The 135,994-nt window shown below is 46.0% G+C and overlaps 1 protein-coding gene across 9 annotated transcripts; it reads left to right on the top strand.

Annotated features, from left to right (window-relative positions):
* The first annotated feature begins 40,427 nt into the window (after positions 1 to 40,427).
* LOC132390435 (NACHT, LRR and PYD domains-containing protein 3-like) lies at positions 40,428 to 129,470 on the top strand. 9 transcript variants are annotated; one of them, XM_059963040.1, is made up of 16 exons: positions 40,428 to 40,511; positions 63,994 to 64,144; positions 77,480 to 77,647; positions 79,653 to 79,754; positions 82,086 to 82,805; positions 83,390 to 83,550; positions 85,099 to 85,270; positions 85,371 to 85,436; positions 88,278 to 90,012; positions 126,958 to 127,044; positions 127,200 to 127,370; positions 127,526 to 127,696; positions 127,996 to 128,166; positions 128,322 to 128,492; positions 128,648 to 128,815; positions 128,980 to 129,470. In XM_059963040.1, the coding sequence occupies exons 4-16, from the start codon at positions 79,745 to 79,747 to the stop codon at positions 129,065 to 129,067; spliced, it is 3,891 nt and encodes a 1,296-aa protein (XP_059819023.1). In that variant the 5' UTR covers positions 40,428 to 40,511; positions 63,994 to 64,144; positions 77,480 to 77,647; positions 79,653 to 79,744; the 3' UTR covers positions 129,068 to 129,470. The 9 variants fall into 9 exon arrangements, with proteins under 9 accessions (XP_059819023.1, XP_059819027.1, XP_059819025.1 ...); XM_059963042.1 differs by having other exon boundaries at positions 40,491 to 40,511; positions 63,998 to 64,144; XM_059963041.1 differs by lacking the exon at positions 40,428 to 40,511 and adding an exon at positions 55,867 to 55,908.
* The last annotated feature ends 6,524 nt before the right edge of the window (positions 129,471 to 135,994 follow it).

Below are 135,994 nucleotides of genomic sequence, written 5' to 3'. Positions count from 1 at the left end.
GGGATAAAAGACACGGTGTGGGGAGACACCCCTCAGACACACCAGTGGACACTGACCGACACCCGACAGGAATTTGGGGGCTTCAAGGACCGAATCAGGATATCGGTCAATAAAGCTCACAGTGTGAAGGCAGGGCCGGTGGGGGCATGTGTGTGTCCACTCATGCCAGAGTGACGAGGTCCACCACAGAAGAACGGTCTGGTCGAGGTCATAACGGAATGAGCACAACGGTACGAAGCAATAAGAAGACAACGGAAGGTTTGCCTGCTACAGCTGTTACATCTCGTTCGCTCTCTCTCTCGATAACAAATTGCAATATAACAACCGCAACCACCTCAGCACACATGAACTGAACTGATCTCAATATTCTCTTATGACAATTCATTTTACCCCTAGACATTTTTATCAATATGATGAACCCCAAAACATTCAGTTCTCATCAGATTTATCTCAAAACCATACTTCTGCGAATATCATGTCATACTCTATTTTTTCCACCTGTGTGACATTAATTCACTCACGTTATAAATACAGCTTATTTTAAATACATTTAACTTTGCACCATTCCTTTGACTCTATTTGAGCTGCACAAGTTACTTGACTTTGTTAGCTTATTTCAAGTAAAGCCTGCTCCAACAAAAATACATCCCTAGCCCTCTTAACGTAATCCATTTTTTTAATTATGCAACCACAACCCAAAGAAGTCTTTTATTTGTAAACTGACATCACAATTCAGCAATCCCATGACACCCCTCTGACATCAATGCCAACAGATGAGCTAGACAGCACAAATAGGAAGTTTTATGCTTCAGTATGGCTGGTTAACAATCTTCACACCCAATGTTGCAAAATCTATAATTTTTCTTCTAGTGTATGTTGTTTACTACCTACTTGAGCAATTGATTTGAATAAATTAGAACAGATAGCTCTCCATACATAGCAGAACTGTTTGGTTTCTAAAGTTAACCAATGTAGTTTAATCTCCTTCCCTGAAAGAAACATGTGACTATTTTTTGGGGGGTGGGGTGTAGGATGAGGGAATAAACTTTGAAGGCGAGGACACTGTGTCAACACTTTTATATACCATAGACCAGCCATGGGCAAACTACGGCTCGCGGGCCATATGCGGCCCGTTAAGCTTTTTAATCCGGCCCGCAGAACTTGATGAAATTATATTAATAAACCTTGTTAACATTTTCCCCCGCAATTCTGGCGTTTTTTCCAATAGATGACGCACTCTATATTCATTGACCTTTGTTGAGTGTGCAGCGTATTACTCCACATTTGCGCTTTACTCTTGTTCGGCTCGACCAATTTGTGTGAACAGGCGCTCAGAGTCATGAACATCAACAAAGCCAGCCACAGATCCAAGTCAACTGACCAACACCTCAGATCCATCCTGAGAATCGCCACAACAAAACTAAATCCAGACTTTGAAGCGCTGGCTAAAAAGGGAGACCAACAACACTGTTCCCACTGAAATTAAAAATAAGTTTCTTCGTTGTGTTATGTAAAAAAATGCATTCGAAAATATTTTTTTCAATAAGCCTTACATGTTACATGTCATTTCTGTTAAGTGATGGACATGAGTAGTGCGCAGGTGCACGTACGTTCTCAAAATAAAAAATGCGCTCCAGATCAAATAACGCGATCCGCATACCTGGTGCGCTGTCACTGTTCTGGCTTTGTGCTGGTCGTTGTTGAGTTTCGGCACAGGGGACAATTGAATAAGAAGGAGCAGAACAAGTAGACCTGCATATCCTACCGTTTTTGAAATAACGACAGTCAGGAGGAGAGTGATGATGATAGTATCTTGAAGGATAACAGAATTTTCAGTGCTTTAAAGTAATAACTGTTACTATTAAAAAAGCTGTATTTTATTCATTTAATTTTCAGTGTTTTAAAAGTCACTTCAATAAATAGCTAAATACCATGGGACTTTAAAGACAGATATTTTGTTGTAATGCATTTGTCATTTTCAATTGAAATTAAAGCACATGTTTTCTACATATTCCATGATATTTTATTTTCTCTTATGAGGTGTATTACCAAAATACTCCGTCCATCTGCTCCTGGTCCGGCCCCCCTGTCAAATTTTAGAACCCTTTGTGGCCCACAAGTCAAAAAGTTTGCCCACCCCTGCTATAGACAGTTCAATTCAGTGTCAATGTGTTAATTACAAAATTTATACAGTCGGCCCTCGTTGTCCGTGGGGGACTGGTTTCGGTACCTCCCGCGGATACCAAAAAATGCGGACGCTCAAGTCCCCCACACAAAGTGGCATCAGTGTGGGTAAATTAAAGGAAAGTATTCTTAGATATAGTATTAATAATTATCTGGATAGACAGGATCTGATTAGGAGTAGCCAGCATGGATTTGTGCGTGGAAGGTCATGTTTAACAAACCTTATTGAATTTTTTTGAAGAAGTTACGAGGAATGTTGATGAGGGGTAAGGCAGTGGATGTAGTCTATATGGACTTCAGCAAAGCCTTTGACAAAGTTCCACATGGAAGGTTAGTTAAGAAGGTTCAGTCGTTAGGTATTAATGCTGCAGTAATAAAATGGATTCAACAGTGGCTAATGGGAGATGCCAGAGAGTAGTGGTGGATAATTGTTTATCGGGATGGAGGCCGGTGACTAGCGGGGTGCCTCAGGGATCTGTTTTGGGCACTATGTTGTTTGTAATATACATAAATGATCTGGATGATGGGTGGTAAATTGGATTAGTAAGTATGCCGATGATACTAAGGTAGGAGGTGTTGTGGATATGAGGTGGGCTTTCAAAGCTTGCAGGGAGATTTATGCCGGTTAGAGGGATGGGCTGAACGTTGGCAGATGGAGTTTAATGCTGAGAAGTGAGAGGTTCTACATTTTGGCAGGAATAATCCAAATAGAACATACAGGGTAAATGGTAGGGCATTGAGGAATGCAGTGGAACAGAGAGATCTAGGAATAACAGTGCATAGTTCCCTGAAGGTGGAGTCTCATGCAGATAAGGTGGTGAAGAAGGCTTTTGGAACACTGGCCTTTATAAATCAAAGCTTTGAGTACAGAAGTTGGAATGCAATGATAAAATTATACAAGGCATTGGTAAGTCCAAATTTAGAATATTGTGTGCAGTTCTGGTCACCGAATTATAGGAAAGATATCAATAAATTAGAGAGAGTGCAGAGACGATTTACTAGGATGTTACCCCGTTTTCAGCACTTAAGTTACAGAGAAAGGTTGAACAAGTTAGGTCTCTATTCATTACAGCGTAGAAGGTTGAGGGGGGATTTGATCGAGTTATTTAAAATTTTGAGAGGGATAGATAGAGTTGACGTGAATAGGCTGTTTCCATTGAGAGTAGGGGAGATTCAAACGAGAGGACATGATTTGAGCGTTAGGGTGCAGGGATTTAAGGGAAACACGAAGGTGTATTTCTTTACTCAGAGAGTGATAGCTGTGTGGAATGAGCTTCCTGTAGAAGTAGTAGAGGGCAGTTCAGTTGTGTCATTTAAGGTAAAATTGGATAGGTATATGGACAGGAAAGGAGTGGAGGATTATGGGCTGAGTGCGGGTAGGTGGGACTAGGTGAGATTAAGATTTCGGCACGGACTATGAGGGCCGAAATGGCCTGTTTCCGTGCTGTGATTATTATATGGTTAAATGGTTATTGCTAACCTGTTTTATATGTATATTTGCATTTTTTATACTGTATTGTGTAGTTCACTAATAATCACCTTTAAATTTCGGTACCACCAGTCTCCAACGGAATCTTATATTACTGCTGGTCTGTAAACCCAGTTACGGGGTACGTAACAAAGGGGAGCAATATCCTTGCCGGTAGGTTTGCTGGCATTGTTCTGGATGTTTAAACTGATTTGCAAGGGGGTGGGACCCGGAGGGATCGAGCAGTGACAGAAGTGCATGGAGTAAAGGCAGATCAAACATATAAGGAGGCTTTGAGGAAAGAGATGCAGAATAAAGGTTGTAAAGGTAGTAAGGTAGAAGGGATAAAGTGTGTATGCTTCAATGCAAGAAGCATCAGGAACAAAGGTGATGAACTGAGAGCTTGGATACATACATGGAATTATGATGTAGTGTCCAATAAAGCGATTTGGCTGGCACAAGGGCAGAAATGTATTCTCAATATTCCTTGTTTTCAGTACTTTAAAATTGATGGAGAGGAGGGAGAAAGGGGAGGAGGGGTGGCATTACTGGTTAGGGATACTATGACAGGTATAGAAAGGGTGGGTAATGTAGCAGGATCCTCTTTTTAGTCAGTATGGGTGGAAGTCAGGAAAAGGAAGAGAGCAGTTACTCTATTGGGGGTATTCAATAGGCCCCCTGGTAGCAGCAGAGATACAGAAGAGCAAATTGGGAGACAGATTTTGGAAAGGTGCAAAAGTAACAGGGTTGTTATCATGGGTAACTTTAACTTCCCTAATATGGATTGGCACCTGATTAGTTCCAAGGGTTTAGATTGGACAGAGTTTTTTACGTTTGTCCAGGACGGATGCCTGACACAGTATGTTGACAGTCCGACTAGCAGAATGCCATAATAGATCTTGTGTTAGGTAACGAACCTGGTCAGGTCACAGATCTGTCAGTGGGTGAGCATCTGGGGGACAGTGATCCCCAGGCCTTTAACATTATCATAGAAAAGGATCAGAGAGGATCAGAGAATCAGAGAGGACAGGAACATTTTTAAATGGGGAAAGGCAATATATGAGACTATAAGGCTAGAACTTGCGGGTGTGAATTGGGATGATGTTTTTGCAGTGAAATTTACAATAGACATGTGGTCGATGTTTAAGGATCTCTTGCAGGATGTTAGGGATAAATTTGTCTCGGAGAGGAAGATAAAGAATTGGAAGGTGAAGGAGCCATTGGTGAATAGTGAGATGGAAAATCTAGTCAGGTGGAAGAAGGCAGCATACATGAAGTTTAGGAAGCAAGGATCAGATGGGTCTATTGTGGAATATAGGGTAGCAAGAAAGGAGTTTAAGAAGGGGTTGAGAATAGGAAGAAGGGAGCATTTCAAGGCCTTGGCGAGTAGGGTAAGGAAAGACACCAAGGCATTCTTCAATTATGTGAAGAACAAAAGGATGACAGGAGTGAAGGTAGGACCGATTAGAGATAAAAGTGGGAAGATGTGCCTGGAGGTTGTGGAAGTGAGCGAGGTCCTCAATGAATACCTCGCTTCGATATTCACCAGTGAGGGAGAACTTGATAACGGTGATGAAAATATGAGTGAGGTTAATGTTCTGGAGCATGTTGATATTATGGGAGAGCAGGTGTTGGAGTTAAAAGGCATTAGGACGGATGAGTCCCCGGGGACTGACGGGGTACTCCCCAGGCTGCTCAACGATGCGAGGGAACGTATTGCTGAGCTTCCGGCTGTGATCATTATGTCCTCGTTGTCCACGGGAATGGTACCGGAGGATTGGAGGAATGCGACAGTTGTCCACTTGTTCAAAAAAGTTAGTAGGGATAGTCCGGGTTATTATAGACAAGTGAGCCTTACGTCTGTGGTGGGAAAGATGTTGGAAAAGATTCTTAGAGATAGGTTCTATAGGCATTTAGGGAATCATGGTCTGATCAGGGACAGTCAGCATGGCTTTGTGAAGGGCAGATCGTGTCTAACAAGTGGATGTGATCTACAACGATTTTAGTAAGGCATTTTACAAGGTTCCACACGGTAGGCTTATTCAGATAGTCAGAAGGCAAGTAATCCAGCGAAGGTTGGCCAAGTGGATTCAGAATTGGATTGCCTGCAAAAGGCAGAGGGTCGTGGTGGAGTGAGTACATTCAGATTTGAATTGTGACTAGTGGTGTCCCACAAGGATCTGTTCTGGGACCTCTACTTGTCGTGATTTTTATTAACGACTTGGATGTCGTGTTAGAATGGCGGATTGGCAAGTTTTCAGACGACACAGAGGTTGTTGTAGACAGTGTAGAGGATTGTTGAAGATTGCAGAGATACATTGATAAGATGCAGCAATGGGCTGAGAATTGGAATATGGAGTTCAAACTGGAGAAGTGTGAGGTGGTAAGCTTTGGAAAGACAAACTCCAAGGCAGAGTACAAAGTAAATGGCAAGATACTTGGTAGTGTGGAGGAGGAGAGAGATCTGGGGGTACATGTACACAGATCCCTGAATGTTGCCTCATAGGTAGATAGGGTAGGTAAGAAAGCTTATGTGGTGTTAGATTTCAAAAGTCGAGGGATAGAGTTTAAGAGTCACGATGTAATGATGCAGCTTTATAAAACTTAAATTAGGCCACACCTGGAGTACTTTGTCCAGTTCTGGAGGGGAGAGAGGGCAGAAAGTGGGAGGGAGAGAGGGGATAGTGGGGAGAGAGGCGGAGAGAGAAGGGGTAGACATAGGGGAGAGAGAGGGTGGGGTAGAGAGAGGAAGGGGGAAGGGGGAAAGAGAGTGAGGGAGACTGTCTTCAACTGCTTTCAGTTCCTCTCAGACCAGGAAGTATTTTATCGACGTCTCTATCAAAACGCCGCAGGATAATTTATTTCTCATCAAATGTCCCACTGATTTTATCAAACTACTACGGATACAATCAAGTACATTGTTTAAATGAAAACTGCAATGTAAACATTGTAGGTCATGTCGAATTCTTTTCAATCACTAAAAAAAGCCAAGATCACAGACGTTTCCTCACAGGACAAATCAGACGGTGCAGTCCTCTCTCTGCTAAACCTTCTTTTGATCTCCCACCTACCTACACACTTCTGACAGAAGGGGATCAACACTGCTTGTAGTGATCCACAACAGGTCTCACTAACCGACTCTATAATGGAACCATCACATCTTTACACCCCTGCCCGCCGTCCTCTACCCCGCTATAAACTGCAGTGTGAGTAGTTATCATAATTTCGCCTTCTCACAGTAGCTACCTATCGAAATTTCGTAAAGGGTAGACAGATAATGTTGATCCCGCCTGCGATGGAATAAACAAAGCGAATCCTCAGTTCCCCGGTCAGGGATCGGTAAAACCCCGAGTGTGAACAGACCGGCCTCCTGCCGTTGCAAGCAGTAGCCCGGGGACAGTTCCGAGACGCGGGAAACTCGCACCTCCCGAGCCTCTGCTGATGAATCGGAGCTGGGTTGAAAGTGCGGCGTTTCCGATAATACATCCAACTACACCGGTTTCCCGCGGGACATGCACAGGAAGTCGATTCATGAAATTGGCTGAAGAGAATTATTAATTCATTTAAAAGTGATTCGCTACAGTTCTAATATCGATCAACACAATACGTTATCAATCTCATTCAATTGCTCATAAAAGTGGCTAACAGCCTTCGTGATGTTTAAATTTCGGTAAAAAGAGCTTCTTACCTTGCACCGCGGCTCAAGATTCAGTTACCACCCTGTCCCAGTGAGGCTGTGTTACGGGTTCTATAATAAACGAACACACCCTGGTTAATGTTCAGTCAGCTCCGGGTGATAATCATTAACTAAACCCACAGCTTTATCAGCGAGTCTCTGCGTGTCCTGTCCCTTGCTACAGGGTATGTTCTGTCTCCAAACAAACATCACCATGGAGATGAAATGTGATCTCGGTGATTTTGAGAGTGGAAGGTTTGTCGGTGCCTTAGGGTGCAGTTTGACTATCGCAGGAACTGCTGAACTCCTGGGATTGCCCCGTTCAACAGTCTCAGTTTTGCGGAGAATGACGCGGAAGAGGATCAGTGAACGGCCGTTCTGAGAGCAGAAACGCCCTGTTAGTGAGAGAGATCGAATGAGAAAAGCGACATTGGTTCAATCTGTCGGGAACGCGACAGTAACTGAAATAACCACGCTGCAAATGCATTGTGCAGAGAGGAGTCATTGGACGTGTAACATGTCCAATATTGAAACGGACGGGCTACAGATGTAGAAAACCACGTACATACTATCAGTGGCCGCAGTATTAGTTACGGGACGTGCACAGTACAGTGCCCATTGATATGTTTTTTTTTTCAGCCAGAAGTTGCTGATGGGAGATATAATTACATTGGCATCCAGCATTCTCTGTGACCATCGCAGATCTGACTGTGATGTCGGCTCATCAATCCTGCCTCTCACCTGTAACATCTCACTCATTTGTTTATCAAGGGTCACTACCCTGCAGGATTACAATATTAACTGAAAGACTCTCCTTCTCCTGAATATTGAGGGCGGTCATTCCCATGACACACTAGACCCAGAGAGAGAGAGAGAGAAAAAAAAAACATCTCAACTGTCATCAGCTTGCGGTGCCTGGTTTCAGATCCTCACACAACAGGAACTACTTTGTCCACGTCCCTGTCAAACTCCGCGGGACAATTTATGTCTCATTGAAGTTCCCACCCATTTTACCAAATTTCCGCGGATGCAATCAAGTACGTTGCTAATTAAAAAAAAACTGTAATACATACAAGCAGGTCTCCCCTGTTTTACGTAACACCGCAGGTCAAGTTCACAAGAGATTCCTCACAGAAAAACTCACCGGGGCAGATATGTGTCTGCTAAACCTTCTATCGGTTTCACACCTACCCTCTCACATCGGACAGAAGGGAAATAGCACTGTAGACGGTGATCCACAACAGGTCTCACCAACCGACTATATAATGGAACCATCAACTCCTTATACCGCCTTCCCCCACGACACCCACCCCGCCCCGGCTGTAATCTCCAATGTGGGTGGTTCCATGCTTTTGACCACCAAACGAAATGCCGTCCATGATGGACAGATAGTGTCGATCAAGCTAATGAAGGAATAAACAATGCGAATCCTCAGTTTCCTCGGTCAGGGATTGGTAAAGCCCCGAGTCTGGGCGGATAGGCTTCCTGTTACTGCAAGCAGTATCCCGGGGATAGTTTCGGGATGCGGGAAGCTCGCACCTCCTGAGCCTTTGCTGATGATTCGGAGCTGGGTTGAAAGTGCGGCGTTTCTAATACCACCGCCAACTGCACCGGTTCCCCGCGGGACATGCAAAGGAAGCCGATATATTTAGTTAGATGAAGGGAATTATTAATTCATTTAAAAGCGATTCGGTACAGTTCCAACATCGATCAACACAATACGTTAACAATCTCATTCAATTGTTCATAAAAGTGGCTGAATGCCTTTGTGATGTTTATAATTCAGTATATAGAGCTTCTTAACTAGTTCAGCTGATCCGGGTTCGGTTACAGCTTGCCCGAGTAATGCTGTGTTACGCCTTCTGTAAATACTGAACACAGCCTGATTAATGCTCAGTCAGCTCTTGGTGATAATCATTACCTAAACCCACAGATTTATCAGTGGTTCTCTCACTATACTGTTCATTAGTATAGGGTACGTTCTGTCTCCAAGAAACATCACCATGCAGAAGAAATGTGATCTCAGTGATTTTGAGAATGGAATGTTTGTTGGTGCCAGAGGGTGCAGTTTTATGGACAATGGACAATAGCTGCAGGAGTAGACCGTTTATAGAACCCATCATACTTAAACTGTGGGCTTTGGTGCTGGACTCCCACAACATTGGGAACATATCTCCTGCCTCTAGCGTGTCCAATCCCTTAATAATCTTATATGTCTCAATCAGATACACTCTCATCCATCTAAATTCCAGTTTCAAAGCCAGCCGGCTCCAATCTCTCAGCAAATGACAGTCCCGCCATGCCCGGGAATCAACCCCGTGAACCTATGCTGCACTCCTTCAGTAACAAGAATATCCTTTCTCAAACTTGGATATCAGAACTGAACACAACACTGCAGGTGTGGTCTCACCAGGGCCCTGTGCAAATACGGAAGGACATTTTTGCTCCTATACTCAACTCCCCTTGTTATGAAGGCCAACATGCCATTAGCTTTCTTCACTGCCTGCTGTTCCTGCATGCGTACTTTCAGTGACTGATGAGCAAGGACACCTAGATCTCGCTGTACTTCCCCTTTTCCTAAATTGACACCATTCAGATAGTAATCCTCTTTCCTGTTCTTGCCACCAAAGTGGATAACCTCGCATTTATCTACATTAAACTGCATCTGTCATGCATCTGCCCACTCACCCAAACTGTCCAAGTCACCCTGCATTCTCATAACATCCTCTTCATATTTCACACTTCCACCCAGCTTTCTGTCATCTGCAAATTTGCTGATGTTACTTTTAGTCCCTTCACCTAAATCATTAATACATATATTGTAAATAGCTGCAGTCCCAGCACCGAGCCATACTGTACCCCACTAATCGTTGCATGCCATTCTGTAAAGGAGCCGTTAATCCTACTCTTTATTTCCTGTCTGCCGAACAATTTTCTATCCATGTTAGTACACTACCCCGAATACTATGTGCACTAATTTTGCTGACTAATCTCCTATATGGGATCTTATCAAAGGTTTTCTAAATGTCCAGGTACACTAAATCCACTGGCATTCCCTTGTCCATTTTCGTAGTAACATCATTAAAAAATCCAGAAGATCAGTCAAGCATGCTTTCCCCTTCGTAAATCCATGCAGCCTCGGACCGATCCTGCTACTGCTATCCAAATGTGCCGCTATTTCATATTTTATATTTGACTCCAGCATCTTCCCCACCACTGATATCAGGCTAACTGGTCTATAATTCACTGTTTTCCCTCTCCCTCCTTTTATAGAAAGTGGGATAGCATTAGCTACCCTCCAATCCTCAGGAAATGATCCTTCAGTTCCTCCGTTACCCTAGGTCCTCTGGCCACTATAACATCCGGGAGATTGTCTATGTCCTCCCTGGTGAAGACAGATGGAAAGTACAGGTTCAACTCGTCTGCCATTTTCTTTTTCACAATAATAAATTCACCCGTTTCTGCCTTCAGGGGCCAAACTTTGGTCCTAACTATATATATATATATATATATATATATTTCCTGTTCGCTTACCGAAAGTAGATTCTACTATCCTCTTTTATATCCTTGTTCAGCTTACCTTCGTACCTCATCTTTTCTCCCCGTATCAACTTCTTCGAGGGCCCAACTTTTGTCTTAACTATATATATTTTTCCTCTTCACATACCTAAAGAAGATTATTCTACACTCCTTTATATTCTTGTCTAGCTTACCTTCGTACCTCATCTTCCCCCCCCCCCCCCCGTGTTGTCATTTTTGTTAATCTTCTGTTGCTCTTTAAAAGTTTCCCAATCCTCTGGCTTCCCGCTCATCTTTGCTATGTTATACTTCTCTTTTATTTTTATACTGTCCTTGACTTCCCTTGTCAGACACGGTCGCCCCCTACTCAACTTAGAAACAATCTTCCTCTTTGGAATGATCTGATCCTGCACTTACTGAATTATTCCCAGAAACACTTGCCATTGTTGATCCACTGTCATCCCTGCGAGGGTATCCTTCCACTCAACTTTGGCTAACTCCTTCCTCCTGGCTCCATAGACCCCTTTGTTCAACTGTAGTACTGATACCTCCGATTTTTCCTTCTCCCTCTCAAATTTTGGATTAAAACATCATATTATAGTTACTACCTCCTAATAGCTCGTTTACCATGATTTCTCTTATCAAATCCTGTTCATTACACAATATTAGATCGAGAATTGCCTCTCCCTGGTAGGCTCCAGTACAAGCTGCTCTAAGAATCCATCTCGGAGGCACTCCAAACACTTCCTTTCTCGGGGTCCAGTAACAACCTGATTTTCCCAGTCTACCTGCACGTTGAAATCCCCCATTACAACCTTTGCGACATGCTAATTGTAACTCTTGTTTCAACTGGCACCCTATAACCAGGCTATTATTTGGGGGCCTGTAGATAACTAGGGTCTTTTTGTCCTTACAATATCTCAGTTCTGTCCATACTGACTCCACATCTCCAGATTCTATGTCACCCCTCGCAAGGTACAGAATTTCATTGCTCACCGGCAGAGCCACCCCACCCCTTCTGCCCACCTGTCTGGCCTTTCGATAGGATGTATATCCTTAAGTATTCACTTCCCAGCCCTGGACCTCTTGCAGCCATGTCTCTGTTATTCCTACAACATCAAACTTACCAGCTTCCAACTGAGCTTCAAACTTCTCTACTTTATTTCTTAGACCGTGCATTCATGTATAATACTTTTAATCCATTACTCATCTCGCTTCTCAAATCTGTCCCTATTGCACTTGGCCATACTCTCCAATCCCTTCCTGAGCTTTCGGTCCCATCAAATCTGTTGTCCTTCTTAACATTTCTTATTCTGTTTCCCTTTTACTCCATTATGATATTTCCAGTTCGTCTCCTCCTCCCCCCCCCCGCCCACTTATTAGTTTAAACTCACCCGTGTTGCAGTGGCAAACCTGCCTGCCAGAATGCTGGTCCCCCGCCTGTTAAGGTGCAACCCGTCCCTTTTGTACAATTCATCCTTACCCCATCCTTATCCCAGTGGTCTAAGAATCTGAAACACTGTTTGCCGCACCAGCTCCTCAGCCACACATTGAGATCCCATATCTCCCTGTTCCTGCCCTCACCATCACGAGGAACTGGAAGCAGTTTTATTTCCTTGTCATACTCGTGCAAGATCAGACTCCAGTTAAGTCCCCTTCTATTATTATACTTCATTTGACTCAGAAACAATAGACAATAGACAAAAGACAGTAGGTGAGGGAGTAGGCCATTCGGCCTTTCTAGCCAGCACCGCCATTCACTGTTATTATAGCTGATCGTACACAATCAGTACCCCGTTTCTGCCCTCTCCCCATATCCCTTGACCCCCAATAAACAATGGATAATGGTCCGTGTAAATCACAAGTGGTTCCTGGGCAGGGCATATGGAGACATCGAAATGTTGTAAAATTAAAACGAGTACCAGCAACACTTTTTCAACAGTGGAGTAATTTTTCTGATGCACATTAAATTACTTTGAGAGATAAGCAACCGGATGTTCAATTTCCTCATTGTCCTTTCGCAACAATACTGCCCCACCAGCTTAATCACTGGCGCCTATCGCGACTGAAAATGGTTTATTGAAATCAGGTGCTTTGAGCACAGGTTGATAACACAGGAAGGTTTTCAGCCGGTCAAATGCCTCTTGGGAAAGGTCAGTCCACAGAAATACGTCGCTCTTCCCTCGGAGATTCCTTAGGGGGAGAGCAATGTCTGCGAAGTTCTTACAATACATACGGTACTATCCAACCATTCCTTAAATCTGTCTTAACGCTTTCTTGCCTGTCGTAGCGGGAACCTCAACAATAGCCTAAACCTTGGCCTGCCCAGGTGCCAGATGGCCCCGGCCTACCACATAGCCAAGATACGTGACAGTGGCGTGTCCAAATTCACTTTCAGCAAGGTTTACAGTGATATTTGCCTTGGACAGTTTCAGACTGTGTCTCTGTAACGTTCTCCTTCGCGTGTACTAATAGCCGAATTCAACGTCGAGATAAACCACAGTCAATGAAACCAGATCGCAGTAAGATTAACCATTTACTGTTCACTCTTCACATTAACATATGGTGAAAACTGTTGATAAAACAATACAAGATTGATACAGTATTTGTTCCTTCCTTAATATCACATTTCAATTGTAAATACTTGCAAAGGTGACTATAACTACATTACACTAAGGTGCAGCATACAGGGAGAGTTTACCTGCTCCATTGACTACTTTAAATACACTTCCATGCAAACTATCCGCAACTCTTTAACTAACGAAAGCATAAACATTATCGACCGTCGTTACTTTTAACAGGATCGGCATTAACACCTTAGTTCAATATATCGATTATCTATTAACTTACAGCGTTGCTCTCACTGTGATTTCTAATGCTTGCAAAACAACTTCTGCTCAGGTGTGCCTCGTGGTGAGCCCCCACCCTCGCGTTAATTTCAAACCGGTACTTTCCCACAAGACGCGGCGAAACCGGATGTGATGTCATCGCATGCCGATATATTTTACATGCAATGAATATACTTTAAACACTTCTAATTCTAACTAGAAAATACTATCAAATGAATTACTAAGCGAAAATATTATAAACTAAATAACTGTCGTAAAGACAGCACAGTCTCTACTGCAGAGTAATGCTCCTCCCAGGTGTCATTCCATACAATCAAGTCATCAAGATAAGAGCCTGTATTTTCTAAACCTTGAATCAAGATAAGAGCCTGTATTTTCTAAACCTTGAATTCAGCATCCTTTGGATCGTCCCTGAAGCATTTTTTTAATCCCAAACGGTAAAACATTGTACTCAAACAATCCAGATGGTGTCACAAATGCAGGTATTTCTTCAGCCATTTCTGTTAAAGGAACACACCAGTAACCTTTCAGCAGATCAATCTTTCTAAGGTATTTACTCTTCCCTACTCTGTCAATACAGTCATCCACTTTGGGGATGGGATAAGCATCTGTCTTTGTTACTGAGTCAACTTTCCTGTGGTCAGTACAGAATCTCATACTCCCATCTCACGCACAGTAACGCACAGTCTGAAGTGGATGGCGTAATTATGCCGGCAGGTAGCATGTACTAAATTTACTTTTTCAATAATTTTATTTGTGTTGGTTCATTCTGTAAGGTTGTTGCTTAATGGGATCAGCTTAATCTACAATTACGTCATGCTCCACAGCCTTAGAATGTTAGGGAGTAGATCTTTATACTTGTTAATTAAACTCTTCAGTTGTTTTTGTTGTTTTGACTGCAAATGTTCAATCTTGCAACCAGGATTTTACCAGAAAAAATATCACCGAGTCTTGTGGAAACTACAGGGAATTCATAAAAGTGATCTGGTATTCCAGTAATAAACTGGACTGGTCAAAGAACACTGATGCTGTCTACAAGAAGGGTCAGAGCCGTCTCTACTTCCTGAGGAGACTGAAATCCTTTAACCACTGCCGGACGATGCTGAGGATGTTCTACGAGTTAGTGGTGGCCAGTGCTATCATGTCTGCTGTTGTGTGCTGCGACAGCAGGCTGAGTGTAGCAGACACCAACAGAATCACCAAACTGATTCGTAAGGCCAGAGATGTTGTAGGGGTGGGACCGGACTCTCTGATGGTGGTGTCTGAAAAGAGGATGCTGTACAAGTTGCATGCCATCTTGGACAATGTCTCTCATCCACTTTATAACGCAATGGTTAGACACAGGAGTACATTCAGCCAGAGACTCATTCCACCGAGATCCAACACTGAACATCATAGGAAGTCATTCCTGCCTGTGGCCATCAAACTTTACAACTCCTCCCTCGGAGTGTCAGACACCCTGAGCCAATGGGCTGGCCCTGGACTTATTTCCATTTGGCATAATTTACTTATTGTTATTTAATTATTTATGGTTTTATATTGCTATATTTCTACACAATTCTTGGTTGGCGCGACTGTAACGAAACCCAATTTCCTTCGGAATCAATAAAGTATGTCTGTCTGTCTGTCTGGCTGGCCGTCCGTAAAGGGCTGGAGGTGGAGTGGAACTGGGCGCGCTCCAGAACATTCGGGAGTCTGAAGTGGTGATGGACAGGATATATAGAGAGGGAATTACACCCAGGGCGCAGGCACGGGAGTCTGTGTGATAGTCATGAATGAGAAAAGGCTGAAGGGGCCAAGGCAGAGTTTCCATGTGGCCATTTTCTTCAACATTTTGGTTCGCATCGCTGAGTTTCGGGGCGGGATCATCACCTCTGTGACTCAGAAGGGAAGTGGGCGTTGTGTGGTGTCCTTGAGTGTCTGGTGGTGGTGTGGGCGGCACCATGAAAGTCATGCTGCTCTGATCGGATATTCGTTAGTGGTGCGGACAGGTGGTCATGTCGGCGATAACGTTAGGGATATCTCAGATGGAGTCCTCACCATTCTGAACTGGGTGATTGAGCAGCTGGAAATGTTTGGCCATTGAGTTACCAATGACATGGGTACTTTGAATGAACAAGTACTGCACTGCCAGTTCCGGGAGTTCAGAGCGAGTCAAAAGGCAGGACATTCCGGTATTTGCTATCGGTGCACCGGGCTGATGAGGCCAGAAGCAGGAAGACTGTTGAGATTAATGGTTTACTAAAGAGATGCTTTTATATCCCATTTCTCCGGAAATGGATGCTAACATTGCATTTGGCTTCCCCTCCGTTCTGCAAATATTCCTGAAGGGAATCTTCCCAAAAGGATCTGTACCTCTGCTTGGTTCAGTGATTCTCTACTTTGTTAATATAGACTGGGCCTAAACAGAGATTATACAGTTTGTTCCATGGCGAAGGAGTAGTTTTTATAAACAGGTTCTCGGAAAATGGATTGGAACATGCATTTGGCTCCCTCACCACTGAATCAATCTGCAGATTTTCCTGTCTCTCTGCAGCTCTGATTTTTCAATTCAAATGTTATTCCCATTTACGAAATAGTCCACGCCTTTATTCCCTCTGCCAAAGAGTAAGACTGGGCACTTTCCGACATTATATTCCTTCATAATTCCTTGCCTTTTCTCCTGTCTGTCTAGTTCCTTCTGCAAGCACCCTGTTTCCTCAATTCTGCCAGCCCTTCCATCTACCTTTGCATGGGTCTCAAATCCTGCTATAAAGTAACCAAATCCTTCCTTCAATCATTGACGTACAACCCGATAAGAAGCAGTCCCGGCACCGATTGCTTCGGAAGTCCACTGTTCACCGCCATCCAATCAGTAAAGAACAACTCCAGAAGGCTACAATATTAAACTCCACCAGGATAGTCTGAAAGTTCTGAGCGAATGAGAAATGAGCGTAATTGGCTGTGTCTGTTCATGCGGTTTTATAAGCTACACAGAAACAGAAAAAGGCACAACAACTGACTGTCAATACAATTGTCAAGTTGAAACAAATTATATAACTACCGGGCAGTAATTACCGATGGGACAATCCATACTAGCCATCTGGATGCAGTAACAGAGGACTTATTCAACTTATTCTATAGATAAAGGACAACAACAACATATTCAATAGATAAAGCCATTATTAGCACACAAAACATACCGAAATCAATGCTTTAAAGCACTAAAATTTGCTGAATTAACCATTACATATTGTTCATATTCTATTCCTTCACAGTAAGGTCTGGGTCAAGTTTGATCCGGGCAGGAATTCCCTCAAAACAAATGTCTGTACCAAATGTGAACCACTGTTATTTTAGAATGTATAAATAGCCAATTTGGCATGAATAAATGTACGATAAATCATTAATTAATGTTGCAGAGTGCAGGCAAAGTGTATTTTAAGAGAAAAAATCGTTTATGGAGAACAAGCATCTACTATCACACAATATCATGTCCTATTTTACCAAAGACATGAAAACATGACGGACATAACGATTTAATTATAATTGTTGAAACTGAAAAAGGAAAGAACATTCTGCAACTGTGGGGGTTATTATATAACCATTTATAACCCTTACAACCATCAAACACTATCCTCACTGCTGTATTATAAAATATCCTCATAATATTATGTCATTATAGCTACTAACTATCTAATCAACATTAACTAATATTTAACCAACATAGAAAAATAAATGTTATTTAAAAACTAGTCCTGGCATGCAAAGCAGTTGAGATACTTTGGGATACTTTGCGTGTGTGACCCTTGCATATTTGTTTCCTACATTTGCAGCAAGTTGTTCCTGTATTACAGTCATTTTCTGCAGAACAGAAGTTCCATCTCCATCTCTACTGCCCCCTTGTTTTGTCTTCCTGTGCGACTTGTTGTTGATCAAGGTCAGTTTCAGATCGCGGCACTGCCCTTCCCAGTGCTGCTGAGGCTGCTGTGCCGGGAAGGTGGTGTCGCCTTTGCATAAAATGAGACCAAAGGGCCTTTCCAAGCTCCTCCAAAAAAACCTCCTACTGTTCTTCTTGCTTACCCTCCAGTTAGTGTTCAGCTCATTCCATAAGACAAAGGCGTTGTAGGTCGAAATGTCAATTATGTTATGGATAATGGCGAGAAGCAAGCGGACTGTTCTCCTCTTGCAGCTGGATGAAACTGTTACTTTGTCAAAGTTGTCCACTCCTCCTTTGTTGGCATTATAGTCAAGGATGATGGCTGGTTTTCTGTCCTCCTCAGCGCTGACCTCTGCAACCTCATGTAATGTGCTCATAAGGACGACATTCTTGTTCTTCACTTGCATATGCGAGACAACTGTGGTGTCATGGGTGAAAGCAAATCAGGAAGACAAGACGTCTCCAACCCCCTCCCCCCGTTGCAATCAGAGCAGGTGGCAGCTCGAGGCCACGTACAGTGATTCGCTGCTTTCATCGATATCAAGTGAAAAGCCCCCTGATGATGGAAGCAGGCCGGAGGGCAAAACTGGATTTTCGGGGTAACAACATTCGCATCGTTGAAGATTATGCTCTTCAAGTGTGGAAGATGCGCGCCGAGTATAAAGATGTTACGAAAGAGTTTAATAATCGTGGATAAAGACCCTCGCTCTGCACCCCTGCCCATCTAGAAATAACTCATTAGACTGGGGACCACAAATACTTTAAGTAGGTTATGGAGGCTCAAAAGATATTGAAGGTCTCCCAGCCATTTTACTATATCAGACTCGGTTTGATTTATTTTCGAAAATGGCCGTTAAGTACTTTCCGTTATTTTTTCAGTCTGTTTTTTTTTTAAGTTCTGTATTTTTTTCATCGTTACTCGCCGGTAAACTATTCTGTAGTATTATTTTCTATTAAGCTTAATATTTTTGATGGTATTGTTTTTCATTACGTATAATTTTGATTTCTGGTGTACACTGTTCTCAAGTTGATGGATGACAAAGTTATGAATCCGGAAGTCGGATTTTGGAGTGTCTTTCTTTTCGAAGAGCTTGCTGCGTTTCTTGGTAAGTGTCTTGCTTTGCAATTGAAGGGAGGGGTGGGTTCTCTAGTGCCAACACTATTCATTGTTTGTTATTTTTTTATTATTATTCTCTGTTGTTCAGGACATGTTTCTGTCCTGACTCCTTGACTCATACCTTTGCTCCAGAACAGTTATTTGAATGTTTGATCTTCTTTATGCCTACCATTGTTGACGTTCTATTAAATGACAATTAGTTCGTTGAAGTTAATGAACTGAAATGTATTGGGATTGAACCATCCTATTAAAAGAAAGAAGGTGTTTTCACAACTTAAGCAACGCAAAGCTGATATTGTTATTTTCTGCAGGAAGCTCAAATTCGAAGTTTTGATAATTCTCGTCTTCAGACTGGATTTATTAAAAATCGCTATTCATCCTTTAACGTTAGAAAATTAATTAATATTATTTATACTTCTTCATCTAAAATACCAGAATGTGTTATATCTTTAGATGCTGAAAAAGCATTTGACAGAGTTGAATGGCCATATTTATTTACTGCAATGCAACAATTTAATTTTAGTTCAAAAATTATATCATGGATTAAATTAATATACCATAAACCTTTAGCTTCGGTTTTTACCAATAATCAATGATCCCTTTTTTCAGTTATTTCGTGGTACGAGGCAAGGTTGCCCTTTAAGTCCTTTACTATTTGTTATTATATAGATCTGACCCGGAAAAATCTATCCCTGCTATTTCGTCTTTGCTTGCTCAATTTAGTAATTTTTCTGGTTATAAATTGAATTTTAACAAGAGTGAACTATTTCCATTAAATATGCAAGTTCCAATTTATAAACATTTACCATATAAAATTGTTACAGAATATTTTACTTACCTAGGCATTAAAATTACTAAAAAACATAAAGATCTATTTAAGGTTAACTTTTTACCTTTAATTGATCAAATTAAGTAACTTGCTATTAGGTGGTCTCCACTATTTTTGTCATTGTTTGGTAGAGTTAATGCTATTAAGATGATGATACTACCTAAATTCTTAATTTTATTTCAAGCATTACCCATTGTTATTCCTAAAGCTTTTTTGATACTATTGACTCAAAAATATCTTCTTATTTGTGGCAGAACAAAAACCCTAGATTGGGTAAAAAATATTTACAGAAGCCTAAGAAGGAGGGCGGTTTGGCTTTACCAAACTTAAGATTTTACTATTGGGCAGTCAATATACGGTATTCAATATTCTGGACACAAGAATTGACTATAGCTACTTGCCCACAATGGGTAAATTTGGAATGTAAATCTGTGCAAGATTTTTCATTGAATTCAATCTTAGGATCTTCACTTCATTTTTCATTATTCAAATTGAATAAACAGATAACTTATCCTATAGTCAGATATACATTACGAATTTGGTTTCAATTTGGTAAATTTTTTGGTTTGAATAAATTTATTTTATCATGTCCTATAATATCTAATTATTTTTTTCGGCCTTCATCTATGGATCAAGCTTTTCGTTTATGGAAAACAAAACGTATAACATGTTTTCGTGATCTGTTTCTGGATGATAACATTATGTCCTTTGAACATCTATCTAATAAATATAATTTACCTGAAACCCATTTTTTAGATATTTGCAAGTTAGAATTTTTTTGTATAATGAGTTACAGTCTTTTTCGAAAGCATGTCCATTGGACATTACAGATAGAATTTTAGCTCTTAATCCTTATCAAAAGGCTTTAGTAGCCATCATTTATAAGATGATCATGAATTTACAGTTAGATGTATCAGAAAAAAATTAAGAAGGAATGGCAAGAAGAGTTGCATTGTCTTATATCTTCTGAGCAATGGGAATAAAAGTTATTATTGGTAAATTCGTCCTCTATCTGTGCTAAACATGCCTTAATACAATTTAAGGTTGTACATAGAGCTCATATGTCTCAGCATAAACTGGCTCGATTTTACTCTCATCTTAACTCAACCTGTGATAGATGTCATTCTGATGTTGCTTCATTGACTCATATGTTCTGGTCTTGTCCTTGTTTACAAAATTATTAGAAAGATATCTTCAGTATTATTTCAAAAGTCTTAAAAAATAATTTTCAACCACATCCTCACTGCAATTTTCGGTTTACCAATGTCGGATAATGATTGCATTTGTTACATTAATGGCTAGAAGATCTATATTACTGAATTGGAAAGAAATTAATCCTCCAACTGTATTTCAGTGGTTTTCTCAAACTATTTCTTGTTTGAGTTTAGAAAAGATTAGAAGTGTGGTTTTTGAACCTTCACTTAAATTTGAAGAAACTTGGAGACCTTTTATTCAACATTTTCACATGAGTTGAATTGTCTTTTCCTAAACCTTACTTATATTATCCTTAATCGAATGGATGGAGGTTCGGAGTTATTGGCACTACTGTATATGTAAATATTATTCAATGGCCCATGTTGGTTAGTGCTTTTTTTTTGTTTTATTTTCACTTTTTTGGGGATTTTTTTTCTTTTTTTTTTCTTTTTACTCCTTTGTTCATTTTTGTTCTGGGTTTGAGAGGTTATATATGTTTATTATTACATATCTGAATGTCTATTTAAACTATTAATTATGTACTCTCAAACATTTTGTATTCATGTTTCATTTATGTTTGTTTAAAACTAATAACAATATTTAAAAAGATAATTCTCGTCTTTTGTCAAGATGGGTGGGTCAGATTTTCCATTCTTCCTTCCCGGCCAAAGCCAGTTTCTATCCTCATTAATCTAAATGTTCCTTTCGAACTCCATGGTAAGGTGTCTGACACAAATGGTCGTGTTATTATTATCTCTGGGAAATTGTTTAAAACTAGGGCAGTATTTGGTAACCTGTCTGCTCCTAATTTGGATGATGTGAAAATTTTGAACGTTTTGTTTTTCCTTTATTGCCTCATCATAAGTTATATTTTCCTATATTGGGCGGTGACTTCTATTGTTGATCAGATCCAGTTTTAAATCGATCGTCCTCTGTTCCTAGATTACCCAGTAAATCTGATTTATCTATTCATTCTTTCCTTTCTAACTATGGTGTCTCTGATGTGTAGCGTTCTTTTTCCATTCTACTGAAAGAGATTACTTTTTTTTCTCATGTCCACCATACTTTTACTGGAATTGATTAGTTTTAATGGATAACCAGCTGATTCCATCAGTTCACTCTTGTGATTATCAGAGTATATTGATTTAGGATCATGCCCCAGTTAACTTGTCCATAAATTTTCCTGGTCTTCCTCAAATAAATAAACAGCGACGTTCTAATCCGACTTTGTTATCGGGTGATGATATTGTAAAATCTATGAAGGACTAGATAATTTTTTTCTTAACACTAATACGTCATCTGACATTTCATCCCAGATTGTCTGCGAAGCTATGAAAGCATATTTTAGGGGTCAAATATTTTCATATACAGCCAATCATAACAGAATGACTCGTTTAGACCGATTAGGTTTTATCAGTCAGATTAAAGTAATAGATCCACTATATTCCCAGACTGAACTGTACAAGAAGCGAGTTTCACCTAATCTCCACTCAACTTCTTGAAAGCAAAAACTGATTTCATATTCATGTTGATAAATCCGGCAATTTTTTTAGTTAAGCAATTAAGACACTCCAAATCTAAACAACATAGTACAAAGATTCGAATGGAAAATGGGATCATTACTTCGAATTATTCGGAAATACGCGATTTATTTAATTATTGCTATTGACTTTCTAATTCTGAACCTTCAAATGATAATATTTCTGTTAAATAGTCTGAATATTCCTTCGCTCTCCTCTGACGATAAAACAAAACTCAAGAGCGAATATCACTAGAAGAAGTATCCTCTGCCATTTCTGCACTGCCATCGGGCAAATCTCCTGGACCTGATGGGTTCTCTGCAGAATTTTATAAATCATTTACCTCACTTTTTTCATCTCAGTTATTTTAGTTCTATCTGATTTGTTTAAACATGGAAAACTGCCACCATCATTTCATGAGTTATGTATTATTCTTTCAACTAAAAAAGCTACAGATCCAACAGAGTGTTCTTCGTACAGGCAGAATTCCTCGTTAAATGTTGATGTTAAAATTTTGGCTAAAGATTTGCCTCATAGATTGGTGACCTTACACCTTTATTATTTCTGAAGACCAAGCCAGTTTTATTAAAAATCGTCTTGCCTTTCTTAATATACGGTGTTTATTTAATATTTTATATTCACCATCAAATGGGACTCTAGAACGTGTTAGTTCCCTTGAAGCGGCGAAAACGTTTGATCGTGTAGAGTGAAATTTCCTTTTTTCCGCTTTAGAAAAATTCGATAGCGGAAAAAAGTTTAAATTCATGGATTAAATTGTTATACTAAAGTCCTGCCGATTCTGTTTTTACTAACTATCAGCAATCCTTGTCTTTTAGTCTTCAACATGGAACCAGTCAAGGATATCATTAAATCCCTTACTTTTTGATTTGGCTCGAGAGCCCCTGGCGATTGCGTTTTGAATTTGTCCTGAACTAACGGGGATTTAGAGGGGGCGTGGTGAGCATAAAGTTTCGCTTAATGCTGACGATCATTTACATTTCCCATCAAATCCGTCCACTACCTTGCGCTCAATTATTTTACTTCTTGATCAATTTAGCCAGTATTCTGGCTACAAACTTAAGTTACATAAGCCTGAACTCTTCCCAATTAACAGAGAAGCAGAAGCTTTAGCATTTCATGACCTTCCTTTTAAATTGACCTGCCTTGATATTACAGTCACAAGGAACTTCAAGGATATTTTTCGTGAAAATTTTGCTAGTCTTTTAAATTCTGCAAAACGGAGTTTGACGCAATTGTCACCATTATCTATGTCTCTAGTGGGTCGAATTCATGTTATTAAAATGTATATCCTTCCTAAATGTTTATACTAACTTCAGTCTATTTCAATATTTTATTTCTGAAGCTTTTAGTACTCCTGAAATTCTATTATTTTGTCCTATTTATGGAAGGGTAAACGTTCTAGACTTAACTAAGTTTACCACCAAAAATCTGAAAAAGAAGATGGTATGGCTTTACCTAACTTCTGTTTATATTATTGGGTAGCTAACGTGCTCAGTATAAAAAAACACAAAATGCTGGCAAAACTCAGCAGGCCAGACAGCATCCATGTGAGGAGGGAACAACAACGTTTCGGGCCGAAACACTTCATCAGGAGTGAAGTAACATGGGATGGTCGAGGGTGGATAAGAAGTGGTGGGAGGAATATAGTGGAGAGCTTGGAAGTGATAGGCTGGAGGGAAATGGAATAGCGGGAAGGTGCAGAATTATGGGAAATAAAAGAGAAAGAAAGGTAGGGCTGGGGGAGAGATTATAGTGAGGGGGGAAAAGAGAGAGAAAGAGAACCGGACTAAAGTAATATATAAGGATGGGGGTAAGGGTGGGTGAATTGGATGTTCATGCCGGCAGGAAGGAGGTTGCCTAGGCTGGAGATAAGGCATAGCTCCATCACCAGCGTGTGGCCTCTTATTGACGGTAGAAGAGGCCATGGACAGAGATGTCGGAGAGGTAGTGGTCTGTGGAATTGAAGTGTGTGGCCACAGGAAGATCCCGTCACTGCTGGAGGACTGAGCCGGTGTTTGGCGAAACGGTCTCCCAGTCTGCGGCGGTTCTCCCCGATGTATAAATGGCCGCATCTGGAGCACCGGATATTGTATATCACCCCAGTTGACTCGCAGGTGAAGTGGTGCCTCACCTGAAAGGACTCTCTGGGGCCTGGGAGGGTGGTGAATGAAGATGTGTGGGGGCAGGTGTAGCACTTCTTCCGTTTGCAAAGATGAGTGCCCGGAGGGAGGTCCGTGGGGAGGGATGGGTGGGATGAATGGACCAGGGAGTCGCGTAGGGAGCGATCCGTGCGGAAAGCCGAGAGTGGGGGGAGAGGGGTAGGTGTGGTTGGTCATGGGATCACGTAGGAGGTGGCGGAAGTTACGGAGGATTATGCGTTGGATCTGTAGGGTGATAGGTGAGGACCAGGGGGACTCTATCCCTGGTAGGCTGGCCGTGGGATGGGGTGAGGGCAGAGGTGCGTGAAATACGTGAGACGTGATGGAGGGCAGAGTTGATAGTGGACGAAAAGCGGATGCGGCGGGGGCGGAGGAATTGAGAGAAAGGGATAGCATTTTTACCGGAGACAGGGTGGGAGGAGGAATAGTCTAGGTAGTTGTGGGAGTTAGTTGGTTTGTAGTAGACGTCGGTGGATAGGCTGTCTCCAGAGATAGAAACAGAAAGATCTAGAAAGGGGAGGGAGGTGTCGGAAATAGACCAGCTGAAATTGAGGGTGGGGTGAAAGTCGGAGGCGAAGTTAATGAAGTCGACGAGCTCAGCATGCGTGCAGGAAGCAGCGCCGATGCAGTCGTCGATATAACGTAAGAAAAGAGGAGGATGGATACCGGTGTAGGATTGGAACATAGATTGCTCCACATGGCCGACAAAAAAGCAGGCATAGCTAGGACCCATGCAGGTGCCCATGGCTACACCCTTAGTTTGTAGGAAGTGGGAGGAGCCAATGGAGATATTGTAAAGGGTGAGGACTAATTCCGCGAGGCAGAGAAGAGTGGTGGTAGAAGGAGACTTGCTGAGTCTGAAATCCAGGAAGAAACGGAGACCTTGGAGAACTTCCTGGTGGGGGATAGAGGTATATAGGGACTGGACGTCCATGGTGAAAATGAGGCTGTGCGGGACTGGGAATTCAAAATCTTTGCAGAGATGTAAAGCATGGGAAGTATCACGGACAAAGGTGGGAAGGGATTGAACAAGGGAAGAAAAAATAGAGTCGTGATAGGCAAAAATTAGTTTAGTGTGGCAGGAGCAAGCAGAGACAAAGGGTCTGCTTGGGCAGGCAGGTTTGTGAACAATCTGTGTTCCAAGTTAACACCGGTATTTGTCCTCCTCTTTTCTTGCGTTATATCGACGACTGAATCGCTGCTGCTTCCTGCACGCATGCTGAGTTCGTCGACATCATTAACTTCGCCTCCAACTTTCACCCCGCCCTCAAATTCACCTGTTCTATTTTCGTCACCTCCCTCCCCTTTCTAGATATTTCTGTTTCTATCTCTGGAGACAGCCTATCCACCGACGGCTACTACAAACTTACTAAGTCCCACAGCTACCTAGACTATTCCTCCTCCCACACTGTCTTCTGCAAAAATGCTATCCCTTTCTCTCAATTCCTCCGCCTCCGCCGCATCTGCTCTCAGGATGAGGCCTTTCATCCTAGGCCAAAGGAGATGTCTTCCTTTTTTAAAGAACGGGGCTTCCCTTCGACTACTATCAACTCCACCCTCCATCGCGTTTCCCATATTTAACGCACCACTGCCCTCACCCCATCCCCCCGTCAGCCCACCAGGGATAGAGTCCCCCTGATCCTCAGCTATCACCCGACCAGCCGACAGATCCAACGAATCATCCTCCGTAACTTCCGCCACCTCCCACGTGATCCCCCCCTTTCCTTTCGTCTTTCCGCAAGAATCGCTCCCTACGCGACTCCCTTGTCCATTCATTCTCCCCATCCCTCCACACCGACCTCCCTCCGGGCACTCATCCCTGCAAACGGAAGAAGTGCTACACCTGCCCCCACTCTTCTTCCATCAACACCATCCCAGGCCCCAGACAGTTCTTTCAGGTGAGGCACCACGTCACCTGTGAGTCACCTGGGGTGTTATACTGTGTTCGGTGTTCCCGATGTGGCCATTTATACATTGGGGAGACTCGCCGCAGACTGGGAGACCGTTTCGCCAAACACCGGCGCTCAGTCCTCCAGCAGTGGCGGGATCTCCCTGTGGCCACACACTTTAATTCCACAGATTCCACAGACCACTCACACTCCGACATGTCTGTCCATGGCCTCCTCTGCCGTCAAGATGAGGCCAAACACCGGTGATGGAGTAATACCTTATTTCCCGCCTAGGCAGCCATTTTCCTGCCGGCATGAACATCCAACTCACTGACCTCCGTTGATACCCCTGCCCCCCACCCTTACCCCCATCCCTATATATTACTTTAGTCCGGTTCTCTTTCGCTATCTTTTTCCCACTGACTATAATCTCTCCCCTAGCCCTACGTTTTTTTCGCTTTTATTTCCCATAATTCTCCAGCTTCCCCCGAGCCCATTTCCCTCCAGCCTATTACTTCCCAGCTCTCTACCTTATCCCTTCCCCAACCCTTCTTAAACCTCCTCGACAATTACATGTTACTTCACTCCTGATGAAGGGATTCGGCCCGAAGCGTTGTTATTACCTCCTCCCATAGATGCTGTCTGGCCGGCTGAGCATCCTGTCTGCCAGCATCTTGTGTTTTTTACAGAGAACATTAGCTGTCCAATAATATAAACAGAAGTTACAAATAGCCATACCATTTCTTTTTCAGATTTTTGTTGGTAAACTTTATTAAGTCTTGAACGTTTACCTCTTCATAAATAGGAAAAAAACTAATAGAATTTGAGGAGTCAAAAAAACCCATCATAAATAATTATTGGAATAGACTGAAATTAGTATAAACATTTAGGAAGTATATACATTTTAATAACATTAATTCGACCTACTAGACTAGAGACATAGATAATGGTGACAATTGTGTCAAATTCTGTTTTGTAGAATTTAAAAGACCAGCAAAATTTTCACGAAAGAGATCCTTGAAGTTACTTGTTATTGTAATATCAAGGTAGGTAAATTGAAAAGGAAGGTCATGAAATGCTAAAGCTTATGCTTCTCTGTTAATTGGGAAGAGTTCAGGCTTATGTAACTTAAGTTTGTAGCCAGAAAGTTGGCTAAATTGATCAAGAAGTAAAATAATTGAGCGCAAGGTCGTGGACGGATTTGATGGGAAATGTAAATGATCGTCAGCATTAAGCGAAACTTTATGCTCACCACGCACCCTCTAAATCACCGTTAGTTCAGGACAAATTCAAAACGCAATCGCCAGCGTCTCTCTCGCCAAATCACAAAGTAAGGGATTTAATGACATCCTTGACGGGCTCCATGTTTAAGGCTAGAAGACAAGGATTGCTGATAGTTAGTCAAAACAGAAGCGGTAGGACTTTAGTATAACAATTTAATCCATGAATTAAAACGTTTTTCCGAGATCGAATTTTTCTAAAAAGGCAAAAAGGTAATTCCAGTCTACACGATCAAACGTTTTCTCCACTTAAAGGAAAATAACCCGTTCCAGACTCCCATTTGAGGGCGAATATAAAATATTTAAAAAACGCCGTATATTAAGAAAGGGAAGACCATTCTTAATAAAACCGACTTGGTCTTCAGAAATAATAAAGGTAAAAGGTCTCCAATCTATGAGGCAAATCTTCAGCCAAAATTTTAACATCAACATTTAACAAGGAATTCGGCCTGTACGAAGAACACTCTGTTGGATCTTTAGCTTTTTTAGTTGAAAGAATAATACATAACTTATAAAATGATGGTGGCAATTTTCCATGTTTAAACAAATCAGATAGATCTAAAAATAACTAGGATGAAAAAAGTGAGGAAAATGATTTATAAAATTCTGCAGAGAACCCATCAGGTCCAGGAGATTTGCCCGATGGCAGTGCAGAAATGGCAGAGGATACTTCTTCTAGTGATATTCGCTCTTGAGTTTTGTTTTAACGTCAGAGGAGAGCGAAAAATATTCAGACTATTTAACAAAGTATTATCATTTACATATTCGGAAGTACAAAGTTGAGAATAATAGTTCTTAAATAAATCGTTAATTTCAGAATAATCAGAAGTAATAATCCCATTTTCCATTCGAATCTTTGTATAATATTGTTTAGTATTCGAAAGACTTAATTGGTTAACTATAAAATTGCCGGATTTATCATCATGAATATAAAATCGGCTCTTGCTTTCAAGAAGTTGACGTTCAATTGGTTGAGTGGAGATCAGGTGAAACTCGCTTATTGTCCAGTTCAGTCTGGGCATACAGTGGATCTATTACTTTAATCTGACTGATCAAATCTAATCGGTCTAAATGAGTCTTTCTTTTACGATTGGCTCTATATGAAGTTATTTCACCCCTAAAATATGCTTTCATAGCTTCGCAGACAATCTGGGATGAGATTTCAGTTGACGTATTCGTGTTAAGAAAAAAGTAATCTAGTCCTTCATAAATTTTACAATATCATCACCCGATAAAAAAGTCGGATTAAAACGCCGCTGTTTATTCATTTGAGGAAGACAAGGAAATTTTATGGACAAGTTAACAGAGGCATGATCCTAAATCAATATACTCTGATAATCACAAGAGTGAACTGATGGAATCAGCTGGTTATCCATTAAAACTAATCAATTCTAGTAAAAGTATGGTGGACATGAGAAAAAAAAAGGAGTAACCTCTCTCAGTAGGATGGAGAAAGAACGCTACACATCAAAGATACCACAGTTAGAAAGGAAAGAATGAATAGATAAATCAGATTTACTGGGCAATCTAGGAACAGACGACGATCGATTTAAAACTGGATCTAATCAACAATAGAAGTCGCCGCCCAATATAAGAGAATATAAATTAAGATCAGGCAATAAAAAAATCGTTCAAAATTTTCATATCATCCAAATTAGTAGCATACATTTTACCCAATACTGCCCTAGTATTAAGCAATTTCACAGAGACAATAATATATCGACCATTTGTGTCAGACACCTTCCCATGGAGTTCGAAAGGAAAATTTAGATTAGTGAGGATAGAAACCCCCTGGCTTTGGCCGGGAAGGAAGAATGGAAGAGCTGACCCACCCATCTAGACAAAAGACTTGAATTATCAAAACTTCGAATTTGAGTTTCTTGCAAAAAAGCAATATCAGCATTGCGTTGCTTAAGATATGAAAATACCTTCCTTCTTTTAACAGGATTGTTCAATCCCAGTACATTCCAGCTCATTAACTTCAACGAACTAATTGTCATTTAATAGAACGTCAACAATGGTAGGCATAAATCAGATCAAACATTCAAATAACTGTTCTGGAGCAAAAGTATAAGTCAAGGAGTCAGGACAGAAACGTGTCCTGAACAACAGAGAACAATAATAAAAAATAACAAAAATGAATAGTGTTGGCACTAGAGAACCCACCCCTCCCTCCAATCGCAAAACAAGACAGCCACCAAGAAAAGCAGCAAGCTCTTCGAAAAAAAAGACACCCCGAAATCCGACTTCCGGATTCAGAACGTTGTCATACAGCAACTTGAGAACATTCTACACCAGAAATCAAAATTATAAATAAAGAGAAACTATAAAATCAAAAATATCAAGCTTAGTAGAAAATAATAATACAGAATAGTCTACCCGCGAGAAGTTATGAAAACAAAAATGCAGAAATTTTAAAAAAAGACAGAAAAAGTAACAGAAAATACTTAACGGCCATTTTTGAAAATAAATCAAACCGAGTCTGATATAGTAAACTGGCTGTGAGACATTCAATAATTTTTGAGGCTGCTTAACCTACTTGAACTATTTGTGGTCCACAGTTTTATGAGTTATTTGGAGATGGGCAGGGTTACACAGCGAGGGTCTTTATCCGCGATTATGAAACTCTTCCGTAACATCTTTATACTCGGCGCGCATCTTCAACACTTGAGCAGCATAATCTTCAACGATCCGAATGTTGTGACCCCGAAAATCCAGTTTTCCCCACCGGCCTGCTTCCATAATCAGAAGTTTTTTTCACTTGATATCGATGAAAGCAGAGAATCACTGTACGTGGCCTCAAGCTGCCACCAGCTGTGATTGCAACGGGGGGGGGGAAGGGGGGAGACATCTTGACTTCCAGATTTCCTGTCGCCCATGACACCACAGTTGTCTCGTATATGCAAATGAAGAACAAGAATGTCATCCATATGAACACATTACATGAGGTTGCAGAGGTCAGCGCTGAGGAGGACAGAAAACCAGCCATCATCCTTGACTACAATGCCAACAAAGGAGGAGTGGACAACTTTGACAAAGTAACAGGCACTTCCAGCTGAACAGCACGCTTACATTGCTTACATACAGGAGTACGCCCGCTTGCCTCTCGCCATATTCCAAAGCATCATTGACATTTGGACCTACAAACCTTTTGTCATATGGAGTAAGCTGAACCCAACCTGGAGGGTAAGCAATAGGAAAACTAGGAGGTTATTTTTGGAGGAGCTTTGAAAGGCCCTTGTGCCACATTCCCGGCACAGCAGCCTCAGCTACACTGGTCAGGACAGTGCCGCGATCTGAACCCGGCCTTGATCAACAACAAGTCCCACAAGAAGCCAACACAAGGGGGCAGTAGTGAAGCAGATGGAATTATGCTCTGCATAAATGACTGTAAAACAGGGACATCTTGCTGCAAATGTGGGAAACAAATAAGCAAGGGTCACTTACGCAAGGTATCCCACAATTGCTTTGCATGCCAAGACTAGTTCTTAAATAACATTTCTTTTAGTATGTTGGTTAAATACTAGTTAATGTTGATTAGATAGTTAATAGCAATAATGACATAACATTATGAGGATATTTTATGATATAGCAGTGAGGATAGTGTTTGATGTTGTAAGAGTTATAAATGGTTACATAATAAACCCCAAGTTTGAAGAATGTTCTTGCCATTTTCAGCTTCAACAAATATAATTAAATCATTATTATCGTGATGTTTTCATGTATTTGGCAAAATAGGACATGTTATTGTGTGATAGTAGATGTTTTTTTCTCCATAAACGATTTTTTTTCTCTTAAAATACAATTTGCCTGCTCTCTGCAACATTAATTAATGATTTATCGTAAATTTATTAATACCAAATTGGTTATTTATACATTCTAAAATAACAGTGGTTCACATTTGGTACAGACATTTGTTTTGAGGGAATTCCTGCCCGGATCAAACTTGACCCAGACCCTACTGTGAAGGAATAGAATATGTACACTATGTAACGGTTAATTCAGCATACTTAAGTGCTTTAAAGCATTGATTTCGGTATGATTTGTGTGCTAATAATGGCTTTATCTATTGAATATTTTGTTGTTGTCCTTTAACTATAGAATAAGTTGAATAAGTCCTCTGTTACTGTATCCAGATGGTTATTATGGATTGTCCCATCTGTAATTACTGCCCGGTAGTCATATAATTTGTTGCAACTTGACAATTGTATTGACAGTAAGTTGTTGTGCCTTTTTCTGTTTCTGAGTAGCTTGTAAAACCGCAAGACCTGACACAGCCAATTACGCACATTTCTCATTCGCTCAGAACATTCAGACTATCCTGGTGGTGTTTAATATTGTAGCCTTCTGGAGTTGTCCTTTACTGACTGGATGGAGGTGACCAGTGGACTTCCGAAGCAATCGGTGCTGGAACTGCTTCTTATCGCGTTGTATGTCAATGATTGAAGGAAGGATTTGATTACTTTACAGCAGGAATTGAGACCCATACAAAGGTAGCTGGCTGAGTTGAGGAAGCAGGGTGCTTGCAGAAGGAACTGGACAGACAGGAGAAGAGGCAAGGAATTATGCAGGAATATAATGTAGGAAAATGCCCAGTCTTACTCTTTGGCAGAGGGAATAAAGGCGTGGACTATTTCGTAAATGGGAATAACATTTGAATTGAAAAATCAGAGCTGCGGAGACACAGGAAAATCTGCAGATTGATTCAGTGGTGAGGGAGCCAAATGCATGTTCCAATCCATTTTCCGAGAACCTGTATATAAAACCTACTCCTTCGCCATGGAACAAACTGTATAATCTCTATATAGGTCTAGCCTATTTCAACAAAGCAGAGAACACTGAACTGAGCAGAGGTGCAGAGCCTTTTGGGAAGATTTCCTTCAGGAATATTTGCAGAACGGTGGGGAAGCCAAACGTAATGTTAGCATCCATTTCCAGAGAAATGGGATAGACAAACATCTCTTTAGCAAACCATTAATCTCAACAGTCTTCCTGCTTCTGGTCTCATCAGCCCGGTGCACCGATAGCAAATCCAGGAAGGTCCTGCCTTTTGACTCGCTCTGAACTCCCGGAACTGGCGGTGCAGTACTTGGTCACTCAAAGTACCCATGGCCAACCATTTCCAGCTGTTCACACACCCAGTTCAGAATGGTGAGGACTCGATCTGAGATGTCCCTAACTTTGTCGCCGACATAACCACCTGTCCGCACCACTGACGAATATCCTATCAGAGCAGTGTGACTTTCATGCTGCCGCCCCCACCACCAAACACTCAAGGATACCACCCAACGCCCACTTCCCTTCTGAGTCACAGAGGCATACTATGTGCATGAGAGTCGAACACTGTGACTGGACACTTTCAGGTGATTAACCCGCCCCGAAACTCAGCGACGCTATCCAAAATGTTGAAGAAGATGGCCACATGGGAACTCTACCCTGGCCCCTTCAGCCTTTTCTCATTCATGACTATCACACAGACTCCCGTGCCCGCGCCCTGGGTGTAATTCCCTCTCCATATATCCTGTCCATCACCACTTCAGACTCCCGAATGTTCTGGAGCTCGCCCAGTTCCACTCCACCTCCAGATCTTTACGGACGGCCAGCCAGACAGACAGACAGACATACTTTATTGATTCCGAAGGAAATTGGGTTTCGTTACAATCGCGCCAACCAAGAATTGTGTAGAAATATAGCAATATAAATCCATAAATAATTAAATAACAATAAGAAAATTATGACAAGTGGAAATAAGTCCAGGGCCAGCCCCTTGGCTCAGGGTGTCTGACACTCCGAGGGAGGAGTTGTAAAGTTTGATGACCACAGGCAGGAATGACTTCCTATGATGTTCAGTGTTGGATCTGGGTGGAATGAGTCTCTGGCTGAATGTACTCCTGTGTCTAACCATTGCGTTATAAAGTGGATGAGAGACATTGTCCAAGATGGCATGCAACTTGTACAGCATCCTATTTTTAGACACCACCATCAGAGAGTCCGGTCCCACCCCTACAACATCACTGGCCTTACGAATCAGTTTGTTGATTTTGTTGGTGTCTGCTACCCTCAGCCTGCTGTCCCAGCACACAACAGCAAACATGATAGCACTGGCCAACACAGAATCGTAGAACATCCTCAGCATCGTCCGGCAGTGGTTAAAGGACCTCAGTCTCCTCAGGAAGTAGAGACGGCTCCGCCCCTTCTTGTCGACAGGATCAGTGTTCTTTGACCAGTCAAGTTTATTACTGGAATACCAGATCACTTTTATGAATTCCCTGTAGTTTCCACAAGACTCAGAGGTTATTGTTTTTTGGAAAAATGTTGGTTGCAAGATTGAACATTTCCAGTCAAAACAGCAAACATGACTGAAGAGTTTAATTAACAAGTATAAAGATTTACTCCCTGACATTCTAAGGCTGTGCTGCATGACGTAATTGTCGATTAAGCTGATCCCATTAAGCAACATTCTTGCAAAATGAACCAAGACAAATAAAATTATTGAGAAAATTAATTTAATACATGCTAACAGCCGGCATAATTACGGCATCCACTTCACACTGGGCGCCGCCGGGCGTGATTGTCCCTACGTTAGATGGGAGTATGAAATTCTGCACTGATTACAGGAACGTTGACTCAGTAACTGAGACAGATGCTTATCCCATCTCCAATGTGGATGACTGTATTGACAGAGTGGGGAAGGCTAAATACCTTAGAAAGTTTGACCTGCTGAAAGGTTACTGGTGCGTTCCTTTAACAGAAATGGCTGAAGAAATATCTGCATTTGTGACACCATCTGGATTGTATGAGTCCAATGTTTTACCGTTTGGGATTAAAAAAATGCTTCAGGGACGATCCAAAGGATGATGAATTCAGTGATTCAAGGTTTAGAAAATACAGGCTCTTATATTGATTGTATGGGATGACACCTGTGAGGAGCATATCTCTGCAGTAGAGGCACAGTTTGAAACTGTCCAAGGCAAATAACACTGTAAACCTTGCTGAACGTGAATTTGGCCATGCCACTGTCACGTATCTTGGCTATGTAGTAGGCCAGGGCTAACTGGCAACTATACAGGCCAAGGTTCAGGCTATTGCTGAGGTTCCCGCTACGACAGGCAAGAAAGTGTTAAGACAGTTTTAAGGAATGGATGGATAGTACCGTATGTATTGTAAGAACTTCGCAGACATTGCTCTCCCCCTAAGGAATCTCCGAGGGAAGAGCGACATATTTCTGTGGACTGACCTTTCCCAAGAGGCATTTGACCGGCTGAAAACCTTCCTGTGTTATCAACCTGTGCTCAAAGCACCTGATTTCAATAAACCATTTTCAGTCGCGATGGACGCCAGAGATGAAGCTGCTTGGGCAATATTGTTGCGAAAGGACGATGATGAAATTGAACATCCGGTAGCTTATCTCTCAAAGTCATTTAATGTGCATCACAAAAATTACTCCACTGTTGAAAAAGTGTTGCTGGTACTCGTTTTAATTTTACAACATTTCGATGTCTACATATGCCTGCCCAGGAACCACTTGTGATTTACACGGACCATTATCCATTGTTTATTGGGGGTCAAGGGATATGGGGAGAGGGCGGAAACGGGGTACTGATTGTGTACGATCAGCTATAATAACAGTGAATGGCGGTGCTGGCTAGAAGGGCCGAATGGCCTACTCCCTCACCTACTGTCTTTTGTCGATTGTCTATTGTTTCTGAGTCAAATGAAGGATAATAATAGAAGGGGACTTAACTGGAGTCTGATCTTGCACGAGTATGACAAGGAAATAAAACTGCTTCCAGTTCCTCGTGATGGTGAGGGCAGGAACAGGGAGATATGGGATCTCAATGTGTGGCTGAGGAGCTGGTGCGGCAAACAGTGTTTCAGATTCTTAGACCACTGGGATAAGGATGGGGTAAGGATGAATTGTACAAAAGGGACGGGTTGCACCCTAACAGGCGGGGGACCAGCATTCTGGCAGGCAAGTTTGCCACTGCAACACGGGTGAGTTTAAACTAATAAGTGGGCGGGGGGGGGGGGGGAGGAGGAGACGAACTGGAAATATAATAATGGAGTAAAAGGGAAACAGAATAAGAAATGTTAAGAAGGACAACAGATTTGATGGGACCGAAAGCTCAGGAAGGGATTGGAGAGAATGGCCAAGTGCAATAGGGACCGATTTGAGAAGCGAGAGGAGTAATGGATTAAAAGTATTATACATGAATGCACGGTCTAAGAAATAAAGTAGAGAAGTTTGAAGCTCAGTTGGAAGCTGGTAAGTTTGATGTTGCAGGAATAACAGAGACATGGCTGTAAGAGATCCAGGGCTGGGAAGTGAATACTTAAGGATATACGTCCTATCGAAAGGCCAGACAGGTGGGCAGAAGGGGTGGGGTGGCTCTGCCGGTGAGCAATGAAATTCTGTACCTTGCGAGGGGTGACATAGAATCCGGAGATGTGGAGTCAGTATGGACAGAACTGAGATATTGTAAGGACAAAAAGACCCTAATGGGAGTTATCTACAGGCCCCCAAATAATAGCCTGGTTATAGGGTGCAAGTTGAAACAAGAGTTACAATTAGCATGTCGCAAAGGTTGTAATGGGGGATTTCAACGTGCAGGTAGACTGGGAAAATCAGGTTGTTACTGGAACCCGAGAAAGGAAGTGTTTGGAGTGCCTCCGAGATGGATTCTTCGAGCAGCTTGTACTGGAGACTACCAGGGAGAGACAATTCTCGATCTAATATTGTGTAATGAACAGGATTTGATCAGAGAAATCATGGTAAACGAGCTATTAGGAGGTAGTAACTATAATATGATGTTTTAATCCACAATTTGAGAGGTAGAAGGGAAAATCGGAGGTATCAGTACTACAGTTGAACAAAGGGGTCTATGGAGCCAGGAGGAAGGAGTTAGCCAAAGTTGACTGGAAGGATACCCTCGCAGGGATGACAGTGGAACAACAATGGCAAGTGTTTCTGGGAATAATTCAGTAAGTGCAGGATCAGATCATTCCAAAGAGGAAGAATGTTTCTAAGGGGAGTACGGGGCGACCGTGTCTGACAAGGAATGTTAAGGACAGTATAAAAATAAAAGAGAAGTATAAATAGCAAGATGAGCGGGAAGCCAGAGGATTAGGAAACTTTTAAAGAGCAACAGAAGATTAACAAAAATGACAACACGGGGGGAAAAAGATGAGGTACGAAGGTAAGCTAGACAAGAATATAAAGGAGTGTAGAATAATCTTCTTTAGGTATGTGAAGAGGAAAAATATATACAGTTAAGACAAAAGTTGGGCCCTCGAAGAAGTCGATACGGGGAGAAAAGATGAGGTACGAAGGTAAGCTGAACAAGGATATAAAAGAGGATAGTAGAATCTCCTTTCGGTAAGCGAACAGGAAATATATATATATATAGTTAGGACCAAAGTTTGGCCCCTGAAGGCAGAAACGGGTGAATTTATTATTGTGAAAAAGAAAATGGCAGACGAGTTGAACAGGTACTTTCCATCTGTCTTCACCAGGGAGGACATAGACAATCTCCCGGATGTTATAGTGGCCAGAGGACCTAGGGTAACGGAGGAACTGAAGGATCATTTCCTGAGGATTGGAGGGTAGCTAATGCTATCCCACTTTCTATAAAAGGAGGGAGAGGGAAAACAGTGAATTATAGACCAGTTAGCCTGATATCAGTGCTGGGGAAGATGCTGGAGTGGAGTCAAATATAAAATATGAAATAGCGGCACATTTGGATAGCAGTAGCAGGATAGGTCCGAGGCTGCATGGATTTACGAAGGGGAAATCATGCTTGACTGATCTTCTGGATTTTTTAATGATGTAACTACGAAAATGGACAAGGGAATGCCAGTGGATTTAGTGTACCTGGACATTCAGAAAACCTTTGATAAGATCCCATATAGGAGATTAGCCAGCAAAATTAGTGCACATAGTATTCGGGGTAGTGTACTAACATGGATAGAAAATTGTTCGGCAGACAGGAAATAAAGAGTAGGATTAACGGCTCCTTTACAGAATGGCATGCAACGATTAGTGGGGTACAGTATGGCTCGGTGCTGGGACTGCAGCTATTTACAATATATGTATTAATGATTTAGGTGAAGGGACTAAAAGTAACATCAGCAAATTTGCAGATGACAGAAAGCTGGGTGGCAGTGTGAAATATGAAGAGGATGTTATGAGAATGCAGGGTGACTTGGACAGTTTGGGTGAGTGGGCAGATGCATGACAGATGCAGTTTAATGTAGATAAATGCGAGGTTATCCACTTTGGTGGCAAGAACAGGAAAGAGGATTACTATCTGAATGGTGTCAATTTAGGAAAAGGGGAAGTACAGCGAGATCTAGGTGTCCTTGCTCCTCAGTCACTGAAAGTACGCATGCAGGAACAGCAGGCAGTGAAGAAAGCTAATGGCATGTTGGCCTTCATAACAAGGGGAGTTGAGTATAGGATCAAAAAAATCCTTCCGTATTTGCACAGGGCCCTGGTGAGACCACACCTGCAGTGTTGTGTTCAGTTCTGATATCCAAGTTTGAGAAAGGATATTCTTGCTATTGAAGGAGTGCAGCATAGGTTCACGGGGTTGATTCCCGGGCATGGCGGGACTGTCATTTGCTGAGAGATTGGAGCCGGCTGGCTTTGAAACTGGAATTTAGATGGATGAGAGTGTATCTGATTGAGACATATAAGATTATTAAGGGATTGGACACGCTAGAGGCAGGAGATATGTTCCCAATGTTGTGGGAGTCCAGCACCAAAGCCCACAGTTTAAGTATGATGGGTTCTATAAACGGCCTACTCCTGCAGCTATTGTCCATTGTCCATAAAACTGCACCCTCTGGCACCAACAAACATTCCATTCTCAAAATGACTGAGATCACATTTCTTCTGCATGGTGATGTTTCTTGGAGACAGAACGTACCCTATACTAATGAACAGTATAGTGAGAGAACCACTGATAAATCTGTGGGTTTAGGTAATGATTATCACCAAGAGCTGACTGAGCATTAATCAGGCTGTGTTCAGTATTTACAGAAGGCGTAACACAGCATTACTCGGACAAGCTGTAACCGAACCCGGATCAGCTGAACTAGTTAAGAAGCTCTATATACTGAATTATAAACATCACAAAGGCATTCAGCCACTTTTATGAACAATTGAATGAGATTGTTAACGTATTGTGTTGATCGATGTTGGAACTGCACCGAATCGCTTTTAAATGAATTAATAATTCCCTTCATCTAACTAAATATATCGGCTTCCTTTGCATGTCCCGCGGGGAACCGGCGCAGCTGGCGGTGGTATTAGAAACGCCGCACTTTCAACCCAGCTCCGAATCATCAGCAAAGGCTCAGGAGGTGCGAGCTTCCCGCATCCCGAAACTATCCCCGGGATACTGCTTGCAGTAACAGGAAGCCTATCCGCCCACACTCGGGGCTTTACCAATCCCTGACCGAGGAAACTGAGGTTTCGCATTGTTTATTCCTTCATTAGCTTGATCGACACTATCTGTCCATCATGGACGGCATTTCGTTTGGTGGTCAAAAGCATGGAACCACCCACATTGGAGATTACAGCTGGAGCGGGGTGGGTGTCGTGGGGGAAGGCGGTATAAGGAGTTGATGATTCCATTATATAGTCGGTTGGTGAGAGCTGTTGTGGATCACCGTCTACAGTGCTGTTTCCCTTCTGTCCGATGTGAGAGGGTAGGTGTGAAACCGATAGAGGTTTAGCAGACACATATCTGCCCCGGTGAGTTTTTCTGTGAGGAATCTCTTGTGAACTTGACCTGCGGTGTTACGTAAAACAGGGGAGACCTGCTTGTATGTATTACAGTTTTTTTTAATTAGCAACGTACTTGATTGCATCCGCGGAAATTTGGTAAAATGGGTGGGAACTTCAATGAGACATAAATTGTCCCGCGGAGTTTGACAGGGACGTGGACAAAGTAGTTCATGTTGTGTGAGGATCTGAAACCAGGCACCGCAAGCTGAAGACAGTTGAGATGTTTTTTTTTTCTCTCTCTCTCTCTGGGTCTAGTGTGTCATGGGAATGACCGCCCTCAATATTCAGGAGAAGGAGAGTCTTTCAGTTAATATTGTAATCCTGCAGGGTAGTGACCCTTGATAAACAAATGAGTGAGATGTTACAGGTGAGAGGCAGGATTGATGAGCCGACATCACAGTCAGATCTGCGATGGTCACAGAGAATGCGGGATGCCAATGTAATTAAATCTCCCATCAGCAACTTCTGGCTGACAAAAAAAACATATCAGTGGGCACTGTACTGTGCACGTCCCGTAACTAATACTGCGGCCACTGATAGTATGTACGTGGTTTTCTACATCTGTAGCCCGTCCGTTTCAATGTTCGACATGTTACACGTCCAATGACGCCTCTCTGCACAATGCATTTGCAGCGTGGTTATTTCAGTTACTGTCGCGTTCCCGACAGATTGAACCAATGTCGCTTTTCTCATTCGATCTCTCTCACTAACAGGGCGTTTCTGCTCTCAGAACGGCCGCTCACTGATCCTCTTCCGCGTCATTCTCCGCAAAACTGAGACTGTTGAACGGGGCAATCCCAGGAGTTCAGCAGTTCCTGCGATAGTCAAACTGCACCCTAAGGCACCGACAAACCTTCCACTCTCAAAATCACCGAGATCACATTTCATCTCCATGGTGATGTTTGTTTGGAGACAGAACATACCCTGTAGCAAGGAACAGGACACGTAGAGACTCGCTGATAAAGCTGTGGGTTTAGTTAATGATTATCACCCGGAGCTGACTGAACATTAACCAGGGTGTGTTCGTTTATTACAGAACCCGTAACACAGCCTCACTGGGACAGGGTGGTAACTGAATCTTGAGCCGCGGTGCAAGGTAAGAAGCTCTTTTTACCGAAATTTAAACATCACGAAGGCTGTTAGCCACTTTTATGAGCAGTTGAATGAGATTGATAACGTATTGTGTTGATCGATATTAGAACTGTAGCGAATCACTTTTAAATGAATTAATAATTCTCTTCAGCCAATTTCATGAATCGACTTCCTGTGCATGTCCCGCGGGAAACCGGTGTAGTTGGAAGTATTATCGGAAACGCCGCACTTTCAACCCAGCTCCGATTCATCAGCAGAGGCTCGGGAGGTGCGAGTTTCCCGCGTCTCGGAACTGTCCCCGGGCTACTGCTTGCAACGGCAGGAGGCCGGTCTGTTCACACTCGGGGTTTTACCGATCCCTGACCGGGGAACTGAGGATTCGCTTTGTTTATTCCATCGCAGGCGGGATCAACATTATCTGTCTACCCTTTACGAAATTTCGATAGGTAGCTACTGTGAGAAGGCGAAATTATGATAACTACTCACACTGCAGTTTATAGCGGGGTAGGGGACGGCGGGTAGGGGTGTAAAGATGTGATGGTTCCATTATAGAGTCGGTTAGTGAGACCTGTTGTGGATCACTGCAAGCAGTGTTGATCCCCTTCTGTCAGAAGTGTGTAGGTCGGTGGGAGATCAAAAGAAGGTTTAGCAGAGAGAGGACTGCACCGTCTGAGTTGTCCTGTGAGGAAACGTCTGTGATCTGGGCTTTTTTTAGTGATTGAAAAGAATTCGACATGACCTACAATGTTTACATTGCAGTTTTCATTTAAACAATGTACTTGATTGTATCCGTAGTAGTTTGATAACATCAGTGGGACATTTGATGAGAAATAAATTATCCTGCGGCGTTTTGATAGAGACGTCGATAAAATACTTCCTGGTCTGAGAGGAACTGAAAGCAGTTGAAGACAGTCTCCCTCACTCTCTTTCCCCCTTCCCCTTCCTCTCTCTACCCCACCCTCTCTCTCCCCTATGTCTACCCCTTCTCTCTCCGCCTCTCTCCCCACTATCCCCTCTCTCCCTCCCACTTTCTGCCCTCTCCCCTCTCCAGAACTGGACAAAGTACTCCAGGTGTGGCCTAACGTAAGTTTTATAAAGCTGCATCATTACATCGTGACTCTTAAACTCTATCCCTCGACTTTTGAAATCTAACACCACATAAGCTTTCTTAACTACCCTATCTACCTGTGAGGCAACATTCAGGGATCTGTGTACATGTACCCCCAGATCTCTCTCCTCCTCCACACTACCAAGTATCTTGCCATTTACTTTGTACTCTGCCTTGGAGTTTGTCTTTCCAAAGCTTACCACCTCACACTTCTCCAGTTTGAACTCCATATGCCAATTCTCAGCCCATTGCTGCATCTTATCAATGTATCTCTGCAATCTTCAACAATCCTTTACACTGTCTACAACAACCTCTGTGTCGTCTGAAAACTTGCCAATCCGCCATTCTAACACGACATCCAAGTCGTTAATAAAAAACACGAAAAGTAGAGGTCCCAGAACAGATCCTTGTGGGACACCACTAGTCACAACTAAAATCTGAATGTACTCACTCCACCACGACCCTCTGCTTTTTGCAGGCAATCCAATTCTGAATGCACTTGGCCAACCTTCGCTGGATACCTTGCCTTCTGACTATCTGAATAAGCCTACCGTGTGGAACCTTGTAAAATGCCTTACTAAAATCGTTGTAGATCACATCCACTTGTTAGACACGATCTGCCCTTCACAAAGCCATGCTGACTGTCCCTGATCAGACCATGATTCCCTAAATGCCTATAGATCCTATCTCTAAGAATCTTTTCCAACATCTTTCCCACCACAGACGTAAGGCTCACTTGTCTATAATAACCCGGACTATCCCTACTAACTTTTTTGAACAAGTGGACAACTTTCGCATTCTCCAATCCTCCGGTACCATTCTCGTGGACAACGAGGACATAATGATCCCAGCCGGAAGCTCAGCAATACGTTCCCTCGCATCGTGGAGCAGCCTGGGGAGTACCCCGTCAGTCCCCGGGGACTCATCCGTCCTAATGCCTTTTAACTCCAACACCTGCTCTCCCATAATATCAACATGCTCCTGAACATTAACCTCACTCATATTTTCATCACCGTTATCAAGTTCTCCCTCATTGGTGAATATCGAAGCGAGGTATTCATTGACGACCTCGCTCAACCTCCAGGCACATCTTTCCACTTTTATCTCTAATCGGTCCTACCTTCACTCCTGTCATCCTTTTGTTCTTCACATAATTGAAGAATGCCTTGGTGTCTTTCCTTACCTTACTCGCCAAGGCCTTGAAATGCTCCCTTCTTCCTATTCTCAACCCCTTCTTAAACTCCTTTCTAGCTGCCCTATATTCCACAATAGACCCATCTGATCCTTGCTTCCTAAACTTCATGTATGCTGCCTTCTTCCACCTGACGAGATTTTCCATCTCACTATTCACCAATGGTTCCTTCACCTTCCAATTCTTTATCTTCCTCTCCGAGACAAATTTATCCCTAACATCCTGCAAGAGATCCTTAAACATCGACCACATGTCTATTGTAAATTTCACCGCAAAAACATCATCCCAATTCACACCCGCAAGTTCTAGCCTTATCGTCTCATATATTGCCTTTCCGCAATTAAAAATGTTCCTGTCCTCTCTGATTCTCTGATCCTCTCTGATCCTTTTCCATGATAATGTTAAAGGCCAGGAAGCGGGGATCACTGTCCCCCAGATGCTCACCCACTGACAGATCTGTGACCTGACCAGGTTCGTTACCAAACACAAGATCTATTATGGCATTCTGCTAGTCGGACTGTCAACATACTGTGCCAGGAATCCGTCCTGGACAAACTTAAAAAACTCTGTCCAATCTAAACCCTTGGAACTAATCAGGTGCCAATCCATATTAGGGAAGTTAAAGTTACCCATGATAACAACCCTGTTACTTTTGCACCTTTCCAAAATCTGTCTCACAATTTGCTCTTCTGTATCTCTGCTGCTACCAGGAGGCCTATAGAATACCCCCAATAGAGTAACTGCTCTCTTCCTTTTCCTGACTTCCACCCATACTGACTAAAAAGAGGATCCTGCTACATTACCCACCCTTTCTATACCTGTAATAGTATCCCTAACCAGTAATGCCACCCCTCCTCCCCTTTCCCCCTCCTCTCGCTCAATTTTAAAGTACTGAAAACAAGGAATATTGAGAAAACATTTCTGCCCTTGTGCCAGCCAAATCTCTTTATTGGACACTACATCATAATTCCATGTATGTATCCAAGCTCTCAGTTCATCACCTTTGTTCCTGATGCTTCTTGCATTGAAGCACACACACTTTATCCCTTCTACCTTACTACCTTTACATCCTTTATTCTGCATCTCTTTCCTCAAAGCCTCCTTATATGTTTGATCTGCCTTTACTCCATGCATTTCTGTCACTGCTCGATCCCTCCGGGTCCCACCCCCTTGCAAATTCGTTTAAACATCCAGAACAATGCCAGCAAACCTACCTGCAAGGATATTGCTCCCCTTTGTTACGTACCCCTTAACTGGGTTTACAGACCAGCAGTAATATAAGAATCCGTTGGAGACTGGTGGTACCGAAATTTAAAGGTGATTATTAGTAAACTGCACAATACAGTATAAAAAATGCAAATATACATATAAAACAGGTTAGCAATAACCATTTAACCATATAATAATCACAGCACGGAAACAGGTCATTTCGGCCCTCATAGTCCGTGCCGAACTCTTAATCTCGCCTAGTCCCACCTACCCGCACTCAGCCCATAATCCTCCACACCTTTCCTGTCAATATACCTATCCAATTTTACCTTAAATGACACAACTGAACTGCCCTCTACTACTTCCACAGGAAGCTCATTCCACACAGCTATCACTCTCTGAGTAAAGAAATACACCTTCGTGTTTCCCTTAAATCCCTGCCCTCTAACGCTCAAATCATGTCCTCTCGTTTGAATCTCCCCTACTCTCAATGGAAACAGCCTATTCACGTCAACTCTATCTATCCCTCTCAAAATTTTAAATACCTCGATCAAATCCCCCCTCAACCTTCTACGCTCCAATGAATAGAGACCTAACTTGTTCAACCTTTCTCTGTAACTAAAGTGCTGAAACCCAGGTAACATCCTAGTAAATCGTCTCTGCACTCTCTCTAATTTATTGATATCTTTCCTATAATTCGGTGACCAGAACTGCACACAATATTCTAAATTTGGACTTACCAATGTCTTGTACAATTTTAACATTGCATTCCAACTTCTGTACTCAAAGCTTTGATTTATAAAGGCCAGCGTTCCAAAAGCCTTCTTCACCACCCTATCTGCATGAGACTCCACCTTCAGGGAACTATGCACTGTTATTCCTAGATCTCTCTGTCCCACTGCGTTCCTCAATGACCTACCATTTACCCTGTATGTTCTATTTGGATTATTCCTGCCAAAATGTAGAACCTCACACTTCTCAGCATTAAACTCCATCTGCCAACTTTCAGCCCATCCCTCTAACCGGCATAAATCTCCCTGCAAGCTTTGAAAACCCACCTCATTATCCACAACACCTTCTACCTTAGTATCATCGGCATACTTACTAATCCAATTTACCACCCCATCATCCAGATCATTTATGTATATTACAAACAACATAGGGCCCAAAACACATCCCTGAGGCACCCCGCTAGTCACCGGCCTCCATCCCGATAAACAATTATCCACCACTACTCTCTGGCATCTCCCATCTAGCCACTGTTGAATCCATTTTATTACTGCAGCATTAATACCTAACGACTGAACCTTCTTAACTAACCTTCCATGTGGAACTTTGTCAAAGGCTTTGCTGAAGTCCATATAGACTACATCCACTGCCTTACCCTCGTCAACATTCCTCGTAACTTCTTCAAAAAATTCAATAAGGTTTGTCAAACATGAACTTCCACGCACAAATCAATGCTGACTACTCCTAATCAGATCCTGTCTATCCAGATAATTGTTAATACTATATCTAAGAATACTTTCCATTAATTTACCCACACTGATGCCACTTTGTGTGGGGGACTTGAGCGTCCGCATTTTTTGGTATCCGCGGGGTGGTACCGAAACCAGTCCCCCACGGATAAGGAGGGCCGACTGTATAAATTTTGTAATTAAACATTGACACTGAATTGAACTGTCTATAGCAGGGCTGGGCAAACTTTTTGACTTGTGGGCCACAAAGGGTTCTAAAATTTGACAGGGGGGCCGAACCAGGAGCAGGTGGACGGAGTATTTTGGTAATACACCTCATAAGAGAAAATAAAATATCATGGGATATGTAGAAAACATGTGCTTTAATTTCAATTGAATATGAACAATTGCATTACAACAAAATATCTGTCTTTGAAGTCCCATAGTATTTAGCTATTTATTGAAATGACTTTTAAAACACTGAAAATTAAATGAATAAAATACAGCTTTTTTAATTGTAACAGTTATTATTTTAAAGCACTGAAAATTCTGTTATCCTTCAAGATATTATCATCATCACTCTCCTCCTGACTGTCGTTATTTCAAAAACGGTAGGAGATGCAGGTCTACTTGTCCTGCTCCTTCTTATTCAATTGTCCCCTGTGCCAAAACTCAACAACGACCAGCACAAAGACAGAACAGTGACAGCGCACCAGTATGCGGAGCGCGTTATTTGATCTGGAGCGCATTTTTTTATTTTGAGAATGTACGTGCACCTGCGCACTACTCATGTCCATCACTTAACAGAAATGACATGTAACATGTAAGGCTTATTGAAAAAAATATTTTCGAATGAATTTTTTACATAATACAACGAAGAAAATTATTTTTAATTTCAGTGGGAACAGTGTTGTTGGTCTCCCTTTTGCGCCAGCGCATCAATGTCTGGATTTAGTTTGGTTGTGGCGATTCTCAGGATGGATCTGAGGTGTTGGTCAGTTAACTTGGATCTGTGGCTGGCTTTGTTGATGTTCATGACGCTGAACGCCTGTTCACACAAATAGGTCGAGCCGAACAAAGAGTAAAGCGGAAATGTGGAGTAATACGCTGCACCTCAACAAAGGTCAATGTATATAGAGTGCGTCATCTATTGGGAAAACGCCAGAATTGCGGGAAAAAAACGTTAACAAGGTCTATTAATATAGTTTCATCAAGTTCTGCGGGCCGGATTAAAAAGCTTAACGGGCCGCATATGGCCCGTGGTCCGTAGTTTGCCATGGCTGGTCTATAGTATATAAAAGTGTTGACACAGTGTCCTCGGCTTCAAAGTTTATTCCCTCATCCTACACCACACCCCTCAAAAATAGTCACATGTTTCTTTCAGGGAAGGAGATTAAACTACATTGGTTAACTTTTAGGAAACAAACTGTTCTGCTATGTATGAGAGCTATCTGTTCTAATTTATTCAAATCAATTGCTCAAGTAGGTAGTAAACAACATACACTAGAAGAAAAATTATAGATTTTGTAACATTGGGTGTGAAGATTGTTAACCAGCCATACTGAAGCATAGAACTTCCTATTTGTGCTGTCTAGCTCATCTGTTGGCATTGATGTCAGAGGAGTGTCATGGGATTGCTGAATTGTGATGTCAGTTTACAAATAAAAGACTTCTTTGGGTTGTGGTTGCATAATTTTTTAAAAAATGGATTACGTTAAGAGGGCCAGGAATGTATTTCTGTTGGAGCAGGCTTTACTTGAAATAAGCTACGAAATCAAGTAACTTGTGCAGCTCAAATAGGGTCAAAGGAATGGTGCAAAGTTAAATGTATTTAAAATAAGCTGTATTTATAACGTGAGTGAATTAATGTCACACAGGTGGAAAAATAGAGTATGACATGATATTCGCAGAAGTATGGTTTTGAGATAATCTGATGGGAACTGAATGTTTTGGGGTTCATCATATTTAGGAAGGTCAGTCCGAAAGCAAAGGATGGGGTTGATTAAAACAATGCATTTAGTGCCATAGTTCAATGGATGAGGATGTTGAATCACTTGGGGTAAATTGAAAGTTACATGGAAATAAATCACTGGAAATGTTAGCTAATAGTCTGCCCAATGGTGGCTACACAAGATAGTGCAAGTCAACAAATAATAGAACTTGTCGGAGAAGTACACGAACAACAGGCAGCAAATTTAATGTTGTAGCTTGAACAACTCAAATTAACAAAAGTGAATTTGAGGATGAGATGAATAAAAGGCCTTTTAGTATGATATTGTAGAACCAATTTTGGAATTAGTTGGATGTGGTCATTTGTATTAAGTGATGAGATCCTCCAAAGAAGATCATTACTTTAAATTTCATAGTTGGAGTGAATGAGAAAATGTTAGAAATTTGCTTTTAAAGGCTGTTAAAGATGAGCGGGAGTTGATCTTGGAAATTAAAGCAAAACTAAGATGAGCAATAATGAACATAGAAGTGTATAAATAATAATCAACAATGATAAAAAATGTCTAGGGGTAAATGAATTGTCATAAGAGAATATTGAGTTCAGTTCAGTTCATGTGTGCTGAGGTAGTTGCGGTTGTTATATTGCAATTTGTTGTCGAGAGAGAGAGCGAACGAGATGTAACAGCTGTAGCAGGCAAACCTTCCGTTGTCTTCTTATTCCTTCGTACCGTTGTGCTCATTCCGTTATGACCTCGACCAGACCGTTCTTCTGTGGTGGACACGTCACTCTGGCATGAGTGGACACACACATGCCCCCATCGGCCCTACCTTCACACTGTGAGCTTTATTGACCGATATCCTGATTCGGTCCTTGAAGCCCCCAACTTCCTGTGGGTGTCGGTCAGTGTCCACTGGTGTGTCTGAGGGGTGTCTCCCCACACCTGTCTTTTATCCCCAGTGACGGGGTATCAGCCATCCATCAACTCAAAATGACCATGTCCATCAAATCAGGCAACTCCTGCTTTCTCCTTAGGAATGTTAACGAGCAAAGTAAAGGCCTTGTAGTGAAAGGTAAACAATCCAGGAAGAAGCCATAATACATAAATCAAATGTGCGTCTCTCTCTCTCTTAACCGTAGCAGATGTCCCTGACTCTCTCTCTCTCTCTCTCTCTCTCTCTCTCTCTCTCTCTCTCTCTCTCTCTCTCTCTCTCTCTCTCTCTCTCTCTCTCTCTCTCTCTCTCTCTCTCTCTCTCTCTCTCTCTCTCTCTCTCTCTCTCTCTCTCTCTCTCTCTCTCCTGTAGCAGATGTGCCTGCCTCTGTCCTTCATCTCTCTCTCAATCTCATTACAGCATAGCAATAGGATTAGTTCATAATTCTCAAGGGGGGGCGGGAAAATGGTTAACTCTGCACCCCATTTCCATCAGGTCCGTTCAGCCCTCATAACACCTTCGAGTTCAGGTGCAACCTCTCCAATCTGTACAGGTCCCAATTTCCCCAGAAGAGATCGCAATGATCCAAAAATCTAAAACCCTGCCCCCTGCACAAACTCCTAAGCCACGCATTCAACTGCCATCTCCTCCGATTCTTACCATTGCTATCACGTAGCACTGCCACCAATCCTGAGAACGCCACCCTTGAGGTCCTGTTCTTCAGCCTTCTGCCTAGTTCCCGAAACTTACACTTCAGGTCCTCTTCCCGCTTCCTGCCTATGTCGTTGGTACCGACATGTATCACGACTACTTGTTGCTTTCCCTCTCGTACCGGAATGTAGTGCACCCGGTCAGAGTCATCCTGGACCCCGGCACCCGGGAGCCAACAAGCCCTGCTGGTTTCCTTCTCACGTCCACAAAATCTCCTGTCTGCTCCCCTGACTATAGAGTCTCCAATGATGACAACTCTCCTTTTCTGGGTCTCACCTTTCTACACCACAGGGGCAGACTCAGTGCCAGAGGCCCTGCCGCGGTGGCTCACAGCTGGCAGGTCGTCCTCAACAACAGTATCCAGGACCCTGAAGTTATTATTCAGGGGAATGGCTGCAGTTGTGCTCTGCACTACCTGTCTACTCACCTTCGCTTTTCCCCCTCGGACTGCCACCCAACGAACTGCGTCCTGCAGCCTTTGTGTGACTAGCTTCCTGTAGCTCTCATCTATGTCTGCCTCATTCTCCCTTATAACCATATAATCATATAAACATATCACAATTACAGCACGGAAAAAGGCCATCTCGGCCATTCTAGTCCGTGCCGAAAGCTTACTCTGACCTAGTCACACTGACCCGAACTCAGCCCATAACCCTCCTTCCTTTTTCTGTCCATATACCTATCAAATTTTACTTTAAATGACAATACCGAACCTGCCTTTACCACTTCTACTGGAAGCTCGTTCCTCACAGCTACCACTCTCTCAGTAAAGAAATTCCCCTTGCGTTACCCCTATACATTTGCCAACTAACTCTCATCTCATGTCCTCTTGTTTCGAAGTTATGAGTCGAAGGTCATTGAGCTGCTGCTCCAGATTCCCCACATGGTATTCCATATCGCCTAGCCGCATGCACCTCTGGCAGATGTGACTCTGCGGGATAGGAGAGCTCCCCCAAGACTGCCACATCTCATAGGAGAGGCACATCACCGCCTCAGGAGGCATTTAAAAGACTAACTGGGAATAAGCTCGCCCACCGCCTCTTCACGTCGAAGCCTCTCGAGTCAAAGCCTCAAAGCTCCACTCCCTCACTGGCCCACTCACTTACCGGCCGCTTTCTCTGTTGCAACCTGTGCTTGTTAGTCTGCCTATCGCCTTCCCGGCAGCTTGAATCAGTCTGGCCATTCTCCTTCAGTCTCTCTCATGCACACGACATTTTCCCGTCCAGGACTGGCACTGGATGTTTGTCTGTTTGAATTTCGCACCATTCTCTGTAAATCGAGACAGTTGTGCGTAACAATCCCAGAGATAATCACACTAATCCGTCTGGAACTAACAACTGTCAAAGTCACTGAGATCACATCCTTCCCCAATCTGATGTTTGTTCTGAACAACACTTGGACCTCCTGACCATTTCTGCATGTTTTTATTAAAGTGACTGGGCTGGTGCCACGTGGTTTGTTGATCAGCATTAACCAGCTGGTGTACAGCTGCACTTCGTAAAATTACCACGGAGTTTATTTCCGAATTGGACAACCCACTCACCCCCATCTCGGTGCTATCTTGAATGTGATCTGGATCTATTTATTCATTCCCCTGTTTCCCACAACCGGATGACGTAGACAAGATTGTGAACTAAACATTGTCGTGGTGACAAGGGTGGGTTAATCTTAAGGGAACATAAAATCCGTGGAATCTATGCATACTAATCGCGAAGAACACAAGCATTTGAACATCGCACAGTATCGCACTTCCCTGCAACAGACGGGATGTTGTGGCTGAAAACAGCAGCTAAAACGTTTTTTTTTTAATTCTGTGTAATTTTGTGAGCAAAGGCGGTGTATATCTGGCAGTGATATTTAAAATAAAAATAAAAATCCTGTAGAAAATCTCACTGGCAGTTGTTAAAAAATTATGGAAGACTACACTCAGTGGGAAATTTTTATCTGCATCCTGTCCCTAATGATATGGTCACTGAGTGTATGTTCGGAGTTTACCGCGGCTGTACCCCGTCCAAATCCAATGCTCGGCGTTCACTGACGCTCTTCCGCACCCCGGCTTTGGGAGCGCAAGGCTATTTAAGTTACTGTCGCCTTCCTGTCGGATTTAATCAGTTTATCCAATCTCCTTGATGTCTCCCATTAACAAGGCGTTTTCACCCTCAGAACTGCTACTCATTGGATTTTCTTTCGTTTTGTCTTCGCACCATTCACTGTAAACCGAGCGAATTGTGCGTGAATTTCCAAGGAGATGATCAGTTTCCGTAATGCTCATGCTACCCTGTCTGGCGCCAGCGGTCATTCCACGGTTCAGGTCAACCACATTTATTCCAGATTCGGATGTTTGGCCTGAACAACACTGAACCTCTTGACCATATCTTCATGTTTTATCCTTTGAGTTGCTGCCACGCGATTAACAGATTCCCATTAATGAGCGGCTGTGTCTGATAACACGGCCATTCAGTGCATTTAGCATCTAGAATATGGGTGAGATTTGGTGCTGATTTTTGCGATTTTCATGTCTCTAACAACAGGTTGTCGCTGACAAGGCAGTTTGGGGTAACCTGGAGAGAGAGGCTGACACTGTTCCGTCTGAGCTGTGCCAGTGTGCGGCTGCGCTGTAATTAAAATGCTCGCGTCCCGGAGCCTTTGTTGCAGCGCAGATGGATTAACATTCAGCTGGAAAACAGTTCATGAAATCTGAGAGATTTTTCTTCGTTGCTCTATAATTTATCACATCCTTCCATTAATAGATAAAGACAAATGAATGTGTTTTTTGTCAGTCCATTCTAAATATTTATAGATGCGCATTACAAAAGGGATCAGATCAGAGATGCAGCGCTTTCTTCAGGCCGTGTGAAAATTCCGGCTCAGATGAATGGCTGATCCACACAGCGGCAAGAATAGTAATTAGTGGGAAAACGGAGACCGGACCATGTTAGATTCCATGCATATTAATCACATTTGAATATGATGCATCACTGTGCTTCTTTATGATACTTTATTTTGCTATCTTACATTATATTATTAGCTAGCTTGCCTTCGTATTTCACCTTTTCAGCTTATTCCTTTTTAAATAGTCTTGTTTTGATTATTAAAAGCTCCCCGGTTTTCGAGCTTCAACTATTTTTGCTATCTAGGATGACATCTTAAATCAGTATGTAGATAGTCTAATAAAAGCAGGAGCTGTACTGAAACTGGTGTTGGGTAATTATGCTAGCGAGATACCCGACCATTTGGTGGGTGAATGGTTAGGTCAGAACTCCTTAAGTTTAAGAGAGCTATAGTGAAGGAAAGTGTAGACTTTGTGGGACAGTAAAGAATTGGATCAGGGTAAATTACGAATTCAATAAGCAAGAACTATGGAGAGTTAATGGGAGACAACTGTTTCTGGCAAGTCCACATCTGACATGTGGAGGGTGTTTAGAGTCCATTGGCACGGAGTATAGGGCAGCGACATTCCTGTGTGAAGAAATGACGAGATTGGCAACGTAAGAGAACCTTAAATGTGGAGAGAAGTGATGAGCTTAGTCAAGCAGGAAAAGGAAAAGTATGTAAAGCTTAGGAATGTCGAATCTAACAGAGCCCTCCGGGATGTGTGTGATGCCCTTAATGAGTAACTTACATCGGTAGTTATGGAGGATATGGAGATCAGTGCCGAGAGTACTAGTATGCTCGGGTATTTTGAAGTAAAGGAGGAGACAGAGTTGGGTCTCTTAAAGTGCATTAAGGCGTATGTGTCTCCAGGCCCTGATGATTTACCGAGAGAGGCAAGGCCCCTATATTGGGGCCTTGACCAATATGCTTGTGTCCTGCCTAGCCACAAGCAAACTCCGGGAGAACTGGCGAGTACCTCATGTTGATCCGTAATTCAAGATATGATCTAGGGAATAATCCGGGTGAGCATTGAAACTGCCGAGATACAGTCTGCTATGAACCAAGTACTGATAAACGGGACCAGTGCAGACAGTGGGTGGATGGTCAGTACAGGTATGGCCGGCCAAAGGCCTGTTTCAGTGCTGTCTGATCCACTACTCCACTAATTTAAAGATCGTGGCACCACAAGGCATTGATTTCAAAACCCCACACTCCTCTCCAATTTAAAAGTAACCAGACGAAACCCCTTTGTCACCACTGTGAATATCTGTTTCTGTTAAGGTAACATACAAAACATATTGAATATTTTGAAGAAGTTACGAGGAATGTTGACGAGGGTAAGGCAGTGGATGTAGTCTATATGGAATTCAGCAAAGCCTTTGACAAAGTTCCACATGGAAGGTTAGTTAAGAAGGTTCAGTCGTTAGGTATTAATGCTGGAGTAATAAAATGGATTCAACAGTGGCTAGATGGGAGATGCCAGAGAGTAGTGGTGGATAACTGTTTATCGGGATGGAGGCCGGTGACTAGCGGGGTGCCTCAGGGATCTGTTTTGGGCCCTATGTTGTTTGTCATATACATAAATGATCTGGATGATGGGGTGGTAAATTGGATTAGTAAGTATGCCGATGATACTAATGTAGGAGGTGTTGTTGATCATGAGGTGGGTTTTCAAAGCTTGCAGGGAGATGTATGCCTCTTAGAAGAATGGGCTGAACGTTGGCTGATGGAGTTTAATGCTGAGAAGTGTGAGGTTCTACATTTTGGCAGGAATAATCCAAATAGAACATACAGGATAATTGGTAGGGCATTGAGGAACACAGTTGAACAGAGAGATCTAGGAATAACAGTACATAGTTCCCTGAAGGTGGAGTCTCATGTAGATAGGGTGGTGAAGAAGGTTTTTGGAACGCTGGCCTTTATAAATCAGAGCATTGAGTACAGAAGTTGGGATGTAATGTTAAAATTGTACAAGGCACTGGTAAGTCCAAATTTAGAATACTGCGTGCAGTTCTGGTCACCGAATTATAGGAAAGATATCAATAAATTAGAGAGAGTGCAGAGACGATTTACTAGGATGTTACCTGGGTTTCAGCAATTAAGTTACAGGGAAAGGTTGAACAAGTTAGGTCTCTATTCACTGGAGCGTAGAGGGTTGAGGGGGGATTTGATCGAGGTATTTAAAATTTTGAGAGGGATAGATAGAGTTGACGTGAATAGGCTGTTTCCATTGAGAGTAGGGGAGATTCAAAAGAGACGACATGATTTGAGAGTTAGGGGGCAGAAGTTTAAGGGAAACACGAGGGGGTATTTCTTTACTCAGAGAGTGATAGCTGTGTGGAATGAGCTTCCTGTAGAAGTAGTAGAGGCCAGTTCATTTAAGGTAAAATTGGTTCGGTATACGGACAGGAAAGGAGTGGAGGGTTATGGGCTGTGCGGGCAGGTGGGACGAGGTGAGTTCGGCACGGACTAGGAGGGCCGAGATGGCCTGTTTCCGAGCTGTGATTGTTATATGGTTATATGGTTATACAGACTGGACACTTCAGATAAGCGACTGGCAATTGATAAAGTTTCTTTGTCTTCTTCCATTAATGTTGCTTCCTTACAGTAAAACTATGCCTCTCACTGTGTCAGAATCAGTGATTAAATCCGGCCCTAAACACTGTGCTTTCATCGCTGCACATTGTAACTTGAATCATCTCACTGGGGGTCTGATGGAGACTCAATCCCTGCCCTCAACAGATGCGATCACATCTTCCCTGCTACTGACATTTAAAGTACCCTCACAATGGTTTTCCGATTCAGTCTGGTTATGGTAAAACCAACTCGTTTTCAGATCTGACAAACCATGTCTTCCCACTGCCTCTTCCACCTCTTTCCTCCACCTCCAGGGAAGCTGCATTTCCATAAGTCCATCAGACCTACAGCCAATCAGGCACTGATTTTTCAATGCTGGAATCTTTCCTGCAATACCATGGGCTCGTAGCTTGTTGAGCAGCCTCATGTGTAGCACCTTATCACAGGAATTTCGAAAATCCAAGTACACAAACTCAACCGCTTGACTCTCTCTGTCCTGCTTGTTACTTATTCAAATGGAAATAGAGAATATCTGCTACTATTTAAATATGTCAGACTGCGCCAAATGGGAGACCCAGAGAATTTAATGTTTCGAGTTATTCCATAACTCACTGATGATAAACGATTGACGTATGTGTAAAGTAAATGTGATTTCAGGCCAATTCACCAGTGGGGAATGGACTAAATTATTATTTTAGATACATGAACTGACCCCTTGCTCGGGACATTGAACATCATGCGGAGCTTGACAGGAATGTGGAGAACACGTTTGCTGCTGTCGGGGTAGGTGAAACAGAGGAAGATAGATGAGGTGATTTTTCTGAGGTGGAACTAGTGTACCTTTGAAATTCGCTTCTTCAAAGGACAAGAGAAACAGAGCTTTCTTTCAATTGGCGCTATCATCCTGCAATTTGTTTCCAGTAAGTGAGCAATAAATTGAAGGAGTAGGGCGTTCTTATCTTGCTGTCGATTTTGACTGGGGGATGGTAACCCTGGCACAGCCGCTCCCGGGTTGCCCATTACCCAAATGTTACAACTGCGGACGACTGTTAAAGAGGGCTCTTTAATAGGCCAACTTAAATTCAGTTCAAATCCAGGCTACGGGGGCACAGTTAAATCTGCAGAAAGGGGATGTCCACTGTTCCAAAGAGAGCGCCTTTCCTTCTCCTGTCTCTGTGAAATAAACCCGCAGCGATCTTTGCCCTCAGCTGTTGCTGGAGTTTATAATGTGACAATAAACTGCTCCCAAGGTGAACAATACCTCAAAGCGACGTCACCAACGGAACGGAACCAGGATGCGGTTCATGATTCTTCTCTGCAGGTGGTAAAATTTCGCGCAGTGAAGTATCAATTCTGGTTCGGACCGCAAGTTATAAACACGCATTGAACCAAGGTGAGTTTTGTGTGGTTTAACACAAGCGTTGTGCAAAAAGGTATGGTGTAACATGCTGAATAGGGTGACGTTCAGGTTTATGAGCGTGTTATCAACTGAAAGTTGCTCAGGGTGTGTTTACATACTGTTAGGGACAATAAAATTCAGATACTCGGATTCCCTGAAACCAGCCCCAGGAGTTTTGCATCAGGTAGGAACATGGACTGTACAAGGCAGAGTTATGGTGTTCTAATCAGCCCTCTTGTAACGGCAGTATTTTTAATATTTCTACCATATCAATATCATCATTGAAAGGCTCATTCAAGCAAAATGAGTCTTTGCGTTTTTCACTACAATTGTTGTGGAACAGGGTGTGGCGTTACGCGCTGAATAGGGTGAAGTTCAGCTTTATGAGCGTGTTATCAACTGAACGTTGCTTCGGGTGTGTTCACTTACTGTTAGGGCCAATAAAATTCAGATACTTGGATTTGCTGAAAACAGACTCAGGAGTCCAGCACCAGGTAGGAGCAAGAACTGTACTGGGCTGTGTTATGGTATTTTAATAAGCCCCCTTGTCACGGCATGTATTTCTTGCATTGCTACCATATCAATACTACCATTTGCTGCTTTAGAGGAAGCTGAAACTGGTGAGAACAGATGAAGTTAATTTTATAATGTTGAACTCTTTTGTAAGGAAAATAGAAGCAGAGTTTTATTTTTATTCCAATCTGTTTAATTCCGCAAAACACTGAGCCTTCAGATTCAAGGGAGTAAATTATTGTAGGCGGTGTCACTGAGATGGAACATAGTGAGGGGAAATGGTGGAACAGAACTGAGGGAGCGAAAGCCCTGTTAACTATTCAACATTGCTGCAGCGCACACGGACAAATAAGGGACCCAGTGAATTTAAAGTTTGGTGTTTTTTTTTCCCCCATCGTTTTCTGACGAGCAACGTTACATCTATTGGTAAAGTAAAGGCGATGTCGGGCAAATTCGCCAGCGGGAAATGATCACAATTTCATATGATTACTCCGGTGATGTTGTAACCAGTTTCCAGTAAGAGAAAATTAAACTGAAGGAGATGGGCGTCCTTATCTTGCTGTCGACTTTGACCGGTTGTAATCTCTATGCAGCTATGCTTATCTCGTCACAGTTGCTGCCCAATCGGCCCATTACCGTACTGGTCCAAACGCGGGCAACACTTAAAATTGGTTCTTTATAAGCAGGCTAAGCTTGAAATCAGTGCGGCTAAAGTTAATAGGGACATGGTTAAATCTGGACAAAGTAAATGACCAGACTTCAGAAAAAAGTACTTCACAGGCATAATATTTCATCGGAGGTCACTGCTCCCTTCCGTCTGCTGTCAATGTCAAATAAACTCAAAGCGATCCCGGCACTGAACTGTCGTTTGAGTTGTTTAATAGGCATCCGTTAGTCTCGTGAGACTAGGATTTGTGCCTTGGAAGGTTTCCAGGGCGCAGGTCTGGGCAAGGTTGTATGGAAGACTGGCAGCTGCCCATGCTGCCAATCTCCCCTGTCCACGCCACCGATGTTGTCCAAGGGAAGGGCACTGGAACCAAGCAGCTTGGCACCGGTGTCGTGGCAGAGCAATGTGTGGTTAAGTGCCTTGCTCAAGGACACAGCACGCCGCCTTAGCTGAGGCTCGAACCAGTGATCTTCAGATCACTGGATGAATGCCTTAACCACCTGAGTTTGTAATCTCGCAATAAACTGGTCCAAAAGCGACGACGCCGATAGAACCTGAACTCTTTGCAGGTTGTGCCATCTCTCAGGAGCAAGTGAAACTTTCTAGAGAAACGTAATCATTGCCAACAGCACTGCTGAATTGATTCTGTCTCGAGCCACATGTTAGAAAGACTCATTCACGCAAAAGAAAACAAAACTTACTCGAAACTACTCTCGCCTCTGCCTGTTCACGCCGATGCCTGTTGAGCCAAAACCGTCTCACTCTGACTCAGTTCAGTCTGCCGATGGCCGCTGTATGTGGCGGTCTTCATTTTAAACCTTAGGCGTGCTACGTCACGAGCCTGCACTGTCTAGCCTCTTTTCCCCAATCAATTAGGAAAAATAGTTTCTGTCCGAGATATATTTACTTCTTCACTCTCCGACACTTGCTTTGATTTAAAAACACGGATTTAAAAGAGAGGTAAAAAGTCAATAGAGTGGACAAAACTGTTTTAGCGGGAGCATCTCTGTATCCAGGAAATAGAAATGAATAATGCAAAAGAATAAAAATAAAATAAAAGATTCGCCCTGTCCAAGGGAGTGCACTGTGCGGCAATGAAGTTCAAGTGCTGAACAATACAGAACTAATTTTGAGCAGCGAATATCTAGAAGGTCCAACTACTATAAATTTAAGAGCCTTTCATTACCCTTTCTCGAACGATCACGATTTATGCACCGATAATCACTTTTACTATCTTTTCAGAACACTGGATGTCGTACCTTCCCATGAGAGAGCAGAGCAGAAGTCATAGGGGATTCGATAGTTCGGGGGACAGATAGGAGTATCTGTGGATGAGATCGATAATCCTGGATGGTCTGTTGTCTCCCTGGTGCCAGGGTCCACGATATCTCAGATCGAGTCCTTAGTATTCGCAATAGGGCGGGGGAGCAGCCGGATGTCGTGGTCCATGTAGGGACCAATGACGTGGGTAGGAAGAGTGAGGATGTCCTGAAAGGTGAGTTTAAGTTTTTAGGCGACGTTAAATGACAGGACCTCCAGAACTGCAAACACAGGTTTGCTACCAGTGCCACGTGCAGGCGGGATTAAAAATAATAAGATAGCGCAGATGAACACGTGGCTGAATATATGGTGGAGGAGGGAGGGCTTCAGATTTGTAGATCATTAGGCAGTTTTCCAGGGAAGGTGGGACCTGTTCCGGTGGGACAATTTACATCTGAAGTGGAGGCGGACATATATTTTTGCAGGTCGGTTTGCTAGACAGGCTCCAGTGTATTTAAACTAGATACAAGGGGCGAGGGGTACCAGAACGTAGGAACAGATTGTATAGGAGATGGAAGAAAAAAGAAGACAGTAAAGTTGTTTGCACCGTTAGTGATAAAAAGAGAGTAAGAGGTGGAGAGTATCATAAATGCAACTACTTTAATGGTAGGAGAATTGTAAGAGAGATGGAAGAGCTTCGAGCATGGATTGAAACCTGGAAATATGATGTTGTAGCTATTAGTGAAACAAGGCTGCCGGAGGCGTGTTATTTGAAACTAAATATTCCTGGGTTTCGTTGCTTCAGGTGTGATAGAATCGGAGGGACAAGAGGGGGAGGTGTTGCATTGCTTGTCCGATAAAATATTACAGAGTCGGTCTGGCAGGATAGATTAGATGGCTCGTCTAGGGAGTTTATTTGGGTGGAATTGAAGAATAGGAAAGGTTTTGTAACACTTATAGGGGTGTACCATAGATCACCTAATGGGGAGAGAGAATTGGAGGAGCATATCAATATGGAGACAGCAGATATTTGTAGGAAACTCGGGTTTGTGATTGTGGGTGATTTTAATTTTCCACAGAGAGACTGGGAATCCCATTCTGTAAACGGGCTGGATGGTTTGGAGTTTGTAAAATGTATGCAGGATATATTTTTTTCAGTCATTACAATTCCATTCGTTTCAATATAATTATGGAGAGGCGTTGGACTGGAACAAGGGTTGAGATTTTTGATTGGAGAAAGGCTAACTTTGGGGAGAAGGGAAAGGATTCAGAAGGAATCGATTGGGACAACTTGTTTTATGGGATGGTTGTAATAGAGAAATGGAGGTCATTTAATGGTAAAACGTTGAGGGTACCGAATTTTTATGTTCCTGTTAGGTTGAAAGGAAGGGTTAAAAGTTTGATAGAGCCATGATTTTCAAGGGATGTTGGAAACTTGGTTCGGAAAAAGAGGGAGATCTACAATAAATATAGGCTGCATGGAGTAAGTGAGTTGCCCGAGGAATATAATGAATGTAAAAAGAATCTTAAGAAAGAAATTAGGGAAGCTAAAAGAAGATATGAGGTTGCGTTGGCAAGTAAGGTGAAAATAAATCCAAAGGGTTTCTGCAATTATATTAATAGCAAAAGGATAGTGAGGGATTAAATTGGTCCCTTAGAGAATCAGAGGGGGCTGCTATGTGTGGTGCCGAATGAGATGGGGGTGATTTTCAAATATTTCTTTTCTTCGGTATTCACTAAATAGAAGGATATTGAATTGTGTAACGTAAGGGAGTCAGGTAGGGAAGTTATGGAAACTATGATGATTAAAGAAGATGAAGTACTGGCAGTTTTAAGGAGTATAAAAGAGGGTAAGTCCCCGGGACATGACAGGGTGTTCACTAGAACCTTGAGGGGAGTTACAGTAGAAATAGCATGGGCTCTGACAGAAATATTTCAAATGTCATTAGTAACGAGGATTGGCGTACTGCTCATGGTGTTGCATTATTTAAATAGGGTTATAAGAGTAAACGTAGCAACTCTACCCCTGTATGTTTGCCGTCAGTGGTGGGTAAATTGATGGAAAGTATTCTTAGAGATCGTAAATATAATAAGCTGCATAGACAGGGTCTAATTAGGACCGGTCAACATGGAGTAGTGCGTGGAAGGTCATGTTGAAATGTCATTGAATTTTTTGAAGCGCTTACTAGGAAAGTTGGCGAGGGTAAAGCTGTAGATGTTGTCTATATGGACTTCAGTAAGGTCGTTGACAAGGTTCCACATGGAAGGTTAGTTCGAAAGGTTCAATGGCTGGATGAGATATGTCAGCGAGGAATGGTGGGTAACTGTTTGCCAGGTTGGAGGCCGGTGACTAGTGGTGTGCCTCAGAAATCTGTATTTTGTACAATGTTGTTTGTCATATACATTAATGATCTGTATGATGAGGTGGTAAATTGGATTAGTAAGTATGCAGATGATAACAAGATAGGGGGCGTTGTTGACAATGAAGCAGGTTTTCGAAACTTGCAGAGAGATTTAGCTCAGCTGGAAGAGTGTGCTGGAAGATGGCGGATGGGGTTTACTGCTGATAACTGTGAGTTGCTACATGTTGGTAGGATTCATCAAAATAGGACGTACGTGGTAAATGTTAGGGCATTGAAGAATGCAGTAGAACAATGATCTAGGAATAATAGTGCATAGTTCCCTGAAGGTGGAATCTCACGTGGATAGGTTGGTGAAGAAAACTTGGTATGCTGGCCCTGATAAATTAGATTACTAATTATAGGAGTTGGGATGTAATATTGAAATTGTACAAGACACTTGTAAGGACAAATTTGGAGTATTGTGTACAGTTCTGGTCACCGAATTATAGGAAAGATGTCAACAAAATAGAGAGAGTACAGAGAAGATTTACTAGAATGTTACTTAGGTTTCAGCACCTAAGTTACAGGGAAATGTTGAACAAGATAGGTCTTTATCCTTCGCAACGTAGAAGGTTGAGTGGGGGACCTGATAGAGGTATTTAAAGTTATGAGAGGTATAGATATAGTTGACTTCGATTGGCTTTTTTCCATTGAGATTAGGGGAGATTCAAACAAGGGGACATGAGTTGATAGTTAGGGGGCAAAGGTTTAGGGATAACACGAGGGGGAACTTCTTTACTCAGGTTGGTAGCTGTGTAGAACCAGCTTCCAGTAGAACTGGTAGAGCCGGGTTCGATATTGTCATTTAAAGTAAAATTGGATATGTGTAACAGCAGGAAAGGAATGGAGAGTTATTGGCTGAGTGCAGGTCAGTGGGACTGTTGAGAGTAAGCGTTCGGCACGGACTCGAAGGGCCAAGATGACCTGTTTCCGTGCTGTAATTGTTATATTTTATATTATACGTGTGAGAAAGGATAAGATTTGGGCGAAATTGCGCAATTAATCGTTCAATAGATGGACAGCATCTTGGACAGTCACTGTTCTGATGCTGGCTCTTCCATAGTTTCTCTCTCCACACATCCAATCAGATGTACCGATTTTCCAGCCTTTTAATTTAAATTTTATATTGAATACATCGTTTCTTTATTCAGTAACGGGATGTGGCCGTTGACATCTCTGTCAGCCAACCCCAGTTACCCTTGAGAATTTGGTTAATAGCTGCCATCTTGAACCGCTGCAAACTCTGGTGTGTAGGGATACTTAAAGTGCTGTTAAGGAGGGAATTTCATGATTCCGACCCAGCGAAAATGCAGGAACGGTGTTATGTTACCAAGCCAGAATGGTGAGTGACTTGGAGTTGATTTCCAACTATTTGTGTTAATCCTTTTATCCGGCTGGATATGTGGCGGACGATTGTGCCGGGCAATATCTCATTTAAGAAAAAGATAATGATAATATCTGTTGAATTTAGCTGCTGGAGACTATGTGAAACGCATCCTCCCCACAGTAACTATGCAGCTTGTCACCGGCAGCACAGAGTCCGGGAAGAGCTTGTGCTTGGACCATAATCCTGCGAAGGGGATTTCGGAAATACGAAGCAGTCAGAGATTGAGATTTGGCTCATGCATGAACTGCTACAGATGGGGCTGGATGTTCCTCCTGGACATTGGTTGGGGCAAATTACTGACTACACCACTCGGTGTGAGATATTGTGCAAGTAACCTGTGGTGGGTATTTGACGGATTCAGATGTTTCCCTGTGAGGTTGGTCCAGGGCTATGACTGTTTTCGACCCAATTAAAGTGGACCCTGTGTTCATCCACCCGGGTTTACGATGTTCTGAGGAAATGCTGCATGTGCTCCGGGCTCATATGTTTTTTTTTCCGAGATTTCTTTGGAAGCACTGATTGGTAATCTGAGGAGGGAATGCATTCCCATTCCTTCCTTCATCGAGAGAGACGGCCATTGAATGCACTGTTCCATTTTTACAACAGGAGAATTGGATCCTGTGGTTCAGTGTGCAAACCCTGCGTGGAAATTCCCCCTCAATGTCACTTGTCCGTCAGGCAGTGGAAGTCAAACTGAAACTCAAGATGCTGGAGATCTGCGCTAAAAAAATTAAAAACGTTTGAATTTTTTAACGAAATATTCTGAAACTGAACTTTGTTTCTCTACTGACGGCTGCTCCTTACGTGCTGAGCGTTTCTAATATTCCCTGTTTCTATTTATTAGATTCACCTTGGAAGGGTTTAAGTTTTCTGGAAATGGACCTGCGCAAAGGCTCTCGCTTTGTTGATAGTTTGTAGAGCTGTATAGCGATCACAGCTTATCACATTAAAATATCCCGATCACACAACACAAAATGCTGGAGGTACTCAGCTGGCTGGGCAGTGTCTATGGGAAAGGGTACAGTCAACGTTTCTGGCCGAGACCCCTCATCAGGACTGGCCCGAAACGCCAGATATACTCTTTTGCATAGATGCTGCCTGACCTGCTGAGTTCGTCAAGAATTTTGTGTGTGTTGCTTGGATTTCCATTATCAGCAGATATTCCCATGTTTGAAATTATCCTGGTATCAATTTGCCGTTTTATTTTCTGGAAATGTGTTCAGTAAAGTGTTTCGCAACAAGACCCAAGAATGGGAATTACAGGATTTGTGAATGAGCAGCACTTGCTGGCTCTGGACCTGTGCTCAGTGGAGTTCAGAGTGACGGTGGTGGAGGGATGTATGGTTAAGTAAACCAACCGAATGCTGAAGATCCTGGTGACAGTAGACATGGAGAGGATTCGATACGGAGAGTCCAGAATCTGACAGCACAGTCTCAGAATAAAGATGCTTTCCTTTAAAACGGAGATAAGATAAATAAAACTCTGTCAAAGTTTGGCTAATCTGTGGAATTTGATACTATGCAGCTTCAGATGTAATGAGAGGAAGTCAGGAATGTGGCATTGGGGAGAAAAAGAATCAGCCGTGATTGATGTTGAAGCAGACTCGATGGACCGAATCACTTCATTGTGCTCCCATATCTTATGTCTTACCATGACAGAATGATGAGTCCTTCATATCCCGTATCAGGATGTGTGACGTGTGAGGGACTATTACAGATTTGTTCACTGAGATCCTTTTATTTGACCTCAGCATTTAAATTTCAGTTAGATATGCATTTTGGAAGATTGAACAGAAATATTTTGTTTTCCTTCGTATTGTTAATGTGCTCCATTATCTCTCTGGTTAAAGTTAGACCTGCGGTGAGAGATTTATTGGAAGAAAAGTCCGCAACTGTAAGCCAACCACGACTGATAACGAGGGATCAGCGAACAGTGAGAGCATCAACTGGAGAGAGACCTCTGACTCAGAGTTTCCATTGGTTCAGTCCGGAGAAAGTTCGGTGAGTCTCATTTACTCGAAACTCTGGCCCCTTACACATTACATATCTGGAAAAAGGAAGGTAAGAAATAGGCGGAATGGACTGAATGTGCCCGGAAATACCAGTTATGCCTCTGTGTGACCCAGTTGTATTCACTGCAGGTCTGGCAATGTGCTTTCAGAAGCCCAGCTCTTTACCGTCACTCACATACCCTCAGTGTTTGCTCATTTGAAGGTCTTGCACCATCTGAAGTAGCTTTTGGTCAGGTGTGACGTTTCACGTTTCGTCATAGTCATCTCAAAATACGTTGACAATTTCCTCTCTGTATGGGTCATGCTGTTGTGATTGTATAAATGTAGAATTGCCATGAACTGCAGCAACATGCCATTGATTCCTCTGACTCTTGCAATCTGCAATGACATACTTACCCTCGAATATATTGTCGTGTGGACCTCTGCTGAGAACGGACCTTTTTTAAAGCAAGCTATTACAATCCTGCATTTTATTCAGTCCTCACTGGCAAATGGCAACCCGTAATTTACATTTACATACCTTGGCCTCGTCAAGTACTTTTCTACTAATTACGATGTCGGAACCTATGAACGTAACATTAAACATAGGTGGAAATTCAAAGTTATTTTCACGTATACGAGGCACACTGGATTTCAGCAAAGCCTTTGACAAGGTGTCACGTGACAGCTTGGTCTCGATTATCAGGTCTCATGCTGTCCGCAGAGAGCAAGCTGGATGTATTCAAATTAGCTGCAAGGTGACAAGCTCGTCCTCCGCCTCTACTCGTCGAAGCCTCTCGAGTCAAAGCCTCAAAGCTCCACTCCCTCACTGGCCGCTTTCCCTGTTGCTACCTGTGCTTATTAGACTGCCTATCGCCTTCCCGGCAGCTTGAATCAGTCTGGCCATTCTCATCCGGTTCTTTCATACACACCACATTCTCCCATCCAGGACTGACACTGGATGTTTGTCTGTTGGAATTTCGCACCATTCTCTGCCAATCGAGACAGTTGTGCGTGACAACCCCAGAGATAATCACAATAATCCGTCTGGAACCAACAATCATTCCACTGTCAAAGTCACTGAGATGACATTCTTCCCCAATCTGATGTTTGTTCTGAAGAGCAGCTGGAACTCCTGACCATTTCTGCATGTTTTTATTAAGGTGAATGGGCTGCTGCCACGTGATTTGTTGATCAGCATTAAAGAGCTGGTGTCCAGGTGCACTTCGTAAAATACCACCGAGTTTATTTCCGAATTAGACAAACCAATCACCCCCATCTCGTGTGTTATCTTGAATGTGATCTGGATCTATCTATGGATGACGTAGACAAGATGGTGAACTAAACATTGTTGTGATGATAAGGGTGGATAAATCTTAAGGGAACATAAGGTCCTTGGAATCTATGTACACTAATCGCGAAGAACACATACATTTGAACATGGCACAGTATCGCACTTCCCTGTAACAGACGGGATGTTAAGGCTGAAAAGAGCAGATAATTTTATTTTTATTCTGTGTAATTTTGTGAGCAAAGACGGTGTATATCTATCTTGCAGTGATATTCAAATTAAAAAAAAATCCTGCAGTAAATCTCACTGGCAGTTCTTATAATTATGGACGTCCACACTCAGTGGTCAATTGTTATCTACATCCTGTACTTAATGATATGGCCACTGAGTTTACCGCGGCTGTACCCCGTCCAAATCCAATGCTCAGCGTTCAGGGTGTGTTCACTTACATGAAATTCAGATGCTCGGATTCACTGAAACCAGACTCAGGAGTCCAGCACCCAGGTTGGAGCAAGAACTGTACTGGACTGTTATGGTATTTCAATAAGCCCACTGGTCTCGGCAGTATTTCCAGTTTTACTACCATTTCAATACCATCATTTGCTGTTCCAGGGAATCCCAAAAAAGTGGAGATAGAGGAAACTAATCTGATGAGTTGAACTCGTTTCAAAGGAAAATAGAGGCATTTTTTTCACTGTGTTTAATTCCACTGGACACAGATTCTGGACCGGAAAGCGAGTGAATGTTGCAGGCCGTCGCAGGGATGCGCCAGTGAGATCACAGTCCAGCTGTGATCATGGAGAATGGCCGAAAAGCTCTGATAACATGTCCTGTTGTTAATTCACTATTCCAGCAGCACACAGAAACCAAATAGATCTCATGTGTTTGTTTTTCATCACTCTATGAACGGTACATGTATTTGTAAAGTAAGGGCGAACCCTGTTGGTGTGTGTGTAAAGAGAATAGGACGCCAGTTAAATTCGACAGAGGGAAATGGCCATAATTTCAGATGACGGCTGCTGAGACATGGTAACTCGTTTCCAGTAAGTGAGCGAGAAGCTGAAGGAGACGGGCGTCCTTATCTTGACCGGTTGTTATCCATGGGAGATAGTTATCTCGGTACAATTGCTCCCCATTACTGCAATGGCCAAAATGGGGACAGCTGTTGAACAATGCCTCTTCACAAAGAGACTGACCTTGAAGCCCGTTCCTGACAGCTGGGGCACAGTTAAATCTAGAGAAAGAGAATGTCCAGAGTTCAAAAGAAAATAATATACTCCAAATGCATAATATTTCATCGGAGCTCACGGCCCCCTTCCGTCTGCTGTCAATTAGCACACAGCGATCCTGGCCGTGAGCTGTCGTTTGAGATGTTTAATAGGCATCCGTTAGTCTGGTGAGGCCATGATTTGTGCCTTGAAAGGTTTCCAGGGCGCAGGCCTGGGCAGGGTGTATGGAAGACTGGCAGCTGCCCATGTTGCAATTCTCCACTGTCCACGCCACCGATGTTGTCCAAGGGAAGAGCACTAGGGCCGATACAGCTTGGCACCGGTGTCCTCGCAGAGTGGTTAAGTCCCTTGCTCAAGAACACAACACAACTATCGACCTTCAGATCACCAGACCAAAGGCTTAACCACTTGAGTTTGTAATCTCACAATAAACTGGTCCAAACGCGACGACGCCGACAGAACTAGAAAACGATGGAGTTTGTGCTTTCACTCTGGAGCAAGTGAAAATTTCTAGAGAAACGTAATCAATGCCAACAGCACCGATGTATTGATTCTGCCTCGGGCCACATGCTAGAAAGACTCATCCACGCAAAACAAAACAAAACTCACGGGAACCTACCCTCGTTCTGCCTGTTCACGCCGAAGTCTGTTGAGAAAAAAATATCTCACTCTGCCTCAGTCCACTCTGACGATGGCCGCTGTATATGGCCGTTTATTTTAAACCTTTTGCGTGCTACGTCACGGGCCTGCGCAGTCTAGCCTTTTTTCCACGATTAGTTACAAAAAAATGGCTTCTCTCTGAGATGCCTTTACTTCTTCACTCTCCTCCTCTTCTCTCCAAATGTTATTCACATCTACGAGCTCTACCCGCCCCGATGTGTTCGTTCACCATGTCCACTCGCCGCATCCAAGGTCCCTTTCAATCTTCTCATGGTTTTTCACTCTACCCCATCATTCTCGCTCTTGTCGCAGCATCCCGCCCGGGTCTCACTCTCTTCAGCACTTCAGTCACCCAGTCACTCTCTTCCGGATGTTCTCCGTCCTCATTCCCTCCGTCTCTCCAGTCTCTCTCTCTCTCTCTCTCTCTCTCTCTCTCTCACTGCTCCCAGTCACTCTCTCCCTGACTACTCCGTCTCTCCCACAATCTCTCCGAAACAAATTCTTCCCAGTCTAATTCTCGTGTCCGACTCTCTGTCCCCGCGTCTCTCTCTCCCAGTCTCCCTTCCCACTAGTGTCTCCACCCCCATGGTCTTACTCTATCCAAAGTCTCTTCTCACCCATGTCTGCTCTGCCAGGCTTTCCCATATCCCCCACTATGCCTGCGGCGGTCGCTCTCTCACATCAGACTTCTTTTCACCTCCGATTCTCCCCATCCCTCCGTTTCTCTCTCTGTAACCCTAGTCTTTCAACCACTCGTCGGGGTTAAGTGGTGGTGTTCGAGAGGGGAAGTGGGCCTCCGGATTTTTATTACGTGACTGTGCTGTTGTGTGTGCTCTGGGTGTGTCTGTTGGGTATGATCATCGATTCCTCAAACTTCTGGATCACCGATTCACTCTTTGGACACTGTCGGTGGTCGGGAGGAGAACTGCGCCACCATGCCGCGGTGTCTCCCAGCAGGTGTTCGGGGACCGTGGAGAGATGATATCGGTAGGCTGGGCTGTCCGGTACTAAACTATATCAATCCCGCGTTGTTGTATTTTTACTGCTGTTCTATGTGGGTGTGATGACGTATGCTTGCAGCTACGGCGTCACCGGGGTAGGGCGGTGGGCGTGGGGAATATGGATTGGGAAGGTGGGTGTCGAGACTGTTATTACGTCATTATGATCTTGTGTCTGCTCACTGGGTGTGAGTGTTGGCAACGCGTCTTCTCGCTTTGTCTCCGTAGAAACGCTGTCTCGTCTGTCTGCACTCATGAGCGTTCATATATGGATAAATGGCAACACGTGACTATAATTACGAAGAAAGCCTGGCAGCATCTCTACTTCCTTAGAAGTCTGCAAAGAATCGGCACGACATCTAAAACGTTGACGGAATTCTCTAGAGGTGTGCTGAAGTGTAGATTGGTAGCATTAGGGTCTGGAAACTGAAAATGCTGAATGTAAATTCCTAATAATAATAGACAATATGGCCCTGTCCATCTCGGGTAAAGCGTTCCCCACCACTGAGCAAATCTGCACGGGGTGCTGTCGAAAGAAAGCAGCATACATCATCAAGGATTTTCACCACCCAGGTCATTCGCTCTTCTTGCTGCCTCCATCAGTTACAGAGAAGGTACAGGAGCCTCAGAAACCCCGCCGACAAGGTCAGGAGCAGTTATTGATCCTCAACTAATAAGCCCTTGAACTGGTAGAGATACTTACAGTCAGTTTCCCTCGCCCCATTGCTGAAATGTTTCAGAAGGTGTGGTTCAACTTTCAACGACTCAGTGCGTCATTTACTCGATTTTGCTCCAAAATTCCTGGGACGTGCGTCTAGGTTGGTTATTTGGCAAATCAGGTTGTTGTTCAGGTTCCAATCGGATGTCATCTACTTCCTGGTCAGGTATATTATCAGCTGCAGATGGGACATCACAGGAACATAAGGGCCGTGTGGTCTTGTGCCATATGAGCACTTCACAGTTTTTGGGAGTGCAGGGTACGATGTTAATCTTTATCCTCTCCGAAATTATTCTTGTTGTTGCATTGTCCCATTGTCTGTCATGGACATCATTCAAACTGACAATGCTCATTTGTACTCATTGTACTCAGTCAGTACTTGTGAACGATCTCTAGTCTGTGTGCGCCGAACAACATATCATCAATGTAGTCAAAAACTGGGGCGTCACGTGTAAGATTGCACTTTGCCGACTCGATGGTTAATGGATCGCGAGATTCCAGTGGGCCTTTGTAAATGCCCTTGAAGTGACCTTGATTAGTGAAATGACGTCACATTTCAGAGCAAATTCAGCTCATTGATATCGATCCAGGGAGAACAAAACACTTTCATCTGCAAAACTGATTCTCATTATCCATCTCCTTGTGAAATCCACTCGATCGAGCACTCAATATATACTGGACGGTATACTTCGAAATATCGATGTTCACGCCATACGTTTGGAGGTTACCCAGGCGGAATATAAGGTGCAATTGCCCCAGCCCGAGTGTGGGCTCATTGTGAAACAAAGAGCGGAAGTGGACTGACATGTCAGACCGGAAATTAGGATGGGAATTGAAATGGCTGTCTGCTGGGAAATTCCTCTTCTCTTGTGAATGGAGCTCAGCTGCTCAACGAAGGAGGGTCGCGTCCAGAAACGTCGACTGCTTATTCGTTTCCTAAAAGTTCACTTGGTGAATTCATCCAGCATTTTATGTGTGTTGAAATTAATTTGACCAACTGTTGGCTTCTGCTCAGTCTCTTCGTAAGCCCAGATGCTATTTTAGTCGAAGTCTCCACACATATTTTATTTTTGTATTTACTTCTAATACAAGATCTAAAACCGAGACAAATCCCAGCGTGAAACAGAGCAGCCCCATGTCAGTAGAGCATTGGTCTATGATGACGAAGTCTATGGAGCCTCGGAATGGACAAGATTAATACCAATCATGAAACCGAGACGTCAGCCCGAGAGAGTTTCGTAACATTCACTGACTTACCGAATCGTCAATTCTCCGTCTTTGAGATTTTGTAATTTCGTGTCAAGCTATCCATACCTCTTCACAATTAGGACTTTACTTGAATGACATGACATATGTTTTTGTCCCAGCTCTTACAAGACACGTCGGCCGTGTGTAGTCTTGAATATTTAGTGTGCTTGAGCGAGTATAAATGAATGGCCGTTGAGATTCATCAGCTCAGAGTTGCTTCAGCGAGATCGCGGGCATCTGGAAGTCAGGCTGGATCTCACACAGAATGGCTGAAACATTTCACTGTGTGAAAAAATATGGTGCATGATCATTGCCGCCATTGGTGTTCCCGGTAAGAAGATCGCCGAACTAACATTTTCTGTTCTGTGTGCGCGATCTTCGGACTCTCTCAGTTACCGACAGTGCTGTGATGCCGATGTGTCAGTGAATGTGGTGCAAACATTGTGAAACATCTCTGTGCTCGGTCAGAAGTGGCCTTGCAGTTTAATCCGTGGCCCCGGGGAAAAGAAACCGGCAGTGGAAACAGGCGCAGAAAGAATTCACCTTGTGAATTCACGGCACGCTATTTTGATTTATTCACTCATAGACGTTGTCGAAGTAAATTCCCATAATCGAGCGCACTTGACACCTTTACGGGATAATTGCTCTCATCCATGTGGCATGCTTTGAATTAGAACACGTGCTTTAAATCCAAGTTGAAGCTCACTGCTTTGGATTGATAAATATTGTGGCGGCGAGTTTGAAGGAAACGCGGAAACGAATCGCCGTTGAGATTCAGCAGAGTGCGGTAGACATCACTGATGAGCTATACGCTGTATCACTGGGGATCTGGCAAAATTCAGGAAAGGTTCTGGGCTGTGTTTTAGTATCCCAGAGCACGTTACCGCGCCCTATTATCTGTGGAGTGATGAAGAAATGAAAAGCCAGCCCAGCGCTGCTCCTTAGAGGTCAAAAGAGGTAACGTTTATGTGACACTCCACTTTGGAACAATAAGCATTGAAGCATTTAGAATAATGTTCCCGCAATTCGGAGCAAACCCTGAAAGAGGCAGATGATTCCAAGTACCTGTATCCTCCTTCCTGTATTGTTGAAGCAATAACAGGGAAAATACCCGAAACATTCAGCGGGTCAGGCACATTTTTACCAGCGGATACTTGAAACTCTCTGATCCAATACCTTGACATAGAGCGCAGGAAACTGCCAGGAGTAGTTGCGGAATTGGAAAGAAGTGTGCAAGGCGGGGCCCCTGTGGCCGGGTGACAAATGAGAGCCGAGGAAGATAATAAGACATGTAAGCGGGTGAAGTAAATTTGCCTTGAACTTCGAAACGTGTATATGTACAGAGCGGTAGGGAGCGGGCCTTCTCTGTCTGGGGAGAGCGCCAGAGCAACGTGACAGGAACGCGGCAGTCACCATCGCTGAGAACGTTGCCGAGGTACCAAGGCCTTGCACAAACTGATGGTGGGAGATTGAAATTGTTTTCACCAAAGTGTCCTCGGCGATCCTCCTGCTAAACACTCTTCGTCTTACGGTACCGTGTACCAGAACTTTTCTCCCGCATGGAGGCGTTTCAGGCATCAGCGAAACCGGCTTTACACTTTTAATCGCGCAGAAATGAACTGTATGCAAAGTTTGATTATTCTCAATTCCCAGTTTATCTCTTCCTGAGACCCACTGATCGGCGAGGCAGTATTTTGATTATTTAAGAGTTAACTAGGGAGTTGGGTGAAGTTTGCAAGTGATGTTGATTTTCTGAACTTTGGTAAAGTCTGTAACAAAATCCCTCAAGGCAGCTGATCGGGGAGGTTCGGTCACGAGGAAGTCACGGGGAGCTGGCGAGGATGATTCACTCCGGGCTCGAGAACAAGAAGCAGAGGGAGATGATTGAAGATGGTTTTAGCGAATGGAGGCCTGTGACGAGTGGGTGTGTGTGTCTCACTGTTAAGACCTCTGTAATTCACTATTCAAGCCATTGATTTGTATATGAATCAACATGGCTACACAGAGTATTATGTACAGTTGTATTCACCCTACTGTAGTAAATATATTTGAAGCTGGAGAGGGTCCGGAAGAGATTACTGAAGATATTTATTCCAGAGAAGAATGAGGGTGACATTGTAGGAGCTGATGGAATCAAGAGGGAGTTTAGATAATGTGGATGGTCGTGGTATTTTCCCCAGTGTTTAAGATCCAAAATTGTTTTATGTCATTCCAGTACACAAGTGTGAAGCTGAACAAAATAATTGTTACTCTGGATCCAAACCAAGACAGAAAAGAAAAAAAAAACAACAAAATGATGGAGACCGCAATAATAAACAAAAGACAATACATAAAGTATGATTGTTTAAAAATATTGATTGTCTGTCCATAAAGTGACGTTAATCACAGGAGGATCTGGACATATGAGACTTTCATTGATTCTTCTGCTGCATGTGACTTGCGCCTTACATGCCTGGCCGATCATGGCTCTCCACATCCAATGATCTGTTAGATCTGTTAGTTTTCTCACAGTGTCCATATGTTTTCTTCTTTGCCTTCCTCTACCGCGTTTCCCAGGCATACGGCCTTGTAATGTAAGGCATTCTATTGCTCCCTTTCTGATGTGATGGGCCAGCAATTTAACTTTCCTCTAATTTAATGTTTTCATTAAAAATCTTTTTGTCTGGGCATGTTGGAGTACTGCCTCATTAGTTACCCCATCTCTATATGATATTTTCAGAATTCTTCTAGGAAACCACATTTCTGTTGCTTCTAAGTTTCTTTGGGGTTCTGATGTCATAGTCCATGTCTCGGAAGCATACGGCAAGATTGCCGAGATGTAACACGTTAGTAGACTAAGTCTTTTTGACACAGATTTTTTATTCTATTGGGAAAAATGGGTTTCATTTTTTGGAAGTTGTTTTTGGCAATGCCAATTCTTATTTTTATTTCTACTTTACGTCTAGCATCTTGCGATATAAAGCTCCCATGGTAATTACAGCTGGTCTTTTGTTCAATCTCTTTTGTTACCGATGGACAATTGGCACTTGAGAGAATTCTGCTCTTTTGATGTTACAATATATTTGGATTTGTTGACAGTTGATTTTTAGACCAAAATCTACACTTGTTTGTACTACTTTGTCTAGGAGGATTTGTAGGTCTTCTGCAGCACACGCAGTTAGGGTGGTATCGTCTGCATATCTCATATTTTTGCTGTAAACACCTTCAATTTTTATCCCATCTCGGTCTTGTATTTCTCGGTTATTTGCCCTTCCGTCAATGTTTAGAATAGTGAGAATTTGAAATAATTTTTCATGTTGCACTTTGTCGAATGCTTTACTGAAATCAATAAAACATAAAAGACATCATTTTAATATTCAATTGCCCTTTCTGAAAGTATTCGCATTATGAAAATTGTGTTCCTAGCTTCTCTGTCTTAAATAGACCCATATTGCCGTTGAGAAATTTCAGGCCTTAACATTTTTTAAATTCGACTCAGAACTATTCTCAACAAAATCCTTATTATGTAATTCATGAGACTGATTGTTCTATAATTTTCACAGCCAATACTTCCAGGAATTTTAGGCAGAGTTTTAATTGCTGATTTCAAGAGATCGTTAGGCAATACACCAGACTCATATATGCCATTAAACACTTCAGAAAGAATGTCTATGCCCAGATCTTCTAAGGCTTGTATCATTTCCATTTATATTTCATCAGGTCCAGGGGCTTTACAATGTTTCATGCTTTTCACTGCTTCAGTTATTTCTTCTTTGGCAATCGGTGGGCCAGAATTAGGGTGTTTAATATCTGGGGGTTCCCCTCTATTATCTTCAGAAAAACCTACTCTATATACTGAATCCAGCTCTCACATACTTTATTGATCTGTTATGCATCCTGCAGAGGAGGTTTCCATAATTCCAGTAATTTCCTTTTTTTGTCCATACCTTTGCTGTTGTTAATATAGCCTTCTCCTTGATTGCATTTTTGATTCAGCCTTTCTTCCATTGCAATATTGCACAACTGTTGGGTCTGTGACATTGATTATATGTCCATAAAGTAACATTAGTCACAGGAGCGTCTGGACATATGGAATCTGACTTTGATTGTCTGTCCATACAGTGACGTTAGAGAACGAGTCCCCATTCCATCCCTCACAGGGAAAGGCTCTGATTAAATACGCTGATTTGTGTTTGCAACAGAAGCAGACCGGGGTTTCAGAATTCAATTCGCATTTGGAAATTCCCCCTGATTGTCACGTCTATCTGCCGGTGTGAGTCAAAGAGAAATTCAAGATGTTGAAGAAAGAACATAACATGGAACAGTACGTCACAGGAACAGGCCTTCCCGCCACAATGTTGTGCCATACCAGCTGAAAAGAAAATCAACACACCCCGAAAAAAACTAATGACTCACTCCTACATAAGGTCCATATCCTCTCCATCTTCCTCACACCCTTGTGCCTATCTAAACGTCTCTTAAAAAGCCTCCAGTGTATTTGCTTCCACCACCATAACAGACAGGGCAATCCAGGCATCCACATAAGTCTGAGTAATACCTCATATTTCCTTTGCATCTTCTCCCTCACACCTTCATTGCATGTCCTCTAGTATTAGACATTTCTAACCAGCGAAAAGATGCTCCCTGTCTACTCTGACTATGTCATTCATAATCTTATAAACCTCTGTCAGATCCTCCCTCAGTCCCCACCGTTCCATGGAGAACAACCCAAGAATTTTCACTAAAACCTGAAAGAATTTGAATCCATTCTGACGGAAGATAGGGAAACTGGAATCGCTAACGATTTCCGTCTCCCCACAGCTGTTCCTTACCTGCTGAGCGATTCTGGTAATTCCAGTATCACTTTATTACATTCACCCTGGAGAACTTTAAATCTCCTGCGAATCGACCAGTGCAGCAGCGCTCGTTTTGTGAGAGTTGATAGAAGAGTAAAGAAACGAGAGCTTTTTCCGGGACATTATCCTGGTACCAATTGTCTTGTTTTCCCCGGAAATATATTCAGTACAGTTGTTGCTAACAAGGTTCAAAGAATAATCTGAGGAATGATAAGCATTATAGAAGCATAGAAAATAGGTCTAGGAGTAGGCCATTCGGCCCTTCGAGCCTGCACCGCCATTCAGTATGATCATGCCTGATCATCCAACACAGAACCCCGTACCTGCTTTCTCTCCATAACCCCTGATCCCTTTAGCCACAAGGGCCACATCTAACTCCCTCTTAAATATAGACAATGCACCGGCCTCAACTGTTTCCTGTGGCAGAGAATTCCACAGATTCACCATTATCTGTGTGAAGAAGTTCATCCTAATCTCGGTCATAAAAGGCTTCCCCTTTATCCTTAAACTGTGACCCCTCGTTCTGGACTTCCCCAACATCGGAAACAATCTTCCAGCATCTAGCCTGTCCAATCCCTTTAGAATTGTATACGTTTCAATAAGATCCCCCCTCAATCTTATAAATTCCAGTGAGTATAAGCCGAGTACATCCAGTCTTTCTTCATATGAAAGTCCTGTCATCCCAGGAATCAATCTGGTCAACCTTCTCTGTACTCCCTCCATGGCAAGAATGTCTTTCCTCAGATTAGTGGACAAAACATGCACACAATACTCAAGGTGCGGTCTCCCCAAGGCCTTGTACAACTGCAGTAGAACCTCCCTGCTCAGGTACTCAAATCCTTTTGCTATGAATGCCAACATACTATTTGCCTTTTTCACCACCTGCTGTACCTGCATGCCCACGTTCAATGAATGGTGTACAATGACACCCAGGTTTCGTTGCACCTCCCCTTTTCCTAATCAGCCATCGTCCGGATAATAATCTGTTTTCCTGTTCTTACAACCAAAGTGCAAGAACATTTATCCTCACGTTTATCCACATTAAATTGTATCTGCCATGAATTTGCCCACTCACCCAACCTATCCAAGTCACCCTGCATCCTCCTAGCATCTTCCTCACAGCTAACACCGCCGCCCAGCTTCGTGTCATGTGCAAACTTGGAGATCCCTGCATTTAATTCACTCGTCTAAATCATTAATATATATTTTAAACAACTGGGGTCCCAGCACTGAGCCTTGATTTGCCCCATTAGTCACTGCCTGCCATGCTTGTGGAGCATTTGATGTCCCTGGGCCTGTGTTCTGTGGAGTTCAGGGGGATTGTGATTGGGGTTGGTGGGGGGAGGGGGATAGTACGACCGGGGATGATTATTTACACCAACTGAATAACAACAAGTCTGGACGCAGTGGGAATGGAAGGGATGTCTTGTTTAGACGGAGCGTCTGGTATCTGAGAGTGACGCCTCAGAATAAAGGAAGTTCACTTTAAAACTGGGACAAGAGCAAATACTTTATCCAAGTGTTGGTGGATCTGTGGACTTTGAAGCCACAGAGGGTGGTGGAGGCTATCGTAGAGCCATAGAACATTCCAGCACAGAAAGATGCCTTTGGTCCTTCTTGGTTGTGCCGAACCATTTTTCTGCCTCGTAGCACTGACCTGCACCTGGACCATAACCCTCCATACACCTCACATCCATGTATCTGTCCAAGTTTTTCTTAAATGTCAAAAGGGAGCCCGCATTCACCACTTCATCTGGCAGATCATTCCACACTCCTACCACTCTTTGTGTGAGGAAGCACCCCCCCCATGTTCCCTTTAAACTTCCCCCCTTCACCCTTAACCCATGTCCTCTGTTTCTTTTTTCTCCCCTGGCCTCAGTGGAAAATAGTTGGGTATATTCGTGTAGATGGCTAAATAGGCTGAGTGTTATAGCAGGGAAGCAAGAATACGGTGTTGGAAACATAATCATCCATGACTGATTCTGGGGAAGACTAGAGTCACCTAATTCTACTTCTATGTATTATGACTTGTATCTTCTACCATGACTGAATGATGACTTATTTGTATCCTATCACAGGAGAAGAGATAATCTGCAGTGTCTGGAAATCCAAGCAGCACACACACAATGCTGGAGGAACTCAGCGTCTATGGAAGAGATCAGAGTCGACGTACAGATGCTACCTGGCCTGATGAGTTCCTCCAGCATTTCTGTCTGTTCTTTTGCATCCCCTGTCAGGTTTTGTAAAGTGTGAGGAGCAGTCACCTATTTCTTCACTCGAATCATTATATTTACGTTCAATATTTAAATTCAATGCTTTGTTCTAATTTGTATTATTAACACGCTTCATTATCTCTCTGCTCAAAGTTAGACCTGTGTTGAGAGATTTATTGGAAGGAAAACCCACGCCTGGAAGAAATCACAACTGACGACGAGGGAACAGCAACAAGTGAACCAGTTCGAGAACTGAGGGCACCAACTGGAGAGAAACCGTCTGAATCAGAGTTTCCATTGACTCACTCAGGAGAAAGTTTGGTGAGTCTCATTTACTCAAACATTAGTCCTTTAAGACATTACATTTATGTACCAAGGAAGGCAGAAAATAGCTGGAGTGAGACTGAATAAGCCTAGAAATACCATTTATGTCCCTATCAGTCCCAGTTGCAATCATTCCAGATCTGCTAATGTGCTGTCAGCATCAGCTCTGTAAAGCCGCGCACATTCCCTTACATTGATTGCCCATTTCCAAATTATCTCTTCTGATGTCTCCTTCCTTTTCTGTGTTATGTCACAATTATCTCAAAATACGCTGATAATTCCCCCCCCCCTTTAGAAGGTGCCGCATTTCTTTCCTGCTGTAGTGATTGCAGAGAAGTGGAATCACCATGAACTACAGCAACATGTCATTGACTCCTCTGTCTATTGCAAGCTGCAATGATATATTTGCCCTCGGGTATATCGTCGTGCAAGCCTCTGCTAAGTGCAAACACCCCTGAAGCCAAATGTCCCAACACCACATTTCTTTCAGTCCTAACTAGCAAATTCCAAATAATAATTTATATTTGCATACCCTGACATCATGAAGTACTTCTCTATTAATAAATGGTCAGAACCTACTGTTACGTATTCAGGCAACAATAAATATATGAGTTCGGCAAGGGTATTTTTTTTATAACAAACAACACGTTTATTAAACACAGAAAACAAACCCCCCAAAAGTAAACAAACACTAACGTAACCGGAAACAGCTGCTGTGCGGCAGCCCAAACAGTTCTTAAAGCGATATTGCAAAAACAGATCTTTAAAGTGGTATTGCCAAAAGTTCGATATGCTCACAGACCATTTAAAAGGAGAGACTTTATAAGACGATTTAAATTCTCTTTCACGTCGCTTGGCTTCGATCCCCGAAGTCGAACTTTTCCCACGAAGAATTTACGAAACGAAACGGCTTAAAGGCACTGACCTTTCCTTCCTCACTATCTTCAATCCTTTCTGGTTAAACCCCAGGGATTAACGCGAAGATAGTCAATGAAATCCTTCCAAATAAGGATCAAACAAAGGTCAAAACCCGTTTCACCGTAGAAAGCGATTCTCCTCGATCTTTAACTCCCGAACTTCGATCTTCACTCTCCACTGTCTCGAACTACTAGCAGAATCGTAAAGAACTTGCTGGCAATGACCTTTTAAACTTCAGGCATTACATAAAACTTCATCCTTCAACTAAACTGCGTCATCACTTAAAACACGCAGTGGCATGAAGTCAACTTGGGAAATCCAGCCACGAACTGTCCCTCCTCACAGGGTGGGGTCTACCTTTTATAACCTGTAAAAAAAGACCTGTCTCATGATCTCTACTGGCGGGAAATGACGTCACTCCGCCATCACAAGACCATTACCTCAAGTCCAGTAAAGCGTCAAGCCCAGTCACGTGACAGGGGCACCACTGTCATGTGTCACGAGTACGTAACACTACGGATCTGTGATTAAGCAGAAGTAGGTTTTACAATGAAGTTATGTTCCCATTTGACACTGTATGTACCAAAGGATTGGGTTAAATCTGTACTGGAGATAACAAATGTTCTTGCAGCCAGGACTGCAGGAGCTGCGGGGGTCGGTTTAAACTCGGTCGTTGTGGGATGGGAACCAGAGTGTTTGTCAGGTGATAGGAGAGTTGATATAAAGGCAGATGCAAAGTTCACAGAGACTGTGGAACGATTGGATGTGAACAGGGCATCATATAGTCTGCTGGAAATGTGTTTAATTCAATATTATAAGTATTAAGAATAAAAGCAATTTAGAACAGGAGGGAAACGGGTCCAACTTAGAAAATTAGGACCATCTCAGTTTAAACTGTGTGTCAGCATTGTCGCGATGGGCTGAAGGGTCAGTATCTGTACTCTGTTGCTCTGTGATTCAATCAAAATGATGCTCCAGGTATCACTGGACGGACATACAGACATGGTGTGGGAGTTGATGTTTGGTTCCCAATTTGCAAAGTAATCCTACTCTCTCTGTCTCGCTGTCTGCTTGTTCTGTGTAGCTCAGAGCATCACCAGAAGGCGGCGCTGTCCAGCACCGGGATCAGAGTGTAAACAAGACGACGACAATCAGCAACTGTCTGTCAGAATCGGAATGGCTACAGGTATGTTCACCTGGATCTTTATAACTAAACTTCTGCCCTGTTGGTGCACAATAGTTCCGATGAAGAAGCTTACACAGGCGCTAACAGGGCAGAGAAAAAGTTTCATCGAGCAGTGTCACTGATCCCACTGGTAAAGTGACTTTGTGTAATCGATCGGTCCCACAGTTCCAGCGCAGGGACCTGACACCAGAAATGGTCGAATGACTCCGCTCACCAGGCAAAGCTTCACCTGAGTGAAAGGAGCCGGAGACCCTGAATCAGCAGGTTGAGAGTGAAACAACAACAGGAATGTGACAGCAGTGTTGTTTGTTACGGAAAAGTCTACAGACAGACAGACAGACTTTATTGATCCCGAGGGAAATTGGATTTCATTACAGCCGTAACAACCACGGATAGTGTAGAAATATAGCAATATAAAACCATAAATAATTAAATAATAATAATTTAATCATGCCAAGTGGAAATAAGTCCAGGACCCGCCTATTGGCTCAGGGTGTCTGACACTCCGAGGGAGGAGTTGTAAAGTTTGATGGCCACAGGCAGGAATGACTTAATATGACGCTCTGTGTTGCATCTCAGTGGAATGAGTCTCTGGCCGAATGTACTCCTGTGCCTAACCAGTACATTATGGAGTGGAGGGGAACATTTTCCAAGATGGCATGCAACTTGGACAGCATCCTCTTTTCAGACACCACCGTCAGAGAGCTCAGTTCCACCCCTGCAACATTATCGAGGTTCAGGGTTTGTTGCACAACAGGGCCGTTTAGAGGTGAAAGGCATCTTCAACTTCCATTTACAAAATTCAGAGGCAGGTGACAAGGGCATTTCCGGGATTTCAAAGATTGTGCGATAATACAACATTTCAGGTTTTGTCAGGGCAGCTCTCAACTCCCCCCTCGCTGCGCAAAGTAGATGAGGGGAGTTTTCCGAACTCTGTTTTCTGTAGCCGAGCCGAGAACATTGCCAGCATTGGAAATGGCTGAGGATCAGGAGACACTTCATTTGTGGTCTGCATTGGTCTGTCACTGTCTGGTATGGAGGGGCTACTGCACAGGACCGAGAGAAGCTGCCAGAAGTTGTAAATCTTCAGGGAGCGGTGTCTCAGAAAGGCAGCGTCCATTATTAAGGACGTCCAGCACCTAGGGCATGCCCTTTTCTCACTGTTACCATGAGGGAGGAGGTACAGAAGCCTGAATGCACACACACAGCGATTCAGTAACAAATTTGTCCTCTCTGCAATCCCATTCCTAAATGGACATTGAATCTTTGGACACTACCTTACTTTGCTCAAAATATACAGTCTTTCTGGTTTTGCACATTTAAAAAAAATCTATTCAATATACGTAATTGGTTTACTTGTTTACTTTTTTCAAAATTTTATTCATTATTAATTTTTCCCTGCTAGATTGCCTATTGCATTGAACTGCTGCTGCTAAGTTAACAAATATCACGTCACATGCCGGTGATAATAAACCTGATGCTGATTCTGTTTTACGTGTGGAAGTTTACCCTTCAAGCTCCCGTGTTCCGGGGCAAACTGTCCCAGCCAAACCTGATAACAAACAACCCCATCCGGTAATGTACTTGTGAATCTCCCTGACACTCTTCCCAGCTGAATCACATCCATCCTGTAGATTGATAGCAACTGCATCCTTAGCAAATGCAAAGCTCTCTCAGCGAGACTTTGTTTAGCTACTAGAGCTGCACGCAAGACTCTCCCTTTGCCAATGACTTGTATAGTTGCTACAAGACAATTATTATCCAGGAGACGTGATGGGACCCAGGGGACCAGGCATCATGGGCTTCAAGGTTATGTTCAGTCTGTAACCCAGGGGACTGGACGTTGTCCATCTCAAGGCAGTGGTCAGTCTTTGACCCGGGGGACAAGACAGTGTGTGACAAAGCAACCGGAGAACGTGGGATCTGGAGGATCGGACCACGAGTAATCCAGTGGCTTGTCTGTCAGTGATACACATGACTGGACAGTTTGTGATCCAGGGAGATTTATGTTTGTGGGAGATAATCCAAGTGATAATTCCCGGTTTCACCTAATGCCTTTCCATTAATAACCACTGGTTATTGGTGTGTTCAGCTAATGCGTAGTCTGTGATCAGTATTACTGCGTCTATCCAGTTCTTTTTTCGGGGAGTGGATGTGTCCACTTACTGGCTTATCGAGATGGTCACCTAGCAGGAGGTGTGGTTCACATTCACCAGCACAGTCCCGCTCCAAATCCGGTCAGCCGGAGTCCCGGCTCCATTGCTGACACTCATTGTGAATCCTTGTTCGAGTATAAATCACTCTAAACCTGCAATTCATCATTTCCTGCAGGTGGGAAATTAAATCGGGTACAGAAAGTACTCAAGAGGCTTTTACCAGGCAGCTCATCGAGGGAAAATGATCGGGATACAGGAAGCAAGGTTCCAAAGCAGGGTCAGATTGAGAGCAATGTCCCAATGGAATGCGGTCCGGCTGCAGAGGAGGAGAAGCAAATTCAGCCCAGAGACAGTGACGTCAGAGACACTGAGCAGGACCCTGGAACCGGCACAAGTGAGGCGACTTCCTGTCAGCCCAGAGACAGTGACGTCAGAGACACTGAGCAGGACCCCGGAACCGGCACAAGTGAGGCGACTGCCTGTCAGCCCAGAGACAGTGACGTCAGAGACACTGAGCAGGTCCCTGGAACCGGCACAAGTGAGGCGACTGCCTGTCAGCCCAGAGAGAGTGACGTCAGAGACACTGAGCAGGTCCCTGGAACCGGCACAAGTGAGGCGACTGCCTGTCAGCCCAGAGACAGTGACGTCAGAGACACTGAGCAGGACCCTGGAACCGGCACAAGTGAGGCGACTGCCTGTCAGCCCAGAGACAGTGACGTCATGGTCACAAAGCAGGACCCTGGAACCGGCACAAGTGAGGCGACTGCCTGTCAGCCCAGAGACAGTGACGTCAGAGACACTGAGCAGGACCCTGGAACCGGCACAAGTGAGGCGACTGCCTGTCAGCTCGGAAACTCATTAAACACGGAATTGTCCAGTGCCCAACAGGGAGTGGGTGAGTGAAACATGAGGGTGATGTGTTCGCAGAATGCGGTGGGAAGTGGGTAAATGTGATTCCTTGTTGGAGGGTTGGTCAGAGAGGGGAAAAGTGTGGGCGTGGTGCATGCGGTGTAGTGTGGCACCGGTTACCGCACTACAGGAAATGTCGTACCTGCTCTGAGGATTTCCAGGATGTGTATCGGAGGAAATGCAGCTATCCGGATAAGGAGTATTTCCAGGATATGAGTTATGGGAAATATATTCGCCAGGATAGAGAGAGTATCTCTGGGAAGCGACTATCATTGACAGTCTTAACATTTAATTGCCCATTTTAAACTGTAATCAGTGAGTGGGTGGGACGGTGGGAGAGACAGGTTTCTGGTGAATGGGTTCCTTCTGGGAACGTCTAGCACAGCGCATTGATGGGTCGGTTTTTTAAGACCAGTGTTGGAGATTAGGGCAAAATACGTGTTACCATCTGAAAGCAGGTGAAGATTGAGGTTCAAGACATGACTGGTTTGTTAGGGCTGGGTGAGAGCGGTGGAGAAAAGTGATATTTGAGTTTGTGACTACATTCTCATTTTATATTCACTGAGCCAGAGTTTACAATCTCCGACCTCCTGGCAGAGGGGGGCGAGTATCGACTGTACCAACTGACCAAGTTCTACAGGGACAGACTCAAACATGCAATTGAAGAAAAGGTTGAAAGACTCGGTTGGATGTTGACAAAGGATGGACATTTCAGTCGAGAAGAAAATGAGGTGAGTGTATTTAGTGTATTGTCACTGAACTGCTGGTATCAGAGGGAATAGTGATCAATATTAATCTCCTGCACGTGCTAGGAGTTCTACATGGCAATGGAGACTTTGATCTCTGACTTGTCCTCAGTAGATTTGTTTCAGCTGTTCCGCTGGGGAGCACTGGGAACTGCAGGTTCAGCGTCACCTTTTCATCTCACACCTGCTGTATTTATCAGTGTACCGGACCTCAGTAAGACCTGTGATGAGGTTCTGCATGGAAGGTGAGTTAGGAAGGTTCAATCACTAGGTATTAATATTGAAGTAGTAAAATGGATTCAACAGTGGCTGGATGGGAGATGCCAGAGAGTAGTGGTGGATAACTGTTTGTCAGGTTGGAGGCCGGTGACTAGTGTTGTGCCTCAGAGATCTGTACTGGGTCCAATGTTGTTTCTCATATACATTAATGATCCGGATGATGGGGTGGTACATTGGATTACTAAGTATGCAGAGGATTCTAAGATAGGTGGCGTTGTGGATAATGATGTAGTTTTCAAATTTTACACAGAGATTTAGGACAGTTAGAAGAGTGGGCCGAAAGATGGCAGATGGAGTTTAATGCTGATAAGTGTGAGGTGCTATAGTTTTGTAGGACTAATCAAAATAGGACATACATGGTAAATGGTAGGGCATTGAGGAATGCAGTAGAACAGTGTGATCTAGTAATAATGGTGCATAGTTCCCTGACGGTGGAATCTCGTGTGGATAGGGTGTTGAAGAAAGCTTTTGGTATGCTGGCCTTTATAAATCCGAGCATTGAGTACAGGAGTTGGGAAGTAAAGATAAATTGTACAAGGCATTGGTAAGGCCAAAATTGGAGTATTGTGTACAGTTCTGGCCACCAAATTATAGGAAAGATGTCACAAAATATGGAGAGTACAGAGGAGGTTTACTAGAATGTTACCTGAGTCTCAGCAGCTAAGTACAGAGAAAGGTTGAACAAGTTAAGTCTTTATTCTTTACAGCGTTGAATTTTGAAGGGGGGGGGGGAGCTTGATAGAGGCATTTAAAATTATGAGGGGATAGATAGAGTTGACGTGGATAGGCTTTTTTCCATTGAGAGTAGGGGAGATTCAAACAAGAGTACATGAGTTGAGAGTCGGGGGCAAGTTTAGGGGTAACACGAGTTTAGGGGTAACTTCTTTACTCAGAGAGTGGTTACTGTGTGGAACTAGCTTCCAGTAGAAGTGGCAAAAGCAGGTTCAATATTGTCATTTTAAAAACTGGATATGTATATGGACAGGAAAGGAATGGAGGGTTATGGACTGAGTGCAGGTCGGCACGGACTGTATTACTGTGCTGTAATCGTCATATCGTTCTATGACATAATTGCAAGGTCTGCATATCTGTACTGTTGAACAGGCATTGAGTCTAAAATTAATTTTGCATCTTATCAGGACCGTCGGTCAAATTCACCTCAGCTCATTAATCCAGCATGAATATTAAACTGTGAGATTCGCCATGTCTGTCCATCGACTCCACAATAAATAAATTAATTGTTTGCTTTTATAGAAAGTCACTGAACTGACGGAGAAGGGAAACCGGACAGAGAGTTCCAGACTCTTCCTCAGTTTGGTGAATGGCAAAGGCTCCCGGGCCCGGAGGGCGATGTGGGAATCCTTTGTGATGTGGAGGACTGAGTTACCAAAGCTGGACAGGATACTGAGGGAGATACAGGAGCTCGGTATGTTAAAACCACGCACTGAACACAAAGGCACATTGAACTAAATAGTTGTAATTATTTTAGTTCTGTTTTCATGAATTATTTTTTTTTATTTAAACAGGTCCTGACCCAGAGGAATACATGAACATCGCACAAGGGTTGTCTGAGTTACCCACTGAACTGACAGGTGAGTGATGAAATGCTCCGTTCAAACCACATCTCAAATGTTATACTGTGACTTGTCAGAATCTGGGAACGAAAATCCACCAACAATCATTCGTCGATCTCTGGTTTCAGGTTACAATTCAGATCATCTCTCGTTGTAGCCTGAACATTGTAAAATGTATTTTTCCAGCTGTTCCAGCTGTTACTGTATTAATCCAGCCCTTGTGTCTCTGAACCCTCCACTCCAGGTCCCAACGGTCTGGGAATCCCCACTCACCCCAGACAGGCTCCTGACACACAGTATGACCCAGTCCAGGTGACCTTTCAGATTCCGAAGCACCTTCTCCTTCGTAATAGCAGCTACACTCAGTCCAAGTTTCTCAAACCTCTACTTGCCTCACATGCCACCGAATCCAAGCAACATCCTGGTGAACCTGTTCTACACCCTCTCCAATCATCCCCAGTGCTGGACAATCAGAAGTGAACACAATACTCTAGATGCTCCCTAAAACCATCAGACTTAGGCAGATAATTAAGCCATCCAGCTCAGTGAATTTGCTCGGCAATTCCTCTCAACCCCATTATCCTGCCTTCTGTAAATGTTGACGCTCTTCGGAATCAGCAACATATACATAGACCTGCATTTTAGTATACCCATTGACTTGTCTTCCTCTGCCAACTATGACAATAATTTCACAGATTGACCACCCGTCAGCGAAAGCAATTTCTCGCAATATGGTTCCCCGCCAGGCCAGGGCAATTCACCACAGTTCCCAGGCATGTTAACCTTGTGTATGAGCCTCCCCTGTGGGAACCTTGTCAAAGATTCTGCCAATATCCAATATGGTTCCCCGCCAGCCAGGACAATTCATCACAGTTCCCAGGCATGTTAACCTTGTGTATGAGCCTCCCCTGTGGGAACCTTGTCAAACATTCTACCAATATCCAAGTAGACAACATCCATCTGTAACTTCATCCATCACCTTTGTCACCTCCTGGAGGAACTCAATTAAGTTAGCCAGACACAAGCCCCACCCAAAGTCTTGCTGATGAACCCTCAAACATTCTCCCTTTCATACTCCCATATGGCAGAAAATATAAAAAGCTGAAGGTATGTCCCACCAGCCTCAAGGACAGCTTTAATTCTGCATTTATGACTATTGATTGGTCACCTACTATGTTATTACTGGCTCCTAAAAATAAGACCATTTTATGTATAAAATTGTAACATTATGTATCTCATAAACTATAACCACTTATTTAGATAACCATAATACATACAGAAAAGCAGAAAGAATACCTGTAGCTTATGAACGAATTTAAGGAACAACTGATAATCAATTATGTAATTCTATGTCAAACACTGGGGAAAGAAGACATCTTTCAATGTTATACTGTATCAAAAAACATTTGATTCTCTCCCTTGGTTGGTTAACAGAAGTTCCAAGTTCCATAAGAACAGTAGTGTATTTGTGTGTGTGTGTGTGTGTGTGTGTGTGTGTGAGAGAGAGAGGGAGAGAGGGGGAGAGGGAGAAAGGGGGAGAGGGAGAGAGGGGGAGAGGGGGAGAGAGAGAGAGAGAGAGGAAAACGGGCAGCTGGGATGCAGGCGTCTGGCTCAGCCACTAAGCCCGGTGGAAGCGTTTCTTCCGACAGGAGAAGGGGTAAAGGCGGGTTACAGGTTCCTTACAACCGGTCCCTTTGGGCAGATGGGTCTGGTCGGCCGTGATTGGCAGCTCACCCAGCAACAGGAAAGCTCTGACCTCAAACATCCACTGCTCTGTAACTGTACCCCTCATGGGGAAGAGTTTGGGAGTAAACCCAGTGGATCTAGAGCCCCTGAGGCAGTCTTAAATGGTGTTCAACGCAGACTGGCATCTCCTGAAACACCTCTGGTGCCAAGCTGTGTCAGTCTCTGCCGTTCCTTTGTGTACATCAGATGCAGGGAGAGAGGGAGCTTGCAACATCGGCAGAAGCTTCCTCTCCATATCGGAGTGTCCCGGCTTGCAGGGACAGGACATCCTCGGTCGACTCTGACAGACGGAGGCCTCATTAGACAGAGCCCCACACCCCCACAGCAAGACTGATGAGTAGCAGTTGTCAAGACTTCACCACCCTCTCCCACAGACACGACGTACACCACTGAGACAGACGGAGGCCTCATTAGACAGAGCCCCACACCCCCACAGCAAGACTGATGAGTAGCAGTTGTCAAGACTTCACCACCCTCTCCCACAGACACGACGTACACCACTGAGACAGACGCTTGTGGTTTCTTCCATTAACAGAGATTCCATCTTTTCACCAATCCTCCATCACTGTGACTGCAAACTAGCCAGTTTCTTTCTTGCCATTCCGAAGGGTTATCGACCCACAAGTTCACTGCGATTGTCCCCCAAGCACTGCCAGACTTGAGCATTTCCGGCATATTCTGCTCTTGTTTTGATGCAAGAGCAGTGGACACCCGGGACACCCCAGTGTGTAGCTTTGCCAAAATGCACGTTGTCCTGCTCTCCATATTTCCACACCAGATCAACATTAACATCATCTGTTAATGACGCAACAATGCTTTAAATATAGTGAAATGTTGTAACGGGAGTGCAGTCAGGATTGCAATAGGATATCAGGGGAATATTCACCTTCATCAGTAATTAGTGTCAGAATATGAGGATTAGATATTTTTCTGAGACAATCATCGCTGTCAGTTCCTATGTCTGTGGACAGAATTTTATTTTCTGTCCTAATATCCATGGAAGCATTGAATCAATTCATGTAATCTCAAACACAGAATATTGGACTGCAGTTATAAAGTTCTTTGTCAGTTGAGCTTGTTAACATTTTGAATATGTTCTCTGTTCCCATGAAGATGTTCAACAGAAACACAAGGAGACTCTGCGGGCACAAACTGAAACACTGAGAGTGAACACGATCCTGATGAGGGAGAAGGTGAAGGTTTTCCAGCTGATTGATCGATACACAGAGCTCACGGTCATTTCTACTCTTCGAGATCGGAGACTGGTGGAACACGAGCTGCTGGCAAGAGGCAGAGACCACGAGGATTATAGAGAGAAACATCTCCGTGGAGCGTTAGAAAAAATAGAGACTGCTCAGTTATTCCACAGCAGTTTTTCCCGGAGAAAATCCAAATCTGGCAGTTCTGCAGCAGTAGCCGGAGTGCCAGGAATCGGGAAAACAACAATGGTACAGAAGATTGTTTTTGACTGGGCCGCGGGGAAAATATTCCAACAATTCCAGTTTGTCTTCAGTTTCAAATTCCGGGATTTAAACTCTATTAACTGCAGAATAAACCTGAGGGAACTGATTCTGGATCAATATCCTTACTTTGGGAATATCCTGAGAGAGGTCTGGAAGAACCCAAAGGCATTGCTGTTTATATTCGATGGTTTGGATGAATTCAAGCACACAATCGATTTTGCGGACAGTCGGAGAGATACAGAACCCAAGCACCAGTGCCCAGATCCCGAGTGGTGGTGTGAAGTGTCGGACATTGTGTACAGTTTAATCCAGGGCAAGCTGCTCCCAGGGTGTTCAGTGCTGTTGACCACCCGTCCCACTGTGTTACATTTATTGGAAAAAGCGAAGATTGGTGTCCGGGCTGAAATCCTGGGATTTGTTGGTGAGGAACGGAAGGAATATTTCATCAAGCATTTTGAAGATCAGATGGTGGCAGCAGCTCTTTTCAAACACGTGCAGGAGAATGAGATCCTGTACACCATGAGCTACAACCCCTCCTACTGCTGGATCCTCGCTCTGGCACTGGGCCCCTTCTTCACAGAAAGTGTCAGGGACCCACAGAGAGTTCCCAAGACCATCACCCAACTGTACTCCTACTATATTTACAATATCCTAAAAAACCACGGCCGTGAGATTGAGAGACCCCGTGATGTGTTTCTCAGGGTGGGTCAGATGGCCTACAGAGGAGTGTCCGAGAAGAAGATTGTGTTTGCAGACGGAGATTTGATCAACTACAGTCTGCAGCCTTCCCAGTTCCTGTCCGGGTTCCTGATGGAGCTTTTGGAGAGAGAGGATTCTGCCCACAGCGTGGTGTACACATTCCCACACCTCACCATCCAAGAGTTTGTAGCTGCAGTCGCACAATTCCTGACTGTACATCCTGAGGATATCCTGAAATTCCTCAATGAAGCCCACAAGACACAAGATGGGCGATTTGAGGTATTTCTCCGTTTTGTTGCTGGTCTCTCCAACCCAATGACAGCTCGGGGCCTGGAGGAGTTTCTGGGTCCATTTCCTCATCAAACAACCTGCCGGGTGATTGACTGGGTGAAGGAGGAGGTTAAAGGCCAGAGTGGAAACACTGGTGACATTGGGAGAAGGAGACTCCTGAACACATTGCACTACCTGTTTGAGTCTCAGAATCGTGGACTGGCTCAGGCCGCACTGGGATCTCTGAAAACACTTTCATTCAGTGGAATGACACTGACCCCGGTTGACTGCGCGGTTCTGTCTCATGCAATCGGACTCTGTGATACTATAAAAGAACTCGACCTGCAGCGCTGCCACATTCAGTGTGAAGGAATCCAGCGGCTGGGACCCGGGCTGAACAAGTGCCAGGAGTTGAGGTAACTTGGCTTATCTCTCACTCAGAACTCTAAAACTGTTCCATTGTGCTGTTTCCAAGTAAACGGATTTGGGTAAAACTGCAGTAAATCAGATTGAGATGTATTGTTGCAAATGCCACCCCCTTCATCCTGTGCGATCACTCTTCCCCATCCCGATTATTCCTGTTGGATTTCTCTTAGCTATTACCCTTGCTCTAGTCAGATTTCTCTTCCACACACCCGTTCCTGCTGTGGGATCTCTCTTCACTATCCACTTCCTCCTGTGGGATCCCTCTTCCCAACCCCTTCCTCCTATCGGATCACTTTCCCCATTCCCATTCAACTGTAGGATCTCTCATCCCCAGCACTCTTCTTCATGAGGGATCTCTCTTCCCCATCCACCTTCTTCCTGTGGGATATCTCTTCCCCATCCTCCTTCCTCGTGCTGGATCTCCTTTACCCATCCCCCTTCCTCCCAAGCGATCATTTTCCCTATCCCCCCTCCTCCTATAGGATCTCTCTTCCCCATCCCTCTTCCTCCTGTTGGATCTCACTTCACCATTCACCTTCCTCCTGAGGGATCTCTTTTCGCGATCTCCCTCCTGTGGGATATTTCTTCCCCTTTCTCCTTCTGCCTGTGGGATCTCTCTTCCCCATCCCCCTTCCTTCTGTGGTATCTCTCTTCCCCATTCCCTTCCTCCTGTCGGATCTCTTTCCTCATCCCCCTTACTGTGGGATCTCTCATCCCCATCACTCTTCTTCATGAGGGATCTCTCTTCCCCATCCCCTTTCTCCTCTTGGATCTCGATAACCCATCAACTTCCTCCTGTGGGATCTCTCTTCCCCATTCCCCTTCCTTGTGTGGGATCTCCTTTACCCACCCCCCTTCCTCCTGTGGGATCTCTCTTCCCCATCCCCCTTCCTCATTTAGGAATTCTTTTCCCCATCCCACTTTCTCCTGTGGGATCTCCCTTCCCCATCCCTCTTCCTCCTGTTGGATCTCCCTTCACCATCCGCCTTCCTCCTGTGGGGTCACTCCTTCCCATCCCCTTTCTCCCGTTGGAATTCTCTTTCTGTCCCCCTACAACCTGTGGGAACACTGTTCCCCATCCCCCTTCCTCGTGTAGGATCTCCTTGACCCACCCCCCTTCCTCCCAAGCGATCATTTTCCCCATCCCCCTTCCTCCTATAGGATCTCTCTTCCCCATCACTCTTCCTCCTGTTGTACCTCTCCTTCCCATTCCCATTCCTCCCGTGGGATCACTCTTTCCTAACCCCCTTCCTCGAGTGTGATCTCTCTTCCCCAAACCCCCAACACGTATGTGAGCTCTTCCCCATCCTCCTTCCTGCTGTGAGATAGGTCTTCCCAGTCCCCCTTCCTCCTATGAGATCACTTTTCCAAATCCCCTTTCCTCCTACAGGATGTCTCTTTCCTATCCCCCTTCTTCCTGTGGGAACTCGGTTCCCCATCCCACTTCTTCCTGTGGGATCTCTCTTCCCCATAACCCCAAGCGCTGTGGGATCTCTTTTCCCCATCCCCCTTCCTCCTGTGGGTTATCTCTTCCACATCCCCCTTCTTCCTGTGGGATCTCTCTTCCCCATCCCCCTTCCTCCTGTGGGATACCTCTTCCCTATCCCCCTTCCTCCTGAAGGAATTCTTTTCCCCATCCCCCTTCCTCCTTTGGGATCTCAATTCCCTATCCCTCTTCCTCCCGTTGGATCTCCCTTCACCATCCGCCTTCCTCCTGTGGGATCTCTCCTTCCCATTCCCTTTCTCCCTTAGGATCTCTCTCTTTTATCCCCCTTCCTCGTGTAGGATCTCTCTTCCAAATCCCCCTTCTTCCGGTGGGATCTCTCCTTCCCATGCCCTTCCTTGTGTAGGATATCTCTTCCCCATCCCCCTTCCTCCTGTGGGATCACTCTTCCCTATCCCCCTTCCTCCTGTGTGATCTCTCTTCCTGATCCCTTTCCTCCTGTGGTATCTCTCTTCCCCATCCCCTTCCTCCTGTCGGATCTCTTTCCTCATCCCACTTACTGTGGGATCTCTCTTCCCCATCCCCCTTCCTTCTGTGGGATCTCTCTTCCAGATCCCTTTCCTCCTCTGGTATCTCTCTTCCCCATCCCCTTCCTCCTGTCGGATCTCTTTCCTCATCCCCCTTACTGTGGGATCTCTCATCCCCATCACTCTTCTTCATGAGGGATATCTCTTCCCCATCCCCTTTATCCTCTTGGATCTCGATAACCCATCAACTTCCACCTGTCGGATCTCTCTTCCCCATTCCCTTCCTCGTGTGGGATCTCCTTTACCCACCCCCCTTCCTCCTGTGGGATCTCTCTTCCCCATCCCCCTTCCTCATTTAGGAATTATTTTCCCCATCCCCCTTTCTCCTGTGGGATCTCTCTTCCCCATCCCTCTTCCTCCTGTTGGATCACCATCCGCCTTCCTCCTGTGGGGTCACTCCTTCCCATCCCCTTTCTCCCATTGGATCTCTCTTTCTATCCCCCTTCAACCTGTGGGATACATCTTCCCCAACCCACTTCCTCGTGCTGGATCTCCTTTACCCATCCCCCTTCCTCCCAAGCGATCATTTTCCCCATCCCCCTTCCTCCAAAAGGATCTCTCTTCCCCATCCCTCTTCCTCCTGTTGTATCTCTCCTTCCCATTCCTCCCGTAGGATCACTCTTTCCTATCCCCCTTCCTCGAGTGTGATCTCTCTTCCCCAAACCCACAACACGTATGAGTGCTCTTCCCCATCCTCCTTCCTGCTGTGAGATAGGTCTTCCCAGTCCCCCTTCCTCCTATGGGATCACTTTTCCAAATCCGCTTTCCTCCTGCAGGATGTCTCTTTCCTATCCCCCTTCTTCCTGTGGGAACTCGGTTCCCCATTCCCCTTCCTCCTCTGGAATCTCTCTTCCCTGTCCCCCTTCCTCCTGCTGGATCTCTCTTCCACATCCCCCTTCCTCCTTTGGGATCTCTGTTCCCCATCCATCTTCCTCCCGTTGGATCTCCCTTTACCATCCGCATTCCTCCTGTGGGATCTCTCCTTCCCATTCCCTTTCTCCTGTAGGATCTCTCTCTTTTATCCCCCGTCCTCCTGTGGGATCTCTCTCCCCATTCCCCTTCCTCGTGTAGGATCTCTCTTCCCCATCCCTTTTCTCCCTGTGGGAGATCTCTTCCCCATCCCCCTTCCTCCTGTGGGATCTCTGTTCCCCATCCCCCTTCTCCCTATGGGGTATCTCTTTCCTATCCCTTTACTCCTGTGGTATCTTTCTTCCGCATCCCCTTCCTCCGGTCGGATCACTTTCCCCATCACCCTTCCTCCTATAGGATCTCTCTTCCCGAACCCTTTCCTCCTGAGGTATCTCTATTCCCTATCCCCTTCCTCCTGTCGGATCATTTTCCTCATCCCCCTTACTGTGGGATCTCTCTTCCACATTCCCATCCGCCTGTGGGATCTCTCTTCCCCATCACTCTTCTTCATGAGGGATCTCTCTTCCCCATCCTCTTTCTCCTCTTGGATCTCGATAACCCATCAACTTCCCCATCCCCCTTCCTCGTGTGGGATCTCCTTTACCCACCCCCCTTCTTCCTGTGGGATCTCTCTTCCCCATCCCCCTTCTGCCTTTGGGATATCTCTTCCCCATCCCCCATCCTCGTGTAGGATCTCCTTTACCCATCCCCCTTCCTCCCAACCGATCATTTTCCCCATCCCCCTTCCTCCTATAGGATCTCTCTTCTCCATCCCTCTTCCTCCTGTTGTATCTCCCTTCGCCATACGCCTTCCTCCTGTGGGATCTCTCCTTCCCATTCCCTTTCTCCCGTAGGATCTCTCTTTTCTATCCCCCTTCGACGTGTGGGAACTCTGCTCCCCATCACACTTCCTACTGTGGGAACTGTCTTCCCCATCCCCCTTCCTTCTGTGGGATTTCTCTTCCCCATCCCCCTTCCTCCTGTGGGATCTCCCATCCCCATCAGTCTTCCTCCTGTTGTATCTCTCCTTCCCATTCCCATTACTCCCGTAGGATCACTCTTTCCTATCCCCCTTCCTCGAGTGTGATCTCTCTTCCCCAAACCCCCAACACGTATGGGAGCTCTTCCCCATCCTCCTTCCTGCTGTGAGATATGTCTTCCCAGTCCCCTTCCTCCTATGGGATCACTTTTACAAATCCCCTTTCCTCCTGCAGGATGTCTCTTTCCTATCCCCCTTCTTCCTGTGGGATATTTCTTCCCCATCCCCTTCATCCTGTGGGATATCACTTCCCCATCCTCCTTCCTCGTGTAGGATCTCCTTTACGCATCCCCCTTCCTCCCAAGCGATCATTTTCCCTATCCCCCCTCCTCCTATAGGATCTCTCTTCCCCATCCCTCTTCCTCCTGTTGGATCTCACTTCACCATTCACCTTCCTCCTGAGGGATCTCTTTTCGCGATCTCCTTTCTCCTGTGGGATATCTCTTCCCCTTTCTCCTTCTGCCTGTGGGATCCCTCATCCCCATTTCTTTCGTCCTGTAGAATCTCTCTTTCCCATCCCCCTACCTCCAGTGGGATCTCTCTTCCCCATCCCCCTTCCTCATTTAGGAATTCTTTTCCCCATCCCCCTTTCTCCTGTGGGATCTCTCTTCCCCATCCCCCTTCCTCATTTAGGAATTCTTTTCCCCATCCCCCTTTCTCCTGTGGGATCTCTCTTCCCCATCCCTCTTCCTCCTGTTGGATCTCCCTTCACCATCCGCCTTCCTCCTGTGGGTGCCTCCTTCCCATCCCCTTTCTCCCGTTGGAATTCTCTTTCTATCCCCTACAACCTGTGGGAACTCTGTTCCCCATCCCCCTTCCTCGTGTAGGATCTCCTTTACCCATCCCCCTTCCTCCCCAGCGATCATTTTCCTCATGCCCATTCCTCCTATAGGATCTCTCTTCCCCATCAGTCTTCCTCCTGTTGTATCTCTCCTTCCCATTCCGATTCCTCCCGTAGGATCACTCTTTCCTAACCCCCTTCCTCGAGTGTCATCTCTCTTCCCCAAACCCCCAACACGTATGGGAGCTCTTCCCCATCCTCCTTCCTGCTGTGAGATAGGTCTTCCCAGTCCCCCTTCCTCCTATGGGATCACTTTTCCAAATCCCCTTTCCTCCTGCAGGATGTCTCTTTCCTATCCCCCTTCTTCCTGTGGGAACTCGGTTCCCCATCCCAATTCCTCCAGTGGGATCTCTCTTCCCCATAACCCCAAGCGCTGTGGCATCTCTTTTCCCCATCCCCCTTCCTCCTGTGGGATATCTCTTCCACATCCGCCTCCTTTCTGTGGGATCTCTCTTCCCCATCCCCCTTCCTCCTGTGGGATATAACTTCCACATCCGCCTCCTTCCTGTGGGATCTCTCTTCCCCATCCCCTTTCCTCCTGTGGGATACCTCTTCCCCATCCCCATTTTTCCTGCGGGATATCTCTCCCCCATCCGCCTTCTTCCTGTGGGATATCTCTTCCCCATCCCCCTTCCTCCTGTAGGATCTCCTTTACGCATCCCCCTTCCTCCCAAGCGAACATTTACCCCATCCCCCTTACTCCTATAGGATCTCTCTTCCCCATCCCTCTTCCTCCTGTTGTATCTCCCTTCACAATACGCCTTCCTCCTGTGGGATCTCTCCTTCCCATTCCCTTTCTCCCGTAGGATCTCTCTTTTCTATCCCCCTTCGACGTGTGGGAACTCTGTTCCCCATCCCACTTCCTTCTGTGGGATTTGTCTTCCCCAGCCCCTTCCTCCTGTGGGATCTCACTTCCCCATCTGCCTTCCTCCTCGGGATCTCTCCTTCCCATTCCCATTCCTCCCGTAGGATCACTCTTTCCTATCCCCCTTCCTCGAGTGGGATCTCTCTTCCCCAAACCCCCAACACGTATGGGAGCTCTTCCCCATCCTCCTTCCTGCTGTGAGATAGGTCTTCCCAGTCCCCCTTCCTCCTATGGGATCACTTTTCCAAATCCCCAATCCTCCTGCAGGATGTCTCTTTCCTATCCCCCTTCTTCCTGTGGGAACTCGGTTCCCCATCAAAACATCCTCCTGTGGGATCTCTCTTCCCCATAACCCCAAAGTGCTGTGGGATCTCTTTTCCCCATCCCCCTTCCTCCTGTGGGATACCTCTTCCCCATCCCCGTTCCTCCTGAAGGAATTCTTTTCCCCATCCCCTTTCCGCCTTTGGGATTTCCCTTCCCTATCCCTCTTCCTCCCGTTGGATCTCCCTTCACCATCCGCCTTCCTCCTGTGGGATCTCTCCTTCCCATTCCCTTTCTCCCGTAGGATCTCTCTCTTCTATCCCCCGTCCTCCTGTGGGATCTCTCTCCCCATCCCCCTTCCTCCTTTGGGATCTCTCTTCCAAATCCCCCTTCTTCCTGTGGGATCTCTCTTCCCCATCCCCTTCCTCCTGTCGGATCTCTTTCCTCATCCCCCTTACTGTGGGATCTCTCAACCCCATCACTCTTCTTCATGAGGGATCTCTCTTCCCCATCCACTTTCTCCTCTTGGATCTCGATAACCCATCAACTTCCTCCTGTGGGATCTCTCTTCCCCATTCCCCTTCCTCGTGTGGGATCTCCTTTACCCACCCCCCTTCCTCCTGTGGGACCTCTCTTCCCCATCCCACTTCCTCATTTAGGAATTCTTTTCCCCATCCCCCTTCCTCCTTTGGGATCTCTCTTCCCTATCCCTCTTCCTCCCGTTGGATCTCCCTTCACCATCCACCTTCCTCCTGTGGGATATCTCTCCCCATCCCCCTTCCTCCTGTGGGATATCTCTTCCCCATGACCTTCCTCGTGTAGGATCTCTCTTCCCCATCCCCCATCCTCCTGTGGGATCTCTCATCCCCATCCCCCATCCTCCTGTGGGATCTCTCTTCCCCATCGCCCTTCCTCCTGTGGGATCACTCTTCCCTATCCCCCTTCCTCCTGTGGGATCTCTCTTCCCCATCGCCCTTCCTCCTGTGGGATCACTCTTCCCTATCCCCCTTCCTCCTGTGTGATCTCTCTTCCTGATCCCTTTCCTCCTGTAGTATCTCTCTTCCCCATCCTGTCGGATCTCTTTCCTCATCCCACTTACTGTGGGATCTCTCTTCCCCATCCCCCTTCCTCCTGTGGGATCTCTCTTCCAAATCCCCCTTCTTCCTGTGGGATCTCCCTTCCCCATCCCCATTCCTCCTGTGGGATCACTCTTCCCTATCCCCCTTCCTCCTGTGGGATCTCTCTTCCCCATCGCCTTTCCTCCTGTGTGATCTCTCTTACTGATCCCTTTCCTCCTGTGGTATCTCCCTTCCCCATCCCCTTCCTCCTGTCGGATCTCTTTCCTCATCCCAATTACTGTGGGATCTCTCATCCCCATCCCCCATCCTCCTGTGTGATCTCTCTTCCCCATCGCCCTTCCTCCTGTGGGATCACTCTTCCCTATCCCCCTTCCTCCTGTGGGATCTCTCTTCCCTATCCCCCTTCCTCCTGTGTGATCTCTCTTCCTGATCCCTTTCCTCGTGGTATCTCTCTTCCCCATCCTGTCGGATCTCTTTCCTCATCCCACTTACTGTGGGATCTCTCTTCCCCATCCCCCTTCCTCCTGTGGGATCTCTCATCCCCATCCCCCATCCTCCTGTGGGATCTCTCTTCCCCATCCCCCTTCCTCCTGTGGGATCTCTCTTCCAAATCCCCCTTCTTCCTGTGGGATCTCCCTTCCCCATCCCCATTCCTCCTGTGGGATCACTCTTCCCTATCCCCCTTCCTCCTGTGGGATCTCTCTTCCCCATCGCCCTTCCTCCTGTGTGATCTCTCTTCCTGATCCCTTTCCTCCTGTGGTATCTCCCTTCCCCATCCCCTTCCTCCTGTCGGATCTCTTTCCTCATCCCACTTACTGTGGGATCTCTCTTCCCCATCCCCCTTCCTTCTGTGGGATCTCTCTTCCGGATCCCTTTCCTCCTCTGGTATCTCTCTTCCCCATCCCCTTCCTCCTGTCGGATCTCTTTCCTCATCCCACTTACTGTGGGATCTCTCATCCCCATCCCCCATCCTCCTGTGGGATCACTCTTCCCCATCACCCTTCCACCTGTGGGATCACTCTTCCCTATCCCCCTTCCTCCTGTGGGATCTCTCTTCCCCATCGCCCTTCCTCCTGTGGGATCACTCTTCCCTATCCCCCTTCCTCCTGTGTGATCACTCTTCCTGATCCCTTTCCTCATGGTATCTCTCTTCCCCATCCTGTCGGATCTCTTTCCTCATCTCACTTACTGTGGGATCTCTCTTCCCCATCCCCCTTCCTCCTGTGGGATCTCTCTTCCAAATCCCCCTTCTTCCTGTGGGATCTCCCTTCCCCATCCCCATTCCTCCTGTGGGATCACTCTTCCCTATCCCCCTTCCTCCTGTGGGATCTCTCTTCCCCATCGCCCTTCCTCCTGTGTGATCTCTCTTCCTGATCCTTTCCTTCTGTGGTATCTCTCTTCCCTATCCCCTTCCTCCTGTCGGATCTCTTTCCTCATCCCACTTACTGTGGGATCTCTCTTCCCCATCCCCCTTCCTTCTGTGTGATCTCTCTTCCGGATCCCTTTCCTCCTGTGGTATCTCTCTTCCCCATCCCCTTCCTCCTGTCGGATCTCTTTCCTCATCCCACTTACTGTGGGATCTCTCAACCCCATCACTCCTCCATGAGGGATCTCTCTTCCCCGTCCCCTTTCTCCTCTTGGATCTCGATAACCCATCAACTTCCTCCTGTAGGATCTCCTTTACCCATCCCCTTTCCTCCCAAGCGATCATTTTCCCCATCCCCCTTCCTCCTATAGGATCTCTCTTCCCCAGCACTCTTCCTCCTGTTGTATCTCTCCTTCCCATTCCCATTCCTCCCGTAGGATCACTCTTTCCTATCCCCCTTCCTCGAGTGTGATCTCTCTTCCCCAAACCCCCAACACGTATGGAAGCTCTTCCCCATCCTCCTTCCTGCTGTGAGATAGGTCTTCCCAGTCCCCCTTCCTCCTATGGGATCACTTTTCCAAATCCCCTTTCCTTCTGCAGGATGTCTCTTTCCTATCCCCCTTCTTCCTGTGGGAACTCGGTTCCCCATCCCACTTCCTCCTGTGGGACCTCTCTTCCCCATAACCCCAAACACTGTGGCATCTCTTTTCCCCATCCCCCTTCCTCCTGTGGGATCTCACTTCCCCATTCACCTTATAACCATATAATGGTTATATAAGTGGAGTCTCATGCAGATAGGGAGGTGAAGAGGGCTTTTGGAATGCTGCCTTTATAAATCAAAGCATTGAGTACAGAAGTTGGGATGTAATGCTAAAGTTGTACAAGGCATTGGTAAGGCCAAATTTGGAATATTGTGTGCAGTTCTGGTCACCGAATTATAGGAAAGATATCAATAAATTAGAGAGAGTGCAGAGACGATTTACTAGGATGTTACCTGGGTTTCAGCAATTAAGTTACAGAGAAAGGTTGAACAAGTTAGGGATAGATAGAGTTGACGTGAATAGGCTGTTTCCATTGAGAGTGGGGGAGATTCAAACGAGAGGACATGATTTGAGAGTTAGGGGGCAGAAGTTTAAGGGAAACACGAGGGGGTATTTCTTTACTCAAAGAGTGATAGCTGTGTGGAATGAGCTTCCTGTAGAAGTTGTAGAGGCCAGTTCAGTTGTGTCATTTAAGGTAAAATTGGATAGGTATATGGACAGGAACGGAGTGGAGGGTTATGGGCTGAGTGCGGGTAGGTGGGACTAGGTGAGATTAAGGGTCGGCACGGACTAGGAGGGCCAAGATGGCCTGTTTCCGTGCTGTGATTGTTATATGGTTATAAATGAAATACAGTACAATGTTGTAAAATGCATGGTTGTGCACTTTGGTAGAAGAATAAAAAAAAAAAAATTCACCTTCCTCCTGAGGGATCTCTTTTCGCGATCTCCTTCCTCCTGTGGGATATCTCTTCCCCTTTCTCCTTCTGCCTGTGGGATCTCTCATCCCCATCTCTTTCGTCCTGTGGAATCTCTCTTCCCCATCCCCCTTCCTCCTGTGGGATCTCTCTTCCCCATCCCTCTTCCACCTGTGTGATCTCTCTTCCTGATCCCTTTCCTCCTGTGGTATCTCTCTTCCCCATCCCCTTCCTCCTGTCGGATCTCTTTCCTCATCCCCCTTACTGTGGGATCTCTCAACCCCATCACTCTTCTTCATGAGGGATCTCTCTTCCCCATCCACTTTCTCCTCTTGGATCTCGATAACCTATCAACTTCCTCCTGTGGGATCTCTCTTCCCCATCCCCCTTCCTCATTTAGGAATTCTTTTCCCCATCCCCCTTCCTCGTGTGGGATCTCCTTTACCCACCCCCCTTCTTCCTGTGGGATCTCTCTTCCCTATCCCCCTTCCTCCTGTGGGATCTCTCTTCCCGATCCCTTTCCTCCTGTGGTATCTCCCTTCCCCATCCCCTTCCTCCTGTCGGATCTCTTTCCTCATCCCACTTACTGTGGGATCTCTCTTCCCCATCCCCCTTCCTCCTGTGGGATCTCTCTTCCCCATTGCCCTTCCTCCTGTGTGATCTCTCTTCCTGATCCCTTTCCTCCTGTGGTATCTCCCTTCCCCATCCCCTTCCTCCTGTCGGATCTCTTTCCTCATCCCACTTACTGTGGGATCTCTCTTCCCCATCCCCCTTCCTTCTGTGGGATCTCTCTTCCGGATCCCTTTCCTCCTCTGGTATCTCTCTTCCCCATCTCCTTCCTCCTGTCGGATCTCTTTCCTCATCCCACTTACTGTGGGATCTCTCATCCCCATCCCCCATCCTCCTGTGGGATCTCTCTTCCCCATCGCCCTTCCTCCTGTGGGATCACTCTTCCCCATCCCCCTTCCTCCTGTGGGATCTCTCTTCCCCATCGCCCTTCCTCCTGTGGGATCACTCTTCCCTATCCCCCTTCCTCCTGTGTGATCTCTCTTCCTGATCCCTTTCCTCGTGGTATCTCTCTTCCCCATCCTGTCGGATCTCTTTCCTCATCCCACTTACTGTGGGATCTTTCTTCCCCATCCCCCTTCCTCCTGCGGGATCTCATTATCTCATCCTCTCCCTCCTGTGGGATGTTTCTTCCCCATAACCCTTCCTGCTGTGAGATCAGTTTTCCCAGTCCCCCTTCCTCCTTTGGGATCTCCTTTCGCCATCCTCCTTCATGCTGTGGGATCTCTCTTCCCCTGCCCCCTTCCTCCTGTGGGATCTCTCATCCCCATCCCCCTTCCTCCTGTGTGATCTCTCTTCCTGATCCCTTTCCTCGTGGTATCTCTCTTCCCCATCCTGTCGGATCTCTTTCCTCATCCCACTTACTGTGGGATCTTTCTTCCCCATCCCCCTTCCTCCTGCGGGATCTCATTATCTCATCCTCTCCCTCCTGTGGGATCTCTCTTCCCCATCGCCCTTCCTCCTGTGGGATCACTCTTCCCTATCCCCCTTCCTCCTGTGGGATCTCTCTTCCCCATCGCCCTTCCTCCTGTGGGATCACTCTTCCCTATCCCCCTTCCTCCTGTGTGATCTCTCTTCCTGATCCCTTTCCTCCTGTAGTATCTCTCTTCCTCATCCTGTCGGATCTCTTTCCTCATCCCACTTACTGTGGGATCTCTCTTCCCCATCCCCCTTCCTCCTGTGGGATCACTCCTCCCTATCCCCCTTCCTCCTGTGGGATCTCTCTTCCCCATCGCCCTTCCTCCTGTGTGATCTCTCTTCCTGATCCCTTTCCTCCTGTGGTATCTCCCTTCCCCATCCCCTTCCTCCTGTCGGATCTCTTTCCTCATCCCACTTACTGTGGGATCTCTCTTCCCTATCCCCCTTCCTCCTGTGGGATCTCTCTTCCCCATCGCCCTTCCTCCTGTGTGATCTCTCTTCCTGATCCTTTCCTTCTGTGGTATCTCTCTTCCCTATCCCCTTCCTCCTGTCGGATCTCTTTCCTCATCCCACTTACTGTGGGATCTCTCTTCCCCATCCCCCTTCCTTCTGTGTGATCTCTCTTCCGGATCCCTTTCCTCCTGTGGTATCTCTCTTCCCCATCCCCTTCCTCCTGTCGGATCTCTTTCCTCATCCCCCTTACTGTGGGATCTCTCAACCCCATCACTCCTCCATGAGGGATCTCTCTTCCCCATCCCCTTTCTCCTCTTGGATCTCGATAACCCATCAACTTCCTCCTGTAGGATCTCCTTTACCCATCCCCTTTCCTCCCAAGCGATCATTTTCCCCATCCCCCTTCCTCCTATAGGATCTCTCTTCCCCAGCACTCTTCCTCCTGTTGTATCTCTCCTTCCCATTCCCATTCCTCCCGTAGGATCACTCTTTCCTATCCCCCTTCCTCGAGTGTGATCTCTCTTCCCCAAACCCCCAACACGTATGGAAGCTCTTCCCCATCCTCCTTCCTGCTGTGAGATAGGTCTTCCCAGTCCCCCTTCCTCCTATGGGATCACTTTTCCAAATCCCCTTTCCTTCTGCAGGATGTCTCTTTCCTATCCCCCTTCTTCCTGTGGGAACTCAGTTCCCCATCCCTCTTCCACCTGTGTGATCTCTCTTCCTGATCCCTTTTCTCCTGTGGTATCTCTCTTCCCCATCCCCTTCCTCCTGTCGGATCTCTTTCCTCATCCCCCTTACTGTGGGATCTCTCAACCCCATCACTCTTCTTCATGAGGGATCTCTCTTCCCCATCCCCCTTCCTCCTGTGGGATCTCTCTTCCGGATCCCTTTCCTCCTGTGGTATCTCTCTTCCCCATCCCCCTTCCTCCTGTGGGATCTCTCTTCCAGATCCCTTTCCTCCTGTGGTATCTCTCTTCCCCATCCCCTTCCTCCTGTCGGATCTCTTTCCTCATCCCCCTTACTGTGGGATCTCTCAACCCCATCACTCTTCTTCATGAGGGATCTCTCTTCCCCATCCACTTTCCCCTCTTGGATCTCGATAACCCATCAACTTCCTCCTGTGGGATCTCTCTTCCCCATCCCCCTTCCTCGTGTGGGATCTCCTTTACCCACCCCCCTTCCTCCTGTGGGATCTCTCTTCCCCATCCCCCTTCCTCATTTAGGAATTCTTTTCCCCATCCCCCTTCCTCGTGTGGGATCTCCTTTACCCACCCCCCTTCCTCCTGTGGGATCTCTCTTCCCCATCCCCCTTCCTCATTTAGGAATTCTTTTCCCCATCCCCCTTCCTCCTTTGGGATCCCTATCCCTCTTCTTCCCGTTGGATCTCCCTTCACCATCCCCCTTCCTCCTGTGGGATATCTCTTCCCCATGACCTTCCTCGTGTAGGATCTCTCTTCCCCATCCCCCTTCCTCCTGTGGGATCTCTCATCCCCATCCGCCATCCTCCTGTGGGATCTCTCTTCCCCATCGCCCTTCCTCCTGTCGGATCTCTTTCCTCATCCCCCTTACTGTGGGATCTCTCTTCCCCATCGCCCTTCCTCCTGTGGGATCACTCTTCCCTATCCCCCTTCCTCCTGTGTGATCTCTCTTCCTGATCCCTTTCCTCCTGTGGTATCTCCCTTCACCATCCACCTTCTTCCTGTGGGGTCACTCCTTCCCATCCCCATTCTCCCGTTGGATCTCTCTTTCTATCCCCCTTCAACCTGTGGGAACTCTGTTCCCCATCCCCCTTCCTTGTGTAGGATCTCCTTTACCCATCCCCCTTCCTCCCAAGCGATCATTTTCCCCATCCCCCTTCCTCCTATAGGATCTCTCTTCCCCATCACTCTTCCTCCTGTTGTATCTCTCCTTCCCATTCCCATTCCTCCCGTAGGATCACTCTTTCCTAACCCCGTTCCTCGAGTGTGATCTCTCTTCCCCAAACCCCCAACACGTATGGGAGCTCTTCCCCATCCTCCTTCCTGCTGTGAGATAGGTCTTCCCAGTCCCCCTTCCTCCTATGGGATCACTTTTCCAAATCCCCTTTCCTCCTGCAGGATGTCTCTTTCCTATCCCCCTTCTTCCTGTGGGATCACTCTTCCCTATCCCCCTTCCTCCTGTGGGATCTCTCCTCCCCATCGCCCTTCCTCCTGTGGGATCACTCTTCCCTATCCCCCTTCCTCCTGTGTGATCTCTCTTCCTGATCCCTTTCCTCCTGTGGTATCTCTCTTCCCCATCCTGTCGGATCTCTTTCCTCATCCCACTTACTGTGGGATCTTTCTTCCCCATCCCCCTTCCTCCTGCGGGATCTCATTATCTCATCCTCTCCCTCCTGTGGGATGTTTCTTCCCCATAACCCTTCCTGCTGTGAGATCAGTTTTCCCAGTCCCCCTTCCTCCTTTGGAATCTCCTTTCGCCATCCTCCTTCATCCTGTGGGATCTCTCTTCCCCTGCCCCCTTCCTCCTGTGGGATCTCTCTTTCCCATTCTCCTTCTGTAAGATCTCTCTTTCCCATCCCCCTGTCTCCAGTGGGATCTTTCTTTCCCATTCTCCTTCCTCTTGTGGGATCTCTCTTCCCCATCTCCCTTCCTTCTATGGGAATTGTCTTCCAGATCCCCTTCCTCCTGTGGTATCTCGTTCCCATCCCCCTACCTCCTGTTGGATCTCTCTTCCTGATTCTGCTTCCTACTGTGGGATCACTCTTCCCCATCCCCTTCTTCCAGCCGGAAATTTCATCCCATTCCCACTTACTCCTGTGGGATCTCTCTTCCCCATTCCCATCCGCCTGTGGGATCTCTCATCCCCATCACTCTTCTTCATGAGGGATTTCTCTTCCCCATCCCCTTTCTCCTCTTGGGTCTCGATAACCCATCCCCTTCCTCCTGTGGGATTTCGCCTCCCCATCCCCCTTCCTCGTGTGGGATCTCCTTTACCCATCCCCCTTCCTCCTGTGGGATCTCTCTTCCCCATATCCTCCTTTGGGATCTCTCTTCCCATTCCTCTTCCTCCTGTGGGATCTCTCTTCCTTGTCCCCCTTCCTCATGCGGGATCTCTCTTCCCCGTCCCCCTTCCTCCTGTTGGATCTCTCTTCCCCATTCCCCTTCCTCCTGAACGATTTCTTTTCCCCATCCCCCTTCCTCCTTTGGGATCTCTCTTCCCCATCCCTCTTCCTCCCGTTGAATCTCCTTCACCATCCGCCTTCCTCCTGTGGGATCTCTCCTTCCCATTCCCTTTCTCCCATAGGATCTCTCTCTTGTATCCCCCGTCCTCCTGTGGGATCTCTCTTCCCCGTCCCCCTTCTTCCTGTGGGATCTCTCTTCCCCATCGGTCTTCTTCCTGTGGGATATATCTTCCCCATCCCTCTTCCTCGTGCTGGATCTCCTTTACCCATCCCTCTTCCTCCCAAGCGATCATTTTCCCCATCCCCCTTCCTCCTGTTGGATCTCCCTTCACCATCTGCCTTCCTGCTGTGGGAACTCTCCTTCCCATTCCCTTTCTCCCGTAGGATCTCTCTTTTCTATCCCCCTTCGACCTGAGGGAACTCTGTTCCCCATCCCACTTCTCCCTTCGTGATCTCATTTCCTCATCCCCTTCCTCGTGTGCGCTCTCTCTTCCCATCCTCTTCCACTTGTGGGATCTCTCCTTCCCATTCCCCTTCCTCCCCTAGCATCTCTCTTTCCTTCCCCCATTCCTCCTGTGGTATCTTTCTTCCCCATACCCCCAACTGCTGTGGGACCTCTTTTCCCCATCGCACTTCTTCCTGCAGGATCTCATTACCTCATCCCCTACTTCCTGTGGGGTGTTTCTTACCCATACCCCTTCCTGCTGTGGGAGCTGTCTTCCCAGTCCCCCTTCCTCCAGTGGGATCTCTCTTCCTGATTCAGCTTCCGACTCCAGGTACTGTCTTCTATATGCACATCCTGCTCTGGGACATCTCTTCCCCATCCCTCTTCCTCCTGTGTGATCTCTCTTCCCCATCCCACTTCCTCGTGTGGGATCTCTCTTCCCTATCCCCATTCCTCCTGTGAGATCATTTTCACCAGCCACTTTCCTTCTGTGGGATCTCTCTTTCCCATTCTCCTTCTGTAGGATTTCTCTTTCCCATCCCCCTACCTCCATTGGGATCTCTCTTTCCCATTCTCCTTCCTCTTGTGGGATCTCACTTCCCCATCTCCCATCCTTCTGTAGGAGTTATTTTCGGATCCCCTCCCCCCTGTGGTTTCTCTCTTTCCCATCCCTCTACCTCCTGTTGGATCTCTCATCCTCATTCTGCTTCCTTCTGTAGGATCACTCTTCCCCATCCACTTCCTCCTGCCGGAAATTTTTTCCCCATCCCACTTACTCCTGAGGGATCTCTCATCCCCATCCGCCATCCACCTGTGGGATCTCTCTTCCCCATCGCCCTTCCTCCTGTCGGATCTCTTTCCTCATCCCCCTTACTGTGGGATCTCTCTTCCCCATCGCCCTTCCTCCTGTGGGATCACTCTTCCCTATCCCCCTTCCTCCTGTGGGATCTCTCTTCCCCATCGCCCTTCCTCCTGTGGGATCACTCTTCCCTATCCCCCTTCCTCCTGTGTGATCTCTCTTCCTGATCCCTTTCCTCGTGGGATCTCTCATCCCCATCCCCCTTCTTCCTGTGGGATCTCCCTTCTCCATCGCCCTTCCTCCTGTGGGATCACTCTTCCCTATCCCCCTTCCTCGTGTAGGATCTCTCTTCCCCATCCCCCTTCCTCCTGTGGGATCTCTCATCCCCATCCGCCATCCTCCTGTGGGATCTCTCTTCCCCATCGCCCTTCCTCCTGTCGGATCTCTTTCCTCATCCCCCTTACTGTGGGATCTCTCTTCCCCATCGCCCTTCCTCCTGTGGGATCACTCTTCCCTATCCCCCTTCCTCCTGTGTGATCTCTCTTCCTGATCCCTTTCCTCCTGTGGTATCTCCCTTCACCATCCACCTTCTTCCTGTGGGGTCACTCCTTCCCATCCCCATTCTCCCGTTGGATCTCTCTTTCTATCCCCCTTCAACCTGTGGGAACTCTGTTCCCCATCCCCCTTCCTTGTGTAGGATCTCCTTTACCCATCCCCCTTCCTCCCAAGCGATCATTTTCCCCATCCCCCTTCCTCCTATAGGATCTCTCTTCCCCATCACTCTTCCTCCTGTTGTATCTCTCCTTCCCATTCCCATTCCTCCCGTAGGATCACTCTTTCCTAACCCCGTTCCTCGAGTGTGATCTCTCTTCCCCAAACCCCCAACACGTATGGGAGCTCTTCCCCATCCTCCTTCCTGCTGTGAGATAGGTCTTCCCAGTCCCCCTTCCTCCTATGGGATCACTTTTCCAAATCCCCTTTCCTCCTGCAGGATGTCTCTTTCCTATCCCCCTTCTTCCTGTGGGATCACTCTTCCCTATCCCCCTTCCTCCTGTGGGATCTCTCCTCCCCATCGCCCTTCCTCCTGTGGGATCACTCTTCCCTATCCCCCTTCCTCCTGTGTGATCTCTCTTCCTGATCCCTTTCCTCCTGTGGTATCTCTCTTCCCCATCCTGTCGGATCTCTTTCCTCATCCCACTTACTGTGGGATCTTTCTTCCCCATCCCCCTTCCTCCTGCGGGATCTCATTATCTCATCCTCTCCCTCCTGTGGGATGTTTCTTCCCCATAACCCTTCCTGCTGTGAGATCAGTTTTCCCAGTCCCCCTTCCTCCTTTGGAATCTCCTTTCGCCATCCTCCTTCATCCTGTGGGATCTCTCTTCCCCTGCCCCCTTCCTCCTGTGGGATCTCTCTTTCCCATTCTCCTTCTGTAAGATCTCTTTCCCATCCCCCTGTCTCCAGTGGGATCTTTCTTTCCCATTCTCCTTCCTCTTGTGGGATCTCTCTTCCCCATCTCCCTTCCTTCTATGGGAATTGTCTTCCAGATCCCCTTCCTCCTGTGGTATCTCGTTCCCTTCCCCCTACCTCCTGTTGGATCTCTCTTCCTGATTCTGCTTCCTACTGTGGGATCACTCTTCCCCATCCCCTTCTTCCAGCCGGAAATTTCATCTAATTCCCACTTACTCCTGTGGGATCTCTCTTCCCCATTCCCATCCGCCTGTGGGATCTCTCATCCCCATCACTCTTCTTCATGAGGGATTTCTCTTCCCCATCCCCTTTCTCCTCTTGGGTCTCGATAACCCATCCCCTTCCTCCTGTGGGATTTCGCCTCCCCATCCCCCTTCCTCGTGTGGGATCTCCTTTACCCATCCCCCTTCCTCCTGTGGGATCTCTCTTCCCCATCCCCCATCCTCCTTTGGGATCTCTCTTCCCATTCCTCTTCCTCCTGTGGGATCTCTCTTCCTTGTCCCCCTTCCTCATGCGGGATCTCTCTTCCCCGTCCCCCTTCCTCCTGTTGGATCTCTCTTCCCCATTCCCCTTCCTCCTGAACGAATTCTTTTACCCATCCCCCTTCCTCCTTTGGGATCTCTCTTCCCCATCCCTCTTCCTCCCGTTGAATCTCCTTCACCATCCGCCTTCCTCCTGTGGGATCTCTCCTTCCCATTCCCTTTCTCCCATAGGATCTCTCTCTTGTATCCCCCGTCCTCCTGTGGGATCTCTCTTCCCCGTCCCCCTTCTTCCTGTGGGATCTCTCTTCCCCATCGGTCTTCTTCCTGTGGGATATATCTTCCCCATCCCTCTTCCTCGTGCTGGATCTCCTTTACCCATCCCTCTTCCTCCCAAGCGATCATTTTCCCCATCCCCCTTCCTCCTGTTGGATCTCCCTTCACCATCTGCCTTCCTGCTGTGGGAACTCTCCTTCCCATTCCCTTTCTCCCGTAGGATCTCTCTTTTCTATCCCCCTTCGACCTGAGGGAACTCTGTTCCCCATCCCACTTCTCCCTTCGTGATCTCATTTCCTCATCCCCTTCCTCGTGTGCGCTCTCTCTTCCCATCCTCTTCCACTTGTGGGATCTCTCCTTCCCATTCCCCTTCCTCCCCTAGCATCTCTCTTTCCTTCCCCCATTCCTCCTGTGGTATCTTTCTTCCCCATACCCCCAACTGCTGTGGGACCTCTTTTCCCCATCGCACTTCTTCCTGCAGGATCTCATTACCTCATCCCCTACTTCCTGTGGGGTGTTTCTTACCCATACCCCTTCCTGCTGTGGGAGCTGTCTTCCCAGTCCCCCTTCCTCCAGTGGGATCTCTCTTCCTGATTCAGCTTCCGACTCCAGGTACTGTCTTCTATATGCACATCCTGCTCTGGGACATCTCTTCCCCATCCCTCTTCCTCCTGTGTGATCTCTCTTCCCCATCCCACTTCCTCGTGTGGGATCTCTCTTCCCTATCCCCATTCCTCCTGTGAGATCATTTTCACCAGCCCCTTTCCTTCTGTGGGATCTCTCTTTCCCATTCTCCTTCTGTAGGATTTCTCTTTCCCATCCCCCTACCTCCATTGGGATCTCTCTTTCCCATTCTCCTTCCTCTTGTGGGATCTCACTTCCCCATCTCCCATCCTTCTGTAGGAGTTATCTTCCGGATCCCCTCCCCCCTGTGGTTTCTCTCTTTCCCATCCCTCTACCTCCTGTTGGATCTCTCATCCTCATTCTGCTTCCTTCTGTAGGATCACTCTTCCCCATCCACTTCCTCCTGCCGGAAATTTTTTCCCCATCCCACTTACTCCTGAGGGATCTCTCTTCCGCATCCATCTTCCACCTGTGGGTTGTCTCTTCCCCATCCCCCTTCCTCCAGTGGGACAATAGACAACAGACAATAGGTGCAGAAGTAGACCATTCAGCCCTGCGAGCCTGCACCGCCATTTTGAGATCATGGCTGAGCATCTACTATCAATAGCCGGTTCCTGCCTTGTCCCCGTATTCCTTGATTCCCCTATCCATAAGATACCTATCTAGCTCCTTCTTGAAAGCATCCAGAGAATTGGCCTCCACTACCTTCCGAGGCAGTGCATTCCAGACCCCCACAACTCTCTGGGAGAAGTTTTTCCTTAACTCTGTCCTAAATGACGTACCCCTTATTCTCAAACCATGCCCTCTGGTACTGGACTCTCCCAACATCAGGAAAATATTTCCTGCCTCTATCTTGTCCAATCCCTTAATAATCACATATATTTCAATCAGATCCCCTCTCAATCTCCTTAATTCCAGTGTGTACAAGCCCAGTCTCTCTAATCTCTCTGCGTAAGACAGTCCATACATCCCAGGAATTAACCTCATGAATCTACGCTGCACTTCCTCTACAGCCAGGATGTCCTTCCTTAACCCTGGAGACCAAAACTGTACACAATACTCCAGGTGTGGTCTCACCAGGGCTCTGTACAAATGCAAGAGGATTTCCCTGCTCTTGTACTCAATTCCCTTTGTAATAAAGGCCAACATTCCATTAGCCTTCTTCACTGCCTGCTGTACTTGCTCATTCACCTTCAGTGACTGATGAACATGGACTCCTAGATTTGGTATTTCTGCCATACCTAACTCTGCACCGTTCAGATAATAATCTGCCTTACTGTTCTTACTCCCAAAGTGGATAACCTCACACTTATTCACATTAAACGTCATCTGCCAAGTATCTGCCCACTCACCCAGCCTATCCAAGTCACCCTGAATTCTCCTAACATCCTCATCACATGTTACACTGCCACCCAGCTTAGTATCATCAGCAAATTTGCTGATGTTATTCTCAATGCCTTCATCTAAATAGTTGATGTAATTTGTAAACAGCTGTGGTCCCAATACCGAGCCCTGTGGCACCCCACTAGTCACCACCTGCCATTCCGAGAAACACCCATTCACCGCTCCCCGTTGCTTTCTATCTGCCAACTAGTTTTCTATCCATGTCAATGTCTTCCCCCCGATGCCCTGAGCTTTGATTTTACCCGCCAATTACCTATGTGGGACCTTATCAAATGCCTTCTGAAAATCGAGGTACATGACCTCCACTGGATCTCACCCATCTAACTTCCTGGTTACATCCTCGAAAAACTCAAACAGATTAGTTGGGAAATTTACCCTTGGTAAATCCATGCTGGCTCGGCCCAATCCTATCACTGCTACCTAGATATGCCACTATTTCATCTTTAATAATGGACTCTAGCATCTTCCTCATTACTGATGTTAGGCTGACAGGTCGATAGTTCTCTGTTTTCTTCCTTTCTCCTTTCTTAAAAAGTGGGATAACATTAGCCATTCTCCAATCCTCAGGAACGGATCCTGAATCTAAGGAACATTGGAAAATGATTACCAATGCATCCGCAGTTTCCAGGGCCACCTCCTTTAGTACCCTAGGATACAAACCATCTGGACCTGGGGATTTGTCAGCCTTCAGTCCCATCAGTCTTCTCGTCACCGTTTCCATCCTAATGTCAATCTGTTTCATTTCCTCTGTTACCCTATGTCCTTGGCCCATCCATACATCTGGGAGATTGCTTGTGTCTTCCTTAGTGAAAACAGATCTAAAGTACTCATTAAATTTTTCTGTTTCCCATAACAATTTCACCCAATTCATTATTCAAGGGCCCAACATTGTTCTTAACTGTCTTCTTTCTCTTCACATACGTAAAAAAGCTTTTGCTATCTTCCTTTATATTCCTGGCTAGCTTGCATCCGTACCTCATTTTTTCTCCCCGTATTGCCTATTTAGTTGAGTTCTGTTGTTCCTTAAAAACTTCCCAATCATCTGTCCTCCCACTCACCTTAGCTCTGACATACTTCCTTTATTTTACTGCTGTACAGTCACTAACTTCCTTTGTCAACCACTGTGGCCCCTTTCCCCCTTTGAACCCTTCCTTCTCTGGGGACGAACTGATTTTGCACCTTGTGTATTATTCCCAAGAATACCTGTCATTGCTGTTCCACGGTCTTTTCTGCTGGGCTATCCGTCCAGTCAGCTTTGGCCAGCTCCTCCCTCATGGCTCCATAGTTTCCCCTGTTCAACTGCAACACTGACACCTCCGAGCTGCCCTTATCCTTCTCAAACTGCAGATAAAAACAGATCATGTTATGGTCATTACCTCCCAATGGCTCCTTTACTTCAAGATCGCTTATCAAATCGGGTTCATTACACAAGACTAAATCCAGAATAGCCTTGTCCCTGGTCGGCTCTCGTACAAGCTGTTCCAAGAATGCAACCCGTACGCACACTACAAACTCCCTATCCTGGGGTCCAGCACCAAACTGTTTCTCCCAGTTCAACTGCATGTTGAAATTCCCAATCCCCCTACCTCCTGTGGGATCTCTTTTTCCCCATCCATTTGCTCCTGTGGGATCTCACCTTCCCATTCCCTTCCTCCTGTCGGATGTCTCTTCCCCATCCCCTTCCTGCAGTGGGATCTCTTTTCCCCATCCCCCTTCCTCCTGTGGGATCTCTCTTCCCCATCCCACTTCATGATGTGGTATCTCTCCTGCCCAGCCACGTTCCTCATTTGGGATCTCTCTTCCCTTTTCTCCTTCCTCCTGTGGGTTGTCTTCCCCTTCCTCTTCCTCCTGTGGGATCTCTCTTCCTCTTCCTCCTGTGGGATCTCTCTTCCCCTTCCTCTTCCTCCTGTGGGATCTCTCTTTCCTATCCCCTTCCTCCCGTAGGATCTCTCTTTCCTATCCCCATTCCTCATGTGGGAACTCTCTTCCCCATACCCCCAACTGCTGTGGGATCTCTTTATCTCATCCTCTCCCTCCAGTGGGATGTTTCTTCCCCATAACCCTTCCTGCTGTGGGATCAGTTTTCCCAGACCCCCTTCCTCCTTTGGGATCTACTTTCGCCATCCTCCTTCATCCTGTGGGATCCCTCTTTCCCATTCTCCTTCTGTAGGATCTCTCTTTCCCATCCCCCTACCTCCAGTGGGATCTCTCTTCCCCATCTCCCTTCCTTCTGTGGGAATTCTCTTCCGGATCCCCTTCCTCCTGTGGTATCTCTCTTTCCCATCGCCCTAACTCCTGTTGGATCTCTCTTCCTGATTCTCCTTCTTCCTGTGGGATCACTCTTCCCCATCCATTTCCTCCAGCCTGAAATTTCTTCCCCGTCCCACTTACTCCTGAGGGATCTCTATTCCCCATCCATCTTCCTCCTGTTGGATCTCTCTTCCCCATCCCCTTCTTCCAGCCGGAAATTTCATCCCATTCCCACTTACTCCTGTGGGATCTCTCTTCCCCATCCCCTTGCCACCTGTAGGACAACAGACAATAGGTGCAGAAGTAGACCATTCGGTCCTTCGAGCCTGCACCGCCATTTTGAGATCATGGCTGAGCAGCTACTTTCAATACCCGGTTCCTGCCTTGTCCCCTTATCCCTTGATTCCCCTATCCATAAGATACCTATCTAGCTCCTTCTTGAAAGCATCCAGAGAATTGGCCTCCACTACCTTCTGAGGCAGTGCATTCCAGACCCCCACAACTCTCTGGGAGAAGTTTTTCCTAAATGACCTACCCCTTATTCTCAAACCATGTCCTCTGGTACTGGACTCTCCCAACATCAGGAAAATATTTCCTGCCTCTATCTTGTCCAATCCCTTAATGATCTTATATATTTCAATCAGATCCCCTCTCAATCTCCTTAATTCCAGTGTGTACAAGCCCAGTCTCTCTAACCTCTCTGCGTAAGACAGTCCAGACATCCCAGAAATTAACCTCATGAATCTACGCTGCACTTCCTCTACAGCCAGGATGTCCTTCCTTAACCCTGGAGACCAAAACTGTACACAATACTCCAGGTGTGGTCTCACCAGGGCCCTATACAAATGCAAGCAGATATCCTTGCTCTTGTACTCAATTCCCTTTGTAATAAAGGCCAACATTCCATTAGCTTTCTTCACTGCCTGGTGCACCTGCTCATTCACCTTCAGTGACTGATGAACAAGGACTCCTAGATCTCTTTGTATTTCTCCCTAACCTAACTCTACACCGTTCAGATAATAATCTGCCTTCCTGTTCTTACTCCCAAAGTGGACAACATCACACTTATTCACATTAAACGTCATCTGCCAAGTATCTGCCCACTCACCCAGCCTATCCAAGTCACCCTGAATTCTCCTAACATCCTCATCACATGTCACACTGCCACCCAGCTTAGTATCATCAGCAAACTTGCTGATGTTATTCTCAATGCCTTCACCTAAATCGTTGATGTAAATTGTAAACAGCTGTGGTCCCAATACTGAGACCTGTGGCACCCCACTAGTCACCACCTGCCATTCCGAGAAACACCCATTCACTGATACCCTTTGCCAACCAGTTTTCTATCCATGTCAATGTCTTCCCCCCGATGCCCTGAGCTTTGATTTTACCCGCCAAACTCCTATGTGGGACCTTATCAAATGCTTTCTGAAAATCGAGGGACACTACATCCACTGGATCTCACCCGTCTAACTTCCTGGTTACATCCTCGAAAAACTTGACAGATTAGTCAAGCATGATTTACCCTTGGTAAATCCATGCTGGCTCGGCCCAATCCTGTCACTGCTATCTAGATATGCCACTATTTCATCCTTACTAATGGAGTCTAGCATCTTCCCCATCACCGATGTCAGGCTGACAGGTCGATAGTTCTCTGTTTTCCTCTTCCCTCCTTTCTTAAAAAATGGGATAACATTAGCCATTCTCCAATCCTCAGCAACTGATCCTGAATCTAAGGAACATTGGAAAATGATTACAAAGCATCCACAATTTCCAGGGCCACCTCCTTTAGTACCCTCGGATGCAGACCATCTGGACCTGGGGATTTGTCAGCCTTCAGTCCCATCAGTCTTCTCGTCACCGTTTCCTTCCTAATGTCAATCTGTTTCATTTGCTCTGTTACCCTATGTCCTTGGCCCATCCATACATCTGGGAGATTGCTTGTGTCTTCCTTAGTGAAAACAGATCTAAAGTACTCATTAAATTCTTCTGCCATTTCTCTGTTTCCCATAACAATTTCACCCAATTCATTCTTCAAGGGCCCAACATTGTTCTTAACTGTCTTCTTTCTCTTCACAGACCTAAAAAAGCTTTTGCTATCTTCCTTTATATTCCTGGCCAGCTTGCATCCGTACCTCATTTTTTCTCCCCGTGTTGCCTATTTAGTTGAGTTCTGTTGTTCCTTAAAAACTTCCCAATCATCTGTCCTCCCACTCACCTTAGATCTGACATACTTCCTTTATTTTAATGCTATGCAGTCACTAACTTCCTTCGTCAACCTCTGTGGCCCCTTTCCCCCCTTTTAATCCTTCCTTCTCTGGGGATGAACTGATTTTGCACCTTGTGCATTATTCCCAAGAATACCTGTCATTGCTGTTCCACGGTCTTTTCTGCTAGGCTATCCGTCCAGTCAGCTTTGGCCAGCTCCTCCCTCATGGCTCCATAGTTTCCCCTGTTCAACTGCAACACTGACACCTCCGAGCTGCCCTTATCCTTCTCAAACTGCAGATAAAAACAGATCACGTTATGGTCATGTAACCCCCTGGGTCGCCTCAGGCTCGCTCAGCTCGTTTCGTCTAGGGGGAGCAGCCTTCGGCCCCGCCAAACTGGGTAATCAGCTGGTGTGGATGCTGTGTGATGTCCCCGCCTCGCCCAAAAACAGACAGTACACCATATGCGATTAAATGAGTACAATTTATAAAGGTTACTATAACTAAGTGATGAATAACGATACAGTATATATGAAGAAAAAATTAAAGAAAAGGCGCCAAACTTATCAAAGTCCAAACCACTTCGTGCACAACCGTTGGAGCTCAATTTCTGAAGTCTTCTGGCCACATTCGATCCCCTCCGAACTCCTCGACTCGCAGCTCAGGACCCTCCAAATTCCTCGACTCGCAGCTCAGGACCCTCCAAACTCCTCGACTCTCCAAACAGCTCAGGACCCTCCGAGTGGTCAACCAAGCACATCTAGCTTCATCCCCCCCCCCCCCTCGGAGAATCTCCCGGCCGCGGACCCCCCTTTGGGGTCCGATCCTCGCCCAGCTTAGAGCATTGCGTCCTCTCTCTCGACCCCCTCGCGCCGATGTCCCCAAAAGCCCGTCAACAAAAGCTTACAGACTCAGAAGAAAGAAAATTAATCCCCATTTGGTTTACAAAGGAATACCATTCTCGGTATCAGTAAATTAGCATTCCTGCTAGTTAACAAAAAGAAACCCTTTCCCAACAGTAACAAAGAAAAAAGAAGAAACCCCCTTTAAACTCTTCTCCTTCTCAAACTGCAGATAAAAACAGATCATGTTATGGTCACTACCTCCTAATGGCTCCTTTACTGCAAGATCGCTGATCAAATCCTGTTCATTACACAAGACTAAATCCAAAATAGCCTTGACCCTGGTCGGCTCTCGTACAAGCTGTTCCACGAATGCATCCGGTAGGCACTCTACAAACTCCCTATCTTGGGGTCCAGCACCAACCTGTTTCTCCCAGTTCACCTGCATGTTGAAATACCCCATCCCCCTTCCTCCTGTGGGATCTCTTTTTCCCCATCCATTTCTTCCTGTGGGATCTCTCCTCCCCATCGCCATCCTTTTGAGGGATATCTCTTACCCATCTCCCTTCCTCCTGTGGGATCTCTCTTCCGGAACCCATTCCTCTTGTGGTATCTCTCTTCCCCATCCCCCTTCCTCCTGTGGGATCTCTCTTTCCCATCCGCTTTCCTCCTATGGGATCTCACTTCCCCATCCCCCTTCCTTCAGTGGGATCCCCATCCCCCATCACCATGTGGTATCTCTCTTGCCCAGCCACATTCCTCCTTTGGGATCTCTCTTCCTATTTCTCCTTCCTCCTATGGGACCTCTTCCCCATCCCCTTTCCTCCTGTGGGATCTCTCTTTCCTGTCCATCCACCTATGGGATCTCTCTTCCTGATTCAGCTTCCTACTCCAGGATCTCTCTTCTATATGCAAATCGTGCTCTAGAACCTCTCTTCCCCATCCCCCTTCCTCCTGTGGGATCTCTCTACCCCATTCACCTTCCTCATGTGGGATCTCTCTCCCCTATCCCCCTTCCTCCTGTGTGATCTCTCTACCCCATTCACCTTCCTCGTGTGGGATCTCTCTTCCCTATCCCACTTCCACCTATGTGATCTCTCTACCCCATTCACCTTCCTCGTGTGGAATCTCTCTTCCCTATCCCCATTCCTCCTGTGGGATCTCTTTTCCCCAGCCACTTTACTTCTGTGGGATCTCTCTTCCACATTGTCCTACCTCCTGTGGGATACCTCTTGCCCATCTCTTTTGTCCTGTGGGATCTCTTCCCCATCCCCTTCCTCCTGTGGAATCCTATTTCCCCATTCTCTTCCTCCTGTGCCATCTCTCTTCCCCATCCCCTTCCTCCTGTGGGATCCCACATCCCCATTCTTCTCCCCCTGTGGGATCTCTTCCCCACCCCCCTTCACCATGAGGTATCTCCCTTGCCCAGCCACGTTCCTCATTTGGGATCTCTCTTCCCTTTTCTCCTTCCTCCTGTGGGATCTCCCTTCCCCATCCGCCTTCCTCCTGTGGGATCTCTCCTTCCCATTCCCCTTCCTCCCGTAGGATCTCTCTTTCCTATCCCCATTCCTCATGTGGGATCTCTCTTCCCCATACCCCCAACTGCGGTGGGATCTAATTTCCCCATCCCACTTATTCCTGCGGGATCTCATTTCCTCATCCCCTCCTTCCTGCGGGATGTTTCTTCCACATACCCCTTCCTGCTGTGGGATCTCACTTCCCCATCCCCCTGTGGGATCTCTCTTCTCCCGCCCCTTTCTTCCTGTGGGATCTCTCTTTCCCATTCTCCTTCTGTAGGATCTCTCTTTCCCATCCCCCTACCTCCGGTGGGATCTCTCTTCCCCATCTCCCTTCCTTCTGTGGGAATTCTCTTCCGGATCCCCTTCCTCCTGTGGTATCTCTCTTTCCCATCGCCCTAACTCCTGTGGATCTCTCTTCCTGATTCTGCTTCCTACTGTGGGATCACTCATCCCCCCAATTCCTCCAGCCGGAAATTTCTTCCCCATCCCACTTACTCCTGAGGGATCTCTCTTCCTGTGGGATTTCTCTTCTCCAGCACCCTTCCTCCTGTGGGACAATAGATGCAGAAGTAGACCATTCGGCCCTTCGAGCCTGCACCGCCATTTTGAGATCATGGCTGAGCATCTACTATCAATAGCCGGTTCCTGCCTTGTCCCCATATTTCTTGATTCCCCTACCCATAAGATACCTATCTAGCTCCTTCTTGAAAGCATCCAGAGAATTGACCTCCACTACCTTCCGAGGCAGTGCATTGCAGACCCCAAAATCTCTCTGGGATAAGTTTTTCCTTAACTCTGGCCTAAATGACCTACCCCTTATTCTCAAACAATGTCCTCTGATACTGGACTTTCCCAACATCAGGAACATATTTCCTCCCTCTCTCTTGTCCAATCCATTAATAATCTTATATGTTTCAATGAGATCCCCTCTCAATCTCCTTAATTCCAGTGTGTACAAGCCCAGTCTCTCTAAACTCTCTGCGTAAGACAGTCCAGTCATCCCAGGAATTAACCTCATGAATATACGCTGCACTTCCTCTACAGCCAGGATGTCCTTCCTTAACCCTGGAGACCAAAACTGTACACTATATTCCAGGTGTGGTCTCACCAGGGCTCTGTACAAATGCAAGAGGATTTCCCTGCTCTTGTACTCAATTCCCTTTGTAATAAAGGCCAACATTCCATTAGCCTTCTTCACTGCCTGTTGCACTTGTTCATTCACCTTCAGTGACTGATGAACAAGGACTCCTAGATCTCTTTGTATTTCTCCCTAACCTAACTCTACACCGTTCAGATAATAATCTGCCTTCCTGTTCTTACTGTCAAAGTTGATAACCTCACACTTATTCACATTAAACATCATCTGCCAAGTATCTGCCCACTCACCCAGCCTATCCAAGTCACCCTGAATTCTCCTAACATCCTCATCACATGTTACACTGCCACCCAGCTTAGTATCATCAGCAAATTTGCTGATGTTATTCTCAATGCCTTCATCTAAATTGTTGATGTAATTTGTAAACAGTTGTGGTCCCAATACCGAGCCCTGTGGCACCCCACGAGTCACCACCTGCCATTCTCAGAAACACCCTTTCACTTATACCCTTTGCTTTCTATCTGCCAACTAGTTTTCTATCCATGTCAATGTCTTCCCCCTGAAGCCCTGAACTTTGATTTTACCCACCAATCTCCTATGTGGGACCTTATCAAATGCCTTCTGAAAATCGCGGTACATGACCTCCACTGGATCTCACCCGTCTAACTTCCTGGTTACATCCTCGAAAAACTCAAACAGATTAGTCAAGCATGATTTACCCTTGGTAAATACATGCTGGCTCGGCCCAATCCTATCACTGCTATCTAGGTATGCCACTATTTCATCCTTAATAATCAACACTAGCATCTTCCCCACCACCGATGTCAGGCTGACAGGTTGATAGTTCTCAGTTTTCTCCCTCCCTTCTTTCTTAAAAAGTGGGATAACATTAGCCATTCACCAATCCTCAGGAACGGATCCTGAATCTAAGGAACATTGGAAAATGATTACCAATGCATCTGCAATTTCCAGGGCCACCTCCTTTAGTACCCTAGGATACAGACCATCTGGACCTGGGGATTTGTCAGCCTTCAGTCCCATCAGTCTTCTCGTCACCGTTTCCTTCCTAATGTCAACCTGTTTCATTTCCTCTGTTACCCTATGTCCTTGGCCCATCCATACATCTGGGAGATTGCTTGTGTGAAAACAGTGAAAACAGATCTAAAGTACTCATTAAATTCTTCTGCCATTTTTCTGTTTCCCATAACAATTTCACCCAATTCATTCTTCAAGGGCCCAACATTGTTCTTAACTGTCTTCTTTCTCTTCACATACCTAAAAAAGCTTTTGCTATCTTCCTTTATATTCCTGGCTAGCTTGCATCCGTACCTCATTTTTTCTCCCCGTATTGCCTATTTAGTTGAGTTCTGTTGTTCCTTAAAAACTTCCCAATCATCTGTCCTCCCACTCACCTTAGCTCTGACATACTTCCTTTTTTTAATGCTATGCAATCTCAGACTTCCTTTGTCAACCACTGTGGCCCCTTTTCCCCCTTTGAATCCTTCCTTCTCTGGGGATGAACTGATTTTGCACCTTGTGCATTATTCCCAAGAATACCTGTCATTGCTGTTCCACGGTCTTTTCTGCTAGGATATCCGTCCAGTCAACTTTGGCCAGCTCCTCCCTCATGGCTCCATAGTTTCCCCTGTTCAACTGCAACACTGACACCTCCGAGCTGCCCTTATCCTTCTCAAACTGCAGATAAAAACAGATCATGTTATGGTCACTACCTCCTAATGGCTCCTTTACTGCAAGATCGCTTATCAAATCGGGTTCATTACACAAGACTAAATCCAAAATAGCCTTGACCCTGGTCGGCTCTCGTACAAGCTGTTCCAAGAATGCAACCCGTACGCACACTACAAACTCCCTATCCTGGGTCCAGCACCAAACTGTTTCTCCCAGTTCAACTGCATGTTGAAATTCCCAATCCCCCTACCTCCTGTCGGATCTCTTTTTCCCCATCCATTTGCTCCTGTGGGATCTCACCTTCCCATTCCCTTCCTCCTGTCGGATCTCTCTTCCCCATCCCCTTCCTCCTGAAGGATCTCTCTTCCCCATCCCCTTCCTCTTGTCGGATGTCTCTTCCCCATCCCCTTCCTGCAGTGGGATCTCTTTTCCCCATCCCCCTTCCTCCTGTGGGATCTCTCTTCCCCATCCCACTTCACGATGTGATATCTCTCCTGCCCAGCCACGTTCCTCATTTGGGATCTCTCTTCCCCTTCCTCTTCCTCCTGTGGGATCTCTCCTTCCCATTCCCCTTCCTCCTGTAGGATCTCTCTTTCCTATCCCCATTCCTCATGTGGGAACTCTCTTCCCCATACCCCCAACTGCTGTGGGATCTCTTTTCCCCATCCCACTTACTCCCGCGAGATCTCATTATTTCATCCTCTCCCTCCTGTGGGATGTTTCTTCCCCATAACCTTTCCTGCTGTGGGATCAGATTTCCCAGTCCCCCTTCCTCCTTTGGGATCTCCTTTTGCCATCCTCCTTCATCCTGTGGGATCTCTCTTTCCCATTCTCCTTCTGTAGGATCTCTCTTCCCCTTCCTCTTCCTCCTGTGGGATCTCTCCTTCCCATTCCCCTTCCTCCTGTAGGATCTCTCTTTCCTATCCCCATTCCTCATGTGGGAACTCTCTTCCCCATACCCCCAACTGCTGTGGGATCTCTTTTCCCCATCCCACTTACTCCCGCGAGATCTCATTATTTCATCCTCTCCCTCCAGTGGGATGTTTCTTCCCCATAACCCTTCCTGCTGTGGGATCAGTTTTCCCAGACCCCCTTCCTCCTTTGGGATCTACTTTCGCCATCCTCCTTCATCCTGTGGGATCCCTCTTTCCCATTCTCCTTCTGTAGGATCTCTCTTTCCCATCCCCCTACCTCCAGTGGGATCTCTCTTCCCCATCTCCCTTCCTTCTGTGGGAATTCTCTTCCGGATCCCCTTCCTCCTGTGGTATCTCTCTTTCCCATCCCCCTACCTCCTGTTGGATCTCTCTTCCTGATTCTGCTTCTTCCTGTGGGATCACTCTTCCCCATCCATTTCCTCCAGCCGGAAATTTCTTCCCCGTCCCACTTACTCCTGAGGGATCTCTATTCCCCATCCATCTTCCTCCTGTTGGATCTTCTCCATCCCCTTCCTCCAGTGGGATCTCTCTTCCCCATCCCCTTCCTCCTGAGGGATCTCTATTCCCCATCCATCTTCCTCCTGTTGGATCTCTCTTCCCCATCCCCTTCCTCCTGTGGGATCTCTCTTCCCCATCCCCCTGTCTCCAGTGGGATCTCTCTTTCCCATTCTCCTTCCTCTTGTGGGATCTCTCTTCCCCATCTCCCTTCCTTCTATGGGAATTGTCTTCCAGATCCCCTTCCTCCTGTGGTATCTCGTTCCCACCCCCCTACCTCCTGTTGGATCTCTCTTCCTGATTCTGCTTCCTACTGTGGGATCACTCTTCCCCATCCCCTTCTTCCAGCCGGAAATTTCATCCCATTCCCACTTACTCCTGTGGGATCTCTCTTCCCCATCCCCTTTCCACCTGTAGGACAACAGACAATAGGTGCAGAAGTAGACCATTCGGCCCTTCGAGCCTGCACCGCCATTTTGAGATCATGGCTGAGCAGCTACTTTCAATACCCGGTTCCTGCCTTGTCCCCTTATTCCTTGATTCCCCTACCCATAAGATACCTATCTAGCTCCTTCTTGAAAGCATCCAGAGAATTGGCCTCCAGTGCCTTCCGAGGCAGTGCATTCCAGACCCCCACAACTCTCTGGGAGAAGTTTTTCCTTAACTCTGTACTAAATGACCTACCCCTTATTCTCAAACCATGTCCTCTGGTACTGGACTCTCCCAACATCAGGAAAATATTTCCTGCCTCTATCTTGTCCAATCCCTTAATAATCTTATATATTTCAATCAGATCCCCTCTCAATCTCCTTAATTCCAGTGTGTACAAGCCCAGTCTCTCTAACCTCTCTGCGTAAGACAGTCCAGACATCCCAGGAATTAACCTCGTGATTCTATGCTGCACTTCCTCTACAGCCAGGATGTCCTTCCTTAACCCTGGAGACCAAAACTGTACACAATACTCCAGGTGTGGTCTCACCAGGGCCCTGTACAAATGCAAGCAAGATATCCTTGCTCTTGTACTCAATTCCCTTTGTAATAAAGGCCAATATTCCATTAGCCTTCTTCACTGCCTGTTGCACTTGTTCATTCACCTTCAGTGACTGATGAACAAGGACTCCAAGATCTCTTTGTATTTCTCCCTTACCCAACTCTACACCGTTCAGATAATAATCTGCCTTCCTGTTCTTACTCCCAAAGTGGATAACCTCACACTTATTCACATTAAACGTCATCTGCCAAGTATCTGCCCACTCACCCAGCCTATCCATGTCACCCTGAATTCTCCTAACATCCTCATCACATGTTACACTGCCACCCAGCTTAGTATCATCAGCAAACTTGCTGATGTTATTCTCAATGCCTTCATCTAAATCGTTTATGTAAATCGTAAACAGCTGTGGTCCCAATACTGAGCCCTGTGGCACCCCACTAGTCACCACCTGCCATTCCGAGAAACACCCATTCACCGTTCCCCATTGCTTTCTATCTGCCAACCAGTTTTCTATCCATGTCAATGTCTTCCCCTCAATGCCCTGAGCTTTGATTTTACCCACCAAACTCCTATGTGGGACCTTATCAAATGCCTTCTGAAAATCGAGGTACATGACCTCCACTGGATCTCACCCGTCTAACTTCCTGGTTACATCCTCGAAAAACTCAAACAGATTAGTCAAGCATGATTTACCCTTGGTAAATCCATGCTGGCTCGGCCCAATCCTATCACTGCTATCTAGATATGCCACTATTTCATCCTTAATAATGGAGTCTAGCATCTTCCCCACCACCGATGTCAGGCTGACAGGTCGATAGTTCTCTGTTTTCCTCTTCCCTCCTTTCTTAAAAAATGGGATAACATTAGCCATTCTCCAATCCTCAGCAACTGATCCTGAATCTAAGGAACATTGGAAAATGATTACCAATGCATCCGCAATTTCCAGGGCCACCTCCTTTAGTACCCTCGGATGGAGACCGTCTGGACCTGGGGATTTGTCAGCCTTCAGTCCCATCAGTCTTCTCATCACCGTTTCCATCCTAATGTCAATCTGTTTCATTTCCTCTGTTCCTTGGCCCATCCATACATCTGGGAGATTGCTTGTGTCTTCCTTAGTGAAAACAGATCGAAAGTACTCATTAAATTCTTCTGCCATTTCTCTGTTTCCCATAATAATTTCACTCAATTCATTCTTCAAGGGCCCAACATTGTTCTTAACTATCTTCTTTCTCTTCACATACCTAAAAAAGCTTTTGCTATCTTCCTTTATATCCCTGGCTAGCTTGCATCCGTACCTCATTTCTTCTCCCCGTATTGCCTTTTTCGTTGAGTTCTGGTGTTCCTTAAAAACTTCCCAATCATCTGTCCTCCCACTCACCTTAGCTCTGACATACTTCCTTTATTTTAATGCTATGCAATCACTGACTTCCTTTGTCATCCACTGTGGCCCCTTTTCCCCCTTTGAATCCTTCCTTCTCTGGGGATGAACTGATTTTGCACCTTGTGCATTATTCCCAAGAATACCTGCCATTGCTGTTCCACTGTCTTTTCTGCTGGGATATCCGTCCAGTTAACTTTGGCCAGCTCCTCCCTCATGGCTCCATAGTTTCCCCTGTTCAACTGCAACACTGACACCTCCGAGCTGCCCTTATCCTTCTCAAACTGCAGATAAAAACAGATCATGTTATGGTCACTACCTCCTAATGGCTCCTTTACTTCAAGATCGCTGATCAAATCCTGTTCATTACACAAGACTAAATCCAGAATAGCCTTGTCCCTGGTCGGCTCTTGTACAAGCTGTTCCACGAATGCATCCGGTAGGCACTCTACAAACTCCCCATCCTGGGGTCCAGCACCAAACTGTTTCTCCCAGTTCACCTACATGTTGAAATTTCACATTCCCCTTCTTCCTGTGGGATCTCTCTTCCCCAGCCCCCATCCTCCTGAGGGATCTCTCTTCCCCATCCCCCTTCCTCCTGTGGGATCTCTTTTTCCCATCCCCTTTCTCCTGTTGGATCTCTCTTCTTCATCCCCTTCCTCCTGTGGGATTTCTCTTCCACATTCCCCTTCCTCCTGTGGGATCTCTTTTCCTCATTCTCCTTCCTCCTGTCAGATCTCCCTTCCCCATCCGCCTTCCTCATGTGGGATCACTCCTTCTCATTCCTCCCGCAGGATCTCTCTTTCTTTTTCCCCTCCCTCCTGTGGGATGTTTCTTCCTCATCCTCCTTCCAAATGTGGGATCTCTGTTCCCAATTCTCCTTCCTTCCGTCAGATCTCTCATCCCCCATTGAGATCTCTCTTCCCCATCCCCTTCCTCCTGAGGGATCTCTCTACCCCATCCTCCTCCTTTTGTGGTATCTCCCTTTCCCATCCCCTACCTCCTGTGGTATCTCCCTTTCCCATCCCCTACTTCCTGTGGTATCTCCCTTTCCCATCCCCTACCTCCTGTGGTATCTCCCTTTCCCATCCCCTACCTCCTGTGGTATCTCCCTTTCCCATCCCCTACTTCCTGTGGTATCTCCCTTTCCCATCCCCCTACCTCCTGTTGGATTTGTCTTCCTGATTCTGCTTCCTATTGTGGGATCTCTCTTCCCCATCCAATTCCTCCTTCTGGAAATTTCTTCCCCATCCCCCTTCCTCCAGTGGCATCTCACTTCCCCATTCTCTTCCTCCTGTGGAATCTCTTCCCCATCCCCTTCCTCCTGTGTGATCTCTGTTCCCGATCCCTTTCCTCCTGCGGTATCTCTCTTCCCCATCCCCTTTCTCCTGTCGGATCACTTTCCCCATCCCCCTTACTGTGGGATCTCTCTTCCCCATTCTCCTTCCTACTGTGTGATCTCTCTTTCCCATCACCTTCCTCCTGCGGGACCTCTGCACCATCCCCCTTCCTCCTGTGGGATCTCTCTTCCCCATCCCCCTTCCTCCTGTGGGATCTCTCTTCCCCGTCCTCCGTCCTCCCGTGGGATCTCTCTTCTTCATCCCCGTTCCTCCTGTGGGATCTCTCTTCCCCAACCCCTTCCTCTTGTGGGATCTCTTTCCCCATCCCCCTTCCTACTGTGGGATCTCACTTCCCCATCCCCCTTCCTCATGTGGTATCTCTCTTCCCCAGCCACGTTCCTCCTTTGGGATCTCTCTTCCCCTTTCTCCTTCCTCCTGTGGGATCTCTCGTCCCCATCCCCTTCCTCCTGTGGGATCTCTCTTCCCTATTCTCCTTCCTCCTGTGGGATCTCTCTTCCCCATCCCCTTCCTCCTATGGGAACTCTCTTCCCCATTCTCTTCCTCCTGTGGAATCTCTTCCCCATCCCCTTCCTCCTGTGTGATCTCTGTTCCCGATCCCTTTCCTCCTGCGGTATCTCTCTTCCCCATCCCCTTTCTCCTGTCGGATCACATTCCCCATCCCCCTTACTGTGGGATCTCTCTTCCCCATCCTCCTGTGGGATCTCTCATCCCTATTCTCCTTCCTCCTGTGGGATCTCTCTTCCCCATCCCCTTCCTCCTATGGGAACTCTCTTCCCCATTCTCTTCCTCCTGTGGAATCTCTTCCCCATCCCCTTCCTCCTGTGTGATCTCTCTTCCCCATCCCCCTTCCTCCTGTGGGATCTCTCTTCCCCATCCCCCGTCCTCCCGTGGGATCTCTCTTCTTCATCCCCGTTCCTCCTGTGGGATCTCTCTTCCCCAACCCCTTCCTCTTGTGGGATCTCATTCCCCATCCCCCTTCCTGCTGTGGGATCTCTCTTCCTCATCTCCCTTCCTTCTGTGGGTTGTCTCTTCCCCAACCCCCTTCTTTCTTTTGGATATCTCTTCCCTATCCCCTTCCTCCTGAGGGATCTCTCTTCCCCAGTCCCCTTCCTGCTGTGTGACCTCTCTTCCCCATCCCATTCCCTCCTGTGGGATCTCTCCTCCCCATCCCCCTTCCTCCTGTGGGATTTCTCTTCCCTATCCCCCTTCATCCCGTGGGATCTCTCTTCCCCATCCCACTTCCTCCCGTGGGATCTCTCTTCCCCATCCCACTTCCTCCTGTGGGATCTCTCTTCCCCATCCCACTTCCTCCTGTGGGAACTCTTTCCCCCATCCCTTTCCTCTTGTGTCTTCCCATCCATTCCCTCAGATGGGGCATCTTCCTCCATCTCCCATCGACATTTTGCGATTCAAAAATCTTCCTCACTGTGGGGCTATATCACCTTCACCCCTGCCCCTTCTGACACTCTGTGGTCAGGAACACTGTTCTAGCCAACGGAGAACGAGACAGAATATGTGGAGTTCACAGGGTCACAGCAACAGACTAAATGACTGACATTGGGTGAATACCATGGAACTGGGCAGTGAGGGACATTGACAGTGATGGGAACTCCGATCAGTGATTTACGGAAGGGTTTAATGTTTCCTGAAATATCCGCGTGAGTGAATTACCCTCAGACCTACGGTTTGTATCACTTTGTTCATCAAGTTGTTTGTTTGTGTTTAGACTTGGGGTGAATGACCTGGGAGATTCAGGAGTGAAACTGGTGTCTGCGGCTCTGGTGAACCCGGAGTGTAAAATACAGAAACTGTGGTAAGTACCAGACTGTGGGAGATTGTGTTTACAGTCACTGGGTGTCTGACACTGAACATTAATGTGATCAGTAATTGTGTTACTGATAAACACTGGGGATCTGTACCGTCTCCTGTCTCTCTGTGTCCTTCACCCTCACCCTCTCTCATATCCAGGCTGGGGGGTGTCGGTCTCACAGATTCTGGGGCCGAGGATCTCGCCTCCGCTCTCAGTACAAAACCATCACTGACGGATCTGAACCTGAGTGGTAATAAACTGGGAAATTCAGGAGTGAAACTGGTGTCTGCGGCTCTGAGGAACCCGGAGTGTAAAATACAGACACTGTGGTAAGTACCAGACTGTGGGAGATTGTGTTTACAGTCACTGGGTGTCTGACACTGAACATTAATGTGATCAGTAATTGTGTTACTGATAAACACTGGGGATTTGTACCGTCTCCTGTCTCTCTGAGTCCTTCACCCTCACTCTCTCTCATCTCCAGGCTGAGGGGTGTCGGTCTCACAGATTCTGGGGCCGAGGATCTCGTCTCTGCTCTCAGTACAAACCCATCACTGACGGAGCTGGACCTGAGTGATAATAAACTGGGAGATTCAGGAGTGAAACTGGTGTCTGCGGCTCTGAGGAACCCGGAGAGTAAAATACAGAAACTGTGGTAAGTACCAGACTGTGGGAGATTGTGTTTACAGTCACTGGGTGTCTGACACTGAACATTAATGTGATCAGTAATTGTGTTACTGATAAACACTGGGGATCTGTACCGTCTCCTGTCTCTCTGTGTCCTTCACCCTCACCCTCTCTCATCTCCAGGCTGTGGGAGATTGTGTTTACAATCACTGGGTGTCTGACACTGAACATTAATGTGATCAGTAATAGTGTTACTGATAAACACTGGGGATTTGTACCGTCTCCTGTCTTTCTGTGTCCTTCACCCTCACTCTCTCTCATCTCCAGGCTGGGGTATGTCGGTCTCACAGATTCTGGGGCCGAGGATCTCGTCTCCACTCTCAGTACAAAACCATCACTGACGGAGCTGAACCTGAGTAATAATAAACTGGGAGATTCAGGAGTGAAACTGGTGTCTGCGGCTCTGAGGAACCCGGAGTGTAAAATACAGAAACTGTGGTAAGTACCAGACTGTGGGAGATTGTGTTTACAGTCACTGGGTGTCTGACACTGAACATTAATGTGATCAGTAATTGTGTTACAGATAAACACTGGGGATCTGTACCATCTCCTGTCCCTCTGTGTCCTTCACCCTCACTCTCTCTCATCTCCAGGCTGATCCGTGTCGGTCTCACAGATTCTGGGGCCGAGGATCTCGTCTCCGCTCTCAGTACAAAACCATCACTGACGGAGCTGAACCTGAGTAATAATAAACTGGGAGATTCAGGAGTGAAACTGGTGTCTGCGGCTCTGAGGAACCCGGAGTGTAAAATACAGAAACTGTGGTAAGTACCAGACTGTGGGAGATTGTGTTTACAGTCACTGGGTGTCTGACACTGAACATTAATGTGATCAGTAATTGTGTTACAGATAAACACTGGGGATCTGTACCATATTCTGTCCCTCTGTGTCCTTCACCCTCACTCTCTCTCATCTCCAGGCTGAGGGATGTCGGTCTCACAGATTCTGGGGCCGAGGATCTCGTCTCCGCTCTCAGTACAAAACCATCACTGACGGAGCTGAGCCTGGGATCAAACTCTCTGACAGACCGATCTGTCCCCGGTCTCCGCCGCCTCATACTGACCCTCCCGAGTCTGGAGCAGATCTGGTGAGTGTTTGTGTTAATGTTCAATGTGATAAAATGTCAGCGGATCCGCGGGTTTTCTGGTGATATTTGTCTGTGAGTGTTGTTGAAACATTAACCCCGGTCCCCTGTTACTGCCACTGTTGTGTGATCTGTTTATTCCATCTTCATTCTCCCATCTGTTTCAGGCTGCGGGACAATCTGTTCAGTGAGACCGGGAGGAATGAACTGAGATCTCTGTGGGGAGTCAGACCCGGACTGAGAGTCGGGACCTGAATGTGTGAACATCCCCGCCCGCGGAATGGAGCCGATTCCCCCCCTCCCCTTTAACTACCCCTCCCCCTCCCCTTTAACTACCCCCCTCTCCTTTAACTACCCCTCACCCTTCCCTTTAACTACCCCTCCCCCTCCCCTTTAACTACCCCTCCCCCTCCCCTTTAACTACCCCTCACCCTTCCCTTTAACTCACCCCTCCCCCTCCCCTTTAACACTCCGCCCTCCCCTTTAACTACCCCTCCCCCTCCCCTTTAACTACCCCTCCCCCTCCCCTTTAACTTCCCCTCACCCCTTTAACTCCCCCTCTCCTTTAACTACCCCTCACCCTTCCCTTTAACTCACCCCTCCCCCTCCCCTTTAACACTCCGCCCTCCCCTTTAACTACCCCTCCCCCTCCCCTTTAACTACCCCTCCCCCTCCCCTTTAACTTCCCCTCACCCCTTTAACTCCCCCTCTCCTTTAACTTCCCCTCACCCTTCCCTTTAACTCACCCCTCCCCCTCCCCTTTAACACTCCGCCCTCCCCTTTAACTTCCCCTCACCCCTTTAACTCCCCCTCTCCTTTAACTACCCCTCACCCTTCCCTTTAACTCACCCCTCCCCCTCCCCTTTAACACTCCGCCCTCCCCTTTAACTTCCCCTCCCCCTCCCCTTTAACTACCCCTCCCCCTCCCCTTTAACTACCCCTCCCCCTCCCCTCCCCTCCCCTTTAACTACCCCTCCCCTCCCCTTTAACTTCCCCTCCCCCTCCCCTTTAACTACCCCTCCCCCTCCCCTTTAACTACCCCTCCCCCTCCCCTTTAACTCCCGCCCTTACCTTTAATGGCCGCGCGCCGGGGCTGATTTCCAACGGTTTTAATTGAACTGTCTCCGGTCTCGAGCTCGGTGATCTCGGAAGCGCTCCCGCCGTGACGTATTTCCGCCCGCTGTCCGGCGGCGCCACTTCCGCCGGATGTGCGGGTCCGAGACTCTCCCGCGTGACACCCCGGGGAATTCCCCGGACGGGAGGAGCCCGGGGGGCCGGGGCTCAGTCTGGGACACCGGTGTCCCGGGAGAGAATCCTTTTGCCCCCTCTGCTGAGGACGGGGCATTCGGCTGACTGGCCGATATAATGATGTTAAATTGACAAATACCTCGGTAATGACCTTGGATCCGCAGCGATCCCGGACACGGCCCCGGAGTGTGATTGGATGCAGAGTGACGGGGAGGAACGGGACTGATTAATCTACCGGTCACCCGTTGTCGCCGGTCAGTTAATTGTGAGTGACTGTGAGCGAGGACGGTGCATTCGGCTGTCTGGCCGATATAATGGTGTTAAATTGACAAATACCTCGGCAATGACCTTGGATCCGCAGCGATCCCGGACACGGCCCCGGAGTGTGATTGGATGCAGAGTGACGGGGAGGAACGGGACTGATTAATCTACCGGTCACCCGTTGTCGCCGGTCAGTTAATTGTGAGTGACTGTGAGCGAGGACGGGGCATTCGGCTGTCTGGCCGATATAATGGTGTTAAATTGACAAATACCTCGGCGATGACCCTGGATCCGCAGCGATCCCGGACACGGCCCCGGAGTGTGATTGGATGCAGAGTGACGGGGAGGAACGGGACTGATTAACCTACCGGTCACCCGTTGTCGCCGGTCAGTTAATTGTGAGTGACTGTGAGTGAGGACGGTGCATTCGGCTGTCTGGCCGATAGAATGATGTTAAATTGACAAATACCTCGGCAATGAACTTGGATCCGCAGCGATCCCGGACACGGCCCCGGAGTGTGATTGGATGCAGAGTGACGGGGAGGAACGGGACTGATTAATCTACCGGTCACCCGTTGTCGCCGGTCAGTTAATTGTGAGTGACTGTGAGCGAGGACGGTGCATTCGGCTGTCCGGCCGATATAATGGTGTTAAATTGACAAATACCTCGGCAATGACCTTGGATCCGCAGCGATCCCGGACACGGCCCTGGAGTGTGATTGGATGCAGAGTGACGGGGAGGAACGGGACTGATTAATCTACCGGTCACCGGTTGTCGCCGGTCAGTTAATTCTGTGTGACTGTGAGTGAGTCGGGAACAGTGTGGCGACCCACTTTCTGCGCAGGCGCGCCGGCTCACAAATACCCAGGGAGTAAATGCCAGCGCCGCGAAGTTTGAATAAACTAGTCTGGAACAGATTTACCGACTGCGTGTTGTTGTCTCTAACTCTGTATGTAGTACATCGCTACAGCAGCTTATTTACTCCCGCAAGTCAGCAGCTCACATACTGTTTAATTTGCATTTATCATGATGAAATCAATAAACCGCTGTAAATTCCTGCCTTGGTGTCTGACTTGAGTTTGTTTGAGGTTTCTGCTGCCCCCCGCACCCTGTGCACTGTAACAGTGGGTCGGAGCTCCTCACACTGACACAGTAGTGTCTCAGCTCCAGGCTGAGGGAGGTCAGACTGGCAGAGTCTGGGTGCCCAGGATCTCGTCTAAAATTAACCCCGTTCATGGCTAACTATACCCCTCCTGTACCACGCAGACAGTTATTATCCTCCAGAATATCAGACGTGAGTCACTGAGGTCCCGAAACCAGACGGATGGAGGGTGGATTACCGGCGTGAAACACAGAGTGAATCTCCCTCCACACCGTCCCATCACACACTCCCGGGGTCAGACACAGTGTGAATCTCCCTCCACACTGTCCCATCACACTCTCCCGGGGTCTGACACAGAGTGAATCTCCCTCCACACCGTCCTATCACACACTCCCGGGGTCAGACACAGAGTGAATCTCCCTCCACACCGTCCCATCACACACTCCCGGGGACAGACACAGTGTGAATCTCCCTCCACACCGTCCCATCACACACTCCCGGGGTCAGGCACAGAGTGAATCTCCCTCCACACCGTCCCATCTCACACTCCCGGGACCAGACACCATGAATCTCCCTCCACACCGTCCCATCACACACTCCCGGGGTCAGGCACAGAGTGAATCTCCCTCCACACCGTCCCATCAAACACTCCCGGGACCAGACTCCGAGTGAATCTCCCTCCACACCGTCCCATCACACACTCCCGGGGTCAGACACAGAGTGAATCTCCCTCCACACCGTCCCATCACACACTCCCGGGGTCAGACACAGAGTGAATCTCCCTCCACACCGTCCCATCACACACTCACGGGGTCAGACACAGAGGGAATCTCCCTCCACACCGTCCCATCACACACTCCCGGGGTCAGACACAGAGGGAATCTCCCTCCACACCGTCCCATCACACACTCCCGGGGTCAGACACAGAGTGAATCTCCCTCCACACCGTCCCATCACACACTCCCGGGTCAGACACCGAGTGAATCTCCCTCCACACCGTCCCATCACACACTCCCGGGGTCAGACACAGAGTGAATCTCCCTCCACACCGTCCCATCACACACTCCCGGGGTCAGACACAGAGTGAATCTCCCTCCACACCGTCCCATCACACACTCCCGGGGTCAGACACAGAGGGAATCTTCCTCCACACCGTCCCATCACACACTCCCGGGGTCAGACATAGAGGGAATCTCCCTCCACACCGTCCCATCACACACTCCTGGGGTCAGACACAGAGTGAATCTCCCTCCACTCCGTCCCATCACACAGTCCCGGGGTCAGAATGTGACTGACGTCATAATCAGAATAATTACCTCAGTGGAATTGCTCTCTGTTGCTTATAACTCTGTAAAACCGATCACCGGTCAATATGAGCAGTTGGAGCGTTCCGGACAACTGAACGCTGCTTGTGACGGAATATAGAATAGGCAGCGATTTACTACAACCCGAGCATTTTCTATCCTGCAATTGTAGCGCTCGGTGTCCCTGGTTAGATACTGGAGTTGGTCTCTAAATATATGGTGCCGTCGTCCTGCTTTTTGTTTCGCTGCGCTGTTTGGAATTTTATCAGCACGAATGCTACCCTCAGTTTCGGTGTCCTTATTTTTCCGATACGGTGATTTTTTGTCTCTTTTGTCTCTTTTGTCAAATACGTTGTTGCCGATATGGCCATAGCTTCATAGACTGATCTTGCTCGGCTTTCTGAAGCGACAGTGGTCGCTTTTTCCAGATCGGCAGCTTTTTTCAAATGACCTCCCAGTCGAAAATCGACACGCAGGTCAGTTCTTGCATTATCACTAAATTGTAACTTGTACTTTGGACCTCATTAATTTCACTTTAATTTAACCCTTCCGCTGTTTCATCTCTGAGAATTGAAATGGTGTTAATTATGAAATGATCTACCGTTCAGCGGTACGTGGGTCGTGGTAATCAGATGCCCCGCACCAAACTGTCGGAAGGTCGGCAACTCCGGTACGTTGCTGTCCCTCCAGCCGGGGTGCACCGATGAAGCCGGGACATTATGGATTTCCGTTTTTATTTATTTCCAAAAAGAAACTCTGCCCTGCTACATCGAGAGATACCGGCCACATGACAGATGCACTGCCACCTGGCGGATCGGAGGACACACCACATGCCAATCAACATTTGCTGCACTGCCACCTGGCGGGTCGGAGGACACACCACATGCCAATCAACATTTGGTGCACTGCCACCTGGCTGTTCGGAGGACACCCCACATGCCAATCAACATTTGGTGCACTGCCACCTGGCTGTTCGGAGGACACACCACATGCCAATCAACATTTGGTGCACTGCCACCTGGCGGGTCGGAGGACACACCACATGCCAATCAACATTTGGTGCACTGCCACCTGGCTGTTCGGAGGACACACCACATGCCAATCAACTTTTGGTGCACTGCCACCTGGCGGGTCGGAGGACACACCACATGCCAATCAACATTTGGTGCACTGCCACCTGGCTGTTCGGAGGACACACCACATGCCAATCAACATTTGTTGCACTGCCACCTGGCTGTTCGGAGGGCACACCACATGCCAATCAACATTTGGTGCACTGCCACCTGGCGGGTCGGAGGACACACCACATGCCAATCAACATTTGGTGCACTGCCACCTGGCTGTTCGGAGGACACACCACATGCCAATCAACATTTGGTGCACTGCCACCTGGCGGGTCGGAGGACACACCACATGCCAATCAACATTTGGTGCACTGCCACCTGGCTGTTCGGAGGACACCCCACATGCCAATCAACATTTGGTGCACTGCCACCTGGCTGTTCGGAGGACACACCACATGCCAATCAACATTTGGTGCACTGCCACCTGGCGGGTCGGAGGACACACCACATGCCAATCAACATTTGGTGCACTGCCACCTGGCTGTTCGGAGGACACACCACATGCCAATCAACATTTGGTGCACTGCCACCTGGCGGGTCGGAGGACACACCACATGCCAATCAACATTTGGTGCACTGTCACCTGGCTGTTCGGAGGACACACCACATGCCAATCAACATTTGTTGCACTGCCACCTGGCTGTTCGGAGGACACCCCACATGCCAATCAACAATTGGTGCACTGCCACCTGGCTGTTCGGAGGACACACCACATGCCAATCAACATTTGGTGCACTGCCACCTGGCTGTTCGGAGGACACACCACATGCCAATCAACATTTGGTGCACTGCCACCTGGCGGGTCGGAGGACACACCACATGCCAATCAACATTTGGTGCACTGCCACCTGGCTGTTCGGAGGACACACCACATGCCAATCAACATTTGGTGCACTGCCACCTGGCGGGTCGGAGGACACACCACATGCCAATCAACATTTGGTGCACTGTCACCTGGCTGTTCGGAGGACGCCCCACATGCCAATCAACATTTGGTGCACTGCCACCTGGCTGTTCGGAGGACACACCACATGCCAATCAACATTTGGTGCACTGCCACCTGGCTGTTCGGAGGACACACCACATGCCAATCAACATTTGGTACACTGCCACCTGGCGGGTCGGAGGACACACCACATGCCAATCAACATTTGGTGCACTGCCACCTGGCTGTTCGGAGGACACACCACATGCCAATCAACATTTGGTGCACTGCCACCTGGCGGGTCGGAGGACACACCACATGCCAATCAACATTTGGTGCACTGCCACCTGGCTGGTCGGAGGACACACCACATGCCCATGAACATTTGGACCCTCCCAACTAATCAATGCACACCTAAATTATTGGTCACCTTAATTGGATTATCTCGCCCAGCCCCATGCTATACAAGGTGAGACTTGTCCTTGGCTCGCCCTCTCTTACAGACCACCTCATTGCAGGTAAGAGCATTGATTTATGTTTGGGAAGGTCTATCGTTTGTCCTGGTAAGGGAGCCGCGGCTATCCAAGGTCAAGGGGGATAGCTGTCGTAGTGTTTTCCCTTGTTCTTTGTGTAACCGTACCCTGTCCCCACACCGCTTCCTGTGTATTGTAGTTGCTTGTCTTGACCCGACTTCCCCTTGTAAATAAATCCCTTATTATTAAAACTGTGTGTGTCCAGGCCTCTACTGTTGAGACTCAAAGAACCAGTTATTTTCCATCACAATTCCTGCATAGCGTTGGAAGAATGGTGGGTATTCAGATAGTTGCAACTAAAGATAATTCTGCGTTGATGCTTTTTTTTTTCCCTGAAAACTTATTACAGTCAATTTAACGGCGATCGTGATCCTATCTCGGGGGAAAATGCGGACTCTCCAAATGCATCACCCGTTACCATGCTGGAATGGCGACAGCGGATCTGATGGTGGTTCTCCGTTTCGCTTTGGTGGATCAGACCAACAAAATCTGCATTTATTCCAGATCCCTGCTCCTCACTCCTGTATGCCCTCTGGCTCTTGTATTTCACGTTGTCACCGGGGACTGTTCTGTTTGGTTTACGGTCAGTTTTACCTTCGATCGTTTCATCGCGATAAACCGGAATCCTCGGGAACGATACTGCACTGAGAGAACAGCAAGAGTCGTCATGGTGACCGTTGTTAT

The sequence above is a fragment of the Hypanus sabinus genome, unplaced genomic scaffold, assembly GCF_030144855.1.
Source record: "Hypanus sabinus isolate sHypSab1 unplaced genomic scaffold, sHypSab1.hap1 scaffold_894, whole genome shotgun sequence".
Lineage (NCBI taxonomy): Eukaryota > Metazoa > Chordata > Chondrichthyes > Myliobatiformes > Dasyatidae > Hypanus > Hypanus sabinus.
This window is presented reverse-complemented; position numbering and strand designations above follow the sequence as displayed.

Bases quoted from the DNA above. Each gene is read 5' to 3' on its own strand.
- LOC132390435 (XM_059963040.1), top strand. The intron at 85,271-85,370 runs GTATGTTAAAAC...TTATTTAAACAG, and splicing joins GAGGGAGATACAGGAGCTCG to GTCCTGACCCAGAGGAATAC. The intron at 85,437-88,277 runs GTGAGTGATGAA...GTTCCCATGAAG, and splicing joins GTTACCCACTGAACTGACAG to ATGTTCAACAGAAACACAAG.